Source organism: Triplophysa dalaica, chromosome 4, assembly GCF_015846415.1.
Source record: "Triplophysa dalaica isolate WHDGS20190420 chromosome 4, ASM1584641v1, whole genome shotgun sequence".
Taxonomy (NCBI): domain Eukaryota; kingdom Metazoa; phylum Chordata; class Actinopteri; order Cypriniformes; family Nemacheilidae; genus Triplophysa; species Triplophysa dalaica.
Genome location: NC_079545.1, coordinates 3778605 through 3887840, shown reverse-complemented (window position 1 = coordinate 3887840; position 109236 = coordinate 3778605). Strand labels below are relative to the sequence as shown.

The following is a 109236-nucleotide window of genomic DNA, read 5'->3' as shown; positions in this document are numbered from 1 at the left end:
ACCAGGCGATGGTCTCCATCAGGGGCCATTTGAGCAGTTGCAACAAACACAAATGTTTTTACAGTCGTAAATTTGAACTATATATAGTTATTAGTACAGTGCACGCAAACCGTTTTGACAGATTTGAACACACAGGTTGTTGTCGTGAATGGTCTGCTGTTACCATATGTAATATGTTCTTATCGTAGGTCTTTAATAATTATGTAGAATGGAAACATTACAAGGAGACAGGGCTAGTTGTCACACCTTCTTCTCGACTGAATATTTCTGGTTGTATTTCTCAGCTGCTTTTGAAACTCAATTTCAGGACTGGCAAATTAACATTTTCACATTTATTTGACAAGAAAAATCATTTAAAGTTAATTCAAAATGTTGATGTTTTACCCATTAGTAGGGCCGGGTATCACACTATGTGGGGTAAGTTGTCACAACAGAATTTTTCGCTTAAAGGGGTGGGTGACAGCACAATTGCTTTGGAATCTGATGTTCCAAATATGGTAAGATACGTTACATTTCTGTCCAGTATTCGACCAATCACTACGCACTAGTGAACTGGCCAATCATAGCACACCACGCTTTTCAGAGCGATGGGCTTTGTAAATTATCAGCTCGTTTCAGAGAGGCGGATTAAAGAGGAGATACAAACATGCACAGTATGTGGAAAATACAGCGTTTTTTTACCCTTAAATCATGTTTACACATTGTATTACATCTAAAACAAACGACATTATTCGTTTAAGCCGCGTCAAATGACCCCTTTAAAACCTTAAAGGGATAGTTCACACGCACAAGATTTAGGGATCGGTATTAGCATGAAACTTGTTAGTTCATGGACATCTAATTGTTCCTAATATGAGGACACAGAGGAGGCCGAGCCTTCAGTTTATTTAAAGGTAAAGTTCACCCAAAAATAAAAATTCTGTCATTATTTACTCACCTTCGAGTTGTTCCAAATCTGTATGTTTCTTTGTTCTGATGAACACAGAGAAAGATATTTAGAAGAATGCTTATAACCAAACAGTTATTTGGCCCCATTGACTACCATAGTAGGAAAAATTACTCTAGCATATTTTTGTTCCGTTAAACACACAAAAGAGGATATTTTGAAGAATGTTGGAGAGCAAACAGTTCTGAGCACTTTTGACTACCATTGTTATTTTTCCTCCAAGGGTAGTCAGTGGGGTCCAAGAATTGTTTGGTTACAAGCATTCGTCCAAATATCTTTCTCTGTGTTCAACCAAACAAAGACATTTATACATGTTTGGAACGATTAGAGAGTGACTAATTCATGACAGAATTTTCATTTTGGGTGAACTGTCCCTTTAAAATAAACTGAAGGCCCAGCCTCCTCTGTGTTAGGCGTATCAGGAACAATTAGATGTCCATGAACTAACAAGTTTCATGCTAATACCGATCCCTAAATCTTGTTCCTCTCATGAACTTGCAACCTTCAATTTCACACATTATCTGTCATCTGAATATATTTCTGCAGAAGCAGTCTTTCAAAGCATTCAACCCTATAAATAAGGATGTCTCCGGAGAGGCCGTGTCTTATCCTCTCTATGCTCTGACATGTAAATCAAAACTCTTCTGTTGACGGATTCAGGAGCGGGTGAGTTTTAAACCCCCATCACGTACTCCTCTAAACACTAACAGCTTCATTCGCTAAGCAAATTGCTGCGACTTGGCCTGTCACCGTAGCAACTGCAGCCCTGCCGGTTGCCAATCATACAGAACAGCATCCTTTGCGTCCTGCGACATATTCTCACAAACGTATCCCAAATAGTAAGTGGTGCTTTGAGGAATGAGAGTGGCTGGGTGGGAGTCAGGAGAGGCGGCTTCGTACAAGCTGAGGTAATTACAGGCCGATGAAGAGAAAATGATTTTCTATAGAATATGCCTTCTGTATTTAGGGGTTTTCCATTAAGACTCAATTATTAGTCTTGTTTCATAGTATTTCTATACTATTTGCCAGAAACCACATAAAGGAAAGCAAATCTATTTTTAGGCTTTAGGTGTAGCAAACCGGGAAAGACACATTCAAGCATCATTTGACACCTGCCATCCCGAAAAATAATACAATGCAACAGGTCATGAACAATGTTCTCAACACCAAACCAGTGTTCTAAACTACTCTTGACTCTAGTGTTGAAGGATTTTAAATACCACGTAAAGTTCACGTTGCACAGACATACACGTACGCAGCTATAAAATGGACGTGATGGTGACAAACATTGTTTCATGAGTATGTCATGTCCAAACTCTCACAATTAGCTGTAATGGGAGTTACACGGCAACTGTGGCACAGAGGAACAAACAAGCCACATTATCATCTGCACCCCATTATCTGTAAACACTCGTCATCTGTTCTTCATTTCCAACCAAAACGCTCCGTTTTCAGCAGAAATTGCAGTCTCGAATTTTCCGCAATGTCATACACGCGTGCGCGTTCGGCAGACTGACTCGAGACATTTTATTCGAGCCAAGTGGAGCACTGGAGTATTTGGGCAGTTCCCCCAGCTGCCATGGCAACAGGAATTTTACAGAGGCACAGGCCTATGGTTAGACGTTTTTCACTTCGCCTTCACCAACCAATGGCTGTGACTGAGGCCAATCCGTTTATCTCTACTCTGCAGTGTTGTGGTAATGCAGTGAGTGGGGATCCCCTCCAGTAAACTGAACACGGACACCCAATGCTGAGCACAGAGGACAGATGTGCACCGCTAAATGATGATGTACACAAGATACGGCAGGATTTACATTTACACTTACTGTCAATGCACTTACTTGGCAGCACTTACAATGTAAATTTGCACAAATTATGTACGCTTTTAAATTGTGTTTGCACAGTATGTAACATTATAAAACTATAAAGAATATATACAGTAGATAGACAGACAAAGATCAACATAGTTAAAGCATAATGTAATTAATTCACATAAGTAACTATTATCTGTAAAATCATTATATTATCATAGTAAAAAATATATAATAATATTATAAATAAATACTTTATCGTATACTACTAAGTATATTCTTGGTTTAAAGATGTAAAAATAGATTTTCTTGAATAACTTTCACCAACAAATTTCTTTTTGATTCATTTAAGCAAAAAAATTACAGTTTAACGGAATTTTGAACATTTTTTTACAAAAACTCCTTAAAATATTCTCATTACCGTAACCATTTAAATCTGTCAATCCCATAACGTTTTGCTAAAAGAAGCGAAGCCATGATGCCTAAGCAAGTTTTTATTCATCATACATAATAAGACTTTAATGAATGATATATTTGATAGAAAATTATACATGTAACATTTAATGGTAAAAACTAAATGTATCGGTAATAAGAATGAAAAAGTTGTGTATACAGCATGAGAAAAGAATATTAAGCTTTTGACTAGAGACATTTGTTAACCTCTAAGCCATTTGAAAAGTACTGGCAGACGTGCTTCTTCACATGAAATCAAACTTGTTTTAAATACCTTTGTGTCTTTTAAAAAGGTTACAGAGGGTGAGAGCATCAGACAATTCTTTTTCCAACTATTTCTTCAATTTTATTATACATGAATATTCTATCAATGATTTCTTTGTCATTTGAGAACATCTTGTAGAACATCCAATTGTTTTTTCATAATGTTTTACTCTACAAATATCATGCACAAATTTTACAGTTTCAGAATTTCAGCAGAAAAAGCAATAAAATAAATAATTAACTAATTCCTATGTTAAAATCATGCTTTGTCCAAGGTAAAGAACACAATTATGTTAATGATTATTTTTTGTTACCGAATTATGTTTTATAATTCAAAACTTTACTGCCATGATGTAAAAATGATATTATGAGAATGACCCATGTAGTAATGCTACTCATAGTACAGCACGGTATATTACAGAATAATTACTAGATAGTGTACTATAGTTTTCTGTAGAACTACCAAGATTAACTTAATACACTGTAGTAAAAACAGTATTCTTCATATTTACTACAGTACAATTATCTTTAGCTAATACTAGAATATACTTCGATATTTTCCCATATGCTAATATAAAATAAATATTTAGCAAAAGATCAGCAGGACTAAAACATCCACAAGTAGGCAAAAAGACAAATGATAAACTGAAGCGAGCTCTCGATAAATTCATTTATTATTTTTTGCACAATGAATGACATAAACAAGATCAACTGTATTTTAAGCACTTGTTGCCCCCCACCGGAGCCGGTTCGCAACGCAAGCTTTACAGTAAGAAAGAGAAATAAAAAAATAAAACTACAAGATCATGAACGGCAAACGTGACCAAACACATGCAAGCTTACATGTATGTACATATGTACAGTGTAGTACTATAAACATGTCTGTATACACCGTTACACTACACACCAATGTGTATACATACATTCTATGTACAATGCATATGTTTGTGTACATCAGTATTTATTCTTTTGTATATAAGTCCATTATTTGCTGTTTTTAATATCCATACAATGTACAAAAATGCTTTATGAATTTAAAATCCATTACAAAAAAACATATCAAACAATGTATAAGATCTTATCCAAATCGAAATGTAATACTTCTTCAAAATTGGTATGCATACAATCAAATAGGGCATGCAGAAATCAAATTATCAAAAACACCATATGCATGATTTTTCAAAAAAATTCAGAGCTATAAGAGCGTGTTGTGTCCTTATTAGGAATATTACTTTTTGATTAACACTTCACTTGTATTATAACTTCATCATTAACCATACAAAGAAAAATATGATACTCGTGACAACACTTGTGTAGATGACATTCTCTCAATGACCTTGGTAATACTGGACACATACAGCATGTAATGAAATTGCAATCGTTGTTTTAGAACATAAAAAAATACACCTTAACTTCACAAGGCACCACTTATCAGCTGGTGGAGAAAATATATCTGGCATTTTTTAGACCACGGAAGCCAAGCTGCCATTTGTTTACTGTATCATCTAGAGTCGCGTTTCAGAAAACTGCTACGGTGTACATTTCGTTTAAAACATAGATTTTGTCCATTAGTGCTTAAAGCACGGACAAATGGTCGATATTTTTGGCAACATTTCAAGATGGTTTCCTAAAACCAGTCCAATCGAATGCATTAAGCAAAAAGTCTACGCCAGAGGCAAATAGCTGCCAGCATCTATTATTTCTTTTAATGCAAGTTGTCACATGGACAGAATACGATTTAAGCCACTGTGTGTCCCGCTTTGGACAACTGAATGAAACATACAGCATCGGCACGATTCGTAGCCATAATCCATGCAGCTATATGCGATCTAGAGACGGTCGACTATTTACAGGGGACATTTTTTGTTGAAATTAACATTTAAGGCGGCACTGCTCAGAGGTCAGTCTCTCCCCTAGGCAATAGTTAGAATTGCAAAAGAAGTGATAGTCAGGGTTAGCACAAACTATTGGTCATTGTAACTTTTCAGAATGAAAATTTCAGTAAGACCACTTCATAGTTTAAACTGGTTAAACAAAACGGAAAGCTTAAAAAAGAGTCGATGCAAAAAAGTTACGTGTCCGTGGATTCACAGCGACAACCTGATGCATAGTACAATAAGCGTATGTTCATTTTAAAAACATTGGGTGTGGGTTTCTTTACAGACATGTATTGTTTTTAGACTATTTAGATGTGTAGTTAAATGTGCTTTCTGATCACAAAATTGTAAAGGGCCGTTCACACTTTGGACGATAACTATAAACAATATATTAGCGCCCATATCAATAGAGGATAACAGCAACAATGCGTTAATTCTAAAGAACTAATTATGACACACATATATATAACGTACTTACTTAGTGCATTAACTACAATTTACTAGATAAAGCACTAAAAATATTACAATAATAGTAACAGTAGACCGTTAAATCACATGCTTGTAAGAAACTGATTTATATTAACATAGTTGTATATTATGGCACGTTTTGAGAATTTTTTTCTGTTAGGGTCGAAATGTAAAATTTGAGTTAATACTAAAGTATACAGATTTTAGATGTGGGCTAATATATTATTGTTGTACAATAAAAAAACGCAAAACACAGAAAAAAATGAAACGGAAAAAGAGAATTTCACAGGTCCCCCAAGTATGTTTTATTGTTCGTAAGCTAGAACAATTAGTCTGGAAGTGATCCCAACAATAAAGTTCCTCTAAACGTTAAGCACAATTCTCTTAAATTTCCATTAATTTAGTAAAACTCCATTTGTATTGTTATCATCCATAACGTGAACGGCTCTTTACCTTGCTCAGGTTTAGTAAATACAGTAGATGTGTGTATAGTTCAAATGTTGATTAAACTGAAATAATGCAACATCAGACACATTACAACCAGGACAGCGTACAAGATTATTATTATTTATGTACATTCTCGACTAACATCTTGCCATTTAGCTTTCCTTGTACCTGAACATGTTATGGACTCATAGACAAACATAAGGCACATATATGAAAAAACGAGAAACCAATAACAAATGGAAAGCTATTCAAATCAGGACCACATTCAAATTCTATGCAGATTGTAAATGATGTATTAGTTGTTCTACAATGTTTGTTTCTAAAACAGTGTAGGACACATATAAACGTTTGCGATGTCCTATGATCGGACCTAAATAGTCTTCTGTGTACATTCCGGGACATTCTATTTTCCAACCAATCCAAACAACAGAGCTTTAAAGAAATAAGCACACCGTCACACTTACTACCCACTCAATAGTAATATACATAAGCAGCTAAACTGAAACCAATCTACCCTATCACACACGACTACACTGGTACTTTGGTCATGTGAATATCTAATACTGACAGGTATATAGACATACTATATTATTGTTTCGTTAATAAGAGCAGGCACATTCTCAAATAAGGAGAAGGCGAACTGGTCACTCGGTTCGGCAACCGAGTGGGAAAATATCGTCCAGATGATCGCTGCTATTTAGAGCGAAAAAACCAACACTGTGACAATCCACCCCCCATCCCAAAAAAGAAATAAGTGCTTCATAGGTTTTAAATGCAACCATAGCATTTTTCATCCGGCCTGATGTGAACGACAGTATCTCCAGGTGATGATATTGATATATTCTGTCTTGTTTCGAAAATAACAATATGCAGTGAATCCACTTTGTTTGGATTACTTTACTAAATGCGTTTCGACACAAGCTCGCTTATGTCGCATCTATTTGGTTAAAACAAAAACATTATATGATTTTCGACTTGATATGCTGACAGTATACTGTAGGTAGATCTAAAATACTTAGAAAAGTTAGTAGAGTATGTTGCTATGTACAGTGAAGCTAGCCATCGAAATGGGGTTCATTCAAAAGTATTGCCATTAGTTCCTGCCTGAAACACACCTGAGCACAGGCAAGTGAATGTGTGTTAGCGATTGACCTGGTGTTCAAAATCAACCTCAGCCAGAAGATCTGTGCTTGTGCTTGAGCAAAACAAAACAAAACAGAAACACAAAGAAAAAAGTGCACAGTACCGTAATTTAAGTTCATTTACATGTGCTGGTAGATTACGGCTAAAGCCACCGTTTTAAAATCCTCCTGGTTTCGGGCTTTGGAACAAACAAGATTAATTTGCCTCCTTGAGAGAGATAAAGTTTGTTTCTGAAAACAGAGCGCGATCGTGCTCAGCGAATGCCCATTAAAATACGTCAGTAGAATTGAGACCAACAAAGAAACAAAGACCCAAGCACTAACTCACAGTGCAGCGTTATAACCTTCATCCCGTCTGTTCCCTCTGCCTCGCCGACGCTCTACCTTAAGCTCTGGCTGAACTTTGTGCCAGTACTTGCCTCCCTGCGTGGACTGTGGGTTGGGTTGAGATCTGGCCATGTGCACCACTGACTCAATGGCGTCTGTAATGGAGTCGTGATTGGAGAACTCGAGCTGAGCGGGCACCATCCCACCGTGGAGGTTCCTCTTGCCTGGAAGGTCCACGCACTTTTCCAGAACTGGCATCTGAGCCATCAATCCATCCTCGAGAGAAAGCGGCTGCTTCCTGGGTCTCCCTCTGCGTCTCTTTACCATGTTATTCCCCGTCTTGGCTTGCCTCTGAAGCCTCTTGACCTTCAGAATCTTGTTGACGTGATCCAGGTTCTTCTTGGTAGTGAGGATCTGGGAGTGATTGCACATTTTCTGTACGTCGCACTGCTCTTCCGGATGGTTGTGCCTCCTCTTGTAGGAATCTGGAGGGGAAGCAAAGTTGATTCAGTAAGAATCTAACATAATTGATTCTCTAGTTGACAGCAGTGACATTTTTTAAGTAAACAAGACACATGAACTCAGACCAAGAGAGACAAACATCCATCTTGTGTGTAATGATGTGACAATCTCATGTGTCGTTGCAATAATTTGTTTTATAGAACCGATCGTAACTGATACGATCGAAAAGAGCGAACTATTAATAAACCAACATGTGAAACACGCAGCACTCAAGGAAAGGATTCTTGACACTTGACATGTGCCGCATCCATGCGGATAATAAGGAAACATCGGGAAGGTTGTTAGGCAACCTCCCACTTACCAGATCATCACTCAAAATAGTCTGTGTAAGGGGCTGCACGAAATAATCGACATACATGCTATGGCGCGACATTTTAAGCTTGATGTCGATAAGTCGCGACTCATGTAATTGTTTGACACTGTACCTTTAAGAACACAGCTGACTGTTCAAAGGACCCATGCGAGTGACAGATATCATTCCCAACTGGTTCAGCGAGATGTTGTCAGACTACCGGCAATAATGTATGTTATTTTGTCATCATTCACAATGTGTCCTGTTTTCATCCGCAACATTCACGATTTGTTCTGACGTCGCAAAAGCTTGCAGGTAAAGCCTTAATATGCTTCAGTGCGCTAGCTTCTACAAGCAGATCTCTTAATATTATAGGGCATTTTTGTACTTGTTCCCCGTTTAATAAAACAAGAAAGAAACTGAATAAATAAAAATGTTTCTCATATTGGCTGCTGTGTCACTTAGGTGCTGCGTTATGATAAAGCGTCTGCTGCATTAGGCTAATAAATATATTGACGTTGTTCTAAAGTCATAGGCTGTCACAAACTCGACACATGTTTTTTGTTGTTTCATCTATTATATTGCACATGACACTGTCAGTTGACTTGTTGTAAATGTCAGGGAAGTTTGGTCTGTACACACACTTTAGATCTGAAGTAACGTTAGGCTGCTGTAGAGATCCACCTCATGCTCTTTTACTGCATAGCCCCGCTACCACTGACTTTGTGCTTTAACATAGTTTTATTTTAGTTTAGTTGTTGTTGCAATAGATGAACAACAGTTTATTTGTATAGATACTAGATATTTAGAGGCTATAGTGTCTTACTGCCCACACCGATCAAATCTTGTTGCAAAACATTTCCTAGCTCTTATTTTATTTATTATCGTCGCCATCAACTAGTCGATGTAACTCTTATCACATAATAGTCGACCTCAAAAAATCTAAGGTCGTTCAACCCCTAGTCTGTGTTCACATCCACGGCAAATAGATGTGTCTGGAATTACGAGTAATAAATGACGAGGCCTCAGATACATTTGTGATTAATTTACTGCCTCTACACGGAGCGTTGGATGAAAGCCCAGAGCGGAGGAAATGCTGGCTTTCTGGCAGCCGTGTTTGAAATGAGTTCAGACGGTCCAAAGCTGCCTAGAATGTGCGTTCCACATCTAAGATTTCTCCTGCACTCTCTCTGCATCTCTGGAGAGGTCTCTTTTTCTCTCTTTTCTCGTTGATTGCCCCTCCATCTGGTAGGTTTCCATGAAAACAAACAAGAGCTGTAATTGTGGAAGATGTTTGGAGCTGGATTGCGATCAGGAGCATTTTACGCATTTCTAGGTTCCTCCTAAAGCTCGGCGGAGAGCGCACCTGTGCAAACTTAAAAACAGGATACGCTTGGTGATTAAGAGCCATAAATCATTTCCTAATCCATCCTCATATCTGCTTTATCAGCTCATTATGGTATTAAAGTGAAGTGAGGTGCACAAAGGTTTCTACAAAAAATATCCAAGGTGGAAAGTGGGTATACAAAGAAATGGATTGTACTTTTGAAAAGCATAATATCATATTTATTTTATTGTACAAATATGCCTAAAATAATGTGCAATGACAAACTTCTGCTGACTGAACATTTTCCTATGATTACTTTACGCATATTTGCACTAAAAATATATATTTTATCTATCATCTCTTTCCTTGCAAAAAATGTCCAAATTCGCTGTTTTTTTTACAAACTGTATAAACACTGTACTTTTTAAATGATTAAATACTATGTTGTCAGAGTTGACAAACACTTTTGAATACTTTTTATTGGTAAGATATTTGCAAGACCCAGTGATAAACATAAAGTGTGACTACTAATTTATGGCAAAAATAAAAATCACAAAATATGGAGATACGAGGTTTCAGAAGGACAGTGACGATTTATATATCAATTTATCGATATGTCGCACATTGCTACCAACATGTAAAATGTTTTAATGAATTGTTTAATGTTGCTCTTTCGCTACTTCAAGCAATTCCCTCTTATGGTTCAGCTTTCTTAATTTCAGTTTAAAAATTCAGTTGACGAATCAAAAACAAAAAAAATCAATTGAAAAACAAAATGTTATTGAGAATTGTTTATGTTTTGAAAGTAAATTTCAATTTCAGATATTGTGATAATATAGTAATCATAAATCCATTATCTTATCGTTAGCTAGGTCACAATTACAGAACTAATATAAATTATATTTTTTGTGCGAAAGCAAGCTACATCCAGACTACATCCAACTTGCAGGAATTGTAAAATTATGACTGCTTCACTCAATTAATGTTTAAATTATTTATGATACACTCTTTTTCATTATTCAATAAATAAAATTTTAAGAAAATCGGATATTTATCTGTTAAAATGCAGAGAGTCAGATAACGTTCCTAAAAACATATTTTTTTTTATCCCACATCCAGATTGAGAGGCCAAAACAACTGCCATATTAACCAGGACACTAAAAGAACCAAACAATGCACTTAAATTAAACAGCAATCACATTTCTAAACAATATGTTTCCTCAGTTATCAATTTCAACAAGAATAATTATCATCCAGTGCAAAAGATGACAAATCACCAGGGCAGGTTTGGATCCGAGTTATAGCTAAACAAAAAGAAAAAAAAACAACCATGGGTCACTAACCAGCTGTGCATGGGCTCCTTCAGCCCATTTGGTTTCAATAAAGTAATACTTGTGCTTGACTAAACATGAGCCCTTCCCTCTCCGGCCTCAGTTTATCACGGGAAAACTCACAGATTCTTCCCAAGTGCCAACAAATCATTGGACAGAGACATTCGTTTTCAAAGGGAGCGTCACAACTCATTTATTCCCTGAAATCTCTACCTGCATTCTGCGCACGATGTTTTCATTAGAGGCAGCAATTTATGGACTCGCCTCGCCGCTGTCGCCACAGCTCTGGAGCGGAGGCCTACTTCCTGTTGTCATAGCAACCGAATTCCACAGTTCAAAGGTAAACGATTTAGAAAACAAAAAATATGCTGCCGTGAGAGGTGATTTTTCCCCCTGAATATATTCTCTAGTCAAGGCAAGCTAGTGATTTAATGCATGAAATCCTTGTTAAGCCTGATGTTTCGGTTGAACCTTGAGAAACATCACTCACAGCCAGCATTATTGATGGCTTTAATAGGGGTTTCCTTGCTTGTTTGCAGTGTTAGGGAAGATGAAACTGTATACCAGCCAGCTCGATCAAAGGGAAATCCTCAGTGTAATTCCTGTGCTAACAAATAAGTGCATTACGCTAAGTTAAAGCCAGCCTTACTTAAACAGGGCTTAGAGAGCTGAAAGACCTGCACGTTGAGTGCCCCATCGAATTTTCAATCCATACCACATGCGCTTACAAATGTTAGATGAATTACTTTCAAGAGCCTATCATCGGGTGATATTTCTCTTGACGATATTTACATCACCCTACTATTTTCAGATTCACTTATGAGAGCCAATACCTGAGCAACAATAACTTGAAATGATGCAAGTTTCGATATTTTGCTTGATCATCATATATAATGTATAATCAAATAATGCAAAGGCTGTTGTCATCATTTTATTTTCATGTTTAATTATTTTTTCTATCAATAGTTCAAAACTTCTCTCATAATTAACTCATCCTCATGCCATCCCAGATGACTTACAAAACAAACAAAAAACAATTATAGTAGATCTATTGTTAGGTCATCCAAATGACTTTGTATTGTTATTCATATTTAAAGTGAATTCATTGATATTTAGTTATATGGTCCAGAAACTAGACAATTTAATAGTAAAAATATTCTATGTATAGGTTCTATGAATTGAGTACACTTTTTGTTTAAAATAAGCTCAAAAACTAAATAAATATAGCATATCCCACCACACGATTTCATGTTCCTATTTGAGGCTTTAGGTTTAACTTGCAAACATTTATTATAAAACCTGCTTAACTAATAACTCTTTATGACGATAGGTTTAATTGCTTTAGGATTCAAACCTGGCAAAACATCTGCCCCAAACTACATATTCCCATCATAATGATTGATAGCCTTATTACACAATGCTCCATGAATCTCTATCAAATAGATCTTATTAATTGTAAATGAGATGTGACCTTAAATGCAAATTTTTGTCACATAAAAACCCAACTTTCCTACAAATTGCAGGATACCCAAATCGCCACTGGCAAAACACGTGGCTGTTCAAAAAATGTGCTTCTGTCAAAACACTCAGAAATCATGCCTTGAAATCAGATGTTCACTTAGGCGGGTAGCATGTCATATTTCTCTGATTAAGAACAACAAACTAGCTCTTTAAAGGGTCTGGTTAATTCATGGAGGTGGGTGGCAGCAGGCAGAACATGAGTCATCCTCATAGTTCCCCTAGGGGAGTGAAAATGTAATCTAACTGTGCCTAGGGCTCGCAATTCCCCTTCAGTGGAGTCGACTGGATTCATTAAACCTCTGGCTTCTCTCCAGCTCTTTTAACAAGAGGCAAGGTTTTTTATTGCGTGTCTGTAGAATATAAATCAAAATGTGTGAATAATATATCTACGAAAAAACCATTGCCAAGCCGAAAAGGGAGGATAGAGAAAATTGTGAATTATTGTTGTCTCCATCCATGCATTACATTCTCCATGCCAGATGTACTGAGAACAGAATAAAAAGCATTTAGAAAGGCACATTTGTTCCTCTGGTTTTTAAATGGAAGTGCTGAAAGCCGTTTTACACGTTTTGCTAATCAAAGCTTGTACACCTAAAATAATTTTAAATACGGAGGCAACACAAGCAGAACTTGGATCTTACATCTAGTTTACATGCAAATTTTACCTGCTACAGCCATGTCTGAGCACTGGTACATCTGCTCCGCCCGGTCTTCTCTACTTCCTTGAAAGGACACCACGTTTCCCTCTTTGTACGACGCAAAGTCCTCCAAGCTACGCCTCCTGCCGTGGATGCTGGAATCATTGTCCCCTAAGTGCTGCCCCTTGAACGAGTCCAGTGCCTGGTCCTGGCTGGCACGGAGGCGCTCGTGTGGTTGTCTAGTGCAGATGTTCAGGAAGTTGTCGAGAGTCTCTCCTCGAATTCGTTTACAATGCTGAGAGTCTGATAATGATAATGACGACAGAGTGTCTACTTCAAAGTAGTTCCTGGAAGCTTTCGGCGAAGCGTCAGCGCTTTGCTTGCCTCTTTGCTTGTCCTTTAGTTTAAACAGAGAGTTCTTTTCCAGTCTGTCATTTAATAGGCTGAGGAATGCAGGGCTCTGGGTTCCGCTAAAGAGTCCACCGAGGTCCTCCCTCTGTGGGATGCACTGATCTTCCTTATGTTTGTGCTTGTACTTGTGTTTGCGTTTGTGGAGATAGACGCTGGACAAGCAGCTGTTCGAAGAGTGATAGGAGTCAGCCATTCTAGATGGAGGCATTTCATGTGGCATACTCTTCGCTCTATGCCGGCTAGAAGGGACAAGACCAGATGACGCGCCGGGGTGAAACTTTGGTGGAGGGACTGGTGGCCTCATGAGAGGGGAGCCTGAAGGTCCAAGTGCATGAGATAAGTACAACGGCGAAGGGTACTGTCCGTAATAGCCCATGTTGATCATACTTGTGGCGAGAGGCATGGACGTGTAAGGCATCGCGTAGGGTGCATAGTAATTGCCGCCGGGCACAGGGCAGCCGAACCCTTGAATAAAAGGCATCTTAGATATTGGCTCATTTGATTTGGCAGGCCTGCCACGCCTCCTCTTCGACTTTTCAGAGCTCCTACGAAGATAGTGCACGGGGTCATAGGGATAGTAGGGCATGGGACAGTAGTGGTCGAAGTTGAGACGGAAGATGCTGGGATATGAATTCTCGTGGTAGAATTTGAAACTGCGGTGGGAAATCCTGAAGGCCTGAAACTTGCTGACCAGCTCCTCAAGATCGGCTATAAACTCCAGGTCATCTCGGCCTTGGAGGGCCTTGCGCTTTCTCCGATGTTTCTGTTTCTTCAGGCTCTCCTGAGCAAATAAATTTTCCACAGCAACCGCAGTGGCACCCTTCTGGTAGTGTCCCCTCACTGCTTTGCTCTTTGCCTCTATGACGGCGGCCTCCGTTGCATCAAAACTGCAAAGGTCAAAGGAGTATCTCCTGCGAGATGCTGGACCTTTCTCAGTCTGGTCGGATGTGCTGTTGTTGTCCGTTCCAATTCCACTATCACTGGGGATTGTCTCTTCACTGTGGGACTCACTAACCGGAGACAGGGTGACTTCTTTGATAGAAGCTACTTCTGACAGGTGAGATGGTGAGTTGGCCATTAGTCTTGGGGGAGAAAGCTTCCAGTTACTACTTAGCAAGCCCTTGTGTGTTTTTGTAGGCAATGCACTGATAGGCTGAAGATTTGGCATTGTCTTCAGGTCATGCTGGCTGGTATCTGTGGCAGCAGGGTGAGCATAGAGAAAATGCAGGACCCTGGGAGAAGGCATTCCGGTTGCGGGCGATGTATTTGAAGGCACTAGAGGGTTCTCGAATGGACTGGAAATAGGCGACGGGTGCTTATCACTGGCTTTGTGCTCTTTTTGTTGGGCCTGAGGATCAACTCTGGGTTTCCTTCCCCGCTTTTTGCCGATGTAAATAGTTCCTCGCTTGCTCACGTTGATTTGCTTGCCGAAATGGGCCTCGATTGTCGATGCCACGGTTGACATGGCATTCGAAACCGGAACGTTGGACTTCAGGGCAAGATTGCCCGTACTTGAAGTGGACAAAAGTTCATTCAAAATGCTCTGCATCTTTACCAACTTCATTCTTTTAGTGGCCCTCTTTTTAAGGACACTTTCTTGACCGGTTTTCTTGAATTTTAATTGCTGACCTGGAGTGGATCTGTTTAAGGCCAACTGCACCAATTTTGACACGTCATGTTTCTTTCTTCTATTTGAATTGCTTGATGAATCTAGGGCTATAGGGCTGACAGGGCTTGTTGCAGTGCCTTCATGAATTGTCTCCACGGTGAGCAATGGCTGCTTTTTGGGCCGGCCACGTTTCTTCTTTACTGGAGTAATGACTGTCAGACTGTTTGTGTTTGTGTAGAGTGGGCTGGATGGGGTAATGGGAAAGGCAGAGGGTGGCTCTTCGATTGACATAGATTGATATGCGTCTGTGCGAAGCACAGAGTTCTGGGACTTTAAATAAGACCACCTGTCCTTGACCTTTGATTTGCTCCCATCTGTTTGCTTGTCAGTATCAATCACTGATCTCGGTCTCCCTGCTGGGTTTTTCCTCTGTCTATTCTGAAAAATTTCAACATCATCAGTCATTGCACTGGTACTGTCTGCTCCTGTCTCCCGTAAATTCACACTAAATTGTTTTGGTGCACTGAATTCTATTTTCTTTGTCATTTTGGGTCTTGTGGTACCTTGGTCAGCTTTATCAGTCATGTCAACATGATGTGTGATTTGTGCATCATCTAACATGTTGTTTTCTTCAGCTACTCTTCTATTTCTTTTCTTTCTACTCTTAGATTCATCAGTTTGATGGGTGTCAAGCCTACACTCATCTTCTGTCCTACTGCTTGACTTCTCAGGTTCCGCTGTCTGAAATTCAGTGTTGTATGATTGTATTTCCTTGGTATTATCTTGACTTTCAGTATCTCTGTCCATCTTTTTGGTCCATTGAAGGTCTAAATTATGGGTGACCATTGCCCTTGTTGGGTCTTTCCTTCCATATTTACGTTTGATGTTCCCAAACACATGCTCTGTGACTTCCTGCAAACCTCTGTCTTTATTAAAAGAAGAGGGTGTTAACAGGCTTGAGTCAGTTGGGGGACTCAGGGTTAAATCAGGTGATGATGCTCTCAAATCAACGCCTAGAGAGGATAAGGCAGGGGAAAAGAGACTTCCAGAAGAACCATCTGTGACCTTTTTAACTTGTGTTTTTGAGAACGTGGCGTTAGGCTCCGATGAAGGGTTCTTGCTGCATGCGGATTCTCTTTTTGATTCCGTATCTGTCCCGTGTTGTTCCTGGGTTGCTTTGTCTCCAACACTATCCAATGGCTTTGTCCAGTCAAGGTGGTGAATGTTGTTGCTTTTAGAATCATGCTTTGGTTTTGCGCTCTCCCCAAGGACATCCATCATAGCACTGTTAGTTTTATCCAAGAGTTTATAAGGCCTCTCGTATGTCTGAAAATGAAATAAAAAAGGAACAATTCAGAAACTGAAGCAAAATGTCTGCCAATACCTGAATATTTGAAAAGTAAACATATACATCCTCTTACATTAGGTAACTTGACACAAAACATTCACACCCCATAAAAAAAACTACAAATAGGAACCTACATGCTGTCACTGATAACAACTACTGTTTTGCTGCCAAGTTCTCAGTGGGACACACCCACAGAAAATCATATAAAACCATGTACTGTTGTGCAAGCTTCTGAGACTTGTGGTTTGGTCTGTTAGAAATAACGTATTGCAAGATCAGCACTTGATACTAGGATATGTTCTGTAAAGCCATCCTGTTTTCAAAGCCAACAGCTACAGGCGGTGATGAAGTTTAACCACAGTTTTGTTTTTCAGCAGGTCAACTTCCATTTCAGAGCTCTGCAGATGAGGCAGTCTATGCTGTGGTTTTAGATTGGTTTACATCTGGGGTCCCAGTGTTTTCAACGGGCTCACATTAGACTTTCAAAACAACAAACACACAATGTTTTTCAGAAACAGCAAAATGTACTTAAATTGCTGTGTAACGGTTTAAATAGATATTTATATAGTATTTTAATACAAAACAGAATTGAAAATGTACACACAGAACATAAAATGGAATAATAAACAAAACTAGAGCTGTCAAACGATTAACCATGACTAATCACATCCAGAATAAAAGTTTGTATTTTCATAATATATGTCTGTGTACTACTGTGATTATTAATTTTGTATTCATGAACAAATAAGAAACAGTTATGTATAAAACATTTATATACAATTTAAATTATTGATAAATAAAAATAAATATTCCCTAAGTATTTTTACACGTATGTGTATGTGTGTGTGTATGTTAACACAAACTTTTATTCAGGATGTAATTAATCGTGAATAATAATTTGACACCCTTATAAACAGAAAAAAATTAAATAAAGAATTATCACCATGATTTTTTTCAGGTGTAAAGCTTAGCGTGCTTCAAAGAAAAAGGCATGGACACATTGACTTGGAACTGACAAGACATTAAAGTCTGACAATAAAGTACCTTAAAGTATGGTTAGTTTAGGTCATAGCACAGAAGTTTCTGCAAATGCCCTTGAAAAATTCCAGGCCAGAGTTATGAAAGTCTGTAATATAATGATGTCTCACTTCTTGTAAAAAACATATTTCTTGTAAAAAAAGATTACCTAATGCTTTAAGCGAAAGTGTGAGCAAAACTACAAGATTTTTTAACCAAACACTTAGTTGGAGCCATGGATTTATTGCTCTGACAAAATGATTGCACATGCAGGCAATAGGAGTTCAAACATGGAGTTTACAAGACCACCTATAGAAAAACAGGTATTTAAAGCAAAGCTATCCGACATGAGAACAACAGTTCGGTTGTGCTTTTAATGTACAACCCAATTTGAAAACCACAAGATTTACATCAGACAGGTTAAATGATCTCAGACAATTATGCAGTCCATCGATACACCTTATAATAGTGATCTGTCTACCCATCACACTATTTGGAATTTCCTTTTTGTTCTCCCTCTTATCAGCCAAGAGTAATGCCTCACTTAACACCAAACCACCTTCTGAAGGCACCCAGGCAGGCCAAACTTTTATCTGCCTTGCACAGCCCTCACCTTCAACATCCCGCCGTCGCATGTGTGCCTTTCAGTAGTCATCCCTTAGCCTAATCCTCTCCAATATCATTCAATCAGTAGTTTTTAATTAAAGGGAAGCAGACATTAATGAGGCATCACTCCTCTGCCAAGCTTGCCTTTTTATTTCCCGCATCTGTGAGAAACTGCATCACCTTTCAGATTCCTAATCCTGTAATCCTATGAGGAATTTGCGGTCTCCCCCGGCCCACAGGATACAGTCTCTGCTGTTGAGTGCCAAGTCTCTTGGCCGCCCTTTAATTTGCCTAAATGCTGTGATAATCCCCCTCCCATCTCCAAAACAATATTTGAGGGATATGGCATAACCTCGGCCTTTAGGATGTCAACGACAATCAGCAAATTCACTAACTCGATTTCTGTCTAGGAACTGCTTTCTCAAAACCAGAACCTGAAAAAATAACCTAAAAATAATAAATATAAAAAACAAATGCAGATTAAAAAATGCAGATTTTGATGTGTTGAGTGGCGTAAATTGAAGTGCTAGCAGTCCTATGTTACAAACACCCCATTGGTCATTGTAAAAACACCACAACATACTGTGTCAATGTGTTGACAGTGAGTTCCTCACCAGATAATACAAATCTCTGCAGTCATAAATGACTTATGAGTCCTCTAATGAGCACTTCCTATCTGCTGTAAACAGAGAAGTGTTTCTGGCAGGACCACTGGGCAGCATGGCGTAGTAGGCGCCAAATCCAGACGGACACCAAAAACCAGATCTGCAGGAGATGAGTCGGTCTCAGACCAGATAAACAGACAGTGTATGCATGATAATAAGCCAAGTTTGGCATGCTCACGTAGCCCTCGATAGCCCTTTTCGACCCCTTGCATTTCTTGGTGGCTTCTCTCGTTCTCTTCGTTTTTCCTCTCCATCACCGTCACGGTAATTGGCCTGCCAAAGCGTCATTGGCCTCTTGTGTGTTTGGTAACCATGGGATACCGTGAGTCAGAGCCACCGAAAATAGACAGAAACGCAGCGAGCCAAACATGCAACTTCACCCCACTGATACCCAGCCAAACTGGCTCTACCCTGCACTCAATTCTGCCTGTGCTGGTGCAAGAGCTCAGTGTTTGCCTGACAGATGACCAGTCCACGAGTCCGATGTTGAATCAACATAGCTTCGCATGACGCTGATGTTCGGACGTTGACTAATGATGCAATGATACCTAAACAGCTTGAAGAAGCGAAATTGGTACCCAAAATGCAACAAGGAACACACAAACCGCGAGCAGAACAGCAAGGGCTCTTGCTTTAGTTTTGATGTCCTTCCTACAATCACACAAGCTTTAATAGATCGATTAACATGACAGTAGGTCACCAGATCTACAGAGATCTAGCTACAGGCTAATTGGTCAAATTACAGGCTTTGTAAGATGGCCCTGGTAACACTTTCCGAATTGGTTAGCGAAAGCCGGCGCTGACTTGTTCGACAGCTCCTACGCTGTGGCAGACCATCGGCAATCTGACACCGGACTGAGGACAACACACACCTGGATAAAGTGTCACTCACCTGATCTGGAATATCTAGATCTAGCATCTTTAAACCCATCCTAGTATGGGCAATAAGTCCATTAGTTTAACAAAGTAGATGAAGATAGGGTTCTTCAGACTAACATAAAAGTAAATATTATTATATACTATATTTTACTTTTATTTTTATATTTATAGTTTTCATGGTAATTAAATTCTAATTTTTATCACATTAATTATGTGCTTCAGTGCTAAGCAATGACCATTGAAATTTCAAATGAGCCATATGCTTTTCACTCTGAGAAATGTTAAGAAGGAATGTTCTGTGTTATCGACACAATCTGTTCCCTTTTTTGTATTTACAGTTAGCCACTCACAGAGGAAGTGCATAGGACAAACGTTATAACAATTGAAGTACACAAAGTACAGTCTTAAACGAACTCAAACGTTCACGGTTTGGTATAATACTGAACCTTGTCTGCCAAAAAAAATAACTTTTCCAAACACAAATTGAGTCGAATAACTAGAATTGAATAATATCAAGTTGAAACAAAACTAATAATTTAGAGTACTGTACAGCTAAAAAAATAGACTTTTTATTTATGGCAATTACGTGTTTTAACTTTTACAATAATTTTCTTAGTTAATAGATTTTGTGGCTAAATCAAGTATTAATCATGACATGCCTTTAGCATATGAGAAATGGTTCACGTTTTACTTCAACTTAATTCTCAGTCATCCTCGTTGTTTTCTGCCGTATTATAATTAGCATGAAAATGAGCTATTTGACAATGGAAACAATTAGCAGCCATTTCAATTTCGCACTCTCTCAGTCTAATACTTTTAGTGACGAATTAGATTGATTGGAGAGGGTCAAACGCAAACAAGGCCTTCTCTCTCATTGGCCACCCTGTCGCCCTATCATCTCTTAATTTGCCTTTTAATACTATTAGCCCCCGTAATCACCACAATTGGCTTTAAAGTTCCAGTCACGCTGTGTGTTTGTTAGCGTGGGGAATAATTCATTATGAGCAGTCCCGCCAGGCCCTCTGAACACATCCGCTCTGCTTGAACTGACTGATTAACAGACCGTAGGCAGCAGAGACGGCGCTCTCAATCTACTGCTAACGCATAATAGATAAACCACGCTGTCTACCGGCGGCTGTGTCGGAGGGATAATAAACGATGCTGAGGAGCATCCTAGCCACCCCACTTCCACAAGAGGTCCACAAAATATCAACTCTGTGATATTTGTCACTCGTCTCAATATGTGCACTCCCCCATCTTGAATGAACACCCAGCTGGATGACGGTCGTTCGTGGGCAAGGACGAGGGGAAAATATGGACTCGTTCTGAGGCCCATTAAAAAAGCAGAACTGTGCCAGCGATGGCTCCAAAAATGCATCTGGCACAAAAGAATAGAGCGCCCAGTGTGTACCAGAGATGCTGTGAATGGATAAAAAATGTGTGGCTGAATAGAGGAGATAATAGATTGAAGCTGCATTCTGATACCATCCTGCCATGTGCTAGACGCCAACAACTGAAGATGCTAATATTCTGGGAGCATCCGTGGGGTTTAATATTCATAATGAGTGGAGAAGCAAAGGCATTCATAGGGATAGTTCACCCAAAATTGAAAACATTGATTTATTTATTCCATTGTATGAACACAAAACAATTAAAAAGGTCACATGGCACGAATAAGTGTTTGTCTCTGTCTTTGGTGTGTTATAAGTTGCTCATGCATGTATTAGACAGGTTAAATTGCAAAAATTAAAGTGTCGGAACAAAAGATGCATTCTATCTAAAAGCAAATGCTCACCCAGACCTTCCTGAAACCCCTGCTGTAACCACACCCCCACAAATCTACGTCAGTTTGCCCAAATGTATACCCAAGTAAGGGGTCATACCTGTCAGTACAATTGCTTTGGGACCTGATGTTCCAAAAATGGTAAGAGGCGTTACATTTCCATAAAACATTTGCAGTATTCGACCAATCATTACGCACTGGTTAACTGGCCAATCACAGAGGCGGGGTAAAGAGGAGATACAAACATGCACAGTATGTGGAAAATACAGCATTGTTGAACCATAAATTGTGTATACACATTGCATTCACATTGCAGCATCTAAAACCAATGAAAATAAAGACATTACTCAAAATATTATCTTTGTTTTCCACAGATTTTTTTGTTAACCATCCCATTAAGCATTGGTTTGTCAATATATACATTTTATCTTAAATATGCATTGGTAAATGTTCAAATTAACATGTATTCAATTTGAAAACATCCTGAAGATGTTTTGTTCATTTTCAGGTTTTAGACTAAATATACCAGATTGGCCAAACCAGCTTAAACTAGCAAACCATCCTAGGCCGGCTGAAGCAGTTCCTTTCAGCTGGGTATTGCCAGACATCCATCATCGGCCATGAGGAACTTATGTTTTCTTAAAAACGTCAGATTCATAGCTCTCATATGAATGCTTTACAGAAATGCAGAGCTGCTAATTGAAATCTAAATATTTACAGAGAGGAAGAGCTTTTGAGTCCTTTCCTAAAAAAAGAGGCAACATGTAGAGAGGGACGTCAGTGAAATGAAGGATCCTCCACCTGCACTGATGGCTCCAGTCAGACTCAGCAGGGGTCATTAGCACAAGTCATACAGCTATGAGACTAATATCTTCCTCACAGCTGTGTTCACTCCGCAACGCTCCTTGGAAAGGATTATGACTCATTTTTTCTTGCGATAGAACACCAACAACGCACTGTTTGTTTGGTCAAAAAGTATGGTTCACAATAACAAGGCAATTACATTTAAGAAAGTGTCACCCCCCCAAAAAAAATGAATCCACTTCTTCATCTCTTTTTATTCCAAGAAGGTATGACTAACTTTCTTTTTCAGAATGCAAAAAAAGGAAATTTTGAAAAACTCTGGTAACCAAACAACCCGTTGACCTCCTTTGTTCAGACACAAAACCAGCGAGACATTTCTCAAAATATCTTCTTTTGGGCTCAACAGGTCATGTCATATAAAGATTTTCAACAACAAATGACAGAATTTTTATTTTTGGGTGAGCTCTGCCTTTAACCCTTGTGAAGACACCTTGAACATTTTCATTGTTTTAAAAACCCCTTCAATCTTGATATAAGCAATAGTCAAGCATCACTAACAAGCATGACACACCAACATTACCTTAAAACTAGTGGTGGGTATAGATTAATTTTTTTAATCTAGATTAATCTAGATTAATTCCAAGATTAATCTAGATTAATCTAGATTAAAATGGCTCATTTGAATTCTGCCGAAGGCATTCAGAATATGTGTGCTACCCAAATAATGACTAAAAGTAAGTCTTTGAGAACGGGTTTCTCAAGCCAGGTGGCGCATTAGACCAGGGGCTCATCTCCTGTTTCCAAAATGCATCACAAACTGCTTGAGAAAGCTGTTCTACTATGATAATTGGTGATGAAAATTAAATTATGTTCAATAAAATGAACTTGTGTTTACTTCCGCATTAGCTAAGGGATGATTTCCGTTTAGGTGGTACTTGAGACTGGAAGAGCTCCTACAGTACATTTACATTTAGTCATTTAGCAGACGCTTTTATCCAAAGCGATTTACAAAGAGTGAGGGAGCAACAAGCGATATGTCATACAGGAGCCATAATACATTAGATCTCAATACAAAGTTACTGGTTTCAACTAAAGCTAGACCACTACCTGTTGAGAGAAAGTTTTTTTTTTTAAACCAATTCCGCATTGCACAAGGTGCAAACAACCTTAGTCTTGTCGATGTTTCTATTGGGAAGCTTCTTAAAAAATAATATTCCCTGAAGCAAACCCGGCGGCTTCATAGCATGTTAGCACGTCATGTTTGATGCGGTAATTTCACAGTAACGTTATGTTGTGTTCAGACCAAACGCGAATGGCGCCTCAAGCGCGAGTGATTTATATGTTAATGAAAAGAGCCAATAGACCTACTTGCTGCGCGAATCGCGCGAATGAAGCCCTGGTTATGAGATGATGAGGCTGCGCTAAGGACGCGAATGAAGCCCTGGTCATGAGATGATGAGGCTGCTTCTGCTTCCGCGAATGACGCGAATCACGCGAGTTGAAAAATTTCGTTCTCGCCCCGTACAGTGCAGTTAAGATGGTATACATCCGCGCTAAAATATCCATGTGAAAGTCATCATAGCTTGCGTAGTATAGACCCAGCTCCCAACCCAACTTTGAGAATAGATTAACGGCGACAATTTTTTTAACGCGCGATAATAGTCTCACTGCGTTAACGCCGTTAACGCCGTTAACGGCCCACCACTACTTAAAACATATTTCAAAATTGTGTAGCAAGCGCTCTTGGCACCATATGGCCAAGGGTCATGATGTCATCATCCCAGCGTGTTAAGAAAATCAATCAGCTTCAGACTGTTTACAATACATCACTTCACTAAATCCCATTATCCAGATGAAAAATTCCTCCATTTGGCATTTCTAGTGTTTGTGGAATGCGCTGCAGGAATGAGAGAACACACAGCGGAGATCTGGGGGGGTGATCAAGAAGCATGATGAAAACCATGCCTCGCATTCACAACGAAAGGCCTCTGCGTTTTCTGTAAGCGACCATTCTGTGCTAATTTGAGTTGGCTTGAGCTTGTAATCCGGTTAGGTAAAAGGTTCTCGATCAGTATACAGACGGATGCTCTCTGCACCTGTCTGATCAGATACAGCCAGACTAAACATCATTAGCAAGAGATGGCAAATCACCAAGTCTGACTGCATGTAAACACGATGATTTAAATGTTTTTTTTTGTCTATCACAGAGCACTAATGCATATGTGATGGATATGTATCCGTAATTTTTCTGCCGCTGAACATCTTGGCTGACTGAGACTTTGGTACTCGCTGAAATTATTAAGGACAGATCACAAGTTAAATTTTGTCTGACCTCTTTTATGATTAACAAAGCTGAACTTTTCGTTTGTAAACATGCCTCCAGAATTTGGAAAGAAAGACATGTGAAAAAAGAATCCACAGAATTAACAGAATAAAGGCACCCTTGACATTTCTCTGTCTCGCACACTCATGCGTGCAGAAACGTGCAGACTACCCTTCAAAAAACTGTCTGCAGCCTTTTTATTTGGTGAGATGCCTGGTGGCTTGAGTGTTTCGTTTTTTTCCGTGTTTGGGTCTGGGCAGATGTCCAGAAAAGCTTTGGCACAAAGAGGGCGAGCGAGAGAGAGAGACATACTAAGGGGAAAGGACAGAGGCAGGAACAGTGAGAAGAACCCCCCCGTGGCCACCCCTTTTCTTTCATAACGATTCCCTCCAAAAACTGCTGTGATTGATATGAGCCTCACACAGCCCGCTTGGCTTTGAAACAACCCTACACCCCCCCTTCTGCCCCAGTAAACTGTGGCCCTGCCCTTACACCCCCCTCCGCTATCCCTCCCCCCTTCTCCAGCGGACCACCCTACCCTGTGGGAACAGCGTTCGGTCAAAGACGTCCCCCCTCCTTCTCCTCGGCAGACCCCCTTGGGTTCCATTGAGAGCGGAGCAGCTCTCTCTGATGTGGCCTGCTTTGTGTGACAGGCTGACAGGTCCAGAGCAAACAAACAAAATGAATACTAACACGCCTTTGTGTCCGTTTCCCAACGAGAACCACTTAAGGATCGGGGGGTGGCGGTGGTAAGTGCAGCCCCGGGAGTGATGACAAAAGCTGGGGGGAAATAAGAAACTCCGGACCCTGATACTACATGGACGAAAATAGCCCCCTTCCTACAGCGAGAATAAAGAGCTCCATTTAGCACACCCCTGGGCCACAGGGTCCTAAGGTGCGTCTGGCCTGGTGCGTGTCATAGTGGTGGGCCAATCACAGACCAGCGCACTCTGTATTCATGACCTCACGAGTTACAAGCTTTCATTCAAGGTCTGGGAGTGAAAGTAAGACGTTACACAGCTCAAGGCTTGGGCTGGATTATACATTTATTTTGAAGCTCCCCTTCTGAAGCATAAGGTAAAACTGAGTGCCAACTGAAAACCCCTGAAAACACTGACATTTTTTATAAAAAATATGGATTTAAAGGCAGCAATATAGTTGAATCTAGTTTGTCGATATTAGCAAATGGTAGTCATTGGTCATTCTAAAAATACAGTGACATTCTGACTTCAAAAAGTCAAAAAATGTTATTCAGTTTTTATACCTAAAATTTGATGATTAGTATTCACCGGCATGATTACTTTGTAACCAATAATAATCGGCAACTTGAATCTCGGCTAATTTTCCAAAATGATGGCCAAGTCACCTCAAAACTAGAATGATGAGGCATACTAAAATCTATACGTTATCCAGATAAACGTGTTTTTTTTCTCCGATAAAAATCCTAGATAAACCAAATCAAGGACCAAAGCAACACCAATGACGCTTGAATAGAGCATCTTCTTTGTTGACCTTTGACCTTGTAAGTACTTACTTGCATATTTTTATTCTTTCAAAATAATAGTTGTGTCACCAATTACACCAATGACACAAAATCGATGACAGATGTATTTTTTTCATTATTTGTATTAATAAAAAATTATGTTAGTTTGCATTTTTATGCATTTATTAGGCCCTGTACTTGAGTTTAATTGGTTAACTTAATTTAAACAATAAATGAAAATGAAATGTTTCTACACCATAGAAAAGAGTAAAACATAGGGAGAGGGATGTGTTTTTTCAAATACAAATGAAATTCAAATTAGTTTAGATTTTCTTTTGCAAAAAGATTTTCTTTCTCTGTAAAGCCTTAATTAACAATCATCATTATAATTCATGTTTGTTTTTTATTTGGAAGCCTTTTACATGCCTGTAAGTGTAGGGACAGGTTTGTGACAACTGGTACTTAAAATATAAACATTGTCAACGTATAAAACATGTTTCTGAAGCAAGAAACTTAATTGTATTTTCCACACATTACCGGTGGAAGAAATGCATATAATGAAACGTTACGTTTCTTTTGTGCGTGAAATTACCTCCATTTTCTAGCAATAATGCGGATAATAATATGTTCAGCCATCATTGGCTCATTTCACCTGGGTCTGGTTTTGCATTTAAATGACCCAGCAGATGTGCTGAGACAAATGATCGATGCCAAAACCGCGACAGAAAACCACGCTCTGTGAAGCCAATGATTTCTGTTGAAAAAGCAAACCACGGGTCTCTTTTAATATTACCCGATGCTGACTTATCAAAAAATTTGGTTCTACGGCTCAGGCTAATGCTAATGATGTAATGCTAAAGAAAACCACAGTACCTCCAAGTAATTTAATCTTGATATGATTTTGGGCAGGTAACTAATGATCCGTAATTCTTAACTAAAAAAAATCATGTCTCCTTACCCTAGCCCGTCTGACAACGATAAGTTTATAATCATTTATAATTGGAGCTGTCAGGTACGATTTCACAGGAGATGTCAGTTGGATTAAATTTAACACAAAAGTATGTTCTTAAAGTAATCTGAAATGTCATTTTTCAAACAGAGATGGCGATAGAGAGGCAAAACAAATAACAAGTAACAAATTCTCTAGTGAGAATTTATATTTTTTTGCCTGCAACATATACCAGAACATAGCCCAACTACAAAAAGTAACATTTTTACTCAGCGAATGCTGCAGGATATAAATTTCAAAAAAGTAATTCAACCACAAACCATAAAACCCTACAAAGCAAAAAGGCCAGGCAGCCATTTTAAGAAAAGGAAATGATCTGAAGCCTGCGAGATTCTGGGTTATTTCAGTTTGTGGAAATGCTATAGGCATCAAAATGTCAGGATAAAACCCACAAAGGCACAGACCTGATGGAATGTGTTCCTCACCACAAGCCAAAACACTCTGTAATTAACACAACGTGATTGCCGAAGTATCACAGGGAGCAATTTAAAGCTAAAGTATTTTTTCTAGGATTGCTCCTGTGGGATCATTTCACTCAGAGCGAGAAAATAATGAGAACATCAGTTTCTAGAGGTGAGATTCTGTCTCAATCAAAAACGGCATTACTAGATTTCTGAATAGACTATCAGTCCCTGACGATTGTTTCTGATCGCACAGTAGGTAGATGCTTCTGAGCAACTGTGGGCAATTCTGTGAATCTTTGCATTGTGGTCAGGTGTGACAAGATGGGAATATTTTCAAGAATTTACTTTTTCGTATACCCTGCAGGTAACCAGCAATGCCATCCTGCCAACCTGTGCGCATGATTTGTCACTCTAAACTACGCAAAACCTTGTGATGTTCCTGTGCCTCAAAGTAGTCAAATCAAGCAACAGCAAAAGCAGAGTTCGACCAATTGTAGCTCTGGATTCATTCCTGAAATAGTAAGCGGGTTGATTGACAAATGAGTTAATCACTAAAGAGCAACAGAAATTCCGAGACACGTCTCCCTTCCACTCCTGCCGTCTTAAGGGATGACAGCACAATTTTCATGGTACTTCTAACTTAAGGTAAACGGGTTGTGGTACAATAGATGTAAAAAAAGTTGAATTGAGATTATCATATATATATTTTATTAGAGAGCATTATTATTATTATTGATCCAGCGTTGCCAATTTAGCAACTTTATCATTTAGCGACATTCAGACCCCTTTTGCGACTTTTTTGCATAAAAGTTGAACATCATCAAATCTAGCAACTTTTTGGATAAAAAAAGAGCAATCATTTAGTTGAAAAATGTCGTCAGTACTGCCCCGCAAGCTTGATGTCTGTATTCTGTACAGGTGAGCGGAAGAGAGAAGCATTCTGTTAATCATACTGTACAAAACAACATTTCCAAGCATCTGTCACTGACTGTTTAGACTTTTGAACATGAATGAACACAATTGTTATGTAAATATGCACATAGTTCGTTACTCAGACAGACCCTCTGCGCTGCATGATAGAAATAATAAAGTAATATAGCCAAAATCACTGCATATAGCCGCTACTTATTTTGTCATGGTTATAATTCAGGATGTTCTATTAATGGGTCAAGTATAATTAAGATATATTACTTACATGTCCTGACAACATTAACAGAACATTATTGGACTTTTAGGTGTATTAAAACAGATTTGTAATGCAGAGTATGAATTTAAAATACAATGCCATCACGTTGTGCATAATGCATAATGCGCATAATTAGCATGTACCGTAATCAAGCGCAATAGTCTCGCAAAATCTTGTTGAAAACACTGGTATTGTCCTAGTTTTGGTTAGATTATAACCAATGTGTATTTTAAAATATTCTATCAGCTAAAGCTCTGGTGATGTTCTGTTCAGAAAGGCCAAGTCAGCAAGCTATGAGACAAATCAGTCAAGTGCCGCTGTAAGTAGAGGTAATGAATGATGCAAAAAATGGAATCTGAATAACTGAGATCAGCCCATGCGCAAAAATGGTGCCTAAATGCAAATATGTTTTTTTTCTTTGAAAGAGTTATTCTGAAAAATGTGACTGCATTGTTTTTTTCCAATTTAAACCAATTTATATGTTGAAAAATGTGAGAATATATGAACCCCCATCAAACCCCGTTCCGTAACACTGATGGTACTCCAAAAATGTTTCAAGGTTGGCAGGTCTCCAATGCCGTTCTTGATGCTGGAGATGAAAGAACTTCATGTTCTAATGTTCTAAAACACCCTCTAGATAATGTAACAGAATGTTCTGTAAATGTTTTTGCAATGTACACCTGCTGGTCTCCGGCAAAAGGTTTAATTATAAAACCTGGGTATTGTAAAGATAGCACGACTTGTATTTTTGGTAAGGCAGAAAATAGGTGAAAAAAATTCAAGGGCATTGCATTTGATACTCCCAAGCTGTTGTCCAGTGACACATCTCATTAGGCTTCAATGACAAATCCAGACAGATAACACTTATAGTGATGCCCTTAACACAATACTCATCCAACAACTAGATGAACTCGGGTACAACAGTTTTCTTTAAACCAATAAAAAGGACTGCTTAGTTTTAAACCTCAAGTTACCGAACAATGCCTGCTTTGTGACAACGAACACTTGGCTCCCATGGCAGCTGTTTTTTCCACTCGATATCGATCTAACCCCCCAAAAAACAGAAGCACACAAGCACCTGTGCATTGGAATACAGGACAAAGGGAGAAACCGAGTCTTAAGATACTGCTGAAATCTGTATCCACAAAACATGATCCGGCGGATTCTATGGGAGGACAAATGATCTGAACGGGTCGGATGTTAAAGTGTCACTTGGTGATAAAATCAATGAGTCCACCTTCTCAAAAGCAAGTCAGCACACTAATGTACAAGCGGATCGATGGCAAACCTGCACAGTCATAGTTTAAGTGCCTCCAAATGATGACTCGACTGCTCATCATATTTCATAATCGTGTTTCCAGAGAATAAATAGGGAGCGCTAGTTGACACACGCTGTGGAAATAACCTTGAAATAGCAGTAATGGCATATGACACCCTGGCCCAGTCGGACCTTTGACCATCAGCATAAAGTTTGGTCCATTTATAGTGGACAAACACCTCAGAAACAGAGTCAATTTAACTACAAACCAGAATTTTTAGTTTTTATCAGTTTGCTCTATCTTTCGAAGATTCGATTCCACTTACCGAGCAAAGTTTGGCAAATCCAGTAATAAGTTAATGTGACTCCTGGAGCTGTCAGATTGTGACTTGAGCATCCAGTTTCACGTGTAACATGCATCAGGCGGTGAGTGAAGGGAGTGTGGGTGGTCTGTGGGCATACTGTCCGAGGCTGCGACTATTTTAAACTTAACATTAGTTGAGTAAGCAGGATCTTCACTTGTTTGTTGTCACTTCTATCCAAGTTAAGCTCCAATTAACTTTCCCTCATCTCAACCTTTTTATGGGTAAAGTCAATATTTTAAGATGTTCTTAACTGTACAGTCTTGTGCACAATTACTTAAAAACTAGGGTTGGGAATTTCGAAAATCAATTCCAATTCAGAATCGGAATCGAAAGGTTAGGAATTGGATCAGAATTGAAAATAACAGGATAAGATAATAAAAATGTGAATTCCTCTGATCAATTTCTGTGATCATATTTTCAGGAATGTGCATGTGTTCACTTGTGATCTGATTATATCTCAATAAATGAACCAAAACAGTTAAGAAACCATTGGCTCCTATAGGGAAATAGACTGGCGCCTAATCAAATCCCAAACAAATATAAGAGGCGTATAACATTAACTTATATTTTTAAATCACATATTCTCAATTATCCAGGGTTCTACCTGGCTGAAAATTAGGCGAAGGTGATGCCATCCTGATTTTGTACACACACTCACGTATAGGCTTTACGAACAACATTTAAAAGTTCTAAGAAATGGGATAGAAATGACAATTATTAAGTTTAAAAATGTTTAAATATTAAATACCACAATTGCAGTTATAGGGTTAAGTGTGCGCGGAAAAGTCCGGCTGCATCCAATTTTAAAATGAGTAAATTTGGATGGTCGACAGTGGCGATCTCTGCAAAAATATCACTTGCACTATATATCTATATTATGACCTTTTTTAGACCCTTTTTTAAATTTTAATTGCAGTCTGGAGCCCTGCCCTATTTTTACTATAACAAGCACCATTGTTTCACTATAGTAACTGATGAATGTCATTAACATAGAATTTGATTTAATTCTGCACTTTATATCGCCATCTATGTTTGAAAATAAAATTGCAGGGTTTCTTTTACATACTTGCTAATAGAGTTAACACAGACAAGCAAATTCTGCTTTCTGCTAATACTGCACATATATGAGAAGCAAAGCCCAACTTTGCTATTCGAGTTACTATGCCGACAATTATTTCCTATACAGTATAAATAGTAGGGCTTTCAAATTTAAAGCATTAACGCATGCAATCATTTTATTCTTAAACCAGCTGCTTTTGATGTTAATCAAAGTTAAAGAACAAAAGAGTTTTGTAGCATTAATGAGAATTCTCCTATATTTAATTTAGACTTTAGCTTCAAAGACAGTAAATTTAAGTGTTTGAGAACTTTAATCAATTTCTGTATGTTTCCTTCCTGTTAGGCATGATAGCTCTCAATTATACTGTTTAATGGCTATCATTAATGTTAGAATAAATAAATTAAATAAAAAAAATTATAGAGACATTAGTTGCAGTACAATTATCTAAATGCTGTTAAAGAAATCTGTTCTTTCTACATTCATTTGGAGATTAAATGTGAAATTATTAGAATGAAAAAGAATATTTAAATACCTGAATGTTGTGTGCGGTTAATCGCGATTAATCACATAAAAATGTGTGATCGCTCAGATTTTTTTAACCGATTAACCGATTGACAGCACTAACATATAGATAATATTGGACAACTGTACTTTCGCCTGGACACACATTCATGACGAACCACCCACGTCCCATTACACACACCCGCACACACACATACATGCTTTCCCCCAACACCCCCCCCACTGTATTGTGCGTGTTGGTGAAAGGTCATGTTAAAGTAGCATTCCACAGAGAGCGAGACACAGCACTTTGAAAGAAGAGAGTGGGAAATAGGGTATAATGTCTCTAATCCCACATGGGACTGAAGGATTTGCAAGGACATCTTTACCATTCCCAGTGAAAAGGTACAGTTAGCCGTCACCTACAGCTCCCACAGAGCCTGGTTAAACATCACGATCAAAAGGGATAATTTTGACCTTTACACCTCTTTACACTTGTACACTAGCCTGGAAATATAAAACAAATATATTACAAAGATTAAACAGCCCTGAATAAACAAAAATCCATTTCTTAAACTAAATAAACCTCTTATACCGATTCTGGACCGACATACAAACCTCTTTCAAAAGTTTACCAACACAATTTTTTTCACAGCAAGGTTCAGCAGCGTAAGGAACTTTGATAGCTGTGAGTCCAGGTTCACAGGCACAGTTGCAGTTTCTCATGAGTGGAGCGCGGCCCTTGGTATAAAGGGGTTCTTTCATGGCTTCGGGCTGGTTGAGAAGGCCATTGCATTGGTTTGCTCTCCCTGTTTTATCCACACAATTAGACTGACATTGGATACTCAGAAGGGTCACTTCTGGTGTCACACTAACAAAATACTCAACACAAACACTATTCTTTTCATTTGTTCACCATGCTTTTGCCCCTTCTCAGGCCTCAACAGTAATTGTTCATCTTTGAGGACAACTTTTGCATTTTAAGCACCTCATTGAGAGTATTCACTTTCCTCCTGCCAAAAGAAACTCTCCAAGTTCACAATGTCTCGTGTGTTAGGGACATATTGCTCTCACTAGACATTATGTTAGTGCTAAATGGTGAATATTTATGCCAAAAAAGTAAAAACAATAGTCAATATTATATTGATGCATGTCAATCCTAGTAACACAACTCAGTATAAACCAATATTATGAAAATGGTTTAGTACGCCAATTTAAAAACCTAAATTCGTCATTAAAGGGGAACGCCGGCCAAAAATTGAAATTCTGCCATTAATTAATCACCCTCAAATAGTTAAACACCCCTAGGACCTCCTTTTTTCCCAGAATGAACATTTGATAGTTTGGGAAATGTTGCTTAGCTTTCTGACTCCTCTATAGATTGCAACGCAACCAAACACACGAGCCACATGACATTGCATCTGGTGTCAACATCGCTCGACGCATGCCCGTTCTGACCACACAGGCTCTATGTCAGAACACGAATGCGTAGAGCTATGATGACACTGGATGCACTGTCATGTGGCTCTCGGGAATGCGCGCTGGAAACTAACCTTCAGATAAAGATTTTGAATAAAGTCTTTTTTTTTTTTGGTTGTTTGAATGCAAAAAGTGTCCTCTTCACACATTAATTTAAATTATACTTATCCACCGGAGTCGTGTGGACAATATTTAGATGTCTTTACGTACTTTCAGCCCTTTGAAGATTGGTTGCGTTGCAAACTAAGGAGGGGTCAGAAAGCTTCCTAAACTACGAGCTACTTTGCGTTTTTGGGAAAAATGTCCTACAGATGTAAACTTCCTGAGGGTGAGTGATTAATGGCAGAATTTTCATTTTTGTATGTCGAGTGTATGAAATTTAGTTCGTACATCTTCCCTCACGTCTCCCACAGAATTAACATATCGTCACATCATTTATTCAAGTAACGTACTCGGTAGAGCAGTTTGTCTGTTTAGGGCTACTGTAGAAACAACATGGCGAATTCCATGTAAGGGGACCCGCAGTGTATGTAGATGGAAAATAAAAACACAATGCTTCATTATGTAAGGTCTTTAAACACCTCTGAAGACAGTTATGTATACTATATTGCATTTCTGTCAATCGATCCTTCAAATAAATATTGGACCTTTAAAACTAGTTTGCTTGATTAAAGTACCATGAAAGTACTGTAAGACATGAATATGGTTTTGGTTCAATGGCACTGTATCAATGTACTGCTGCATTACCATCTGACACCACAACTCTACCATAGTACCGCCTTGTAATGCTTTTGTAATTCTAATGAATTAGACAAATTCAATAAGCAGCTTATTTTAACATGAACTCTACATATTACATCCTGAGATGACACAGGCTGGTTCAATTAATTACAATATTTCAGAGGTCTGTTACAATGGGAGGGAAAGAGAGTCGGAGAGAAAGTGTGCGAGAGAGACTTGAAATTAAGAAATGCTTTGTGGAAAGGTATCCGTGTCCGCCAACATCTCGGTAGCAGGGACGATTTCCAGCGGACAGCTGATGGGTCCGATCGCATTTCACTGACAAACTCAATTGCGCTTCAAGTGAGATCTAATGAAAGTCAATATGCCACATGGCCCCCGTGGCTATACTGTCGCTCGCCAGGACCCGATATCACTCATTTATTCAGTATATTTCCAACTGTACTGCCATGCCGAGTTTTGGGTTCTTCAGAGTCTCCATTTAACCAGAGAAAGGTGTAATGAACCAATAGATAAGACACTGTTTGAAGACTTGAGTATGACACTCACATGTTAAAATTACTTACAAGACTCATCGGATAAAAATCAGACTTTTTCCGCTTTTAATTGCTATTATCAGGTCCCCGGTGCATATACTAACTCAGAAAACATGAAAAACAAGAACCCAGTAAGTTTGTTTTTGTGTACCTTTCCCTGTAAGCATGTGAGAAATTGCTAAGTCAGTCACAGGCTAAATAGAACATCGAAAGCCAGTGTTAAAGTTACTATATATTTATGTTAATTAGCAAATGTGCACTTGGACTTTAGCTGTATGTATGTTAATAATTATGTGCGTTAATAGGTTTAGCTACGGCAAGCTGTCACTATTGTTTTGCTAATGAACAGGGGCATTAGTTTCATTTTAAACATCTCAAATCATTCGTCCTTAGGCTAGAAAAATCTATCACAGCAAACAAAGCATACTAGTTATGCTCTCATGTTGTGTGTTTAACTTCTCAATGACAAGAACTAAAATCCACGTTACTTCCGCTGAGATCTGCAGATGCCCATTCTGTGGATTTTAGGCAAGCATACAAGGCACGTACAACGTGAGCGCATTACTAGGAAACGCTGTTTGCTGTGACAGATTTTGTTATCTCAGGACGAATGATTTGAGACGTTTAAAACAAAACTAACCGGAGTTCAGAAAATATTATTTAGCGAAACGATTGCCATGGCAGTACTACATGTGCAGATAAAGTAATTTAACCAGAAGAAAAGATTTAAGATCTATCGGCTTTAATATATCAGCATAAATTCAATTCTATTATCTATTATCGATACCGATATGGTTGATCATTTATCGTGCATCTCTAGTTTTTGTTCAATTTCAAATTCAAATGTACAGAAATTGTATACGTACTGTAACGTTAATAACCTACACTGGCGCAGAAAGCAATATTTAATCTTTTGCCCGGCTAACGTTAGCTTTGCTTTTAGGATTAACCTGCATGAACTTTCCGATATTACAGATTGTGTTTGTACGAGCATGTGTGACGCATTCCGGTTTCTGTGAATTCAATGTTGTGCTTTAACAGTGTTACGCTGTCTTACAAAAAAAAGGTACAAGATACAAGTTTGCAGTGATAAAAACAAACTACTCCACTACGTCATAAACCTAGCCAATCACAAAACATTTAATATCGGTATACGCTTACATGCTGTAAGAATTTTTAGGCTGATCCAATCAACGTGCATGCATTTGTACAAAGAAATAAAGACAATAAGGAACAAAACACACACACTTTATAAAACTTGACTGGCAGCTAGTAAGCACTTAAAGAAAAGAAGCAGATTATGCCCCAAAAGCTCTTTTAATTGGGTACAAAAAGAGTACAGTCAACTATTACATTCTACCTCACCAGACATGAGGTTTCCCAAACCTTCATAATCCTAACCAATACACACAAGAGAGGCTCTCTGAAATCACTAGGCTCACTTTATTGACCAAATCAAAGGCTCTCAGAGGAGAACCTGTGGTTACCAAAGGCAGCTGCCCTCCAGGCATCAGCACAGGCAGGAAACACACTTTCACAACACACACGGCTCTGCTTCTTACTGAAGAACCAATTAACAAACCGCTGTTACGCTGAAGAGACACTCGCTACATACTTGTCTGCAAACGTTTAGCTCTTTTTCAGATCGGTAATGACTGATAATGTGTGATTGTGTCAGTGAAAATGACACAATATACCACTATAATAAGCATTTCATTGTAGAGAACTCCTATACCTGCTTAGAAGACAAACAAAATGCCTCAGAAAGTTCTTGTTATGAATACTAATAACAGTTAATTAAACAAACTGTGTTCCTGTAGTTCAGTTGTCAGAGCATGCCATTAGCAAATCCATCCCTGCGTTCGGAATTACTTGCATGTCCAGTATGCAAAAGTGAGCATGCAAAGTAAGTAGCATGTCCGAAATCTCAGTATGCTAAAAACGTACATGAGAAATACCCATATGGTCTGCTGTGATACTGTACAATAACGGCAAAAAATATAATCGCTATTATTTTGCTCAACATTTTAATCATGATTTAATCGCGATTACTCAGGCAGTTTTTAAACCTTTTCTATTTTCACTTTCACATATTTATTATACATTTCCAGCCAATTCATAGATCTGTCACTTGTGCTTGCTATTCACACAGTAATATCGCAATGATTGTGCTTAATTAACTGTGAGAGGCAAATATCATCGTGCAGCCCTATCCTCTGTTAACACCAAGATTTCTCAATATGTATCGGATGGACACTATTACATCCCATGAGGCCTCTGGAGGTGCAGAGAAAAATTCAAAATTAAAATGAAAAACAAACATACGAGTAAAACTGTGACCCAGGAGGTACCAAGAACTGCATCCCTCTTCATGCTTAAAGAGTTGTTTAAAGACACCCGCGTAAATGACTTTCACTGTTCAATGATTAATCGTAATTAATCGCATCCAGAATAAAAGTTTGTCTTTACATAATATTATATGTCTGTGCACTGTGCGGATTTATTTTGTATTTTGAAACACATACAAATCTATTTTGGATATTTTTGCTTGTATATATTAATATTTGTATATAATTTAAACGTTTCAATTTTATATTTTTCTTAATTGTATACATTTATGTGCATGTGTTTGAAATGAATAGGCACAGTGCACAGACATGTATAATTATAAACACAAACTTTTATTCTGGATGTGATTAAACGTGATTAATAGCCCTATTTCACCGCTTGTAAATACGTTATAGGTGACCAAACATCAATTAACGGGTCCTTTGGTACTTTTCATTAAAGGTATAAGCTACAAGCTTTTGTCAAAAGTCTGTCTGCATGAGACGGCTGTCGCACCCTCAGCACATGCAGCCATTACAAACTGAGGGTCACATTCACGGGACGACCCAGAATACTGACACGGTTTCGTTTTTCAGAATCTATTTCAGGGCGGGTGTGCTGAGCTATGAGGCCCATCAGAACCATAAACAGAGTAACCGATGCTCGAATGAATGAGATGAGACGAGATGCTTTCATACATCAAATCCTTTACAGAAGGACCTCCAGTCACCAGGTGCCTTGAGAAATCCAGATATCTGTACTGATGCACACTATGTGTTAGACCCAACACAAACCTCACAATACAGTATGACCTAGAAACAAGGTTTGAATTACATTTTTGAAAAAAGGCTAATTGCTGTTAGATTAAACATACCTAGACATCATTATCATATATGTATTCCAGTGTCGCTGCTACAATTTTCTGAACCAGAATTTTTGCAACCCCCCAAAATGTTGCGGAGATAAGTTGCTCAAAGTTCTCTTACAGCAAAGTTCAATGTGGGAGGCTGTATAAACTGTCTGACATCAAGAGATTACAGGGTTCAAGAAAGGATCAGAATCAATGAAGAGGGACTTAGTCTCAAGTGACACAAAAGTGTGCATAGGGCAATTGAGTATGGTAGTTTAGGAGCATGAAGTGGACTGGAAGGGTGAATAGCGGTAGCAAATCGCCATATGGACGATAGGCAACACCGTCAACATGGATCTTTGTATTCTCTAGATTCACAATCACACGTGCATGTCTTCATGCCACGGTTCTCCAAAAGGTTAGATTGCCCGGTTTGTGAGTTACAGTAACCTGCCTTTATTCAACAGGATGTTTAGCTAAATTCATTTGTTAATATAAAATCTGTTGGCCATATCCACTTTTGCTCCTCCTACTGAACCCAATCCATGTTAAGACGGAGAGAAAAGTGCAGTTCTGTGTAAAATAAATCCACTCCTCCGGAGAACGCCAATAACATTAGAGGCCGTAAGCCGGTGCCCTCCCACATTCCTTGGGCATTTCTCTAGTCCCAAAACTGTAATTTGACATCTGGGCAATATTAACGGAAACTGTGGCTAAACGCGCGTTTTTGTTCCGTGAAGCAGTGATAATAAACAGCACTGATGTGGTATGGGCTACTTCTTACCCTCATTGTCTATAAGTTAATGAACAGTTGAAAACTAAATGAACAGTTAAATACAGTAAATTATGTGGGATGTGACACTGTTAGCTCTTTCAAGTCCTCCATTGTTTATTTTCTTAAAAGGACAGTTCACCGAAGATTTCTCCTGATTCACTCACCACCCATGCTTTTCCAAATTTAAACCATTTGTTCCTCCATGAAAAAATGTGCTTGGATGCTGTTTTAGTATGAAAGTGTGAGACCATCTGCTCTTAAATTTCATTTAAAAGAAAAAAAGGCCTGAGAATGAATAAAGAATGGACTGAAATTTTAAGTCATTATTCACTGACATGAACATGACATTGACAGTCACTACCATACACATCTAAAACAATGAGTTTTGTTCACTAAAACATAATCAAGTTAACATATTCATTTCTTTCATCAAAAACTAAAGTCTTAAACTTAAAAAGTTAAAATTAGAAAAATTAGATTTAGTGTATATTTTACCTAAAGATCTTCCTGCAAAAGAAATGCTAATTTGTCTGAGCAGATCCTAAGAAACTGGTCATTTCAATAGTAAACTATACAAATCCATGACAAACATAAATTTCAGTTCTCCTCTTATCCCTACCATTCAAACAAGTTGACCTGCATAACTTGCATTTGGTCTCTTCATTTCAGATATCCAATCAATTCAAGCCAAAACAAAATGACTGTAGGCATGTTAAACACTTTCTTTAGCAGATGCCAGTATTACACCATTTTCTTGGGCATCATACAGTCTCACAATAAAGTGCTTTATATCTCATAATCATCTACAGTAGTTCCCCTCAACTTGCTTTGCTTCGTGATGTTACATTGACATCGATTAACAACCTAACACAGAGCTAAAATTTTCTTCCAAAAGATGGTTTATGAATATGGTCCCCTGCTGTCTACCAGAGCTATCTTTGGTTCGCGACTCACTAGAAGACCCCTAATCTATAGATGAACCAACGAGAATGTGAAGTCAAACATGTTCAATCAACTAAAAATCCATCCCTGAAAGTTAAGCATTTAGATGATATTGCAGTGTGATGGTGTTGTGTAAAGTGAAGCGTGCTTATGTTTTAAGAAGAGCACATGTGTACGGTTCACCCACAGCACTGGCATAGACACAATCGATTGACTGTGTGAGCGTGCCACGAGAGGCCTTGAAACACAGTCCTGTGTACAGATTTGAATAAATGATATTCTTTGTGTGTACGTGAGGCGCGACGCTCGTAACAGAAATATTCACGGATAAGATGTGGCTTGCAACAGTCTGTTTATAGAAACCACCAACCAAAATGTAAAGGTCTCACCAGGGGGGGATTCCAGTTGTGTAAACCATGACCCGCGTCTTCCTCTCACAGTCAACATAGACTACCAGTCTGACTATACACGGTTTCAGTATTGCCAAAGCACTTACATTGTACATGTGAATGAAAGAAATGAAAAAGTTTCAAGAAAAAAGCTCAACAGATACTAAGACATACTTGACATGTCTTAGTTGACACATAACTGATGTACTATTGTTGGCTAAATGGGCCTGTAATTCCACTTCCGTACGAGGCTATTGGCTGCCTCATACCGTCAAATCATTTGCACGGTCTCAAATTGGTCTTTTTTCCCCCAACATGAACTCAACCCATCCCCCTGCCCTAACTATCCAATCAAAATATGGCCATCTAATCAATTCTAAATCTATCTTCATAAAGACACACATATCATTCCGACCAAACTGCTAGGTCAATATATCAAACTCATTGGTCTTTGCACCAGTCCTAATAGTGATATCTTTATATCATGTAGACCGGGTCTGGGACGAACGATGACTATGGGAGAAAGTCTGAGGAGGAGGGTTAGCCTGAACGGAGAGGGGCAGCTGGTCTTTCAGCTGTAGTAAATCATAGCGACTCAGTCCAAACCCAACCCCCATACCACTCCAAAGAAAAAAAGCCCTTCCAGCCCAATGGCCCAAAAAACAAAGACAGGGACCACTAGCTGGCAGCTGGTGAGAAGTCATTTCAGATCAAAACGGCCACAGTGAGAAGCCACAAATCCTTCACAGTGTAAAAACACCAGGAACAGAAAAACTATCTTATCAAATATTGTTTGATTTGTTATGAAGTGCCGAGCAGCTGTAGTTCAAATTAAATTAGCACGTTTTCTGATTGGGAAATGAGTAAAACTTGCTGGCATGATGTTAGGGTGTTGTGGTTGGTTGCAAGGGTGCTGCTATGCAGTTGCTAAGACGTTTGTGGCGGTTCTTAGGAGGTTGCTATGCAGTTGTGGTAAGGTGTTTACAGTGGTTGTTGTCGTAGGCCAGCCCAGAAGGTCCATTCAGAGCAGGAACAATAGTCGTAACAATAACTATAAAAATAACATTTAAAAAATCATTCTTAAGAGAAAAGCAACGTCTGAACCAGTGGTCTATAGTTATCGTTATATATCTTAAGAAGACATTGCTATTTTTTTTACTATATGCACACAACAACGACATGTGAACATTGTAGAAGTTACAAGTCAGAGGTCGTTCGCGTTAACGGAAATTTCTCCGTCATTGACAGATTTTTTTTACCAGTACAATGAGGGCAATTTGTAATTCCCCTTTATGTACATTTAAATTTATGAATTTGGCAGACGCTTTTATCCAAAGCGACTTACATTGCATCGAACCCACAACCTTGCGTTGTTAACGCAATGCTCTTACCACTGAGCTACAGGAAAGCTGGTAGGACCCAATCATTTCCTTTCATCAAAACGTGATCGTAAGTGACCGGAGGAAAGGACATATTTTTCCATTCATTACTTTCAAACGCCTCGCCTATTCAGGAAAACCCATGTGGGATCACTGGAGACTCGAGTTGCGGAGCCGGGTGATTGTATAAACAAGGCATTAGACTATGATGGTCCACAATCGTCTAATTTGTTTCCCCATAGGCTCAATACAAACTGTAAATCTTTATACACTTTTCATAAAAACACAGCGATAACGTTGTTTGAGGTGTTATTTCTGGATCTGATTTTGCAATCCATGCATCTGTCACTTAATCAGACCACGCAACGCTTGCTCACACGTAGGCCCGATTCACATTTCGCGCGTAAAACCATCCCGCTTTCTCTCTTCAAATTATCTGCCGCGCACGTGCGGAACTCCAAAAAGTTTAACTATTTCCATCTCGATGTGGCCACAATGTGGCGCCGATGCGTCTAGACACCCTATTTGCGCGCCCGCTGCATGTCTTCATTTAAAATAACGAATATGCGCGTGGAAAAGACCCGAAATGTGAATCGGGCCATACACACAGGCGCCCACATTGGTGCAGTGCTTACAGACTTTTTCCTTCAGAAAGTGATAGTGACTAGCATCATTTTATTATAGCTTTCCTGTAGCTCAGTGGTAAGAGCATTGCGTTAACAACGCAAGGTTGTGGGTTCGATTACAGGGGATTGCAAATACCTTTGTATGAATGTATAGGATAATACAATGTAAGTCGCTTTGGATAAAAGCGTCCGCTAAATACATAAATGTAAATGATTTTGGGATAAACCTTAACTTTAAGTAAGTGGAAAAATGTCTCTCTGCGTCTTTTCCGTTCAGTGAGCGGCAGAAGCAGCACATTCATAACCAAAGAGCAGATTAAAGTTACTTGTAAGTGAATGAATGAATGATTACAAAACAGTTACAAGCACCTGTCATTGTAACTCACTGGACATATGATTATAAACATTTGTCTGTAATTATCATTTTATGTCTGACAACAGAAACATTAACTTCAACTTTATTGGGTATTCAGTTTTATTAAAACACAGTAGTTCAGAGAGCAAATGCAGGTACATAGCGATGATGTCACAAACATGCTAATTAGCACGTAACATCACCGTCCACCAACATCATAGTGACAGGTAAAAAATGTATTATGACAGATTTTTTACGAGCCTGTCAGTCAAAATGACAGACAATGAAAAAGTCGAGCACATGTAGCAGCTGACATTAAAAACAAGTTTCATAATGAACTATTGAGGTAGATCTATAATTTACAATGTACAAAAAACAGGATAGGTTGTTCAGGTTAGCGTTGCACCTAAATCAAAAACCTCAATTCTAAAAACTCCTGAGGAAAACCATGGCTATAAATGTCTCTGTTTCAAGACCATACAATTTATTAACAGTAATGCTTATTTAGGAAAAAAGCTTTTTCTAAACTAAATAATAAACCTCTTGACACTTGAAACCTGCTACACATGGCATAAGACTTAAGATGAGCGTCTCTGGAATGAAAAACCAGCAGTTAAATAAAAGGAAGTAAAACCACATTCAGGGACTTTTTCTTGCTCTGACAATCTCCTACACACACACAGAGGTCAATTTTATTTGACTGCCGAACTGCCCACAATTTCCTCCCCGGTCACCACCAACACTCCCCCAATGACAAATAGCTTGTTATAAATACCTCACATCAAGAGGCCGGGGGAGTCTCCTATCGACTTGATGTTGAATTAATTTTCTGGTGAATACACCGGACCGGCTCCTAATGATTACAGTCCTGTATGAAAGGATGACTCCACAGGCACTGGGTAATGAAGCTTTAGGAGCAGGGGTTGTGTGACACTCTGATAAGAGATTGGCCAATGTCATTAGTACATAAAAACCGGCGCCCAATGGGAGGGCTGGGGTTTGGACCCACTTGAAAGGGTCTTCCTTATCGCACCTCACAGATTCCTAAATGGATTTATACCCGAAATTCGTTTTCTGTCGAATGTTGTCGATATAAAAATGCGTAACTGGGGAAAACAAACAAAAAAACATTCCAGGACGGGATAGTCTATGTTTCCTTATTATGAAATTATCACTGACAACTATGGTTTGCACACACAAGCCAAAGAATATGATACACATGTCAGCTGGAGTGAAGCATGGCTGTAGATCACTGGAGTGAAACATGCATGTGGGAATGAAGGGCAGACTTTTGATGGGAGAGCGAGCGCTAGCTTGTGTACACAGAGACAGAGTTGATGGGCTGTAACCCTGAGTGATGAGCCCGGTGTGTATGTTGAGGTGCTGAAGGGACTGAAAAGTCTCATAGGATGTTTAACCCTCACTTTAATATAGGCCTACTAAACACACGCAGACAAAACACACACTTCAGCTTTCATGCAATCTACACAAAAGTGAAATATTAGGATAGCAAATAATGGTGAGAATCAAAGTTCACTCAAAAATATTTTTTAATCATTTATTCACACTTATGTGACAGAAAACCTGTATCAGACTTTTTCTTCTGAGAAACACAAAATAAGATACTTTGAGAAATGTGGTTTGTGTCCACACAATGGAAATCAATGGGGGCCAATGTTGTTTGGGTACCAATGTCTTTTAAAATATCTTATTTTGTGTTCTGCAGAAGAAAGTCATACACATTTGAAAATACAAGTGGGTAGGTCAGTTATGAGATTTTTGGGTAACTTTTGGGTAAACTATCCCTTTAATGCAGTTCGATAAACTGCATGGTTTTTATGACATTAGAAACAAAAGTGCACTATAGGTTTGTTTAGTAAAATATCCCATTTAAAACTAACCTAAATCAAAATACACTAAACTTAAAAAGCCTCAAAATATTATTGTATTTTGGCCCAAATATCAAAAAAAAAAAAAGAAAAGTCAGGTCTCCACTACCTCTCAACCCTAATAGCACAGACCACATTGCCCGCGAAAAATAATGAGATGGTCGCACGGCTGATGCCCGTCAGAGCGCCTCCTCGAACCCAGGATGGACTACTACTCATAGACCCTACCGCCTAATGAAGGCCCAAACACAGATGAGAACGTTGAGAAAATAATCACGCCTGATTGAGCAAAACCAGCAGAAAGATATGAAGTACAGCAGTGTTGTCTGATGCTGACGGCAGGTCTTACGAAAAATATTTTGCCGTGCACAAAAGCCAGACAGCGAAGTCAAGTCCTTCCCTTAATTACCTGCTATTGTATCACACATCTACTGCCCATCCCCCGCCGCAGTAGGGTCCCATTTTAACCAGGCTCCCCATATGCCCTGGCTCACTTGTTGGCCTTTCCTCTTTGCCACCATCTGGCATATTAGTTCAGCCAAAATGAAAAAAAGAAAGAGCCAGACACAATGAGACAGAGAGCTAGCCCATCTGCTCCCTGCCAGACTCCCCGATCATTACTACACAAAAGCTGCATTTACCCTGCTACACATTCACCGTTTTTAAACCTCTTATCCTCTCCTGCATCTTTGCTCGAAGAGGAAGTTCTCATTTGGGACGTTGTTTTCTTCAACCAAATGTGTAAAGACGTTGGGTCGGGCTTACTAGTTCATCTCATGAAAATGATTTGCCCGGCCCCCTCGGTGTAAGTCGCCGAAGCCGGGCATTCGTTCTCCCCTGTCATACGCGCACCGATGAGCATGCCCACTCCGGCGGAAATGGCTGACAATCAAAAGTGTTGTCGTCAAACACGGAAGAGTGACGGGGCAAAGATCGCTGTCGTCTGTCCCTCGGAGAGCACCCGCTCATGCATTGATCTGGTTTCTATCTGGCTTGTCATCGCAATGAACTCGCTACTCTGTTAAATCACAGGGGTGATTCTGGATACAAATACATTATAGACTTCAACTCAACTAGGCTTCATTGGACGCGGGGCTACTGTACGACACTGCGGCCCACGCAATGTAACCCCCGGGCACACCAAGCTGATGCCAACAATTTTACCCGTTTTTACCTCCTGATAAGCTCCTCCGCTGCTTCAACATGATGAATCGGACGAAAAAAGGTGATGAGGAAATGTGAGAGTGAAAAAACATGACAGAATTTTCTTGCGTGACCCGTTCCTTTAACAACTGTCATTCAGAAACATTTCCACCAGCCCTTAAGTGCACGCCGAACGATTATACAAGCATTTCAGCAAGATGTTTTTCCTCTAAAGACGAAAAAATAATAGATGCCATTTGCGCAACCTTTTGGTAAAGTCCTAATGGAAACGCCAAACACGGTGTGTCCCGACCTCTGCATATTCCGACCGCCTAATTGCACATCCAGACTCGTTCTTTTACAACGCCGGGGAGATGCCTGCCATCCATTCCAGGCTGCGTGCTCACAGTATTGTGTGGGAGAGGAAAAGTTGCTGCATTAAACAAATTTTCCAGCGCAGCAACTCCACAACGATGCTTAGCCTGAAGCGCAGAACAGATCATGGGCAGAAGCAAGTTAATTCACCCGAGTGCCCGGTTTGTCTAAACTGCAATGGCCTCGGCATTCTGATTACATTAGCAGGGGGAAAAAGGTTGCGGCCAAGAATGGAGGACGCAGCCAACAGCTGTCGCTGTCCGAGAAGGTTGATGTAAGCCTCTATCCTTAGCGAGTACTGGCTGGTTTCAATTACGCACTAACCCCTGACCCCACGCCGCTTGTAACCGAGAGATGACAAGAGGTGCTGGGCTTGACGCCTGAGCTCCAAACGGAGAGGACAGAATGGGATTTGGTGCCTTTAAATGGGAGTTTGTGGCACCATCCCTCCTCAAAGTGAATGACATTCCATCTGTAGAGTGTCTGGGGGATGGGTGCTGCTTTTCTTTGCCCCTTTGGAGCGGTTTTCTATTGACACGGCTACACTTTAGACAGTGGCGTGAGGCCACCTCTTCTGTTCTCTTCTTTTGGCCCTTTTGACACCGCGTCTGTGGTCAATGAGGAGATTGCCAGAAGGAGACAGCTGCACTTCAGCTTCCCGCCTTACTTCGCCGTTACCCTTTGAGGCTTCTTCTGTTTTTTTTGTGTGATTTCTCCATCTCCCTTTCTTCTGCCTCAGAACCGTTCGTCTCTGTGGACCAGACGAGTGGTTCATTTCTGAGCCAGAAAATAAGAGAAATTCTAGACACCCGGCTGTGGCTGCGCAGCAACAGCGTCCTTCCTCCCCGGGCTAAGAAAAATCCCTGGGGAAATCAGATAACATGCAGCCACATACAACATTCAGGCCGATAATCAAACCATCAATTGTTGGGATCAAGTCAAATGCGCTTGGCAGACGTGGCCAGGCTTTTAAAAGCGCATCACACGAAACAGCGGGAGCCAGTCTGCCATTGCAATACAAATAATTCATACCCTAAGAGATAACCGTGAAGATTAAATGACGTTTCAATGCCAGAAATTCCTCAAAAACAAAAAAAACAGTGAACAATTTGAGCCTGCGCTGCATTTACTGAAAGATGGTGATGTTGCTTTTGCTCTCTGACGCAGTGAGCTCAGATTTTCTCCCTAATTATGGTCAAATTACAGACTCACTGTGTTACCACCACCCTCTTGTCTCATTCTTTACAATAGTCCTTCATTCTTCTACCAGAGGATGGAAAATTGACATCTGTTTTAAAAACTTCAAAAAGAAAATGCTGCGGTATGCTAAAACAAAATATGACCTCATATGACACTGAGTAATTTGACTGAAACAACTTCTGCTCACCTTGCAAAATGCAGCTAACTGCAGAGGTATCACTGTACAATGAAAATATCAAAATGGCAATGTCACAGTAAAAATACCATTGTACTGAACGATTACCATATTTGTGCACAATTATTTTCCATTCAGAAGAATCCTGTGGTACAACTATATTAATATCATGTTGCAGTCTAATTTAAATAAATCGAAAACGGTACGTTAGGTTCTCTGAAATTTAAAGTCGTGAAGATATTTGGACCACATGGAAGTCAATGAACTCACAAAGTCTAAATGTCACGAAAGGTTAACTAGCTGTTACGTTGCTCAAAAACGCAGACTGGACACACTTCATCTGACAGGCAACCAAAGAACTGACGGTCCATAAAATGCGATCGTGTCATCAGCGACCAGCATAAATGTCATCTTTTAGTCCCGTTGGAGAACACGGACAGCAAAGCATGGACTGAATATCAATAAAAAGGCCATGTCGGAAACAATGTGCATAAATTGTGCATTTGCTAAGAAACAAGCTTGCAAGGTTAACTGAATCAGAATTAATTTCTAAAAGGGATTGCTCATAGAAACATGAAATATTTTGTCATCATTTATTAAATTTCATGTTGATCAAAACATGAATATGACACGTTTTATATGTAAAACAGAAGATGTCTTCAAAAAATGTCTCAGTCGTTTAGTGTCCGTACAATGGAAGTTAATAGAAGTCATTGTTGTTTGAATATCAACAATCTTTAAAATATCTTCTTTTTGTTTTCTGCAGAAGAAAGTAAGACATACAAGATTGGAATTTTCATTTTTGGTTGAACTTTTCCTTTATGACCCTAAGTCTCAATGTAGTTGTGTAGGACATAGATTTTCTTAATAGAAGTGCATGGAAATACATATTTTCCATATTTCATTATCTGATAAGATTGCACTTCTATCTCTCACAACTGTTATCACCAAAAAAAAGATATAGCATAAAGTTAACAATATGAAATTAACACAACAAAGTCAGGACAAGAAAACAACATCCTTTCAAAACATTAAAGGTGACACTAACCCTCTTTCTGGGGGGTCCTTTATCTTCCTCCTTCCCTCTTCTGCTGCTCCTTCCATGTTTGGTGGCCTTCTGCTCCCCAGGCTGTTTAATAGTAATGCGGATCTCAGGAGGGCAAATGTAGTTCTCCAGGTTCTTAGGAGGCTTCTTGGCCCGCTTGGTTGTTTGGATCTTCAACTTCAGGCTGCCTTCTGAGAAACTGGCCTCCTTGATGGAGAACTCCTGATCGTCCAGTCCATCTCCCTGTGACCATCTTTCACTTCCCGCACTGTAGGTGGCGTCCACTTCCTTTCTCAGGCCGAGGTCTTTATCCTCCTGACGGTCCTGCTGCTCACCGGGTAATGGGAGGCTCTTCATCGGACTGGCGAGAAGACCGACCTCACTGAGGTCCGCTCTGTTGATGGTGGTTACAGTGGAGAAGAACTCCTCGTTCCCTTTGGGCCGGGATGAACGGTTAAGATCTCTTTGCTCCATTGAAGATCTCTCAAAGGGTGATTGAGATAGAGAGGGATGTGATGGCTTTGGGCTCTACTGCTTCAGGAACCTTATGAATCTGACGAAGGCAGAGTTTTTCCCAGGTGAAACTGAAAGTCATAAAGAATAATTATTAGTCAATTAACAAATGAACACACGCCTCCATCACTATTGGTTGAGTAGCAAACATATGACCTATGGGAAAATAAATAATGTTTTACAATAATAATGTTTTTATGTTGTGCTTTCGCCGCTTTAATAAGTTACCACTAAAGGTTTGGCTTTCTAAATTCCGTCCTAAATTCTTCATTTTTATGTAGAAATGTAGTTACATTTTTCAGATTCATTTGTATTCATTTACATTTCATCAATTTTTGTTAATTTACAAGTAAAAAGTTAAATTATTACTTGAAAGTTGTCATTTCTTTAATAAAATAACGATTTTATTTAAAAAAATGGAAATAAATCTGTTATTTTAAATTTCAGCTTTAATTTCTTAAAATTTGTTCAGATCCCATTGTGAACCTAGAATCATGTATCATATTAAATGGTAAGCTGTGCATTTCATTACACACCTGAAGTAAAAATGTCTTTTTTTTGCATTTAAACAGAATGATCAAACATCTCAACCATATCTTACTAGCAAATTACATATCATTGTAAATCTGGCTAAGATTAATGTCTTCATGTACTTCTTTATTACATCATACAGAGCGTAGCGATGACAAACTTTTTCTCCGTACCATAATTCCACATCGATTAGGCAAGGTGAAACCGAACAAGACTAATGTGTCTGTTAAACCACCAATTAATCAAGAAGGAGCTCTAAGCGCGTATCCCTCAACCTGAAACGGCTACACCGCTGGATCCAAGCGGAAACCCAGACACCGTAATTACACTGCTGACCAGCTCATTTGCTTTAGTGGTCAGCTGAGTAACCCTAGTCACGGTGTGAATGTCAACAAATGAGGCTTCTGGCCCAGTGATAAACACTTTCCAGACATCGAATAGACCACAACCTGAACAGCCGCAGACCTGGAAGAGCCCAGTTAGGGTTAATATAACACCTCTAACAGCAAGATGTATAGCATCACATGGGGCTACTGAATGAATCTAGCATAATTCTCTCTTTCTGGTATGACACACAGGGTCTACCAGTCGGGTTGCAAGATTTACATTAAAAATATCACAAATCAGCAATGGTTTGTAATAACTATGATTGCAGTGTTTCCCATTCATTGACGAGACTATGGCGGCCCTCCAAAAAAAATCATATTACAAGATAAATATTTCTTACAGTGAATTCTGCACCGTTGTTTCGTTGTTGTTCCATTGTTCACAGCTAGACGAAATGGGTCCCCCTTTCTGTTGCTTCAGTGTAAAGTCCACACAAACACATACTGAATGAACGCACCCTAGCTCGCTACTGTTTCAGCTTTCGCGGTTGAACGCAGACATGCGAACTGGCCAGAATTTGAGACGTCACCAAGCCATACTGAATTCAACATTGTTTGAGGTAGAAAGTAAAATCAAACAAATTTTTGAGTGTTCACTGCAGTTATCCACCAGTACAAACATGATTTTATCAGTGTAGGACAGAGCACACAGATAGCATTACCTCATGGCGTTGCATCATTATGTTCAGCTTCCATATTTTTTCCAGCAAAAATAGCAGTCTCCATATTGGTACATTTGACAAACACCATTTCTGACAGTTAAAACGAGCAGCGCATCTATATAGCGGAGCTGTACGCATCACGCGCACCCATGACATTTATAATGATGATCTTAGTTTAACCCTTTCCACAGCGCTCCGATAATGCTTTAAGTTAGAGCCCTGCACGGGCCTCAAATGTAAGCCCTTGCAAGTTCCATGCCGGCCAAATTTCATTTAGTTTATTTTAGGGATGCACCGATACTACTTTTTCCTTTCCGATCCGATTTCGATATCTGAATTCTGCATATCGGCCGATTCCGATTCTGATCCGATACTAGCACTGTTTTTCATGATCAAAGTAGACTTGCATATTTTAACTTTTATTGCCAGAGGTGGATAGTTAAGCATGTTTACTTTCAAGTACATTTTAATATATCTGTACTTTATCAGAGTACTTTGGACAAAAAATGCTTTCCCACAGTATGAAGCACATCATACTTATTCCACTACAGTCCATAAATAAATGTTTGTTTTTTTACTTTATATCCATGAGTCAATTAAAATCTACCATTTTCCTTTACTTAAGTATTTTTACTTAAAAGTATGATTTTTTTTAAATGTAATTAAGTGCTGTATTAAACTTAAAAATATATACAAAACAAAAATGTGGTCTCATAAAGCACAGATACTTACAAAATGTTTAACAAATAAATCTCTGTTTATTACACAAAACTATCACAGTATAAAATTCTCCAAACTCGCTCATGCACATCCTGGACACAAAATGATGCGCTTAATACATTCGCTTCTACGTTATTTAAAGTCATGCGCATTGAACGCAGAATGATGCGCTTAATGCACCCGCTTCACTCACGCGCATCCCGGATTGAGATGATCCTGTTGTCGCGGGGATCTTTGCTTCCCAAGTTCAAAACAGTTATAACACAAAGAGAAGAGATATGTTATGTCTTTAAATCATAGAACATTGAATCCATCCTAAAGTTAAAAGTTATGTATGAATGACGCATAACATAGACCGCTTCCAGTGCTTGAATCTAATAACGTTACACTCAGAGAGTACAGTCTCCGGCAAAATGCATTTTAAACAAAACCAAAGTCTATTATCTAGTGATTATGAAGTATATTGAAAACTTTGGAACGAGTAACGTCCTGACTGTTCCCGGACACGCGCATGCTGGATTGAGATTGACAGATGACCGCACCAGCGGAGGTCAGAGTTTTTTAATTATGCTATATTGGTTTATTCCTCGCATAAAGCTATCGAAATACATGACATCGAAAACAGTGCATGACAACGTTTATGGTAATTTCCTGATAGTTAGTCCTTTATGAAGCTTTAGAGTAACATCCACGGGTATCGCAACGGATCGGACTGAAGAGAACCCGTCAGTCCGATACCCGATCCTGCAAAAAAGACCCGGATCGGCCCCAATTCCGATCCAGAGTATCGGATCGGTGCATCCCTAGTTTATTTATTAAGTAAATTAAGAAAATATTTGGAGTATTTTTTGTTTGTGGCTCAGCCAGGTGCAGAACGCATAGTCGGATTGCTAACTGCGCTAGAGCGCGGATTTGAATTAATGATGTGAAAGATACTGTTGAAACTGCAGCAACCATTAAAACTGTTTTGTTTTGTTTTTAATGGTAAATTATATTTCATCCGAAATTCAAATTACACATTTATTTTAAGAAAACGAAACCTTCCAGTGCACATACAGTTCAAAGTGACAAGATATGTAACAAAAAATAAATATATAAAGACAGTACACTTTTGAGAAAACAATATAATGAAACAATCAATATACCAGGGGTATTTAACTAATATTTGAAGAGGTCCAGTTAGAGAAAATTTATTGAAGCAAAGGTCCAGAATATCATAATGTCTAACTAGGTAGTATGATAGCTTATATATTTAAGTAGCCTAGTAGTTGTATCAGCATGTGCATGTAATAAATAACTGACTACCAAATCAAATGAATTCAGTACAATTCAAAAACGTTTTGACAATATTTATTGTCATGTAACATAGAACTGAACATGTATGCATGACTGTAGATATGTATAATGTTCTCTCATTAACAAAATAAAAGTAGGACTGTATTCCGAAATAAGGGAAAATAAATTAAATGTGAAAATTGTGTATGTTCAAATAAAGTGCTTAACTTTAGACAAATAAAATAAAGGGAGGAAAAGCTTGAATTTCTCCTTTTCTGTTTTACATATTGAATTAACAATCGTAACCAATTTTACAAATAATTAATCTCAACATATCTTAACAATTTAACAGTTTTAGAGTATAACTTTCTTATATCCCACTCCCCACTTTTTGCTCAGTGAGAGAATTGAGCTCTAGCTTGTCTTGCCAGGATTTTAAACCTGGGTTTGAATGGAGTCAGGGCAATTCTCATACACATGTGAAGGTGCTCATTGGTGAGCCTGGAACGATATTTAGTCTTGATTATGTTCATTGTTGAGAAAGCTGCCTCGCAGTTGTATGTGGAGCCAAACATGGTCAAGATGTGTAGAGCAACTTTCCTCAGACCTGGGAAAGCTGTCTCAGGGACCATTTGAAGCCAGAATGTGGAAGAGTCACTTCTTACAAACTGCTCTTTCAGAGCCACATCTGCTTGGAGATCAACCAATTGCATCTGGAGAGGCCCAGCATTTACCCATTTAAAGTGCTGTGTGACTTCCTTTGAGAACTCCATGACATCTGTGATGAGAAATGGGTTCTGAATGAACATGGTGAGCTGCTGTCCAAACCTGAAGCTGTCGAAACGGTTGCTGAAGTTTAAAATCAGCTTATCAATAAAGTCAACAAAGGAAGACACATCTCTCTGTCCTTGAACCTGATCCTGCACTGCTGGGAAGTGTACACAGTCTCCCTGCAGGTCTTCCTTGAACACCTCAAGTTTCCTTTGAAAGGAGCGGACAGCTGTCATCAGTTCACAAATTGAATTGTCCTTGCCCTGTAGCCTTAAGTTCAGTTCATTCAGATGTGAAGTGATATCAACCAAAAAGGCCACATTATCCATCTGTTTCTTGTTTTCTAAAAATAGTGAAAACTGTGCTGCTTTCTGACTTACTAGCTCTGTCAAAAAATATGCTACTTCCCTCCTGATGGACCAAAAGCGTGCTAACACCCTGCCTTTGCTGAGCCATCTCACATTGTTGTGCAGCAAAAGATCATCAGCATTGGCATCAACTTCTCTGAGGAATTCCCTAAGCATGCGATGCTGGTAGGAAGAGGATGCCCTGAGAAAATTGATCATTTTCATCATTGTATTCATCACCTCAGCATGCTCCTCTGACAGGGAGGCGCAGAGGACAGATTGATGAATGATGCAATGATAAGCTTTGAGCTCAGGATTGTCCTCTTTCAGTCTTGCTACAGCTCCTTTTTCTCTTCCTACCATAGCAGGGGCTCCATCTGTGGTTATTGAAACCACTTGTTTTGGCTTTATTCCTCTCTTTGTTAACATCTCTTTTATGGCCAGGTAGATGTCTTCTCCTCTTGTACTGGTCTGAAGGGGAGTGACACCTAACAGGTCTTCGCAGAATGCTTTCTGGTCTGTGTTGTAAAACCTTACATACACTAACAGCTGAGCATTATCACACATGTCAGTAGACTCATCCACAGCTAAGCTTACACACGATGCCTTATGCACGGCTTCATCTAGCTGGGTTAGCACTTCCTGAGCTAATATTTGGCTTTTCTTTGTGGCAGATGATGCTGACATGGGTATTTGCTTTATTTTATCACAAAGTTCTTGTTTTTGTTTTCCCTCAAGTAGTGTTTCAGCTACTGCAGTCATGCATTCTTTGACAACCCCTCCATCAGTAAATGGCTTTTTGTGTTGACCCAAAATCCAAGCAACTCTGAGGGAACACTCATGAGCACGTTGTTGGGCAGTGAATGTGTGGCTCAGGATCCTGGTGGACTGCTCATATTGGGCTCGGAGACTACTTATTTTCTGTGATCTCCCTTCAGATTTGAGTGGGTATGTTTGTTCATAACCTTTATGTTTTGTCTCATAATGGCGTTTCACATTGCCACTTTTAATAAGAGCCACGGTTTCAGAACATATGAGACACACTGGTTTAGTGCTACCAGTGGGAAGTATGAACATAAATGAATCTGTCCATTCTGGATTAAATGCTCTATTTTCGCTGTCCACTTTTCTTTTTTTAGAGAGCGCCATTTGTTCCTTATTTTTCTCTCCCTTCGTCTCACTTGCCTGTTTCTCTCTTTCTTCTTCACTTGTCTATTTCTCTCTCTTTCTCCGTCTCACTCGCCTGTTTCTCTCTTTCTTCTTCACTTGTCTATTTCTCTCTCTTTCTCCGTCTCACTCGCCTGTTTCTCTCTTTCTTCTTCACTTGTCTATTTCTCTCTCTTTCTCCGTCTCACTCGCCTGTTTCTCTCTTTCTTCTTCACTTGTCTATTTCTCTCTCTTTCTCCGTCTCACTCGCCTGTTTCTCTCTCTCTTCTTCACTTGTCTATTTCTCTCGTCTGTTTCTCTTTCTCCGTCTCACTCGCCTGTTTCTCTCTCTTTCTCCGGCGCAGTCGTCTGTATCTCTCCTTTTGATTACATACACTACAGTGCTCGCTATCTTATTTTCTTTCTACCGTCTTTTCATGTGTAACTTGCCGCAACTTTCTCATCTGTCTGCACTGTCGAGTCGCAATGTTTACCAGACTTGATTGGCTGAGCGGTATCACGTGGGATGGCTTCACTCGCATGCAATTGGTCTGTGCGTTTCCACTACCACTACCGTAAAGACTACAACAGCTGCGCCGATGAAATAGAAGCGCCCCGCCAGTTTTTACATCATAACGTTATATTTTTGGCTGTAGGTCCGGGTCCGTATGGGATGACTTCTGGGTCCGGACCCGGACCGCGGTCCGCCTGTTAGTGACCTCTGCAATATACAGTATATCCTTCCCTTTTTCGCAATATACGATTATTATTGTAATATAATTTTAAGTGATTTGACAAACCTTTAGCATTTTTTATCATGTTTGCATATCATATAGCAAGTTAATGTATATTACATTATTTTTCAATATCGTCCAGACCTAGCTAGGTTATAACGTTCCGACCCAAAATGCAACCAATAATTAGAAATGACATAATCCACTGAATTCACAAAAGGTCCTAAAAATAATTCTGATTGGCTCAGATTGATGACACGTACGTGTTATGTCAAACCTGTGTCAAGGCCCGGAGACACTCTTAACCAGTTAACAACAGGGGTCTATCGTGATCTTTAAACACTAAACCCTTAAATAACTCCTATCTATTTTGGGGATGCGTTCCCTGAACGGTCGGCCGTGTGATGTCAGTATTGATGTATATCGACTGAGGGTTAGAAGACAAGCTCGGTCCCTCATCTGCAGTTGGCCTGTTGTCAGACAAAGCTCAGTGTCATTTACCTTTTCAACAGCCAGACAGTTGACAGATGAGAGGCTTCTGAAAACAACTGCAGCTATCGTAAGGCGGCATGGATCCACGCTAGACTAAACAGCTCTATCTATCCATCATGTTATGACAGTCAAAATGGCATGACTCACATTCCAGCCCGTGCTGCTGACTCAAACCCAGCCATTCATAAATCTTCAATGACACCGACCAAGCTTATGTTTTGGTTCATCTACAACTCCAATAGTTTCCTGATGCAACAAGGCGGTTAAAATCATTCAGGATAAACAGCTACCGTCCAAAAAAGCCTAAGATGGTGAAAGGACCATCCATTTTTTACACAATCTCTCATTCACAGACTCTCAGACTTAAGATTTCTTGACTGTGCGATTGTGTAAGTTTAAGTCATACAACCACAAACGTAATGCTCTTACTACTTACCCCTTACACAATATTAAACACCCTATTTATGTAACAGAAAATTTGGTGTTTGGCAGAGCGGGGACGCTAACTGCACACTAATTGTGTAAGAAAACATTGGGCTCAAACACAGGTTTATTATTATCACAAATAAGCCCCAGGCAGACCATCGGTTCTACTCTCAAAGCAGCCTGTGGCAGACTCAAAGGGGGGATATATTCAGACACTTGTCCTCGAGGGGCTTTACATACTGATCTGCCCTCTTTTTTGATGCGTCTCAATGATCAGAGCATGGGGGGCAATTATCTGAACAAAATCAGCTTGCTACAAAAAATCAGCTCAACTGGGTTATTGATGATATGAAATCGAACAAAAAAAAAATCTATCTCGTGTACAACCTTTCATGTTATGCAAGAGGATAAAATTTACTTATCTCATTCAGTTTGGATTCTGGTCAAATATCCATTTCTGACGTAATGCATAAAGTGTATTTCACTATAACAGAATGACTTTTCAACTATTTTCTTGAAAATATGAATGTGAAAGATTAAATTTAATAAACATTCTTGATGTTAGATCAGTAGAGCTCCACCGATATATAAAAGATTGAGTAAGTGTTTCTTGCAGGGAAAAGATAGTGGTCTAATTCATATTAACAATACATTGCTCAAAACTTTTAAGCACCTTCTCAAACAGTTCTGAAGCATACTTTTTGTTTATATTTGTTGGCAGATACTGCTATAAGAAAATGGTCATAATCTAAGTGACAATCTCTCATGTTACACAGCCTGCTGCTCATAACTGCGTTTTAGTTATATTTAGCTTTTAGCCTTTTTCTATTTCATAGGACAGTAGAAAGCCTGACAGGAAAGTATATGGATCTTGAGGTCGAATGCATTTAACCAGGCACAAAAGACCTCCTATGGACATAATGCATAAACGAGGGGAAACAACAAGTCTTGATTAAAACTTTGGCCGAAGACTTAAAAGGTTGATTAATGACAAAAAACGTACCAAACATGCAGAATATTTTCTCTCCGTTTCAGATATCTAGCACACACTCACAGTGTTGAGCGTGTCTCGTGGCAGAGCAGAAATAAAAAACACTTCTCTCTGTATGTTTATCTCCCCCTGTCACGTTCATATGTAAATTGTGTGCACTTATTGCATCCATTTCATAGAAAGATGAACCAAAATATATCATAATAACAAGCATAAACGGAGTCGGACCCACAGACACATTTAAGCAGGAAGGTTAACGTGCATGTTTTAGCCAGAAGTTGGAAATGCAGGGTGTGAGTTTCTCTGTCACATACACAGCCTCATAGGGAGAAAAACATTCTGGTACAGATTTGATAACGTCGGAGTTTAGCTGTTCAATGGAGTCAACGGTAATCATTTAGCCAATGGGCTCATCAACAGGTTTTGGTACCCGTGCATACATGTAGCCTAATCTATGTGGTTGAAGTCTCGCTAACAATAGAGTTCCATAAAGTTACTAATTTACGGCACAAACTGCCGATGCAGATTCATTAAAAGATTAAAAAAATCGCCTCGATTGATCGTCGACCTCTAAATATCTGAACAGTTTTATGAAGTAGAATCCAGCAATTTTTTAATTCAAAGTGTTTATGTTTTCTCACTTAAGAAAAAAACATGGTTTTATTACACTAAAGTTGAACATCTGGATCATTTTAACCAATTTTAACCATGGCTTTATGTCATTCCAAACCTGTATGACTTATTTCTGCAGAACACAAAAACGATATCTTGAATAATGTTGGTAAACAAACAATATTGGTCCTCACTGACTTCCTTTGTATGGTGAAAAACATTTATCTTTTAGCTTTCACAGTTTGCTTTTTCAAACTGTAGCTGGTGTCTGGTGTGGTGAGAGGAAATCTCCATGCCTCAGTCCCTTTTAAGGCTATAAAAAGAGAACAGGCTGGAGGTAGACTCACAAACAGCCTCGCCAAAACACCATGTGTTCACACTTCGCTGAGGTACTGTGGTAAACAGAGGAAACTTAAATTTGTCAAATCATCATCTTTCTCAGAAACCTTACATGAGATACCATAATGCGACAGAATTTTAAGTATTTATGTTTGTTTTACACTGTTACCAAGTAACCCGGTTTTCAGCAGCCACACAAAAAAACTTAATGTTAAATTAAATGTTACATGGACCATAAAAATGGCTATGCAGTGGCCCTCTTAAACCGAAATCAAAAGCCGATGATGTGTACACCAAGTAAAGCTTTGTTTTTCTGCATCAGAACATGACGCAAAGTAAAACTAAACCACTTACTATACACTCGACACATCTGAGGCACATCTAGTAGAAGAGCACTAAAATCGTTTCATGGGATGCACACATCTGGCCCGAATTTAACCTCTGGACTATGTGAGATACATAACAATTTATTTTGTTTTTATATTTTAGTGTATATTAACTGTATTAAATTAAAATTATTCAACAGTTATTGATTCTTTCCGAAGGTCTTCAAGAAGGGTGGGATAACAAAATGACCCAAGCCAGACTCAAACTTGGTCACCAGAACCCAAGCGGTACCACGCAAAACATCAAAAGCAAAGCCCACTGAGGCACGTCTCAACAGTACAACGTGTTGAACAGCCTGTACTATCCCTGTCCTACCCATCTCAGCTTCCATTTCGCTCATGTTAAATTAAATAAGGAGTCTGCTCGGACTTACATCAGAGGCACCCAACAGGAGCAGCCCATTTGACATGCCCAACAGATCTACAAGCGGAAATTTTGCAATCCCGGTCACATTTGTTCAAGGCACACATCAATTGTCATGACACGGCTAGATTACACGTTACATGTACTGTAGCTCTGGGCAGCTATACAAAGTGTATTTTAAACCATAGGTAGGACATATACATACTCGCTGCTTGCATGCATAAAATATGTGCCTTCTTTTCCAATTCCTCGAATCGTCGATGTAAAAGGAGCAGGTTTATAATGAATAGGAGAACATGATGTCAATCTCGAGGCCAATCTAGTTTCATGACCGGCCAAACCGCTATAACAGACGACACTTATTAGACAAGGTGAGGCATGTCTGCCCTGTTGAACGAGCTGGGTTTATCTTTACAATCCAATTACTCCAAATCAAAACAACGGATACAAGAAGGCCGCAAAACACTGAGATTTAACCCAATGAATATTTAAGGTCTGCATACTTCAAAGTGGAGATTGTGGTTTGTTGGTGTTTACTACGCAGAATAACTGTTTTCATGCGCAGAGGAGTGCGTGTAATACATGACTCGGTTTACAGGTATACTTCAAAATGTGGTTACAATGTAATTTTATGCCATTTTGCAATTTGATGCGATATGCAAGCTGTTGGGAAAAAAGAATGTGACATGTTTATCATATCGTGATCAACTGCAATGCCAATGCCGCAGATCATCCTAAAAATGAATCAAATGTTTTGTGGCAACCTCTTCCAGCAAATCTATAAAATGCGCAGTCAATCCCACTTGAATGCGCAGAAGACTAACTGCCCCTGTCTTGTTTTCCTCTGTGACAAAAGCAAATGGATCCCTGCCAAAATGCACATTTTAAAACCGAGGAGAGACAGGAATTTCAACCGCAGTGAAAACAAAATGGCTGTAGTCAAAAACTGAAACTGCCCACCTCCCCCTCCAGCTTGCTGCCAAAAGGTGTTCTTGTTCTGATATTTGGTTTGGAACGGCTGCCAAAAATTAGATATGTCCTTGGATATCTCCTTCTTTCCTTTGTCTCCTGTCAGGACTTGGCCGTCTTCCAGTGCAACTAGCCATAGCCAGAAACAGAGGGAGACCTATTCACATACATAAACATCACTTTGGATTTATCCTTTTCTCAAATACTGTGGTTCTTTTGTGTAACGCTATACTCTATATATGGATATAATAGCTTTTGTGGAATCTTTTTGTGGGCAAGCGCTCCATACCCTAGATATGTTTACGTTTTGATAAATACAAGTCTCCTCATCTGACCTGGGTATTTCCACTGGCTCTCTATGAAATGATGAAGACCTAGAATACAACCAGTTCTTCTTTCAGTTTGAAATACCTCTACAGTCAGAGCCAGAACTACAACCCTCAAATCAAGACACTTTCTGACACTTGCACGCTCTATCAGTACTTACTCATCCAAAAGGACCACTTTTTTATATTGTCCCAAAACGTATTACCCTGCTAAGCCTTTATACTGGGTTTTCATTACTGAACCATTTGTCATCAATATCTCAACCAAGGCCTTGGTTATGGTCTTTGACAAAACCCTGAAATCAACCATATGGGCAGGCAATAGTTTACAGTAACCATAGATTTTTAACCACGATATTTGTATAACGATGGTTTTACAAATGCGTCAAAAGGAAAAAAACCTGGAGACTTCACTTTAACTGTGATAAAACAATGATTAACTTTGCACAGTTTTGTGACTTCCCTTTAATGAACTTGAGAAATTACATTTTTATCATCTACGAACTGTAAAAGTTTGCATGAGCATACAGAACTTGAGTTTGAAGTCAAAGATGCTGCAACGGTCAATCTAAAACCCCTCCCCTTTCTGGTATTAAGGAAGGATTTTACCCAATCAAAGAACACTAAGGTCTGACAAGTATTAAATGAAGATCATTAATAATTCATTGTGTGTTTTATAGCATCCCGTTTTTTGTAACTGTCAGCAAATGTGAATTTGACAATGCAGCCTGATAAGACGGATCTGATAGGAACCGAATCACACAAGTCAACAGTTTCATCATCGAACCACTGACGCGTCCCAAAACCTAACGAGCAGCCTACTTGACAGCCTTTCTAGACGTCACAGTACGCACACAAGGACGTTAGAACTCGTCCCTGATGCCCCAAAATGTTAACTCACAAGGTTTGAGACACCGCTGACGTCCAATGAGAAAGTGACATGGAAAGCAGCCTACACAGTGTCTTATAGTGGAAATGACTATAGGCGCTTGACAGTGCAAACACACGCCTACTCCCTATCAGCGGGAAAACGATGCATGGCCACGATTACCCGTAAATGACACTGAAGACTGAATCATCTCTGTAAAGCACGATATATATCAGATCACAAACCAGACGGTATGCTCTCAGAAAATGTGCCTTTAACAAATGTTAGATAAACATTCGCCTTCTGTGAAACGTCAAACGTATCGATAGGTATGTAGATTTAGTTTATTAAAGCAGATAAAATACATTCAAGCTTGTCGCGCAAAGGTAACGTTGCACTGCGCTTTAATAAAGATGGAGCTCTGCAGAAGTTTTCTACCTTTAGAGCTCCAGACGTCTTTTAATCCAAACCAGATTTTGAATTTAGTTCATTTAACGTTACAAGATATAGCTTTTGACGCCGCTTAAACTAAATCACGATGTAATTTGCAAAAACATGGCAACTGATAAATGCAAAACTAAATCACGATGTAATTTGCAAAAACATGGCAACTGATAAATGCAATGCCAAGACTGGGACGCTGAGGTAAACTCACCCATTTCTGTGGCGCCTGCTGCTGCTGAAGTCTACTAACTGTTAGAGTAAATCCATCCACTTACATCCAGATGACAAGCACTTTACAATCCATCAAACTCGAGCAAACGCGTAAAAATGGCTTCAGGTGAGATTTCGCAACAAAAACGCCGACAACAAGATCGATTGGTTTGTAGTCGATGCGCGTAGAGAAAGAAAGCGCGCGACTGCAGATTCGGATTGAGCGCTGGTTAAAGGAGGAATATGGACCCACAGTCGGAGCGCTGCATTGCTTCCCTCTCAAATCATCAGAGTCGGGGGTGGAACGAGCCTTCCCACTGCGGAGAAAACAAATCTGCTCCTGCGATCCTTAATAATATCCAAAGTCCCGCTTTAGATGACACATCGGCCCAGATCAGCCGCGCGGGACAAATATCCAGGAATATAACAGATCTGGCGTTCCCGTTTCTGGACACGTTTGATCGGACTTGCGCAAGTGTGATGTGACTCTTGTGGACTCCCGCAGTAGTTTCTGATAATGATCTGTGTGCAGCGTGTGCTCTGCTCTCAGCAAATGCGCTGAGTCTGACTGGCCCTGTCAGTGCACTAACCGACGCCCCCTGCCGTTCAACACCTATCTATCTATCTAAATATCTATCTTTCTATCTATCTTTCTATCTATCTATCTATCTATCTATCTATCTATCTATCTATCTATCTATCTATCTATCTATCTATCTATCTATCTATCAATCTACCTATCTATCTATCTATCTATCTATCTATCTATCTATCTATCTATCTATCTATCTATCTATCTATCTATCTATCTATCTATCTATCAATCTACCTACCTACCTACCTACCTACCTACCTACCTACCTACCTACCTACCTACCTACCTACCTACCTATCTATCTATCTATCTATCTATCTATCTATCTATCTATCTATCTATCTATCTATCTATTTTAAAGGACATTTATATTATACTGAAGCTAAAATAGATTTTTGCTTAACATCCATTTAATTCAGATTGTTTTCTATAACATACGCAGTACACATGCATTCCATGTTTTATGTGTTATCATACTGTGATAATAATTTAATTGGAGTGATCTACATCTTTCTCAAAGTGAACTGTTATGACAATATCGGCCACTAGAAATATGATTTAATTTGGCATAGTTTGGGTTGCACAGATGGCCAACTCCCATATAACAGTAGTGAGTCAATACGAGAACTGTATTAGATTTAAACAAAGCATATTTAATACCGAACTGTCATCACTTGTACAACCCGCATTGTTCACCTCTTTTAGCCCTTTAGACAGGATGGGTGTTTATATCTGAGCGTTATATTGATCGAGAGAGAACATAATGACACTCTTAGAGCTCTTCAATATAGAGGTCAGCATCTGCTCCCCTGACGACCAATCAATGTCTTGACTGTTTTAGTAAATAGTTCTCATTGGTCAACCTTGAAAATCAATGACACTGGCCATTATTTAAAGCGGATCAATTATTTTTTTCTTGTAAAAACGTTGCCATGGATACCACATGTAAGAGTTTAGAGGTCTGAGTGGATGGGCTGCAGCGCTTTTATGTCACAATGAAAACTGACCTAGACATTTATAAGCCTGTCTAAGAGTTTCATGTATATAAAGACTTGCTTATTGGTCTTAAAGACTGAAAGGGAGACTGAACACCTCAGGTATATGAAGCGACTGATAGTTGAGAGGATTTCACGTACAGTTTGTTCCTCACACTAATATGTGGTTTCGGGGTTAGTTCTACAGCGCTTGAGCAGCCGCAACGTGTCAAGATGCATGAGCCATTTGTTGCAGAATGCATCACGGCTTGTTTAATAGGTTCATTAATTTCATTTGCAAAAATTCTAATATCACATCACAAAATGTTTTTATATTTTAAAAGGTTTGAATTGCACAAGTCTGGGTTTCTGTGTCTCTGTATGAGGGTGTTGATACGATATGCTCATATTTGCTCATCAAGTCCTCGGTGGTTTTTAGCTACTCTCTGTCGACTATAGTTGTGAAATGAATCATCTTGCTCCACAGACAACAAGATAACTAAAACGTGACAATGCAATAGATGCAGATTTAGATGAGGATAACTGTTTTCTAGGTCTAGGGATGCACCGATATGTAGATTTTGGCGGATAATCATAATAGATGATTCTTTAACATTGTAAGCCGATAACCGATATATTGGCTGATACACACTATCTAGATATTAATATGAATTTCCCTAAGACTGCAACAAAAGGCAAAACGTAGACAACTGCTTTTATAGGAAAACATTGACTGTAATGGTTAGTTCTCCTTTTTCCCCTGAAAATCATTTACCAAACCTACTTTACACTTGTTAACGACTCTTTAACATTCAAACTTTTCTGGTATATTTTATATTTAATAAGCAAATTACAGATGTTCTTCCAGAGCAAGTAAGAAAAAAATTAGTCACATGACAGAATGCATTCAGACAGCTGTCTGATTCAATATGCTATAATTTACACATTCCTTAATACAGTATCTACATACTGTATCTACATCAACAATGTTTTTACTAATAGCATTAAATGAATGATCACGACAGAGGGACAACTACATAAAGTAGTATTATTAACTGACCAAAGTATTACAAATGTGAGAAGTTTACATTAAAGCACTGTTTTTAAAGTTAGACTCTGAATTGTGATGTCAATTCCACTTTTGCACACACATACTGAATTACACAAAGTATTTAGTGTAATTACACCAGAACTAGTAACTGTAATTACAGGAAAAAATTGTGTGATCCTTACTTAACTTTTTCAAGTGAAAAGTAATTAAATTACAGTTACTAATTACTTAGTAACTAGTTTCACCCAACACGGCTGGTTATTATACTGAAGTGTCCAAAAGATTTCAGGATTTGTCCTGCATCATGAAAGATGTCAGTCAAGGCTCTGTTTTTGCATTGGTGCAAATGTATAAATGCATTGATTAACGATGTTTATTTTTATTGTTTAAAAATATTTTTTTCAGGGATGCAACAAAGCTGAATTGCCAAACAGCATATTTGTTTTAACTAATCTTTTTTGTTACAGTTACTTCCCTTTAACACCAAACCATATGTCAACCTGTGTTGAATAATTATAACACAGAACAAACTGAAAAAATGTGTTGCATCTCTCATTTTGAGTCTAAAAAGTATTTTTTGTTTTTTTCTAGGTTGCAACTGACATGTTCGGTATAGAAATAGTTTAACCAAGCTTTTAAACTAGGCTTAAATTCTATTTCGTATTATCAAACCACCCAGAAATTATTCTGTAATTTGGGGACATTGGGTTTAACAGCAGTTAAGAAAATTTATCTGATGGGGTTTGTGCACAAAACCACAAATGTGTTTATCAAAGTCAAAGGAAGTGGGCGTCTTCATAAGAACAGAGCTTGTACAAACCACTTCCTGTTGAGATGGGAAACTTCTGATGGAGATAGAAAGGCGTACAGTAAACAAGTCAAACAAAAAGGCATCAAAGGGGAAACTTGTTTTAACAGAAGCAATTTTATAATAATTACACCTAATGCACAGTGTATTAAACTGATCTCCTGACAAACATGGCCACTTTAAATGTTTTCTGATCATATTGATACTTTGATTTCTAACTTGTGAGTGCCAATGTTTTTTCATGCTGTCATAATTGATACACTTTGAGAATAATCTAAAATATCCATGTACATGGATAACACATTAAAGCGGCTATTTAATTGGTCTGGATCTTAATTGTCAATGTTTTTCATTGATTGTGTCCTGACAGTCCATATTAATGTATCATCAGTTTGCTCTACTGAGCAATCATTTAATATGCTTAGTGAACCAACCTGTTGAACAAATGTATTAAAGATGACATACCACTTCTTCAAAAGAATTAGAACTTTGACATTTGCCCAGTTTTTATATATTGGAATAATTAAAATGTGCAAAAACTGCTTAGATGTCACCAGGTATTTCTGTAGCATTGTTTTCAAAATACTTGCAAAACTATCATGTTCATGCAATAATGCAGACGCACAAGTCTTCACATTGACAACAGCGCCCCCTTCAGCAAGAAGTTGTTTATTGTATACTAGAGAGGCAAAAGTTTTCAGTCCATGCAGATCGATGCAGATTTAATATCCTACGACTAAGACAATCAGAAAATAATAATAATAAAAGTAAAAATAGCTATGACGTCTATTTTTGCAGCTTGATATCACAACTTATTTTATGTGCAAAACAATTTGAAATTTACACATTATATTTAAGTGGGAACTTATATTATATATATTATTATATTAGATAACTCCGTTAATACGTTTTCTATTTTTATCATGTTTTTATTTTGTTTGATTGTATTTTTTGGCTAAAAGAAAAACCAACTGCAGTTTGATTCAAATTAATTGGAATGCACAGTAAAAAAAGATGATTTAAAACATATATACTATTTTATTGAATCTTCGATTCACCGTGAGGGACTTTTATTTGAAACGGAAGTTTAACCTGCTCTTTAACAAAGCAGGAAGTGTGCCTTCACAAAGAGCAGTTCTTCAGTCATCATGGCAGTAGATGTGAAGTCTAGATCAAAGCGCTATGAGAAACTGGACTTTCTGGGTGAAGGACAGGTAAGCGACATTAGTTATTTTGAGCTGGTGTTGGTCAAGACATTCTGACTAGTTTTCGGTTTAATTGCGTGAACTTTCTATAGATGAGCTTGTTGTCTTGTCAACGTGCTGCAGTATTCAAGTGCAATATAATATTAAGTCGCAGTCCAAAGAAAAATAATGTTTTGCCAACATTTTGCAGTTCGCAACTGTGTACAAAGCAAGAGACAAAACTACAGACAACATTGTTGCCATCAAAAAGGTAAGAACTTCACATCACATCTTTTCACATTTTGTTATAAGGTTTTTGTGTATTTTGCCATAGGTGTTTTACTTCGTACTATGGAACTATTATGTTATACGATTCCTAAAGGTATGATTCATTTTTGCAGATTAAAGTTGGACACAGAACAGAGGCCAAAGATGGTGTGTGATAGATTTTTTACATCCTTTGAGGGTTGTCTCAGATTTTACTTAAATTTTGGCATGTTCATTTGGAGGCTTACACTTGTTTTTCCGTCTTCTAGGCATCAACAGAACAGCTCTAAGAGAGATTAAGCTGTTGCAAGAACTCAGTCATCCAAATATTATTGGAGTAAGTGATATGTCCTATGCCTATATGAGTCTTTGATGTTCTGTTTAATACATACTGAAATTGACACATAGCAACTCCCTGTTTGTGTCTAAGCTCCTGGATGCGTTCGGTCATAAGTCCAACATCAGTCTCGTCTTTGACTTCATGGAGACAGATCTCGAGGTAACATTAAAGTTGAATTTATTCAATTTTAATTGCCAAGCTCTGTTTCCCGCTAAATTGTAGTATTCTCCAGCAAATCATGTACATATATAGAAATCATGTACATGTATCACAAATCATGTATAGAATCAAAGCCTTATAGGGTAGTTTAACCAAAAATAATGTCAACATTTACTCACCCTCATGTTGTTTCAAATATCTATACATTTCTTTGTTCTCTTGAGCACAAAAGAAGATATTTAGAATAATGTGAGAAACCAAACTATTCTTGGGCACCATTGACTACCATGGTACATTCGCTTCCTATCATAGAAGTCAACGGTACCCCACAAGGTTATTTTAGTTCACCAATATTAAAACTTTATAAATGTTACTGTTCATTGAAATTGAATTAAATATAGACCTAAAAATGATTGGAAAACTTAAACTAAATGAAAAATTGAAATGTTGCTTCAAAAAAGACTGAAATAATTTAAAGCACTAAATTGATTTTAAAATATATATAATTAATCTTATATAGCAACATAAAAAATAAAAACAAAACTAATAATGGCCCAGAACTGTTTGGTTACAAACATTCTTCAAAATTTATTCTCTTTTCAGTGGAACAATAAAATGCATACAGGTTTGAAAAACTTGAAGTAAATTGAATGAAAACTGAATTTTATTTTTTTGAGTGAACTATACCTTTTAAGGGACAAATTGATCAAACAGACAAAAGTCTGTTTTGTGTAGTTGTTTGTTTTTCAGTCTTACTGTTTGTGCTTCCATGTTCCATGGATGTGAATTTGAATATGTTATCAATCGTTAATTGAATACTTATGTTAAATTGTACCATGATGTGTTTTAGGTCATCATAAAGGACACCAGTCTTTTATTGACCCCGGCCAACATCAAGGCATACATTCTAATGACACTACAGGGTTTAGAATTCATGCACAGTCACTGGATCCTCCACAGGGTACCACTCTCTGATATGTTATCTTATTTAAATGGATAGTTCACCCAAAAACTCCAATTTGCTGTTATTTACTGGCCCTCAGGGCATCCGAGAGGTAGGTGACTCTTTCCTCGTAGAACCATATAGAAGATTACTTCATACAATGGGAGTCTATGGGGTCCACCTGTCTAAGAGTTCCTAAAGCACATAATTCCAAAAGATCACCTCCTGGCGACAAGTTGATGTCTTGTTTAGCAAATCGTTCGATATTTTCATAAAACTGAATGTCATTTTTAATAATATCAGTCATACCGTGCAGCCTCTGTGCACGTCCCGATCTTCTTGTATTATTTGATGGCGGATCACATGTCAGCGTCGTTCAGCGCCACCTGAAGAAACGGAGTGTTGAGCGACAGTCACTTTTTTGGAATCATGTGCTTTAGGAACTCTTAGACAGGTGGACCCCATAGACTCACATTATATAAGGCAAACTTCTTTATGGTTCTACTCATGTCACCTACATCTCGGATGACATGGGGATGAGTAAATTAGAGGAAAATCTGAGTTTTTGGGTGAACTATCCCTTTAATGTAGAACAAAGTGCATACTCTCAAAACTAGAGTTCATTGTTCATTGTTCATTCTTGTTCATTTCCTTTTTAGGATCTAAAGCCCAATAATTTGCTACTGGATGAAAATGGAGTCTTGAAGCTTGCTGATTTTGGATTGGCCAAAGCATTTGGAAGTCCCAACAGAGTATATACACATCAAGTAGTGACCAGGTTTGTTGTGGTCTACAGCAAAGTTTTTTTGTACTGCTGACATGATTGTTTTTAGGCTCGCTTCTATAGCAAAATTATAAACGATTTGCGGTACTTCTCAGATGGTACCGTGCCCCAGAGCTGCTCTTTGGTGCTAGGATGTATGGTGTTGGTGTGGACATGTGGGCAGTTGGCTGCATTCTTGCTGAGCTTTTGCTCAGAGTGAGTATATGATTTTGTAGCGTTAATGCTATACAAGTTACCTTTAAAAACTGTCTGTTCTAAATAGCGTTTCATCCACTTTAGGAATTGTTTTGTTTTTGTCCAGGTACCATTTTTAGCTGGCGATTCAGATTTGGACCAGCTGACGAAGATATTTGAGGCTTTAGGAACGCCTACAGAGGAGACGTGGCCTGTGAGTTGTATAAGATGTTAAAATCTTGTTATGTGAAAGGAAGGGCAGACGATTTCACAAAAGCTTATAATATAGCACACACTAGCATTGAGCTTCCCAACTTTCCATTCAGAGCGCTCTTTAAAACAACGCCTCGTCCAAAACACTTATACTCAATGATGATGGATGATTTAACATGTGTGCTGCTCTTTGTTTTTTAGGGGATGTCCAATCTCCCAGACTATGTGTCATTTAAACTGTTTCCTGGCACACCACTGGAACACATCTTCACTGCGGCTGGTGATGACCTTCTGGAACTCCTCCAGGGTTTATTTACCTTTAACCCCGGCACACGCACCACAGCTTCACAGGTGATTCATTCTTAATAGTAATATGGAGAGCCATCGTGTTTAGTACTCAAGTATTTTACTCAAGCACATTTATCCAGTATCTTTATATATTCTTTTTATTTATTTATACTATTATATTATTTATTATATGTATTTTTCCTTTGGGGAAATTTTACTTCACTAATTTATGAAGCATATACATATATAGTTTACTCCACTACATTTCATAAAATTATTTTTTACATGTTTTTTACCTTAAATACTTATGTACAAAAAAAATATATTATCTTACATGTACTCAAGTAAAAAAATTGTTGAGTAGATTACTTGAGTAAAAGTAAGAAAGTACTGTAGTTTTACAAATGTAAAAATTGCCATGTAGTTTAGTCAAAAGTATGATATATGCCATGGTTTATAATGTATGGAAGTAAAACATTTCCAAAGTTAAAACGCTTGTAAACAGATAAAGATACTTGATCCCTGAGAGTAAAATACTCAAGTACTATACACCTCTGCCATCGTCATTGAAAGTGCATCTTCATTGAAAATGTTCTTGTTTCAGGCTTTGAAGATGAAATATTTCAGCAATAGACCAGGACCAACTCCAGGACCTCAGCTTCCCAGACCAAACTCTTCAGCAGAGGCCCTGAAAGAGAAAGAGAACCTGTTGATAGGAGTTAAGAGAAAACGTGACACCATTGAACAAGGTGAGAAACTCGCACTAACTTGTAAAAACAAAACATAGGTGACACGTGACATGTGCTATTAGTTAACAGTAGTAAATGCATAAGCTTACATTAACTAACAATGAACAATTTAGATTTTCAGTATTAATTAATGCTTGTTAATGTTAGTTCATGTCAATACAGTTATTCATGTTAGTTCATGGTGCATGAACTATTGTTAAATGTGACAACTTTAAAATTTGTTTCTAAAATGATCATTTTATATCTCTCTCTTTTCGTAGGTACCCTTAAAAAGAAGTTAGTGTTCTGAGTGAATATTTTTTGGCCCCTAATTCTGCTGTGAATAGTAATTGCTTTGCTAAACCGTGCATTGAACTGTTGCAGAACAACCGTATTTATGTGACGATAAGTGGAATTATTTTTTTATGTACTATAAAAATGTAATTATAAAAATAGAAAATATGTTGTTTTGTTGTCATTTTGCCAATCACCTCATTTAAGTTCATCCAGTACTCATCCACATTTTTTTTGTATTTGTCTTAAGAGTGCATAGATTATGTAGAAAGTTTAGATTTTCTTTTAGGTTACCACACGGTTGCATAATCAGTAATATTTTTATGTACAATCATCAGAGGTAATGTTTTTATTAGTGTGACACTGCATCTGTAGTCCTGACGGAGGTGCTGTTGTCACAGCCCTGACATCATCATCTCTCAAATGGATCATGGTTTATCAGTTGCTTATCAAAAATAAAATAAAAAATACCGTCCTCATTTACTCACCCTCAAGTTGTTCCTAATCTTTATGAATTTATTTGTACTGAAGAAACAGAGAACGATATTTTGTCAGAATGCTAAAGCCAAACAGTTCTTGGCCATCATTGACTACCGTTGTGGCCATACCCAAAAATAAATATTCTTTCATTTAGTCGCCTTCATGCCAATCCAAACCTGTGTGGCTTTCTTTTGCTGAACAAAATATATTTTGTCACAACATTGGTAACTAATCAACATGAAGCCCTATTGAATTCCATTGAATGCCATTGAGACATGAGGATGAATAAAATATTTGTTAATTTTTGGGTGACCTGTCCCTTAAATTGGTTTAATTTCACCAATACTTGTCAATGGAATATTTCCCCCCACCCTTACTCCACCTCCAAAAGGTGACATCATATACACATGCAAGTTTTTGAGTGGAATACAATGGGGAGTGATACAGACAATGATATTAAAAAATATGGTAAAAAATCTATGTCTTTCATTTATTGAGCATATTGTAAGCTAAATTATGCTCTGTTCATCCTTCTACATTACTGTCATGTATAACTGCCCTGCTTTTGTCCACGTCCCACCCTACAATTCTATGCCATAAAAATTGTAAAGTTTGGCATGAATATAAATATGTTTATTTGTTATGATAATAATTAAACAAATATCTTTATTTAAAATTACTTATTTTAATGCTTTTTTGTCTTATTTAAAACCATAGTGGGCCCCAACAACAAATAAAAATAGCCCTATACAAACATAATATCCAAATTGTCATGACAGCATTCATTATGTAGCAAATAATGTCTGTCATTTGAATTATGAATGCTTAGGGCTTCAAAATGTCGCTGATGTTTTTCATTTGTCATAGTGGTCGATAAAAAATGTGACCCGAATCGTGACGACAGCGGAAGTTGCTAACAATGATGTTTTAATATGAATTGAAAATACGATCGAAGCGAAATGTACTTTAACAACAAACGCGCGATCTCGAGTTTCATCTTTCACGAGAAAGCATCATCTGCTCAGACGTCCACGCGCAATCGTCTTTTTCTCGCTCGCGCGCGCACGTCACAGTCTATTGTGAGCGGCGCTCGTGCGGAAGCGTGAGGACGAGCAGAATCACGGTCGTGGTTTTAAGAAAAACTCGCATTTGAATTGAATCAGCGTGTGTAAGAGTGGATTTACCCCCTTGTCAAGATGTGCACCCGGTGTTGTCTGTCACAGGTACGTGATGCTGGTATTAACGTAACGTATCATGTATGACCCTCGAAGCGCTGGCATCGCTCGGTTTCTGTCAGTTACAATTATCTAACCGTTTCTCTTTCATGTAAATCTATTTTGTTATAAAAGTTTTGTAGAAATCTTTTTGTCAATGAGTAGGTATTACTCTCAAGTACACAAACAGCTGTGTCGTTCTTTTTTTCTGTCAACCACAATTCCTGCGTTTTTGATGTGGTGTGTTTGATCGTTCTTCGTGCAAATAGTGAATCAATAGATCAAATAAACACGTCTTATTCATACTTGTGTATAAACCACACTGTGACTTTATGAAGACAGGAGACATCAATGCTGTCGACTTCAATAAATAGATCAGTTACAGAGGGTTCGTGCTTGATTGAATGCTTCTTCTTTTCAGTGCTGTAGTGTACTAAACTGTATGACGTTCACTAGCATGCTATTATATTGTTAAATGTTTAAGATAAATTGTCATCAATACTATTGACAGTGTTTCATATTCTAAACATGACAAACAGGTCAAACGGCCTCAATAAAGAATACAGCAACAGAAACTGGAGGAATTATTCTAGGTCTGGATCTGGAGAATTTCCTACATTGTCTCCTTCACATTCCCACTGGACCTAAAGTTACATCTCTAGCAGTTTGGGGTCTGCGGGTGGTCCTTTCATTTCCTGGTTGGATCCATGTTGCTGCTTGTTTGAATAAGATTAGCATTGGAAATGGAGAGCTTGCAGTCAGTGTTCAGCCCTCAATAGTGTTGTCTCATTAGCGCTAAGCCTGTCAAGAGCCAGTGGCCCCACAAATGTGTAGCGTTGGTGGGAGATTGCAATTGTCCTGTGTAGTTTCCATGTTTGTTAGCTAGATAATTACTATCATTAGATGGCACGGTTGCTTTATCTTTTGTTTCGATATTGACATTCATTTTATCCCTAATTTACGCTGGCAGCTTTTATTAATGTATAAACGTGGACAACTTCCCGTCACAACATATTCAATGTGTTTTCGAATATGAAACATATTGAATATTCAATGTGCATTTGGTTTTGGTTGATACTCTTCTAATGTTTAACCAATATAATGCCACATAATGGCATTTTGGATTTCTGTGGTTCCCATACAGATGACTAAAGGGATAGTTCACCCAAAAATGGAAATGCTGTAATGAATTACTCAATCTCAAGTAGTTCCAATCCTGTATAAATGTCTTTGTTCTATTTAACACAAAGAAAAATATTTGGAAGAATGTTGACTATTAACTACCATTAAAATGGTTTGTTTTCATCAACAACAATGTTTGTATTTGTAAGTTCTAAAAAAAAATCTGACATGATACAATTATTTTTTCTACTCATTTTGATTTTGGGTCGAACTATCCCTTTTAGTGCACATTTTGTTAGCATTGTATCACAATTAAAATACTCCAGAATCTCTTTAATAATTCTATATTGACAGTCTTGTATTTATATATTCCAGTAAAGTTGTTGTTTCGAAAGGCTTATTTGCAACAGCTCTGGTCTTCCCCTATTAGCAGACATGTTACATCATGACTTTTATATCTTGTCCTACAGAAAGTTGTCATGGAAATCTGACTTTCATTTCACCGTCAGTTGTCTGGGTTGAGTCATGAGTGACTCCTATGATTCATCCTTGGTTTTAAATTCTGTAGCCAGAAGGAAGGTTTTTCGTCCTATTATCAGATTTAATGACTGCTCTAAATACCCAAATCATTACCCAACCTGGATTTTGGGTGGAACAGATTAACCTCCAGAGGCGTTGGTGGCTGTATTGACTTTGTGGGTAGTAGCGCAACTTTCTCACCCTTGTGAATTTCACACAGCTTCCCTCTCATTCTCACTGGCTTCTTCTGTTACTATCTTACAGGTTGTTTACACTTGTCTTGTCCCACAAGCCTTTGCATTGCTCTGTATTTGCATATTAGAAAGCTGTCTAGTCATTGCCATCCAGAATCCATCCATCAGCCTTGTTTAAATCTTCTGTTCTGTTTCTACCAGGGGAAAGTTTGACTATGGAAAGTGTTACTATGGTGTTCTTCACACCGGACAAAGGATCACTTTTTTTGAGTACATTTTAAACAGTGAAGTAATACATTTGTGTCCCAGCTGCACAATTGCCCGGCTCACAGACCTACAAAGCGGCTATTCATGACATGGGGACTGTAGAAGAATTGTCTAAGCAGTTTCGCTTCTGATAGTACATGAACCAGCGAGATATATCGGATAGCTTTGTGTCATCATTTAAAAGAGCATTCAGGGTTCAGTACAGGACAGTCAACAGTATTTGGGGTATAAGCATATTGCATATTTAAAGGTTTGCAACAATGTTGTCTTTTGTTACAACCTGTTGGATGCCGTATTATAAAGCTTTACTAAACTTCTGAGATACTCAAGAGGAACCCAATGTCCAGGTCACTGTTGTCTGTGGAGAAAAGGGCTCTTTGTAGGGGATTGATGGGGGATGGTGTGTTTCGTGAAAAGATCTAACTGAGGTGTTACTTGACCAGTGGTGGGGACTCCATGGTGCCGTGGAGGAATGGGCTAGTTGTGTCGGGGTCATGCAGGCTGACCACCTGTTGTCTGGGGAGGGGTGTACGTCCTCAGGCGAGTGGAAACACTTTTGTTGATGTAGCTGGAGTTGAGATCATGTGCTTAAGTGGTTTAGTTGTAAATTCTTGTTGAATGTGAAAATAAGAGATGTAAACATTTCCGCTTGTTGTTGTTTACAGTGTTAGTCATTTCTGATAAACAATTGTAATATTAGGTCGTCGGGGTTGTATGTTTGGATTGCTAAAATGAAAGAAATGGTTATTAAATTTGAATTATCAAATGGTACTAAATCATTTAGTATATTTAGACATATCGTGATCATAATTTGTCCATACATTATTTGTATTTCTGCATAAAGCTGGATGGATGAGCTTTATAAACTATTTGAAATATGTGGTAATGATAAAAACCAAGTCTGATTTTACTATTTGGCTTTAATTATAAATATATATATATATATTCAAACAGAAATGTTTATCTAATTATTACATTCCAAGTCAAGTCAACCATCCATGTGCTTTGTTTTATTCTTATCTGCAAACACAGTAGATGAAAGGGCTAAAATTTCCTACAGACATTTGTACAGACCCGTATCCACTCAATCTCATCTCAGTGCCTCATGTTATGTCTGACTCTTGCATCATGTGATTCAAGCTGCTTCATAGTAACAGCCCAGATCCATTTAGTCCTTATAGCCACTAGGAATGAGCCATTTTTGCTGTTGCAGATGAAAACAGCCAATAGGGTTTTCTCAACCTTGAATGCATTTTCTAATTTCAAGAACACATCATAGTTTTAGTGAGGTTTATTTTAGCTGCGATTGAATGAGTATATTTTATACTTACCAAAATGTATAAAAGTATAAAAATGCATATCCTTTTATATACAAATGACCACAGTTAGTCATGGTTCATTGTAAATCGTTTAATTAGCATGTGAAGTGTTAATATTAATAATGTATGTGTTTTCTTTCAGCTGGCCTGCTGCTGCGGCTCGGCCGCCTGCTCTCTCTGCTGCGGCTGCTGTCCCAAGATCAAACAGTCCACGTCCACCCGCTTCATGTACGCATTGTTTTTCATCCTGATCACTGTCACTTGCGTCATCATGATGTCACCCACTGTGGAGCAGGCAATGCAAAAACACGTAAGTCTCTATTTCCTTCAAGTTTGTCAGTATCAGGTCCCCTAATATGCAAATTATCCCCTTAAACTCAAACAGACCCACTAGTTAAAGATTGCAGATGGTTTGTCGATATCAAATGCTGTAGTAAATATTAGGAGCTGGTTGAAATCCATTTTAATATCATCGGCTGTACTAGAGTATTTGAATATTTTTTCGGTGGGTTGGCATTTGATTTTCAATTTTGAGATTCAAATACTCTTTTTTTCTTTTTACAAACACGTTGCATCCCCCGCGAAACCGTTCTCATTCGTGCTTTAAGATGAATCGCCCATGAATGAACGTCATAAACTTCATTTAGTTCTTCTGGAACAGACGACAAAATGCAGAAGACCTCAGCTGTGTGGGAGCACTTTAAATTGAGTGAGGACAAGAGTAAGGCAGTGTGTAAAATTTGAGATTTAAAACTGGCATACAACAACAGCACAACAAGTTTGAGTTCTGTAAGTAGTAGTTACACTGTCACCTCTAATATATTGTTGGTTTGAATAAACAAACTGCTTTTATCCGCAATGTTAATCAGTAATTTTACACATGATAAAAACTTTGTGTTTGCTTGGAAAGTACATGCGATTAAAACACATTCCTTGCGGAAAAAAAAAACACGCATTTATTTTAACTGTTCGTTAATTGAAATGTGGTATGCTGGTTTTGAAAGTATGCTATCCTGTTTTTTATTTATTACAGTTCATTGAACATATATTTCTTTCATTTATTTTTTGTTCTTTTTTTTTAAAGTCTACCCTTTACGTGACAGTTGCAATTACTGTTGGTGATCATTTCTGATTTGGCAGATTTGTTTGTTAGCAAAATGTTAGGATACCGTACCTTATTAAAAGTATTAATCTTTTTAACAGACCTTAATGTTTTTATCACTTGTGCCATGTCTGTTCTCGGAGTTCTGTAGTTTATTAATTTGCAACGTGTCGCGACTCGCGTGTCCATATGGCAACAAGATGCGACACTGCACTCTCTTGGGTATCAAAAAATGGTATTCGGTAAAGACCTTGTAATATGTGACAATTCAAGTTAGTTGAGATGTTAAATGAATCGCGAAACATGTTTTGAACAGCAGGGGCCGCTGTATTTACTGCAAACTTGGTAAACGCTACTTACTCGCGAGTCTGGGTTTTTTGTTTCAACCCGCGGGTCTTGCTGTTATGAAATTATTCGGCTCGAGTCACACCACTGTATCTATTTTTAAAACCCACCCCGCACCAGCGACCATTAAATACATTGCCCTGTAAACTGGCAACAACATACGCTTATGAACCACAGAAACTTCACATCACGTAGCCGATATTCTGTAGTTGTCTCCTGCTGCAACTATTTCTGAGAACCAGTCCCAAACATTAGATTTAGGAGTTTGACCTTCTTTTCTTTTAATGATGTAAATTCCCAACCTTAATTTCTCCCGCACCTTGTCTTCCATCTTGACTGTTCTTTCTCCATTTGTTTTGTTATTGTGGCTTGCGGTCGGAGCTGCTTGGTGCTTTCGTGACGTGTTTGGTTTGGGCACATCACACAAGTAACGTTGCGACATAGGCCTACATATTGTAACCTTATCAAAGAACCTAATAAGATCTGAAAATATTTATTCCCAAATATTTTATATAGGATACAGGGAATTGCACGCAACATACAAGTATTTTTTAGTTTGTTTTTTAAGACCCAACCCACAAATGAAATGACAATATCTTTTCCCGCACCAACCCGACCTGCGGGTTACCTGGTTATGAGACGACTCGCACATTATTAGTAAATGCGAATATGCTGATATTTATAAAAAAAACAAGTGAGGAATAGCACCGACATAGTCTTAGTTTGTTTATATAAAAGAGGCTTTGTAGTATTCTTTTTTTATTTGATTTGGAATTTGTTTACATTGCAATTTTAAAATTTGCATTGTATCATGAGCTGAGTGAATCCTTACATACCTAGTAAATATAACTATGCGTTGAGACCGCCAGCGACTGCCTCGCTGTGTGTCACTAGTTCTCTTGCTACAAGGTCTTTAGAAGACGTTCCTAGCTTTGGTTGCTCTAGTAACATTCGTATCAAAGCTCAGCTGCTTTACTCCTACTGGTAGTCACTTCGGAAAGTCGCTCATAATTTGCATAAAGTTGAGCCATTTTTATCTTTGATTCATCGCTAGATACACCCACTTCCTGTCACCTATGTTCATTGTCGGAAGTCGCCAGCTTTTCATTGAAATGAATGGTGAACTTGGGGTGTAAATTTGATGAGATTTTCTCTAGATTGCATTGGTGATGGTGAATATATTTGAATTCAAACCCCAGAGATGTTTGTTTTACGAATATGTGAAATAAGCTAAAACATTTTTTAAAGTGTCACATTCAGTTCAAATGACTTTTTTTAGCTAATAGAAAAGCTTACGTCCTGTATTATCTATAATAAAAAACGTGTTCAAAAGCATCCACTGGGTCAGTATTCAGGCATTCATTCCGTAAAGAAAAGGCCTGCGGACACATGAGGGTTTTATTACGATCCGCCTGCCCATGTTATTCAGAAAAACACAAAAGACAGACACTCAGCAATTCTGCTTCAAACCCAGTTGAGCAATTTAAGAATGTAGGACACAATATTAAGCGTCTGTCGTTTAGCCCAAAACGTTTTCTTTTACTGTTTGTACCATTATTCTTTGCAGTTTGGTTTTACACACCGCCCCAAAAAACGAGAACCGAAAAAGTTTGAATGCACTCAAACTTGCCGGACGTGTAACATGAGCATGTGTCTCTTTGTTCACCGCACCACACTGGTTTAAATGCCACGACAATAAAAAAACACAAAAGACCTGCAGCCATTCAGTTGTCAAAAACAAAAAGATTTACAGGTGCTGTTAAAGAGGTTTTTTTCAAGTAGTTGCAGCTAACAGAATGTAAGAAATCCCCTCCTGGTGGTCTTGCGTAGATACGACCCAAATGGCAGAGAACCGATGGGAAATGTTCTTGCACTGCTGGCAGAAATACACTTTAATAACTATTAATTATAATAAATATTTAATGATTTTATAGAGTTTTTTTTGCAGGCAAATATTATAGCTGTCTTGCATAACGCCAGACTATATGGAGCCTTCTGGAAATGGCCCACTAGTTCAGCCAGCCTTAGTTTTTTACCACAAAAAAAGAGTCATAAATATGGGTTTGAACTCTACTGGCTTCTTATAGCTGAGCTTTTCCTGCTAAATTAAATTAGAGTGTACTCTGGCTGAAGTATCGTCACAGTCTTTTTTTTTTGGATACTAGAATGATATCAGCTACTTTTGATGTATGTCTTCCTGCTTCACTGATATATTGACCAGAATTAAGATATTTGCCAGATCTCTTTTCTAGTTTTATACAGTATTTTTTACTATTGTAGCAGTAAACATAGTAGGTTTTTTGCAGAAAATAGTTCAAGAGTTTCAGTTCTGCTCTAGAGAGACAGTGAGTGCCAATAGTTTCATTTTAGCCTTCGGGTGACTGAAATGCAATTTATTTCCTATTTTGTTTTCCACCTCTCACAGATTCCATTCTACACCGAAATGTGCGATCAGCTCAAAGCCGGGGAGAACTGCAGCACTCTAGTGGGCTTTTCAGCTGTCTATAAAGTCTGTTTCGGGATGGCCTGCTTTTTCTTCTTCTTCTGTGTGTTCACGTTTGGGGTGCGAACCAGCACGGAATGCCGTGCGGCTGTCCACAACGGGTAAGCGATCCACCCAGGCAACTTTGAAGTGGTATTTACACTGGAAACAGTGCTTGTTCCTCCTCTGATTTTTCGCTGGTCCTTCTGCCCGGGTCTAAGGGAGGTAGGGGGACCACCATGTTTTGTTTGGACTGCACGCCCCTCCTGTTGCTCCCTTATTCACCCACAACCAAAGTTGTGAATAGAGGTATTAATTTGAAGGAAATGGCCCAAGATGAGAGCTCTTCATGTTGCAGTATAAGAATTATCTAAGTATGTTATGAGAATTTGCAGGGCAGTCCAGAGTCTGTGGTTTTAGAATAGAACATACAAAGAATCCCTGGGTAAAACAATGTTGTCCATTTTCCTGGATCCACCCTTGTGACTAATACGGATGGATTCCAATCCATTGTGAGCAGACAAAAATGATCTGAAGTCAAAGAAAAAATTTAAAGAAACAGATCATTTTCAATAGTCATTATTTATTGAAATGTTTTATGCCAGATTTGCCACAATGTGTGTTTGTGCCAGTAGCTATTTTATATTTAAGTGTCTTTAATTGACAGTTTTCTTCTGTTTTTATGCAGTTTTTGGTTCCTTAAATTTGTGGTGTTGCTGGCCTGCTGTGCTGGAGGATTCTTTCTCCCAAATGAAGACCAGTTTCTAGAAGGTCGGTATGATGTGTTTTCTCATATCACACTATATTTCAGTTACTTTGCTTTTATGTGTTTTTTTAGGAAAATTGAAATGTTATGGTGGCCGTGTTCAGACTTGACTTCTTTATTGAAGCTGCTAGCGTGTGTTTTACATTAGTAAACCGTGTTTTCAAAAAATGTCCTGAGCGCTTTTTTAAACGCCAGCGCCGGCGTCTTTTTCTGCATTTTTTTAAACTTTCAACAAATTCTGATTGCATTTCTAGTGAGAAATTAGTATTGTAGTTTTTAATTTTTTGATAAGTTATTGCAAAGATGCTCTGTTTATTATTAAAATAGACTTCCGTTAGGCTGCCTTTCTGATTCTCTGGGCTGCCCTCGTGCACAGGCGCTGCCTACGAAGTCATTGTGTTCGTCTGCTATTTGTAAATCAACGCTATTTTTTTACAAAAAAAAAGAAAAAGAAGTCAATTCTGACCACGGCATCAATCTACAGTGATAATTTTTCAGCCTCTTTCTTTATCTCATGCGGATTCTTTCGTCAGGACTGTGCTCATAACACGCTTTATCACTGACCTTGTGACTACAGAAGTATTCAGGACTGTTTGAGCACTTGGCTTATCTCAGTTTAAACATGAAGGTCATAAAATACAAGTCATCAAAACAAAATGGACAGAAAACATGAAAAAACGACTTTGAATAAGCACTAAAGTGAAAACACATTTTTATAAACGATAGTAAGAAGGAAGATCTTTGATATTGACTCTCTCTCTGTCTTCCAGCGTGGCGTTATGTGGGGGCCAGTGGCGGGTTTTTCTTCATCCTCATCCAGCTGATGCTTCTGGTCCAGTTTGCTCACAGATGGAATCAGAACTGGTGAGCTCAAGCACAGTGCTTTTCAAAAGACATTTTTCTCCGTCTTCACTTTGTTCATTTACCTAGTGGAAAACATATTAGACTTTTGGAGTACATCTCCAATACTTTCCATCATCGTGTCCAACTCTTCCCTGGTAACTCGAACCCGCGCAACTGGAAATCATTAGGTCCAGGAAGGGAGACTTTCGTATAATCTGGCTGCCTCTAATTTCCACTGTCAGAGAAGTGACATGGTTGCCAGGCAGGGTGGTCTGAACTTTCTGCTGCTAGAACAAAAACTTTTAATACCAAGTTGGGAATCTTATTTTAGATGCCGGCACTGTGGTGGAGAACGTGCAATGAGTCAATCTAGTGAACACTTGGAATTATATCGAAGAAAACATTTCCCAAAACCTCCAAACCAGTAAAAAAAAATTTTGGGTTCTATTTCAGAATCAAAATGTTTTAGTGTCAGTGGAAGAAGTCGTGTCAGACACGAAACATTTCAGATAAAGGTCTGTGTCAAACCGAAAGAGAAAAGCAAATGTTCTTGATGTCTTGAGCAGAGTGCTTCGCTCTCCGGGGTGCGTGTTCATAAATAATGTGTGGCGTGTTGGTTGGGTACTCCTTTGTGCTGTTGACATTATAGGGAGGAGGAAAGAGAATGAGAAAGCGACTCTTGGCTAGTCTCCAGACTGTGGACAGGAAGCTAATGAGCTAAACGGCATCACAGTTTCCTCCCTGCTGACTGTAAACAAGCAGAAACCACAGCATAAGAGGGTACAAACGTCTGAAGGGGAATTTACAACACCCAAAAAGCTTTCTTTTTCCATGTACAAAATCAGAGTGATGTTTTATGTCTTGAGACAGCTAGTGAAAGAGATACTGTTTTTAGTTTTTCAAATGAACATTTTTGTTTTTTTTTTTGCAACATTTTGTTTTTATGATAGCGTGATCTTAATGAAGACTCCACAGTATTGTGCAAAACTTTATGAATTATTTATTCCAGCATGGTTTGAGAGTGTTCCAATAGAGTGTTTTTCATCAGACTCAATGAAATCTGACCTTTTGTACCACACTGTTAACGTGCTCAGTATTGCATCGTTGCATTTTCGAGTAGTGACTAAGAATGATTGCAGGATCTCTAGTATTTTTTGCATTTAATCATCCGTTTCACAACGTTTCGTCATTTTTCGATTTTTAGGAATGCTAAAACCTTCCATTTATTTTCAGATTTAATTCAGTTTTAAATCCCAAATAGTTTATGTAATGTAACATTTTATGACCTCCCTGTTTGCGTGTGTGTACTTGTATCTATGATTTACGCAGATACTTGTATGCTTGTAAACCAAATCACATAATAAAAGGTGATTTTTCTATTATTATGTTTTCTGTGATGGTTAGGGAATTACACTGGAGGGTTGCCCAGTCAAGGAAAATCTCTGATTATTATCTTCTAGAGACGTGATGCATTACTAAATAAATAGGTCTGAAAAACATCTGGATTTATTTGTTTATGTATGGCGACTCATTGGTGTTATTCATGATCATTATTGTTATTATTGATCTGTTAAGCATGGGATGGTTGTTGATCACATGTGAGCTCTACTTCTCACAGCTGCCTTGCAACTCCAGGACAAATGTTGAACAAATGCATATCATCTCTTGCCTTCCTCTGACATCAAGGTCAAGAAATCTCATCTGCAGAGATTAAATGAATCCCTCCCTTTAGAAAAGAAGCACATTTGTTAACTTTGCAGAGACTTGTTGGAATAAGGAGTCCAATGAATCACTAAAGTTTTAAGGACACTTTCATTAGCATGCATTAATAAGCAAGTATAAACAACCGTTTAAAAATTAACAAGAAAACATGCTTAGTTGAGACACAACAACTGTCATCAAGGGCTGGGTGTTAAAATGCGCAAAGGCTTCATGATGATCCTCAAAAGTCAAATGCTTCGGTCTTGTTAAACCGTCTTCATTGTGTCTGTCCACAGGAGCTCAGGGGTCAAGTACAATAAAATCTGGTACGCGGCTCTAGCTCTAGTCACACTGGTGCTGTTCTCCATAGCGGTGGGAGTCATGGTCTTCATGATCATGTACTACACGCACGCCGAGGCCTGCTTTCTCAACAAACTCTTCCTGGGAGTCAACGGCGGCCTGTGCTTCGTCGTCTCCATGCTGGCCATCTCTCCCTGCATTCAGACATGTGAGTTTACTGAGCTGATGGTCTTTCTTTAGTGACCTACTTTTTGAACTCGCAAAGAGATGTTTGTTTGATGTGAGACGAATAACAGCGTTTATTCTTAGTGCCTAGAACTGGAGGCTTTAGCATGTGCGTACCAGTCTAACATTTGAGAAAGTTGTTTGACCGTTCAAAGCAGATGTATTTCGGTTAGGTGTTGTTTTTATTTTGGTATAATGCTTAATTGCAATACAAAACATTGCTAGTTTTGTATTTTAACCGTGTAGTCGTATTACTGAACATTTCCCCTGTCCAATTTTATTTCAATTTATCAAGCAATTTCTTACAATGTTGCATTGGTTTAAAGCAGCTTTACATTAAAATTAAATGTAAATGAGACACTGTTTGCCCTTTATCAACTCTTTACTGTCTTTACTGTGGTGTGAACGAATAAATCTGACATTTCCTCTGTTGCCCTCACAGTCCAGCCCACCTCAGGACTTCTGCAGCCTGCGGTCATCACCGTTTACGTCATGTACCTCACCTTCTCAGCTCTTGCCAGTAAACCCATTGAGAGTGAGTGTAGAAGTACTCTCTCACTCTCACACTTGGTGTCTATCTTCCTCTTTCTGTCATGAAGTGTTTTTTGTGTGTCTCTAAATGTGTGGCCTCTGGTTGTGTTACTCAGAATGTGTTGACTGATGTAATCTCTGCCTTCTTACTTTACATATTTGGGCACATAAGTATTTCGTTATGCACGGTTCTTTCAGGCTTATTTAAGCCTTATTTTACAGCCTTTTTAAAATACTCTCTCTCTTTCTTACAGGTGTGGAGGAAGACGGGAAAAATGTCACTGTGTGCGTCTTTCCCTTCAAAACAGGGACAAGTGACACCAGCATAGTGACGGGTGTTGGCACGGTCATAATGTTAGGCTGCATTCTGTACTCATGGTATGAGCAATGAAACATTTTTGGACTCTTAGACACACCTTAAAAAGTTCTCTTATCAGCATGTCAAAATCTGTGGAACGCGAAAGGAGACGAATCCAAACTGCTGTTTCTAATACAACACAACATGAGGGTGATTCACACAGCCAAGCTTAAAAAACACAAAAAAATATCTATAACTGTAAAAAGGCCCCTGAAAAAATCGTAATGCAAATGTTTTCAATTCAAAGAATAGCTTTGAGGAATATACTGAGATTTAAGTCTGTGTGCTAAAAACATTCTCTTCTGTGGTCTCTATCAAATCCCAAAACATTTTGTGTTGCCTTTTGTGTTGCACTGTGGAAAGAAAATCATACGTGTTTGAAATGACACAAGCGTGAATAATCTTTTTTGGGTGAACTGTCCCTTTAAATAAGTGCAGATATTCTCGGCAGGACGCAGATCCCCATAACGTGTCATTTTAAATCCAGAACGAAAACCCTCGGGGAATGTAAACATGTAATTTACTGGGTTTACCAAGATGATCATTTAGGTTTAAAAGCAGGTAGTCTGGTGGTGAAGATTAGAAACTCGTACAGTAAAGAGATCACATGTGTTTCTCATTAAGTGCAGTCATGTCTGCTGAAGCGAGTCTTTTAAAACGTTCCTTTTCACCAAGGCCATATTTACATACTTGTGATTCACTGTCATGTCCGCTTCTGATTCGTAATGAAAGTCAAATGATTTTTGCCACAGTTCCAGATTTCGTGATGCTAAATGAAGCTTTGAAGATGTTGTCTAGCTATTAAAAACAGATTTAAGCTAAAATCAAATTCAACTTTCCCAACAGTTTGACCTCCACCACCAAGAGGAGCTCAGCGGCATTGCGCGTTTACACCAACGACATGCCAGAGAATGAGGTGAGCACATGCTGGGTTTTATTTGAAGCAATATTTTGTTTGGGCAGATGATCAGACATCTATCTTCCTTTTTTCAGAGAGCACGCTGCTGCTTCTGTTGCGTGGATGATACAGGTGAGACTGTTAAACATGACTGCTATGAATAAGCACATTTTTGACATTAGGACATTAGGAAAGGCTAAATGGCCCCTCCTGGTGGCTTGATGGTCGTCACTGCAGGTTTCTAAACGCAAGTTTTTCTCTCCAGAGGACTATGATGATGAGAAGACAGCAGGAGGGCAGAACGTGATGTATGACGAGAAAGAAGGAACCGTCTACAGCTACTGCTACTTCCATTTCGTCTTCTTTCTCGGCTCGCTCTACATCATGATGACAGTAACCAACTGGTTTCAGTAAGTGTGAAACTGAGTAATGTTTTTCATCTCTCTATGGAAGGGGACTGCTGGGTGTTTGGTTTTGTGGGCCCAAACCCAACAGTATGTATAATGGGACACTTTCCGATCTCTCTGCAGTTACGACACTGCAAAAATCGAGCAGCTGTTTAATGGGAGCTGGTCTGTCTTCTGGATCAAGATGGCATCCTGTTGGGTCTGTCTCTTCCTCTTCATGTGGACGCTGATAGCTCCCATGCTCTTCCCAAATAGATTTCAAGCCTAGACATCCTTCACACATATTCACTATCACCACTGTCCAACTACTGTGTGTGTGAGAGAAAGAGAGTTTTAGTTTTGTACTTTGATAACGCAAGTTTATATGTTACGAATTTTTAGCTTTCAAAAGGTCAGTTTTACACAGAGCTGTTACAGAAATCACGTTTAATGTTACGTTATATGCTGACGTAGTAGGGCTCATCTTTCTTTACTCATTGTAACATGAAGGTATTTAAACGGACGCATCGCTCAGGTGCACGCTTCACCTGTAAGTCTTGCTTCTTTTCTGCGTTCACAACAAACACAAATTAAGGGATTCGCATGAATAAATTGCATACAAAGTCGATGCAAAGATGCGCACGCGCATCCATCGTGTCTTCTGCGGAAGTTGAAGATTTTCAACAGTGACACCTGTTTGACATGTGCGGACGCATGAAGACACTCTCTGCCGTGCAATGTTTTTCGCTTCAACAAACCATTGCTGCGAGTAATAAAGAGCGAGGAACGCAATGCTTTGCTTTTGGTGTGAACACCCGATTACACGCTTTTCTGTTGGTAGCTGAAGGATTCTATGCAAATCAACAAACCATCTGTGATTGTAATTCAAGAGTTTTTCCGCCTCTCTGGAAGTATTTTATGTTTTACAGTGCGTTTTATTATTATTAGAGCATTTCTGAAGTATCAAGAAAACGCACACAAGTACATTTAACTAACTGAAATACGGCAAGGTGATGCACAGTAAATTGCACATGCACATTTTCAAAATTAAAAACGGTCCAAAGAAATATTCCTAGCATCGCAGGAAAGCAGTTTGAATGAAAAGGTCTTTATACTTCCGTCATGTCAGTCAGTGGAATCAAGTGTTCACTGTAGATTTATTGGATAAATGTGTGCATGAGGTTTTCTTACCGTATTTACACCATCGTAGCCTCCATAAGCTCAGGAGAGTTAATGTTACATGTTTGGAGTGATCCTTTTTTCGGTGAAATATGCTATTTTAGGGAAAGCATGTGATGAGAAGTACCAGTAAATGTTTGTCTAATGACTAGAGCCACAACATGAGCTGAAAACTCCCAAACCGGCCCAGCCTGTCAGCAGGCTCACAACGTCATTGAAGATACAGAATAATAAGAAATGTTAACTTTCTTTTTTTGTTACTATTTAAATGGTGCTTTAGGCCTTGGGTGTACTTCGTTTTTCTATAAAATTGCGGCTTACATGTTCAAGCATACCAGTTGGCAAAAAGAACCTATTTTTATTATCATTTGTACCTCAAAGCATTGTTCGTGAACAGTTTTGTACAGCAACTATTTAATCTTTCAGTCAGAGGTTTTCGTTGACATGCATGTCTATATTTCCTGTATTAATTATTGATCAATATATAAGGTCTTTGTTTGTGGTGTTACATAGATTCAGGAACTGCCTGTATTTTAGACGTGATATAGCATTCTTGATGCTCCCCGTTGTATTGCGAAGTGGCATTGTAGTCTATGAAAGACGGAATATAGAACTGGAATTATTCGCTTTTTTATTTTCTGTGTAGCAGCTGTAGCACCGTGAGTGACAGGATTGCGTTATTGACCAAACTACAGACAAACCAAATTCTTTTTGTTCACTTTCATTCGTTTAGCAGACGCTTTTATCCAAGGCGACATTTAACATTTTGTCTATGGAGCAAAGAATAAACAGCCATCAGTGGGAATTTGTTTGTGTCTGTGAAGAAACTTCTCTCAAATACCTGTTCATTTTAGACAAAATTAGCCTTGTTTGTAACAATCGATTAACAGAACATAACGGATTGCCTTAAACACTACATGCTATAAATGTATATACTGTTTTATCAAAATATTTCTTTGACATTTTAAGTTTGCTTTTTCCTCTACTTTTACCTGTGAATACTTTGATGCTTGTTTTTATCTATGTGTGTACGGTTTTAACTTTTCCTTATGCTGCTTTTATTTACAAATATATTCTGACCATAAATGCTTCATTGAGTTGAAATACGTGCTTTATTGTGTATAGTCCATGCTAGGGATAGTTGAGCGGATATTGTTACCACTATTCACATATGAATCATTCTTCCAAAAATATGTATGTTTACAAAATGTTCTTTCTTCATTTGTGTTGATTTTATTTTATATTCATTACGAATGAGGTGACGGATTCAATGTTCTTTTTAGTGTTTTTATTGATATTGCAGGTTCTTTCAATAAAAAGACAAATGGATAAAACTGTGTTGTTGTGCAGGAACACCAGAGTTATAGGTGAAGTGTGAAGCTTCTAGCAATTGAATGAAGTGACAAGAACTTCTGCGCAACGCCCCCTGCCCATCTTATATTAAGCAGATGGTCCCGCCCCCAAACTCAAGCTATTGGTTAAGAGTTTTTATTTATCTTTCAGATTGAGCAAATGACACACTCAACCTTTGTTAAAGTGCATTGAAATCATACAGGACTACGCAAACTGCCTTGTGCCAACACATTAACTTTCTGTCTAAACCCCTCTTTTCGTTTATACATTATGAAATAAAACATATTTATTCTGTTATTGTAAATGAATGCGAAAACCTTAAGCTATTTTCTACTCCTTTAGTTAATACAGCATAACTCATTAAACTATAATTGTCGAGAATGCCTGAGTCAGTAAATGTTCCAGGTTTTATGTGCGATCAGAGTACAAACATCTGCTGTTTGTGTTGTTTCGACAGAAAGGCTTTTAATGCTTTTCTGTTTCTTTCTTTAGTTGGTCAACTGCTTGGCTCTGTACTCCGTATAGTCTTCAGGGATTGTGTCTAGAAATGTCAGAAGACATACATTAGTAAATATAATATGCACAGAAATATTATGCATTCATAAGAAAACGGTCCACACAACCATGTCATCTCAGCCTAATGTCATTGCAAACATCTATGACTAAATCGTGAAAAAGAATCATGCATGCTTATAAGAACATGAAGATGAGACATGACAGAATTTGACCAATAAATATTTGACTAATCCTTTAGCAATGTCCCATACTCACCGTTACAGCGATATCTCAGGTTGGACCAGATGATGTTCTCCTGTGAGAAGCAGAAGACCCCCAGACGGCCGCCTCTCATGCTGGTGTCTATAATGACTCCAGAGTCTGCCACAAGATCTGCGCCTTCATAGAACTTCACTCTGTGTCAAAAGAAAGCAAAAACATCACATCTGTTTCAGCAAATATAATGTCTCCACGCTCAAGTTTTTGGGTAGCTCTTTAGACGTCTAACCTCATGTATCCCACTTGAGGCCTGTGCTTCAGATTCCAGCGGTAGGACACCTTGTCCTTCCAGCCCACGTTACGAGGGTCTTTCCACAGCAAGCGCACCTGGTCGTTTGTGTCTCCGGTGTGCCAAAGAGAATTCCTCAGGAACTCCCCAGGGCCTGTTTTAGATTTTACAGCCTACGAATGTGCAAAGAAACGTATTATAAACAATATCTATCAAACTAAGTAGCAAAGAGGTTTTCTCAAAGGTTTATAGTGTTAATACTTTTCAGAGGAATCAGCTTACAAAAGTGTCTGCAGTTTTTCTGTGTTTTAGCTGGGACTGAATGTATTTTAACATTGTGCAAATTGCACACTTAACCTTTCAATAATTCTGACATCAAGGGTAAAATGTGGCAACAGATTATAACCATTTATGTTAAACCAGTGGTTCTCAAACTGGAGGCTCCAAGATGGATCCAGGGGGGGCACAGATTTTGTGGTATTTAATGAATGATAGAGATTTATCATACAATTTTTGCAATCAAACATCAGAATAATAAGACCCCCAGCCAAAAGAATTGATGTTCCTGCATTGTATAACTAAACATTTTGTTGCAAGGCCCCCTTTGTGTAAAGTGAATCGCTTTGTGCCCCCCCCAAATAAAGACTTATATCTTAAACTATCGCCATCTCTGTTTAAAATATAAGATTGCAGGTTACTTCACATATAAATCTTTTCATGGGTTCGAATGCCGTCAAATGGAGAATTCCTTCGAAATCCTTCACAAAAATCTCAAAATTAGAAAACATTATCAGCTTATGTAAGTTAAGGAGTTTTTTTTGTTCTTGCTCAATTGCTGATTTTTTTGTACATTTATAACCACAAAACGTTACGGGTTGCAGCTTTAAGTACTTCAGCACATTGCACAGTTCAACTAAAGCTGTAATTATAAAAATGTTGTGGTTTCAGTAGAGCCGCTGTTATGATGATGATGATAAAAGCACACGTTAAACTATCAGAGACCTTGAGCTGAATGCCAGGCTCGGCCACGGCTCTGAAGGGCACCGCCTGCCAGTACGTCTGCTCTGTCTGCTTCCACATCACCACATAGAAACTGGAGGAATCCTGGTAACCGAAGATGAAGCCCGCGTAGTCGTCATCGGTCAATGTGTTCACGTGGAAGGTGCCTTCAAAGTCAACACCGCTGAAAGCTGTGTATCCTGTGTAAAATTTGTTTGTCTTAATGTTGTAATTATTGTATATCTGTTTGTTTGAAATGATTAACATTTAGTCAAATGAGCAAGCTTACCAACAGCTAGTCCAGGGTCACTGTTCATGGTCTGGACAATCTCCATACCCTGATTCAGAACAACCCAGTTGGGGTCAATCTGAGCCTCGCCCTCTGGATCCAGAACCACAGTCTGATAAGCTCTAAAGTCTGTGAGTGTGATCTCTGCGTTCTCAGGACAGGTGTCGATCATGTCAATTACATGATCTTTGTCAAAGTCTCCGGCGCAGGCCTCACCCACCCCATCCTCTGCAGAAGGAAAAAATAAAAACTGTATGACCAACCTGGAGTGTAGTGTAGATTTGTAAGGCACATAAAAAGTATTTTAACACTTCAATGCATTAAATCTAATGCAAAGTATCAAACAAAGTTACATTTATTTTAAATTAAAAACCAGACAGATTCTTCACAGATATATGTGTGTTAACTTCAATACTAAAGATTAACCTTCCTGGTTAAATGCAATTACAAAAAGAAGAGTAAAAGTCTAAATTTGATTTAAATCTTTGATTGCTTAAGTTTGACGGCACTACATACTACAGGGTTGAACAAGAGGGTTGAAATAAAAATATAAACCACAAGACTAAAACTTCTGTCATTTAAAGGGATAGCTCACCCAAAAAAACTCATGTCAACCTGTATGACTTTCTTCTGCCAAACAAAAAAGAAGATATTTTGAAGAATGTTCAATAATTGTAATAATTCTGTAAACAACTCTAGCATACATTGACTTGAAAACAAAACCACAGCGGCCTTTTTCAAAATATTTTCTTTTGTTTATGCACAAGTGTGAATAAATGGTCACAGATTTTTTTTCATTTTGAAGAACGAACCCTTCCACCATACTATGTTCACACGAACAGAACATTAGGAAGGACATGCGAGCCGTACCGTTTTCATCCTTCTGATCTACATTAGCCACCAGTCTGCAGTTATCGTGATCGTCCAAGATGCCGTCGTTGTCATCGTCCTCGTCGCATTCGTCTCCGAGTCCGTCCTTATCGGTGTCTAGCTGGGAGCTGTTGATGATGGTGGGGCAGTTGTCTTTGCTGTCCTGAGTTCCATCTCCATCACTGGAACACAGACCGGAGTTGATTCTCAAAAACTTTATACTGGAATAAAGTTCAAAAGCAACCTTAGCTCTGTACCTGTCGATGTTTGTGTCGCATGTGTCACCCACAAGATCATTGTCAGCATCAGACTTGTTAAGAAGAAAGAAAAGACCAAAGTGAACCAAACCATTCATAGATACAAGAAATACACAATGTACCATGGTATTTACATGATTTATGAGCATGCTACTATGGTAATTTCACCTTTTTATGACATTTGCTGATGTTGATATTATGTACATGTATTGTAATTACACTTATTTGCCAAAAGAGATGACGTATTTACAAAACGCGCTCTGAGAGCTGTTTGTTTGTTTAGGGCTACTGTAGAAACAACCTTCCTTGTTGGGTGACCCCCGGTGTATGTGTATTAAAAGGTCTCATTTGAAGGTAATAAACGCTTCATTATATAAGGTCTTTATACAACTCTGAAGACAAAGTTATGTTTATTATATTGCATTTCTGTCAAAAGATCATCCCCAAACATTCCACACTGGACCTTTAAAGTACTGTGACAAGCCTATTGTAAATCAAATTCACGTATGTATCATTTACTCCGTGGAAGGAAATGAGGACGCTTTTGCCACCTGGTTGGGGTTTGCAACCTCAGGGCAGCTGTCACATGCATCACCAACACCATCATTATCTCCGTCCTTCTGGTCAGGGTTTGGAACCCCCTGACAGTTATCCAGAATGTTCTTTAATCCTAATGAAGGAAACAGAAAGCACATGTAGAAACAGAAGCATCAGACAAATATTTACAGTGGACTTTTGTCTAAAATGTCACTGAATGGAGCAAAATCCATCATTTGAAAGGTGCTGAGGTACGGACACAGTCAAAGCTTTGTGTAGTGATGGCTGGATTGCTTCACAAGGTGGCAATGTTTTGGAAAGAGGCCTGTGGAATAGTTTCCACTCGTGTGCAGCTCCTGGCCGGAGCTCTCAGTGGAAATGTGGTCGTTCAGATGAGACATAAGCAAACGTTGAAATACCAAGTCAAGTGGATTTCTGCCGTGATGAGCGTAAATGTCAAATGCTGCCTGGACTCGCCTGTCAGACTGGAATAAATAATCGGCCGTCCGAAATTACATAATCAGCTTGGTTCCTGTTAATACCGCTATAGGTCACGTCACTCTGCGTGACATGAGCTCACTAAAGCGGACTCTAATTTCAGCTTTATAAACACTGAGTCTTCTGTTTCACCCTGTTAAAATGAGCTAAGCGCAGGAAAATCTTGATTTAAAAACACATGCCTGTCGGGCAGGAGAAATATTTTAAACATTACTCCCTCTTTATGCTACTGAAAAATGTCCATTGGGACACCACAGCCAGATGTCACGCAAAATACTAGCAGAGATCAAAACAAGTGTGAAAAGTGTAAAAAGTTCATCTTTGACGACGTCTGATGATTCTTTTACCATCTCCGTCTATGTCATCATCGCAGGCGTCTCCCAGTCCATCCTTATCTGTGTCGCGCTGGTCTGGATTCTCTACGAGCATGCAGTTATCACAGGCATCGCCATGCAGATCTTTGTCGCTGTTCTTCTGGTCTATGTTAGGTCTCAACCAGCAGTTGTCCTGTAAGGATACATAGACATATCATTGTGTGTGACTTTTCAAGCTTGATAAAAAGAGGATAAAGCTGTAAAAATGTGTTACTACATTTGTGGCATCTTAGCTGAAATGAATACATTTTAATACATGAATACTTTTTAAGCCTTTGTAAAGGTAACAGGGTTGACAGTTTTACAGTATCATTTGAAAAGTCTTGTGAAATTACAAATGCTGATACTTCTACAAACATCCATTTTTCAATTGTCAATTGTTTACTATAAAAATCAATCATGGCAACGGTGTTCAAATTTTAGGGCAAAGTGATCAAAATTGTAATCTTAATTAAATCATTGTTTTATTTCTTAAAGGAAGGTGATAAGGGTAAATTATTTCAGATTTATGAATACTTAATTTTTGGGGAAATGTGATATTAAAGGGTTGACCCAAACATATGTACATCTGTGCAAATGTCACAATCACTTCTGATTATTCTAATTAACAGGGCTGACCCACTTTCATATATATCTATAGAAAAAGGTCTGTAGTTACACAGCAAGTTGCCTTCGGCTATGGATTAAAACAAGTAACAGGGTTGACCCAAACATACACGACATCTATAGAAAAGGTTGGCATTGCAACTGATTATAATAATTAACATGGTTGACCCAATATACACCACAAATAACGGGGTTGACCCAAAAATACAATATATCTATAGAAAAGTTCTGTAATAATACAAATGACCCAATATACAAACGTACATTATTATAATGTATATATAGGGTCAACTCGGTTACTAGTTTTAATCTGTAGCTGAAGGTAACTTTTTGCTGTGTTACCACAGACCTTATTCTATAGAACTATAGCAAAAGGTTTGTAGTTACACAGAAAAAGTTACCTTCAGCTATGGATTAAAACTAGCAACAGGGTTGACCCAAACATGTAGCTATAGAAAATGTCTGTATTAACACAACGTCAAAGTTGACTCTGTCATTGATCCTAACAATGTCTCATCTATACCGGTTCATTGAGGATTCCATCACTGTCTGCGTCCTCATCACAGGCGTCTCCCTTGCCATCTCTGTCTGCATCTTCTTGGCCCGAGTTGGGAACAAATATGCAGTTATCCTGAAAACAAAAGATTTGGGGTAAAAATTCAGCACAAAATATATTTCTATCCTCTTTCTATAACCTCTAACTCAAACACACAAAAGCGTATATCACCTTCTTGCAGGATGAATCTTTGCATTGTAGTTCCCTGTCTGGATAGGCATCAATATCCGTGTCCTTTCCACAGGCGTAGCCGTTTCCTGCCCAACCAATGGCGCACTAAAATATGAAACAAATAAATCACAGGCACTGCAACAAAATGAAACAGGTGACTCGTGCTCATTTAAATCAAGCCTGACGTCTCACCAGACAACTAATGCTGCCGTCTCGCTCCACCACACACTCTGCGTTGATGTCACAAGGATTCGGCTGCCCGTTTCCACACACCCTTTCAGATATAGAAGCAGGACCAAGTCCAGGATCAATATTTTGGCAGCCGTTGGTCTGGTCCCCCATGTATCCGCTCTTGCAGTTTCCACAGTGGAATCCACCCTACAAGAAACCCACGCTACACTTACTCTACATGTGCACCAAGAGATTCATCTGGCTTTTGAATAAGCATTGTGTTGGGTAATGATGGGTAATATTGAGGAATCTTACCAATGTGTTATGGCAGTTTGAATTGGGTGTGCAACCGCCATTATCCACCTTACACTCATCCACGTCATTACACATCTGATAAACAAAAACAGATCATTCTAGGTGTTATACAATATATTGTACTGTAACAACTAGTATCAAAAATGGTCAACTGAATCCATTCTGTTGTATTTACACACTTGTTTGTTGGACTGAGCATAGTAAATGCCCACACCCTGGATCTCTGGACCAGTGAAGCCTCGTTGACACTTTTCACATCTGAACCCCGGCACGGTGTTAATGCATCGTACACCAGTAAAACATGGGTTGACCTGGCACTGCAAATCAAAACATTTCATTTTACGTCAATGAAGAACACTGAAGGTGTCACAACATTTCCATCAAACCACAGGAGAATCACGTTAAACCCAATCTTGTTCAAACGGGAGACAACATTTGTAATAAAAGCTGAATTTCAAACATTGATCATTATATGTTTCCGAACCAGTTTTATTGCTCATCACAGTGACGTGTTTAGTCTGAGCTCGAGTAATGGAAAACAAGACAACTCTTTAAAAGTGTTCCTGTTCTCTCATAATTGCAAAATGTAAGAGAATTAAACAGAGAATAATTACATGAACAACATGGACAAAAAAAACGTTATATAAGCAATACAACAGTGTTCCTGTAGCTCAACGGGGGGTGATGGGGAAATGAACGAAGTTGCTTTGGATAAAGGAGTCAATGTTTGGGTATATCAATATAATAACAATAAAAGTAAAGCATTGTTAAAACTAACCTCGTCTATATCATCACACTGGATTCCATCTCCAGTGTAGCCTTTAGGACAGGGTGCACACTCCACGCCGTCTGTTGTTTCTGTACACATGCCCGGTTTGAAACAGACCCCCGGTCCACACTTGGAATCCCTATCGTTTGGTTTTCCTGTTTCATCCTCTCCTGTTCCCGAATGACCTGTCAACAGATTTTTGTCGGCTGAAATTCTTCAAGCTTGTTTTTAAATGCATCTATTACTAGAACATGTTTAGTATTATATTTTCATGATAACAAGAATTTTACCCTTGCATTGAACGCACTCCAGGATAGTCTTCCTCAGGTCTGCAGTCTCTTTGGTCTGTTTCCACAAAACATTGTTATGCTAACGTTTTAAGCAATTGAATGATTCATACAAAAAAGTAAAACATCATTGTTATAAAACTAATATCAGAATTTCGGTTAGGGTAAGAATGAAAAATAACAGATGAGATCTCTTCAATATCTCTGTTTCTCCAAGACATCAATGAGATTAAATCAAAAGCAAATGGAAACTTTAGCTTGAGGTGATAGTTCACCCTAAAGTGATAATTCTAATATCGTTTACTCACCCTCTTGTCATTTTAAACCTGTATGACTTTATTTCTTCCGCAGGACATAAAAGAAGATATTTTAAATAAAGTTGGTAAGAATATCTATATCGAATAGCAAGCACCCAATTGACTTCTATTGTATGGACACAAAACCAATGTCAGTCAAAATATCTTCTTTTGTTTCTACAAACAGAATTATCATTTTAGGGTGAACTTTAAGTTTCCTGTTTCTCCAGATGTTTCTCCTCAGAAAAAGAGTCTGAAATCTCACAAATGTCTCCATTCGAGTTTCAGGAGAGTCTACAATCAAGCCTGCAATGAATGATCTCAATATGAACCCAAACATTTCTCCTCAAATGTACCTCTAGAATCTACATACACCTCCATCTACTGCATTTGAACAATTGTCTTTATTTCAATTTTTATTTCTCCTTTAAGCAACATCTAAGAGAAACATCTGAGACTAAGATACACAACTATAAATCTGAGCTTAAGACATGTTTAAGGGTGTTTTCCCCCGCAATTTAAAGTTCAACATCACCTGCCGGTCAACCTTCTCTTTCAGCTCCTGGATCATCCGCATTAACTCAAACATTGGACCAGCGTCCATCTTCGATGTTGTTCCTTCATAAATCGAACATATTTACTGTTTTAGCCTATTTAATGTAAAATGCAAATAACAAGATTATTGCATCAAGATCATCAAAAAACCTCACCGAGCAGTTGTAGTGTTTCTTTCTGCTGTCCACTGTGATCTTTGTATTCAATCCCCTCATTGTGTGAACTCTCAGGGCTGCAGTCCTGAAGCTCCACGACATTTTCAATGGACTCATCCAGCACGAGTTTCAGGTCCAACAGCTTGTCCTGTAACACAAGTGCATGTTGATCATAGTTCCTGGTCTTAAAAATGACCATCTAACCATCAGAATGTAAAGGATATATCAGTGGGTTTACTTGAGAGGATGTTTGCAGGGTCTTCAGTGTCACTCTCTTGGACCCCTGCGGTAAAGATTTGAAGGCTACGGGTACATCGTGCACTCTCTCAGCCAGACTGCAGTCCACGTAGAGCGTCGTGGTGGGGGTGCCCTGCTGCAGACCACCGAAGTGAAGCATGATGTGATGCTTCTGACCGTCCGCCAGTTGCACTTTGGAGAAAGTGTTTGTCCCTTGTTTTCCATTGCTTTTCATGTATTTCAAAATGACTGTCAGGGATCAAGAAACTTTGTGAGCACACATCAATCTGGTTTTCCAGCATTATTCTTTATTTGAAGACACACATCATTGATCTTGGATCAAACAAACCTTTGTTGAGTTTCCCCTGCACTGTGAAGTCAAAGTAGTCCGTGTTATCGGCAGCGTTGAAGATGCGGAAGATGTGCGCCGGAGCCCTGCTCTGTAGCTGCAGGGTTGCAAGGATGAAAGCATTGTCCATGTTTTTGGCTCTTATTCCTCCTTCCAGAAGATCAGGGAGACAATCCGGTGACGCCAGGAGATCATAAACTACCAATGTACATGATGAGCAGATTTGATTCAGTAACAATTTTTTCACAATGAAGTGTGGTTAATATTGAATAAAATGTTGAATTCAGACGCTTTTTGATTCATTTCTGTAACACATGCGGTTGAAATCATGTGCATTCTTAGTATTACTCTCAAGTAGGAAACAAATGAAAGCAAATAACATAATAAAAGTCCATATATGAAGTAACTTTGCAGTTGTTATACTGCACGCTGGAGCTTTTTCCAGAGAATGACATTTATACTGTAAAGTGATTATAGTCTTTCCTAACATATTTTCCTTTTCGTCACACGTTATTTTTTATTTTTTAAAGGATGTTGTTGATAAGCACACAACATTGGCACCCATTGGCTTCCATTGTATGGACACATAACCACTGAGACATTACTTAAAATATCTTCTTTTGTGTCACAGAAAATAAAAATAGGGTTTGAATGACATGAGCGAATTTAAATTTTTGGTTGAACTGTCCCAATGGAATTTGGATACAGTAAATAAGTAATACAGGCTAGTTGTCAATAACCATAACATATATTGAATAATGAAAAAACATTGTAAGCATTCCAAAAAATATGCATGAATCTTTTAACAAGCACCGATAACAAATAATTACAAGTCAGACTTACCGATTCCTTGTGTTTTCACCGTGACAGGAAGCAGTAAAATAACTTGTAAACTCAACACAGTCCTAATCCAAACACCCATTGTTGATCAATTGTGTATCACAAATCCAGCTGAAGTTTTATAGTGTCGTTCCAGCACAAATGTTTCTGATCATTGGTTTTTTCTCGTGGACCGGACTGAAGCCCTGCAGACGAATGAGAAGCAGACTGGAGCTCACTTGATTTATGCTCCTCAGATGTCTTTTATATTTAAGGTGTTACCAAGCACCTCCTCCAGAATGCTTCTGTTCTTTCACAGTAAATGACCACATTAATACAAGCTTGTCAGATTCAGGCCACAGCCCTTTAAAAAAAATGGTTGTGTTTGTTGTTGATGGTAAATTATATAAAGGTATGATTGCTTTGGGATTGAGTCAATTCTGCTGTCAACGTGATGTGTTCCATTACCATCTGAAATAATCAAATTAAACTAATGTGCTTGAAAAGACTAAAGGAATTATTTTTTATTACTTGAAGTTGAACTTGATTTAGTTGAATTAGTCAACATTTCTGGAGCAGAATTACAAGAATGATTTGGTTTGACTTGACCCTGACAGCTCTTGCCAGTTAAGTATAATGACAGATGAGTTATGGAAAATCAATTAAACCAGAAGTTTTCATAAGCTGCTGAATGAAACCACATAAACTTAACGGTCACATTAACGGTTAATTTCATAACCGCTATAAACTTGTGCCCAGGCAGGATTTAATGCATTTTTGCAAAGATAAACATACTGGTTTAAGTTTTGAATAATGGTTGCTTTTAATTTAGCTGCACACAATGAGACTGAACACGGATCATATAAGTATCACTGGCTCTGTAAGAAATGTATTCAAGTTCAAAAGATGGAAAACAGTGTATCTCCCTCAGGAAAAGCAGATGTGTCTTACTAGAGAATGGTTGTCATAAAATGTGGCTTATGTGATATTGCACAATCTCAAAATGTTTTTAGGTCACACTTATATAACAATAAATTTAATAATCGTGGGGTTTGCTCTGACGGCAAAGAATGCCTGGATTTGCTTTGTTGTACACCTGGAAACTTCCACAGCTTCTTCGGAAAACTTCTTTCTACTTCTTTGATGTAGTTTTTTTGGCTTGTTAACAGAATGTGTATCTTATTGTGAAATGTCTTGATGACCAAAAGTGGGTAATTTTAAAAGAGTAAATATCTGATTAAACATACTTTTATCTTTTCTGTAATTTGTTTTTTCATCTTTTTAGTATTCTGTATGTAAATAATTAATGTAAAAATAATACTTTTGAATGTATTTTAGTAATACTATAAGATAATATAAGAACAATAACACTTTTTGAACAATAAATTGAATAATAAACCTGTATTATATTATTATTATTATTATACATGCAGTAATCATCTGCAAAAGTCGTAAAAAAAATGTAAAGGGTAGGATTTGTAATATGTTTATTATGTACAATGCCTGTAACTGTTCATATGGTAGATTTAAAACGAAGACAAATAAATAAACACTTTACTAGAAATAATCTCACTAATATATAAAAATCTACATGTTCTGCAACTGCTTAGATTTCAGAATATTATCCAACGAAAATACCTTTTTGTATTGACACATGGTGTACCAGCAGATGTCCTCAGCGTGCAGAAGTAGACCATCCGGGTACTTTTCGCCTAATGTTTACGCACACTACGCGGGTGCAGCTCTGCGTTTACATACGTAAAAACTTTGTGACGCCTACCGATCGTTTGACCAATGAGAGACGAGGTAGGTTTTTAAATCTCAGGAAGTCCAGCGTTGTTTATCGTAGCACGCTGATGTATAGTAAAACAGCCTTCTCTTAACTCGTACTCTTTTCAGAAAACTAACATGGTTAAAGGTAAAACAGTTTATTCGCGTGTTTCATTTATGAAATAAATAATTAAACTTTTTGTTCTGCTTCAGGGTGCATGAACACAGCATTTGACAGATACGCTTTGTTTATTTGCCCATAGGTAAAAGGAAAACGGCAATTACTGCCAAACCGAAACCGGGGGAAGCCAGTGTAAAAGACAATGAGGCAAAAGAAAACAAACACGGAAAACCTGCGGTAAGAGATGAGGTTTTAAAAGTGTTCCCACTCGCTCTCGCGGTGCTCTGACGTCATACGCACATCGTCATGAGCAGCGACGCACACCGTTGAACCGCTTAATGCTTTGTAACTGTTGTTTTGTTATGGATTGGCGTGACTTATTTCTTTACCGTTTTATTTTGCTTAAAACACAAATTATAATGAATAAACATCTGCTCTTCTCTTGCAGACGTGCCAGGGACAGACAACAATATCCAGCTGTCTAAATTTAAAGCAGCTCCGCTCTCCTCTCCAGAAAAGCCCTCTTCAAGAAAACAATTCTGTAACAAGTACTGCACCTCTTGACACCAATAAACAGGGTAAATATATTTGTCTACAATACTGTTAACATTGTACAAACTTGATGTGTGTTTTAAGTTTGTCCTCTGTGGCAGTGTTTCACCAGGGGGCAGGGACCCACCAGGGGCATTACCAAAACAAAGAGGGCCCCAAAATGAATAAACATTATTTATTAAGCAGACACTTTTATTTAAAGTGACTTCTTATTTAGAGCATTTATATTAAAAATGAAGACAAAACAAGCATTACAGTACTCAAATATTGTTATGGACAGTGGTGGTCCTCGAGGTCAAAAAATGTATGTGTCACTCAGTACTCCAGTATTCTTCCCATAATCTAAGTCACGCATTCCGTGATTGGAAACACTGGTCAAAATAAAGATTGTGTCAGCAGTCTGTTAACTTCTTTCTCATGACCTTGATTTATTATACAGCGCTCTTTGTTTTTTTTTGTTAGTGTGGTCTTGTCTCACTGATTTACTTCTGCGGTGGACATATTCCCATCTGGAGTTTATCTTAAATTAAACTATTTGAAGGATCTTTCAGATTTGACGATGTAGTTCACCTTCAAAATGAAAATTCTGTCATTAACTCACCCTCTTGTCATTAAAAAACCTGTATGAATTTCTTTCTTCCGCAGAACACTAAAGAAGATATTTTGAAAAATGTTGTTAACAGCCCCCCATTCATTTTCATTGGCTATGCTGTTCTTTTACCAACATTTTTCAAAATATCTTCTTTTGTGTTCTGCGGAACAAAGAAAGTCATACAAGTTTTTTAATGACAAGAGGGTGAGTAAATGACAGAATTTTCATTTTGAAGGTGAACTACTTCGTTAAATTTATTAAATCATTTAATTTTGAAGGTGAACTACTCCTTTAAGAACATCATAGATGCGGCATATGCTGTATTGGCGCAAAAACACTATTCTACACCATGCTGACTGATTTATTTTTATTCATATTAAGGTGCAAATGAGTTGAACACGCCTAAACAAGAGAAACATAAGCTGGTACAAATTCGTGAACCTAATGAACAGACTGCTGTGCCCCCTGATTCTGGGGCAAGGAAACAAACACAATCTGGGCTTAACACCAAAAGATCAAAAGGCAGAAAGTAAGTCAATTTAACTTATCTGTAATTTTTTTTACAAAGTATCAATTAAAATTTTTGCCTTATGTTCTGTTTTATTTTTAGATTAAAAGGCAACGATTCTGAACAGAATCGGAAGGTCACCGATTTTTTTCCCATTAGACGAAGTTGCAGGAAAAGCAAAACTGAGCTGAAGGTGTGTAGCCTTTTTTTTGCCTACCTCCTTATATTGACAAACTTAAAAGCATTCATATTACTTCTTTTCATTGCATCTTGTATCTAAATAGTGTGAAGAACATCAGCACATTGAAGACCTCATCAAAAACAATGTGGAAGAGGGACTCAAGGTGAGACCTTGCATGACATGTACGCATTAAATTGACTTAAAGCCTCGACTTAAGTGTTGCTAGTAACATGCTAATGTGTTTGACCTACGAAAACAAGATCTTTCTTCCAGTTTTGAGCAACTTCTGTTTATTCCATCAGGTGAAATGTATTGAAGGAAAAGGACGAGGGGTTTTTGCGGACCGTGGGTTCCGGAGAGGTCAGTTTGTAGTGGAGTATCATGGGGACTTGCTGGAGATTGAAGACGCTAGGGAAAAAGAATCTCAATATGCTCAAGACCCCACCACAGGCTGCTATATGTTCTATTTCCGCTACCTCGACAAAAGCTACTGGTGAGGGTCCTTTCCTTATGTTTTCCTATACCTACACACACTACAAAAAAATGTGTGATGAATTTATCAATGATAATCAACCATTTTGATCCCCAAACCATTCACAGGGTAACCCAATTGAACATTAGGCTCTGAGAAAATTTGCATAACACTCTGTGTGTGAACAGAGTCGTAAGATTACAGTGCTTTGTGTGAATCATCTATTCTGTAATTGACTTTAAATTCGCTTTAAAATTGAGATCTTGGGTCATGTAATGAAAATAAAGTGTTATTGTCTGTTTTTCTTATTTAGTGTGGATGCTACTAAAGAAACCAGCCGTCTGGGACGACTGATCAACCACCGTAAGAATGGAAACCTTCAGCCCAAAATTCACGATATGAATGGAGTTCCTCATCTCATCTTCTTGGCATCCAGAGACCTCAAGGTAGACGAGGAGCTGCTGTACGATTACGGCGATCGCAGTAAAGAAGCCACTGCAGCTCATCCGTGGCTCAAGCATTAACTCTTAAGGACTGAAAGAACAAGACAATAAGAGATTGTCATGTTGTTTTTCTGTAATTCGTGTATATTTGCTTTGACATGATTGGTTTTAGTCCACTTTTACAAATGTATAAATTTACCATAAAATGAACTTTACCCTATAATCAATTCCCTGACATCCAGAAGGTGTTAAATAGGTTATGATTCGAAGCTCTCAGTTTTCAAGATAAATTAAGATTATTGCATTTTATATAGATAATTGAAAATAAAAAAATTCAATATGTGAAATACTGAGCGTAATGGGTCCATTTTTATTTAATTGCTTGTATCTTTAAAGATATGCTTCAATGCATTAAAGCACAGGATAGCTACAGTGTGTAAATGTGAATAAATTGTTTGTTTCCTTAAAAAAAAAATTTTTTTTACTATGAACATTAGAAACACATTCTATGAACAAGCTTTAAAGAAACATGTCAATGTAAAGATCACATTTTCAAATCTCTATTCACAGCGTTGGGGTATTAATACAGGGTAGTGGTACATGTGCGAGACACACTGACTAGATGATCTTGAAAATTTGCCATAGATCAAGGAAAAAAGTATATGACTCTACATCCCAGTACAATTTATTGGCCACCACAGTGACTTCAAATGTGATATATTACTTTTGATATAATAATTTGCAACTTCAACATATAAAAAATTATTAATACATAAAAGTTTCGGATTCACATAAAACTACTGCTTGTTGGCAAATAACACAGAAAGGTTTTGTTAAAGTTCTTAACAGATAAGAAATTTCATTCTAGTAGGAACTGTGCATGAAAACACAGCTTTGAGCTTTAACACTCACCATATGATCACTTCATACACCATAAGGAATTTTAGTGCATTTTGTTATCCGTGCAACAGCCTTCAACTATGAGCCATTGAGAGTGAGTTCAGCCAATGGAAGTCCAAAACGCTGGAGCATCACGTGATTCATGGAGCCTTCAGATAGTTCCAGGAAGTTACGTTTTGTCTTTAAATGATTTATTTCTTTCATTTTTATATTCATTAAATGTCCTTCGTCTTTAAGTGGGTAAGAAGTTTACCTCAGTTGGTCTGTTTAGTCGCTGTTCCATGCGTTACAAGTAACTTCCGGGAACTATTGAAACCGGATCCATTGGAGTCAACGGAGAAGACGCGACTCTCTCTCTCAATGGCTCTGCTTCAACCAAAACAGGATAAAATACAAAAAATTAAGCTTGGAATAAAAACCCCAACACATACATACCATACAGTACGTACAACCTATACATGTGCAATAATAATAATTAGAAAGTATTAAATCCTGCTTGTGATTTTTCATCCACTAATTATGATCTATTACAATGTAAAAAATCTACTGACTGAGCATCAAGACAAACACTGTCAGTCATACAGCCTCCATAGCACTCCACAGCCGTCACACGTTGGAATCCTGGTTGACCAATCAGAGAGTATTTCAGAAAACAAGGCACTTTAAAAAGTTGTGTCTCTCTATAACCATAGTTTTTTTTAACTGAGGAACGAGATGATTATTATTTTCTGTGCGTTGACATCACACATGTAGGTGGTGCTGGTTTTACACTCCTTTCTGATGGTACAAAACTGGATTGTCTTTCTGTTTGGTTTTGTCAAATGGTTATTTTTGTCGGAAAGAGAATCTGAAAAACACAAAAAAGAGCTGTCAAAATAAAACATTCAATATTATTAAAGCATATATATTTTTAATTGTTAACACATTAATTTGATGTAACATTGTACCGGATTGACTGTTCTGTTTGATCGCTAAACAACCGAAAAAACATTTAGGGCACTGTCGCACTTGGTTGTGTGAAGTCAATAACACTCACAGTTTCTGAATGGTGCTTTTCTCTTTGTTGTTCTCTGAGGGGATTGTTGGGGGAGGTTCTGATGGAGAAGGGGTCTCCAGATTTACCTCCACCATGTTCTGTTCTGAGCCCAGGACCCCACTGCAAACAGAGATATCACTATCATGAGTGTGTGCATGATGTACATCAATCGAGTGCGTTGTAAATATCACGTGTTTACCTCTTGTACAGTTGTAGTTCCTCCTGGGCCACCAGCAGCTGTGCTTTGAGTTGGTTCCTCTCCTGTAGAACCTCCTTCAACTCCTGCATGGTAAACCGCGGGCGATTGGGGTCCTTTAGGTCCACAATAAGCTTGTTTGGACCGATGTTCTGCTACAAAGAAAAAACAAGTAGTTAAGCATATGTTTGTATCAGGACTAACTTACTTAACAATAAATCTCTACTGACAAAGGTTTGAAAAATGTGCAACCAAATGAACCAACAGTAACAACAAACAAAGTCCAAACTGAAATAAGATTTTAGGAACCCAAGCAGCAGGATTGGGCTCATGAAGATGATCTGAGGGAACCTTTAAAAATGTATCATAGCAACCACAACAGTTCTGTCTAAATTACCATAGTTACTGGTCGTCATGCGAATCATATTAAACCAGCTGGTCAAAGCAACTCAAAGAAGATGTAAGAAGCATTACGATTTTTTTGTCATTTGAATTATTTTAAAGAAATGTTCAGTTACCACAGTATTACTGTTTTAACAATGTAGTTGTTGTAGTAACAAGAACTAAACTAGCTATGGTATTTTAACAGAATCTAGAACTGAATGCTGAGTCCAGATAGCTCGGATTCCTCCCACATTAAACCCGGAAATATAAGTCTGGAATGCCACTCGAGGTCGGACATCTGAACTCTGAGTCAGATCAATTTACCCCGACCTCAAGGAAATGGCCACATTGCTTTTTCAATATCGTCATCAGCCATTAAAAAAACAATATCGGTAGACGACTGTGAGTTCCCTGTTGAAACCAGCATATGAAAAAACAGCATGTGCTGATTTGATATGTTTTGATGCTGGTTTGTGCTGGTTTAAACTGTTATTGTGCTGGTTTAAGCTGGTAATGTGCTGGTCCATAGCTGGTGTAAACTGGTCAAATACATAACCCAGCATATTCAGTTTTTGTCAACAGGGTTATCAATTATTAGCATAATAAACACTTAATTAAGACCAACAAATTAAAGACATGCATCAGAAAAATTGGCAATTGTTAACAATGAATAGGTAGTCGATAAATAAATTGTCAGACTTTGCAAAATTTAAAAAAAACTTTAATATTACATTATTTTATATTCTTAATATTCATGTTTATATTATAAAATAGTATTAGAGAGATTTTTCTCCATTTTTTTGCTGTCACACCATAGGACACATTTGAAATATTAATCTGTCAAATACATACATTTTAATGATAAAAGCTAATGGTTCATTATGGTATTTTAATTGAAAATGGAAATGCATCCTTGCTTAAAAAAATGGAAACCCAATAGACACCACCACAATAATTCATGGTTACAAATAATGGACCATTAGCTTTTTCTATTAGAATCCATACCAAATTATTTTTTGTAATGTGCTTTTGGTATTATTCCATTATTACTATTAAAACCATTAAATAATTATTTTTTCAACATGTTTCTATGAGATCATCATGTTTGTAGAGTGTTCGAGGGGATTAAAACGTACAATATACATTTAAGACCTAGTGGAGAAATATTAACAAATATAAGTAATAGTAAATGTGTAAAGCTGCATACAATGGAAATACACAACAAAGTAGACTAAATAGTTGGATTCGACAACTTATAATATAAAACAAGAAAAATAATTACTGTAGGTGTTATAAAATGTACTAATGATTTAACTGAGAATTTTCTTCAGCGCTATTCTGTATGTCTGTGCTATTGACCCAGAAGGCCTTTCCCCCCCAAGATGGCGGCCGCGCAACCGAAGCGCCACCTTGTGGCTGTTTCCCAAAAAGCACCTCATTGCTGATATGAGAATTATTACGCTGTCAACATTTTAACATCGCAGTGATCGTAGTTTTCTGCCTGGCATTGATTCCCTACATTTAATAACATCACAACATTCAAATAATACGTTTGGCGTACTTTAAAGCTGTGACACGTGATTGATTGGAACGCATTGAGGTCGGAGGTAAGACATTTAAACTGGGATGTTCCCAGTTAGCTCGAGGACTCCGTGCAACCCTTTGTAGTAACACCATAGTAACCGCAAAGTTCTTATGGCCTAACTACAGCAACCATAGTTTAACAATGGTATTTATAGTTTGTATTTTCATAATATTAATCCCAACCAATCCGTCAAAGCCGTACTTAGGTGGGACAAACTCACATGGTTGTTACTGGTAACGTTAGACTCCTCTGAGGCGACTCTTTCCAGCTCGCTCTTCAAGTTATCCCGCTCCATCCTCAGCTCCTCCAGTGACAGGTTATACTTGTTCACCATCATCTCAAACATCTCCAGCACACGGACGATTTTAAACTGTAAATCCGAGAACTCCCGAGCGCCCGTGTTCACTTTCAACAGATCTCTACCGATCACATACGAAATGTCGTAAACATCTTCAACTGTCAGATCCAGCGCGTCCTTGTCGAAAGCCTGCATGGGGGAACTGTCCTGGCGGTCTCCCATTTTTATATAAAACCATCAACTCCCTAGTTACGAAAAATAAATGCAGAGCGACCCAGAAGTTTTCCAGTAACTTCCTCTATAACAAACTGTACTTCTGGATTTGAGTGACGTTTTAACCAGCCAATGGATGTCTCGCTCCATGACACTACATAGATTAGTGCCAACGTCCCTTTACGAAAAGTCTCCGCACTTCCGACCATTTTTGCAGCGTTTTCGGCAGCTCAAAAAGAGCAAGTCTATCTACTTGAATAGGGAGAGAATTGTACCTCTAAAATGTCTGGCTACGGTTACAATAAATTAACGTTATTCGGACCAACATTTAAACATGACATCAACTGTGCAAAAATATTTTTCTTACGCGCAGAGAGAAACACCGTACAAACCCATCTACTTTGCCACGGAATTGTACTATTCCCGTTTACAGTGATACCTATGGAAGCCCGTTTCCGCCAGTGTTGGGATTTTTTTTAGAATTAGTGTCTCATAATAATGACTTAGTATCTCATATTAATAATGACTTACTATCTCATAATAATGACTTAGTATCTCATAATAATGACTTAGTATCTCATAATAATGACTTAGTATCTCATATTAATAATGACTTAGTATCTCATATTAATAATGACTTACTATCTCATAATAATGACTTAGTATCTCATAATAATGACTTAGTATCTCATAATAATGACTTAGTATCTCATAATAATGACTTAGTAACTCATAATAATGACTTAGTAACTCAAAATAATGACTTAGTATCTCATATTAATAATGACTTACTATCTCATATTAATAATGACTTAGTATCTCATAATAATGACTTAGTATCTCATAATAATGACTTAGTATCTCATAATAATGACTTAGTATCTCATAATAATGACTTAGTATCTCATAATAATGACTTAGTATCTCATAATAATGACTTACTATCTCATAATAATGACTTAGTATCTCATAATAATGACTTAGTAACTCGAAATAATGACTTAGTATCTCATTATGATGTCTTAGTTCCTCAAGGAAAGGCAGGCAAGGCAAGTTTATTTATATAGCACAATTCATACACAAGGGCAATTAAAAGTGCTATACGTAAAATGATTGACAGACAGAAATAAAATGTATCTTTAAAATGCAAATGATTTAAGATCACAAATACTTTCGATTTTAAGAAACAATAAAAACAGCAATAAAATTGATTAAAAATGTGAGTGTAAATATAAAAAGAATAAGAGCAAAATAAAAATAAATAAGAAATAGAAGTGCAGTTGATGTAAACCAGCACAGTGCTCAGGTTGTGAATGCACAGCTCATAATAATGACTTAGTATCTCATAATAATGAATTAGTATCTCATAATAATGACTTAGTATCTCATAATAATGACTTGGTATCTATTAATTATGAGAAACTTAGTCGAAATTTCGTCCTAGTAAATCATAATAATGACTTTGTATCTGATAATAATGATTTAGTACAGGGGCCGGCTGACCAGTAGGAATTACTAATTCTAAAAAAATCCCAACCCTGGCGGAACCAGGCTTCCATACTTCATCTTTGACTAAAGTCCTTGAACTTGTTATGCGATAATAGACGTGTAAATTGTTGTACTATACAATGTGAATGTGATTTTTCAAACAACGCTCAATTGTTGAAATA

The 109236-nt window shown here is 38.2% G+C and overlaps 6 protein-coding genes across 8 annotated transcripts; 3 read left to right on the top strand and 3 right to left on the bottom strand.

Annotated features, from left to right (window-relative positions):
• Positions 1-4130: 4130 nt before the first annotated feature.
• On the bottom strand, positions 4131-62353 carry setbp1 (SET binding protein 1). Its single transcript, XM_056745759.1, has 4 exons — positions 61818-62353; positions 48308-48888; positions 13394-16712; positions 4131-8220 (listed from the first exon to the last, which is right to left on the bottom strand). Exons 2-4 carry the CDS (start codon positions 48776-48778, stop codon positions 7733-7735), a joined length of 4278 nt encoding a protein of 1425 aa, XP_056601737.1. The 5' UTR covers positions 48779-48888; positions 61818-62353; the 3' UTR covers positions 4131-7732.
• Positions 62354-66317: 3964 nt separating this feature from the next.
• On the top strand, positions 66318-70787 carry cdk7 (cyclin-dependent kinase 7). Its single transcript, XM_056746105.1, has 12 exons — positions 66318-66458; positions 66640-66699; positions 66830-66863; positions 66965-67032; positions 67126-67194; positions 68045-68155; positions 68797-68915; positions 69017-69116; positions 69223-69309; positions 69510-69659; positions 70201-70345; positions 70606-70787. The coding sequence occupies exons 1-12, from the start codon at positions 66393-66395 to the stop codon at positions 70632-70634; spliced, it is 1038 nt and encodes a 345-aa protein (XP_056602083.1). The 5' UTR covers positions 66318-66392; the 3' UTR covers positions 70635-70787.
• Positions 70788-72084: 1297 nt separating this feature from the next.
• On the top strand, positions 72085-88165 carry serinc5 (serine incorporator 5). Its single transcript, XM_056745792.1, has 12 exons — positions 72085-72321; positions 75876-76043; positions 79606-79784; positions 80351-80433; positions 81199-81292; positions 83269-83480; positions 83940-84032; positions 84283-84406; positions 85233-85302; positions 85380-85416; positions 85550-85694; positions 85815-88165. The coding sequence occupies exons 1-12, from the start codon at positions 72295-72297 to the stop codon at positions 85957-85959; spliced, it is 1377 nt and encodes a 458-aa protein (XP_056601770.1). The 5' UTR covers positions 72085-72294; the 3' UTR covers positions 85960-88165.
• thbs4a (thrombospondin 4a) lies at positions 87836-98526 on the bottom strand. Its single transcript, XM_056745791.1, has 21 exons — positions 98340-98526; positions 97497-97694; positions 97149-97396; positions 96911-97058; positions 96736-96818; positions 95908-95962; positions 95627-95802; positions 95028-95165; positions 94849-94923; positions 94555-94740; positions 94363-94467; positions 94159-94266; positions 93003-93162; positions 92172-92290; positions 91621-91673; positions 91364-91545; positions 90494-90721; positions 90208-90404; positions 89206-89378; positions 88974-89113; positions 87836-88743 (listed from the first exon to the last, which is right to left on the bottom strand). Exons 1-21 carry the CDS (start codon positions 98416-98418, stop codon positions 88691-88693), a joined length of 2904 nt encoding a protein of 967 aa, XP_056601769.1. The 5' UTR covers positions 98419-98526; the 3' UTR covers positions 87836-88690.
• Positions 98527-100128: 1602 nt separating this feature from the next.
• On the top strand, positions 100129-103301 carry kmt5ab (lysine methyltransferase 5Ab). Its single transcript, XM_056747266.1, has 8 exons — positions 100129-100233; positions 100349-100443; positions 100655-100784; positions 101732-101879; positions 101961-102051; positions 102143-102202; positions 102342-102532; positions 102825-103301. The coding sequence occupies exons 1-8, from the start codon at positions 100224-100226 to the stop codon at positions 103033-103035; spliced, it is 936 nt and encodes a 311-aa protein (XP_056603244.1). The 5' UTR covers positions 100129-100223; the 3' UTR covers positions 103036-103301.
• Positions 102931-107771, bottom strand: rilpl2 (Rab interacting lysosomal protein-like 2). 3 transcript variants are annotated; one of them, XR_008906584.1, is made up of 5 exons: positions 107276-107746; positions 105090-105241; positions 104891-105010; positions 103867-104701; positions 102931-103045 (listed from the first exon to the last, which is right to left on the bottom strand). XR_008906584.1 is itself a non-coding variant. In XM_056747268.1 (4 exons), the coding sequence occupies exons 1-4, from the start codon at positions 107573-107575 to the stop codon at positions 104680-104682; spliced, it is 591 nt and encodes a 196-aa protein (XP_056603246.1). In that variant the 5' UTR covers positions 107576-107771; the 3' UTR covers positions 103622-104679. The 3 variants fall into 3 exon arrangements, 2 of the variants coding, with proteins under 2 accessions (XP_056603246.1, XP_056603245.1); XM_056747268.1 differs by lacking the exon at positions 102931-103045 and having other exon boundaries at positions 103622-104701; positions 105090-105238; positions 107276-107771; XM_056747267.1 differs by lacking the exon at positions 102931-103045 and having other exon boundaries at positions 103622-104701.
• Between the last annotated feature and the right edge of the window lie 1465 nt (positions 107772-109236).

Coding starts and splice junctions, on each gene's coding strand:
- setbp1 (XM_056745759.1), bottom strand. CDS start 48,778: ATGGAGCAAAGAGATCTTAACCGTTCATCCCGGCCCAAAGGGAACGAG. Junction 16,713..48,307: donor AAGGACCCCCCAGAAAGAGG/GTTAGTGTCACC, acceptor TTTCATTTTCAG/ACATACGAGAGGCCTTATAA. Junction 8,221..13,393: donor CTCAGACATGGCTGTAGCAG/GTAAAATTTGCA, acceptor CTTCCCCTCCAG/ATTCCTACAAGAGGAGGCAC.
- cdk7 (XM_056746105.1), top strand. CDS start 66,393: ATGGCAGTAGATGTGAAGTCTAGATCAAAGCGCTATGAGAAACTGGAC. Junction 66,459..66,639: donor ACTTTCTGGGTGAAGGACAG/GTAAGCGACATT, acceptor AACATTTTGCAG/TTCGCAACTGTGTACAAAGC. Junction 68,156..68,796: donor GTCACTGGATCCTCCACAGG/GTACCACTCTCT, acceptor TTTCCTTTTTAG/GATCTAAAGCCCAATAATTT.
- serinc5 (XM_056745792.1), top strand. CDS start 72,295: ATGTGCACCCGGTGTTGTCTGTCACAG. Junction 80,434..81,198: donor TGAAGACCAGTTTCTAGAAG/GTCGGTATGATG, acceptor TCTGTCTTCCAG/CGTGGCGTTATGTGGGGGCC. Junction 84,407..85,232: donor GGCTGCATTCTGTACTCATG/GTATGAGCAATG, acceptor CTTTCCCAACAG/TTTGACCTCCACCACCAAGA.
- thbs4a (XM_056745791.1), bottom strand. CDS start 98,418: ATGGGTGTTTGGATTAGGACTGTGTTGAGTTTACAAGTTATTTTACTG. Junction 97,695..98,339: donor GGTGAAAACACAAGGAATCG/GTAAGTCTGACT, acceptor GTACATTGGTAG/TTTATGATCTCCTGGCGTCA. Junction 97,059..97,148: donor CCCTGCAAACATCCTCTCAA/GTAAACCCACTG, acceptor CTTGTGTTACAG/GACAAGCTGTTGGACCTGAA.
- kmt5ab (XM_056747266.1), top strand. Junction 100,785..101,731: donor TCTTGACACCAATAAACAGG/GTAAATATATTT, acceptor ATTCATATTAAG/GTGCAAATGAGTTGAACACG. Junction 102,533..102,824: donor TACCTCGACAAAAGCTACTG/GTGAGGGTCCTT, acceptor TTTCTTATTTAG/TGTGGATGCTACTAAAGAAA.
- rilpl2 (XM_056747267.1), bottom strand. CDS start 107,575: ATGGGAGACCGCCAGGACAGTTCCCCCATGCAGGCTTTCGACAAGGAC. Junction 105,242..107,275: donor ACGTTACCAGTAACAACCAT/GTGAGTTTGTCC, acceptor TTTTCTTTGTAG/CAGAACATCGGTCCAAACAA. Junction 105,011..105,089: donor GAACTACAACTGTACAAGAG/GTAAACACGTGA, acceptor CTCTGTTTGCAG/TGGGGTCCTGGGCTCAGAAC.